General features: G+C 36.8%; 1 protein-coding gene and 1 pseudogene across 3 annotated transcripts; one reads left to right on the top strand and one right to left on the bottom strand.

The window, feature by feature from the left end:
- Positions 1 to 54362: 54362 nt before the first annotated feature.
- Positions 54363 to 127314, bottom strand: HOOK1 (hook microtubule tethering protein 1). Of its 2 annotated transcripts, none has more exons than XM_082614597.1 (22): positions 127154 to 127314; positions 120408 to 120493; positions 113679 to 113751; positions 104772 to 104822; positions 103301 to 103433; positions 95773 to 95840; positions 94524 to 94586; positions 93507 to 93590; positions 87973 to 88139; positions 78534 to 78674; positions 77197 to 77398; positions 76276 to 76386; positions 70666 to 70753; positions 70518 to 70578; positions 68733 to 68873; positions 66578 to 66671; positions 63281 to 63315; positions 62646 to 62728; positions 61922 to 62022; positions 58809 to 58910; positions 56842 to 56910; positions 54363 to 55041 (listed from the first exon to the last, which is right to left on the bottom strand). In XM_082614597.1, the coding sequence occupies exons 1-22, from the start codon at positions 127214 to 127216 to the stop codon at positions 54871 to 54873; spliced, it is 2187 nt and encodes a 728-aa protein (XP_082470723.1). In that variant the 5' UTR covers positions 127217 to 127314; the 3' UTR covers positions 54363 to 54870. The 2 variants fall into 2 exon arrangements, with proteins under 2 accessions (XP_082470723.1, XP_082470724.1); XM_082614598.1 differs by lacking the exon at positions 127154 to 127314 and adding an exon at positions 120693 to 120770.
- Positions 76538 to 76881, top strand: LOC309800775 (large ribosomal subunit protein eL43-like; annotated as a pseudogene). Its single transcript has one exon. The product of its transcript is annotated as a large ribosomal subunit protein eL43-like (transcript).
- Positions 127315 to 138905: the final 11591 nt, after the last annotated feature.

The raw sequence follows: 138905 nt of genomic DNA, 5'->3' as shown, positions 1-138905 counted from the left end.
CAGGTAGGATTCGTGATTTATAGGCAGGTTTCTATGGAGAAGAAATTTCTCTGATTTACCTAAGGATACACTCCTTGGCCTCAGACCCCAGGACCAAGAAGAATGTGACCACTTTAACCAAACCTGGAAAGCAGGTTTGGGGGGAAAAATGTGGAAATATTTTCTGCCTTCAAAGTGCCTCCTAACCTTAAATCCCTTCTCAGGAATTATTTATTCCCAAGCCATTTCATACTGGATTTGACAATGTGGTGGGTGTGATCATTTCTCACAAATTGATATCAGCTTTTGGTTGGCAAGTATTCCCTGCCTAAACACAACAGCTGAGCCTTGGTAGAACATTTTATAGCAGGAACTAGAAATGTTAGAATCCTGCTCAACCCTCCTTCATGTAGTCATTGAGGGGAGAAAATGACATCAACTGGAAGGCCAGGTACCCCTGACAGTCCATGGGGTTTTGATGCCAACCCCCATGCAGACAAACACAAACAAACCTGGTAAACAGGCCTAAACCATACAGAAGGTCTTTTTTTTCTAAGGTGGTTAGACTTAAATAATTTAAATAGGTCAGAACAAAATGGGCCATGAAGACCTGGGGCTTTTCATTCCTGTTGCTTGAGATTCAGAGAAAAGCTAATTCAGTGAAGACCATTAGAAAGGGAAACAGGGAGAGAGGGAGGAGAGAGAGAATTAGAATGAGGTGGGGTGGGGGAGGGAAGAAGCAAGAGAGAGAAAATTGGTGGTCGGAGGGTGGCAGGCAAGAGAGAGACAGAGACTGAGTCTAGCTGGTGCTCACCTGAGTCTGTCTGAGAGAGCTGAGAGTATGTCTGGATGCAGTGGTAACCTTTCCTAATATGTAGGAGTTAGATTTGGTCCTTCCTGGTTGCTAGAATAACAGAAAGGGAGAACCAAAGCCACCCACCAGAGGGTACTTTCTTTGTAACCTCCTGAAAAGTTGCATCTCTAGAAAACAACCCAAATGATATTTCTAGAATAAAACCAATCAAACCAGGCCTTGAACTTCCAGAACACCTGAGATCTTGTCTTCCACTTCTTTTTTTTTCCCTCAGTCAGATCATCCATGTAGAAGACTGAGAAATTGGCCAAAAGACTTTCCATTATGTGCTCAGTCTCTTCAACTGTTAAATGAAGGACTTTGTTGGGTGATCTCTGAATTCCATTCCTGCGCTGCTGTTCATTTTCCATGATTCTAAGTGGGCAGGCGTTTACCTACTCTCTGTGGAATCAATGGAAAACCCCTGGACACTCATCCTGACCTAATAGATGCAATGGGACCCAGAGCCAAGTAGAGTGTGACCACAATTAACCAGAAAGCTTGGGGACACATGACTGAGAGTAGTTGAATTTTCTGGCCATGTAAAATGTCTCCTTCTTTCCCCAAACCTCATTGGAGAAACTGTAAAATACGAATTCTCTTCCTGTGCAAGCATGACACAAAGATTTTGTTTTCTTCCCTTTTGTAACTCTCTTGTTGCTGGTCTATTTTGGAAGCTCCTGCTCCTCTTTCCCTCTTCCTTTGTATCTGTGTCTGACACATAGGAGGCCCCCAATCCACCAGGGCCTTCCATGTGCATTGCCCTTGAGGGGGTCATGCTTTTCCTCTACCTAATGTCTCTCTCCCAATCTTGGGCATCTGCAAATTCAGCTCCTTTTATCCCCTATTACCAGTGCAGGCAGTCCTCTTGCTAGGATCCAAGATGACCCCAAGCTGGCTGTGCAACAGAGTCCACAATATGTCACATTATGACAAAGATGACATTCTGTGGAGGTCCCTCCCCAAAGATCCCTCTCAAGAGAGCCACTGCAGTCGCCCTCACTGAGCCTATTGCCTATAGGAAGTTTCAAACCTCCATGTGGCACTCGTTCTTGTACTCCAGGAACTCCACACAGCACAGGTAAATCCCTCTTGGCTTGAAGCCTCCTCCCTGGTGAGGGGTAACTATGTCCCTCCCTCCTTTGTGGGAGATGGGTGGGAAGTAAGGAGGACCCTCCTGTTAAAGAAAACCAGAGCTGAACAGTAGTAAACTGTCAAAACCAGATTTCATTCACGACTATTGCAATAGAAGGAGAGAGTCTTCAGTATAGAACTGGGCTCAATTCTGCATAGAGCATGGACAGGTGGGGCTTTACAGCCAAGGAGCAGGGTGGGGTCAGTGGATGGAAAAGGACAAGGTTAAACTGACTACGCAGGAGTCTGGCTGAAGGCAGGCCCGGGTGATCAGATATTGAGGGTAAGGGTTTCCCTCTAGTCTGGCTGAGCAAGAATCTTGCTGCAACTTGCAAGCCTGACAAGGACTGTCACCAAGGTCAACGCCTAGAGAGTTTAGAGCAGCCTGACTAAAGTTTACTCCAGGAGAGTCCTTTCCTCACCTTACCACCTATTATATACCCTCTTTCCAGGCAGTGGGCTACAGGGTTACAAAAGCTGTTTCCACGTACCCGTGGCAGGGCCCGTACAGGGAGGGTCCCAGTGCCTTACTTTAGACCTGGGGCCTCACCAGCACTTGGCAGGGACCACTTGACTGGCAGCAACTGGGACTCCAGCTGAAACTGAGAAAGAAAGAGGCCCTTTTCCACATTCCTTTACAAATGTGCTATCCGGGCCACAATCAGACCGTGATAAATGCTATTTCTCTTTTTATGTTGAATGAAAGTGTAGATGAATGACACAGGACTCCTCAGGACATTGCTGTCTCCCAAGGTCAGCACTGTGAATGGCAGGAACAGGCCAGGACTGTAAATGTAGCAGAAATTGGAAAAATGCTGTACAGCTGTGACATACTTTACAATGGATTCTTTGCCTAGTTTTAACTTTTACTCTATCACATGTATTCCCTGGTGTTTCTGCCATTAAGTCTCTGAAAGTAAAGTTCCAAATATATTTGTAATGAAAGATGAGCCTTCATTTTATTCTGATTAGCTTTGGATGAAAAGTCTACAGTAATTCATATTTTTTTTCCTATTCATTATGAGTCTTTTGTTCTCTGGCTGTTTTGTAGATTTTTTTCTCTTATTATTGCTCCTTAGCAGTTTGGTTATAAAGTGTCTTCGTAGAATTTTCTTTTTGTTTATCCTAATTGCAGTTCGTTGACGTTACTGGATCAATGACTTTAATATTTTGAGAACATTTGGATACATTTTGGTCTTCAAATTATTTTTCAATAAGTAAATAAATTATTTCTTCAAATATTATTTATGAACTCACACCTTGCCCCCATATACATAGGATTCAGTTTCACATATGTTAGACCCCTTGATGTTGACTTACTGGATCCTGAAGTTATGTTAATTTTTTTCAGCCTCTTTTCCCTCTGTACTTCAGTTTGGATAAATTCCATTGCCCTATCTTTTTTTTTTTTAATTGAAGTATAGCTGATTTACAATGTTGTGTTAATTTCTGCTGCACAGCAAAGTGATTCAGTTATATCTATATATATATTATTTTTCACATTCTTTTCCATTATGATTTATTACAGGACATTGAATATAGTTTCCCTGTGCTATACAGTAGGACCTTGTTGTTTATCCATTCTATATATAATAGATTGCATCTGCTAATCCCAAATTCCCAATCCATCCCTTTCCCACCCGTCCTCCCCCTTGGCAACCACAAGTCTGTTCTCTATATCTGTGAATCTGCCTCTGTTTTGTAGGTAATTTCATTTGTGTCATATTTTAGATTCCATGTATAAGTGATATCATATGCTGTTTGTCTTTCTCTGACTTAAGTCACTTAATATGATAATCTCTAGGACCATCCATGTAGCTTCAAATGACATTATTTCACTCTTTTTTGTGGCTGGGTAGGATTCCATTGTACATATATATACCACATCTTTTTTATTCATCCAGCTGTTGATGAACATTTAGGTTGCTTCCATGTCTCAACTATTGTAAATAGTGCTGCTGTGAACATAGGGGTGCATGTATCTTTTTAAATTATAGTTTTGCCAGGATATATGACCAGAAGTGGGATTGCTGGATCATTTACTTTTAGTTTTTGAGGAACCTCCATGTTGTTTTGCATAGTGGCTGCACCAATTTACAGTCCCACCAACACTGTAGGAGGGTTCCCTTTTCTCCACACCCTCGCTAGCATTTATTTGTAGACTTTTTGATGATGGCCATTCTGACGGGTGTGTGGTGACACCTCATTGTACTTTTGATTTGCATTTCTCTAGTAACTAGTGGTGTTGAGCATTTTTTCATGTGCCTAGTGACCATCTGTATGTCTTCTTTGGAGAAATGTCTATTTAGGTCTTCTGCACATTTTTTGATTGACTTTTTGTTGTTGTTGTTGAGTTGTAAGAGCTGTTTGTATATTTTGGAAATTAAGTGCTTGTTGGTGGCATCATTTGCAAATATTTTCTCCCATTCAGTACATTGTTTGTTTTGTTTATGGTTTCCTTTGCTGTGCAAAGCTTGTAAGTTTGATTAGGTCCTATTTGTTTAGTTTTGGTTTTATTTCTACTGCCTTAGGAAGCTAAGCTAAGAAAGCATTGGTACAATTTATGTCAGAGAATGTTTTGCCTATGATCTCTTGTAGGAGTTTTATGGTGTCATATCTTATGTTAAAGTCTTTAAGCCACTTTGAGGTTATTTTTGTGTATGCTGTGAGGGTGTATTCTAACTTCATTGATTTACATACAGCTGTCCAACATTCCCAGCAATAATTGCTGAAGAGACTGTCTTTTTCCCATTTTATATCCTTGCCTCCTTTGTCAAAGATTAATTGACTGTAGCTGTGTGGGTTTTTTTCTGGGCTCTCTATTTTGTTCCATTGATCATATGTCTGTTTTTGTGCCAAGACCACACAATTTTCATCACTGTAGCTTTGTAGTATTGTCTGAAGTCTGAGAGGGTTATGCCTCCTGCTTTGTTCATTTTCCTCAGGATTTCTTTGGCAATACTGCATTGTTAGTGTAAAGAAATGCAACCAATTTCTGTATGTTAATCTTTTATCCTGCTACCTTGCTGAATTCATTTATTAGATCTGGAAGTATTTGTGTGGAGTCTCTAGGGTTTCAACATATAGTATCAGTATCATGTCTTCTGCATATAATGACAGTTTTACCTCCTCCTTCCACTTTGGATACCTTTTATTTCTTTTTCTTGTCTGATTGCTGTGGCTAGGATTTCCAATACCATGTTGAATAGAAAAGGTGAGAGTGGATATCCTTGTCTTGTTCCAGATTTTAGCAGGAAGGCTTTCAGCTTTTCACTGTTGAGTACTATATTGGTTCTGGGTTTGTCATAAATAACTTTTATTATGTTGTGATATGTTCCTTTTAATCCCACTTTGGTAAGCGTTTTTATCATGAATGGATGTTGAATGCTTTTTCTGCATCTATGGAGATGATCATGTGGTTCTTGGCTTTTCTTTTGTTGACGTGGTCTATCACATTGATTGATTTGCAAATGTTAAACCATCCTTGTGACCGTGGAATGAATCCAGCTTGGTCATGGTGCATGATTTTTTTTTATGTGTTGTTGGATTTTGTTTGCTGATATTTTGCTGAGAATTTTTGCAGCTATATTCATCAGAGATATTGGCCTGTAATTTTATTTTTTGGTAGTGTCTTTGTCTGGTTTTAGTATCAGGGTGTTGGGGACTTCATAGAATGTCTTTGGGACTATTTCCTCCTCCACAATCTTTTGGAAGAGTTGGAGAAGGATCAGTATAAGTTCTTCTTTTTATGTTTGGTAGAATTTACCTGTGAAGCCATCTGATCCTGGACTTTTGATTGTAGGGAGTTGCTTTTTTTGTTTGTTTGTTTGTTTTCTTACAGATTCTGTTTCACTTTTAGTGATTGATCTGTTCAAATAATCTATAACTTCTTGATTCAGTTTTGGTGGGCTGTGTGTTTCTAGAAAGTTGTCCATTTCTTTAAGGTTGTCCTATTTGTTGACATATAATTATTCATAGTATTCTCTTATGGTTTTTGTATTTCTGCAATACTGGTTGTAATTTCTCCTCTCTCATATCTTATTTTGTTTATTTGGCTCCTCTCTCTTTTCTTCTTAGTAAGCCTGGCCAGAGGTTTGTCAATTTTGTTTACCCTATTAAAGAACCAGCTCCTGGGACTTCCCTGGTGGCACAGTGGTTAAGAATCTGCCTGCCAATGCAGGGGACACGGGTACGAGCCCTGGTCTGGGAAGATCCCACATGCCGTGGAGGAACTAAGCCCATGTGCCACAACTACTGAGCCTGCACTCTAGAGCCCGTGAGCCACAACTGCTGAAGCCTGCGTGCCTAGAGCCCATGTTCCACAACTAGAGAAGCCACTGCAATAAGAAGCCCATGCACCGCAACGAAGAATAGCCCCTGCTCGCTGCAAGTAGAGGAAGCCCATGCGTAGCAACAAAGACCCAATGCAGCCAAAAATAAACAAATAAATTTATTTTAAAAAAAAGAAAGAACTAGCTCTTGGTTTTACTGATTTTTTATATTAATTTTTTAATCTCTATTTTATTTCCTCTCTGAAATTTGTTATTTCCTTCCTTCTGCTGACTTTAGTTTTTGTTTTTTCTTTTTTTCTAATTCTTATAGGTGGTGGGTTAGGTGGTTTAATTGAGATTTTACTTGTTTCTTAAAGAAGGCTTGTATCTCTATGAACTTCCCTCTAAGAACTGCTTTTGCTGAATCCTATAGATTTTGTTTGGTTGTGATATCATTGTCATTTGTCTCAAGATTTTTTTTTCCTCTTTTATTTCATCATTGACCCATTGGTTTTTTAGTAGAATGTTATTTAGTCTCCATGTGATTGTTTTTTTCTTTTTTTTTAAAGAATTAAATTATTTTAATTATGAAAATTTAAAAATTGAATGATTTGTAATCAGTATATATATTTTAAAGGATGCTCTCTGCCTCAATAATTCTAAGAAGTTTTTGTTTTTGTCTTCTGGTTTATTTTTTTTATAATTGCTTCACAATAGTATATTAGTTTCTGCTTTATAACAAAGTGAATCAGTTATACATATACATCTGTTCCCATATCCCTTTCCTCTTGCATCTCCTTCCCTCCCACCCTCCCTATCCCACCCCTCCAGGTGGTCACAAAGCACCGAGCTGATCTCCCTGTGCTATGCAGCTGCTTCCCACTAGCTATCTACCTTGCGTTTGGTAGTGTATATATGTCCATGCCTCTCTCTCGCTTTCTCACAGCTTACCCGTCCCCCTCCCCATATGCTCAAGTCCATTCTCAAGTAGGTCTGTGTCTTTATTCCTGTTTTACCCCTAGGTTCTTCATGACATTTTTTTTCTTAAATTCCATATATATGTGTTAGCATCTGGTATTTGTCTTTCTCTTTCTCACTTACTTCACTCTGTATGACAGACTCTAGGTCTATCCACCTCATTACAAATAGCTCAATTTCACTTCTTTTTATGGCTGAGTAATATTCCATTGTATATATGTGCCACATCTTCTTTATCCATTGATCCGATGATGGACACTTAGGTGGTTTCCATCTCCGGGCTATTGTAAATAGTGCTGCAATGAACATTTTGGTACATGTCTCTTTTAGAATTATGGTTTTCTCAGGGTATATGCCCAGTAGTGGGATTACTGGGTCATATGGTAGTTCTATTTGTAGTTTTTTAAGGAACCTCCATACCGTTCTCCATAGTGGCTGTACCAATTCACATTTCCACCAGCAGTGCAAGAGTGTTCCCTTTTCTCCACACCCTCTCCAGCATTTATTGTTTCTAGATTTTTTGATGATGGCCATTCTGACTGGTGTGAGAGGATATCATTGTAGTTTTGATTTGCATTTCTCTAATGATTAATGATTTTGAGCATTCTTTCATGTTTGTTGGCAGTCTGTATATCTTCTTTGGAGAAGTGTCTATTTAGGTCTTCTGCCCATTTTTGGATTGGGTTGTTTGTTTTTTGCTATTGAGCTGCATGAGCTGTTTATAAATTTTGGAGATTAATCCTTTGTCAGTTGCTTTGCAAATATTTTCTCCCATTCTGAGGGTTGTCTTTTGGTCTTGTTTATGGTTTCCTTTGCTGTGCAAGAGCTTTGAAGTTTCATTAGGTCCCATTTGTTTATCTTTGTTTTTATTTCCATTTCTCTAGGAGGTGGGTCCAAAAGGATCTTGCTGTGATTTATGTCATAGAGTGTTCTGCCTATGTTTTCCTCTAAGAGTTTGATAGTTTCTGGCCTTATATTTAGGTCTTTAATCCATTTTGAGCTTATTTTTGTATATGGTGTTAGGGATTGATCTAATCTCATACTTTTACATGTACCTGTCAGTCTTCCCAGCACCACTTATTGAAGAGACTGTCCTTTCTCCACTGTACATTCCTGCCTCCTTTATCAAAGATTAGGTGACCGTATTGCTTGGGTTTATCTCTGGGCTTTCTATCCTGTTCCATTGATCAATCTTTCTGTTTTTGTGCTAGTACCATACTGTCTTGATTACTGTAGCTTTGTAGTATAGTCTGAAGTCAGGGAGCCTGATGCCTCCAGCTCCGTTTTTCGTTCTCAAGATTGCTTTGGCTATTCAGGGTCTTTTGTGTTTCCATACAAATTGTGAAATATTTTGTTCTAGTTCTGTGAAAAATGCCAATGGTAGTTTGATAGGGATTGCACTGAATCTGTAGATTGCTTTGGGTAGTAGAGTCATTTTCACAATATTGATTCTTCCAATCCAGGAACATGGTATATCTCTCCACATACTTGTATTATCTTTAATTTCTTTCATCAGTGTCTTATAATTTTCTGCATACAGGTCTTTTGTCTCCTTAGGTAGGTTTATTCCTAGATATTTTATTCTTTATGTTGCAATGGTAAATGGGAGTGTTTTCTTGATTTCACTTTCAGATTTTTCATCATTAGTGTATAGGAGTGCGAGGGATTTCTGTGCATTAATTTTGTATCCTGCTACTTTACCAAATTCATTGATGAGCTCTAGTAGTTTTCTGGTAGCATCTTTAGGATTCTCTATGTATAGTATCATGTCTTCTGCAAACAGTGACAGCTTTACTTCTTCTTTTCTGATTTGGATTCCTTTTATTTCCTTTTCTTCTCTGATTGCTGTGTGTAAAACTTCCAAAACTGTGTTGAGTAAGAGTGGTGAGAGTGGGCATCCTTGTCCTGTTCCTGATCTCAGTGGAAAAGCTTTCAGTTTTTCACCATTGAGGACGCTGTTGGCTGTGGGTTTGTCATATATAGCCTTTATTATGTTGAGGAAAGTTCCCTCTATGCCTACTTTCTGGAGGGTTTTTACTATAAATGGGTGTTGAATTTTGTCAAAAGCTTTCTCTGCATCTATTGAGATGATCATATGGTTTTTCTCCTTCAATTTGTTAATATGGTGTATCACGTTGATTGACTTGCATATATTGAAGAATCCTTGCATTCCTGGAATAAACCCCACTTGATCAGGGTGTATGATCCTTTTAATATGCTGTTGGATTCTGTTTGCTAGTATTTTGTTGAGGATTTTTGCATCTATGTTTATCAATGATATTGGCTTGTAGTTTTCTTTCTTTGTGACATCCTTGTCTGGTTTTGGTATCAAGGTGATGGTGGCCTCATAGAATGAGTTTGGGAGTGTTCCTCCCTCTGCTATATTTTGGAAGAGTTTGAGAAGGATAGGTGTTAGCTCTTCTCTAAATGTTTGATAGAATTCGCCTGTGAAGCCATCTGGTCCTGGGCTTTTGTTTGTTGGAAGATTTTTAATCACAGTTTCAATTTCAGTGCTTGTGATTGGTCTGTTCATATTTTCTATTTCTTCCTGATTCAGTCTTGGCAGGTTGTGCATTTCTAAGAATTTGTCCATTTCTTCCAGGTTGTCCATTTTATTGGCATAGAGCTGCTTGTAGTAATCTCTCATGATCTTTTGTATTTCTGCAGTGTCAGTTGTTTCTTCTCTTTCATTTCTAATTCTATTGATTTGAGTCTTCTTCCTGTTTATCTTGATGAGTCTGGCTAATGGTTAATCAATTTTGTTTATCTTCTCAAAAACCAGCTTTTAGTTTTATTGATCTCTGCTATCGTTTCCTTCATTTCTTTTTCATTGATTTCTGATCTGATTTTTATGATTTCTTTCCTTCTACTAACTTTGGGGTTTTTTTGTTCTTTTTTCTCTAATTGTTTTAGGTGCAAGGTCAGGTTGTTTATTCGAGATGTTTCCTGTTTCTTAAGGTGGGATTGTATGGCTATAAACTTCCCTCTTAGAACTGCTTTTGCTGTGTCCCATAGGTTTTGGGTTGTCGTGTCTCCATTGTCATTTGTTTCTAGGTATTTTTAAATTTCCTCTTTGATTTCTTCAGTGATCACTTGGTTATTAAGTAGTGTATTATTTAGCGTCCATGTGTTTGTATTTTTTACAGATCTTTTCCTGTAATTGATTTCTCATCTCATACCATTGTGGTCGGAAAAGATACTTGATACAATTTCAATTTTCTTAAATTTACCAAGGCTTGATTTGTGACCCAAGATATGATCTATCCTGGAGAATGTTCCATGAGCACTTGAGAAAAATGTGTATTCTGTTGTTTTTGGAGGGAATGTCCTATAAATATCAATTAAGTCCATCTTGTTTAATGTATCATTTAAAGCTTGTGTTTCCTTATTTATTTTCATTTTGGATGATCTGTCCATTGGTGAAAGTGGGGTATTAAAGTCCCCTACTATGAATGTGTTGCTGTCGATTTCCCCTTTTATGGCTGTTAGTGTTTGCCTTATGTATTGAGGTGCTCCTATGTTGGGTGCATAAATATTTACAATTGTTATATCTTCTTCTTGGATCAATCCCTTGATCATTATGTAGTGTCCTTGTTTGTCTCTTCTACTAGTCTTTATTTTAAAGTCTATTGTGTCTGATATGAGAATTGCTACTCCAGCTCTCTTTGGATTTCCATTTGCATGGAATATCTTTTTCCATCCCCTTTCAGTCTGTATGTATCTCTAGGTCTGAAGTGGGTCTCTTGTAGACAGCATATATATGGGTCTTGCTTTTGTATCCATTCAGCCAATCTGTGTCCTTTGGTGGGAGCATTTAGTCCATTTACATTTAAGGTAATTATCAATATGTATGTTCCTATTCCCATTTTCTTAATTGTTTTGGGTTCGTTATTGTAGGTCTTCTCCTTCTGTTGTGTTTCTTGCCTAGAGAAGTTCCTTTAGCATTTGTTGTAAAGCTGATTTGGTGTTGCTGAACTCTCTCAGCTTTTGCTTGTCTGTAAACGTTTTAATTTCTCCATCAAATCTGAATGAGATCCTTGCTGGGTAGAGTAATCTTGGTTGCAGGTTTTTCTCCTTCATCATTTTAAATATGTCCTGCTAGTCCCTTCTGGCTTGTAGAGTTTCTGCTGAGAGTTCAGCTGTTAACCTCATGGGGATTCCCTTGTGTGTTTTTTGTTGTTTTCCCCTTGCTGCTTTTAATATGTTTTCTTTGTATTTAATTTTTGACAGTTTGATTAATATGTGTCTTGACATATTTCTCCTTGGACTTATTCTGTATGGGACTCTCTGTGCCTCCTGGACTTGATTAACTCTTTCCTTTCCCATATTAGGGAAGTTTTCATCTATAATCTCTTCAAATATTTTCTCAGTCCCTTTCTTTTTCTCTTCTTCTTCTGGAACCCCTATAATTCGAATGTTGGTGCATTTAATGTTGTCCCAGAGGCCTCTGAGACTGTCCTCTGTTCATTTCATTCTTTTTCCTTTTTTCTGCTCTGCAGCAGTTATTTCCACTATTTTATCTTCCATGTCACTTATCTGTTCTTCTATCTCAGTTATTCTGCTATTCATCCCATCTAGAGTATTTTTAATTTCATTTATTGTGTTGCTCATCGTTGCTTGATTCATCTTTATTTTTTCTATGCCCTTGTTAACTGTTTCTTGCATTTTGTCTATTCTATTTCCAATATTTTGGATCATCTTTACTATCATTATTCTGAATTATTTTTTAGGTAGACCGCCTATTTTCCTCTTCATTTGTCAGTTCTGGTGGGTTTTCATCTTGCTCCTCACCTGCTGTGTTTTTCTGTCTTCTCATTTTGCTTATCTTACTGTGTTTGGGGGTCTCCTTTTTGCAGGCTGCACGTTGATAGTTCCCATTGTTTTTGCTGTCTGTCCCCAGTGGCTAATGTTGGTTCAGTGGCTTCTGTAGGCTTCCTGGTGGAGGGGACTAGTGCCTGTGTTCTGGTGGATGAGTCTGGATCTTGTCTTTCTGGTGGACAGGTCCACGTCTGGTGGTGTGTTTTGGGGTGTCTGTAGCCTTATTATGATTTTAGGCAGCCTCTCTGCTAATGGGTGGGGTTGTGTTCCTGTCTTGCTAGTTGTTTGGCATAGGGTGACCATCACTGTAGCTTGCTGGTCGTTGAGTGAAGCTGGGTGCTGGTGTTGAGATGGAGGTCTCTGGGAGATTTTCGCCATTTGATATTATGTGGAGCTGGGAGGTCTCTTGTGGACCAGTGTCCTGAAGTTGGCTTTCCCATCTCAGAGGAACAGCACTGACTCCTGGCTGCAGCACCACGAGCCTTTCATCCACAAGGCTCCTCAATTTGGGATGATTCGTTGTCTATTCATGTATTCCACAGATGCGGGGTACATTAAGTTGATTGTGGAGCTTTAATCCACTGCTTCTGAGACTGCTGGGAGAGATTTCCCTTTCTCTTCTTTATTCTCACAGCTCCTGGGTCTCAGCTTTGGATATGGCCCTGCCTCTATGTGTAGGTCGCTGGAGGGAGTCTGTTCTTCGCTCAGACTGGACAGGGTTAAAGGAGCAGGTGATTCGGGGACTCTGGCTCACTCAGGCTGGAGGGGAGGGAGCGGTACAGAGTGCAGGGCATGCCTACAGTGGCAGAGGCTGGCGTGACATTTCACCAGCCCGAGGCGTGCTGTGCTCTCTCCCAGGGAAGCCATCACTGGATCTTGGGACCCTGGCAGTGGCGGGCTGCACAGGCTCCCCGGAAAGGGGGTGTGGACAGTGACCTGTGCTCACACACACAAGTCCTGTGCTCTTGGCGGTGGCAGCAGCAGCCCCAGCATCCCATGCCCATCTCTGTGGTCCGTGCTTTTAGCCGCGGCTCGTGCCTGTCTCTGGAGCTCCTTTAAGCAGCGCTCTTAATCCCCTCTCCTTGCGCACCAGGAAACAAAGAGGGAAGAAAAAGTCTCTTGCCTCTTCGGCGGGTCCAGACGTTTCCCAGACTCCCTCCCGGCTAGCCATGGTGCACAAACCCCTTCAGGCTGTGTTCACACTGCCAACCCCAGTGCTCTCCCTTCACTCCAACCAAAGCCCGAGCCTCAGCTCCCAGCCCCGCCCAGCCTGGCGGCTGAGCAGACAAGCCTCTCAGGCTGGTGAGTGCCGGTCAGCACCGATCCTCTGTGCGGGTATCTCTCCACTTTGCTCTCTGCACACCTGTTGCTGTGCTCTCCTCTGCTACTCTGAAGCTCTCCCCCTCTGCCACCCACAGTCTCTGCCTGCAAAGGGTCTTCCTAGTGTGTGGAAACCTTTCCTCCTTCACGGCTCCCTCCCCCTGGTGCAGGTCCCATCCCTATCCTTTTGTCTCTGTTTATTCTTTTTTCTTTTTCCCTACCCAGGTATGTGGGGGAGTTTCTTGCCTTTTGGGAGGTCTGAGGTCTTCTGCCAGCATTCAGTAGGTGTTCTGTAGGAGTTGTTCCACGTGTAGATGAATTTCTGGTGTTTCTGGCTCTGACTCTGGCTCTCGCTCTGGCTCTCGCTCTCTGATTGTTTTTTTCTTGTTTCTTTTTCTGTGGTTGATTCCTAGTTTCACACAATTGTGGTCAAAAAAGATACTTGAAGTAATTTCTATACTCTTAAATTTGTTGAGGCTTGTTTTGTGCCCTAGTATGTAGTCAATCCTAGATAATATTCCATGTGCACTTGAAAAGAAATGTGTATTCTGTTTTGGGTTTTTTTTTTTTTTGGATATAATGTCCTGAAAATTTCAATTAAGCCTAACTGTTCTATTGTATCATTTAGGATCTCTGTTGCCTTATTGATTTTCTGTCTAGAAGATCTGTCTATTGATGTAAGTGGGGTGTTAAAGTCTCCTACTATTACTGTATTCCTGTCAATTTCTCCTTTTATATCTGTATTTGTTTTACGTATTTAGGTGCTCCTATATTGGGTGCATAATGTTGATGAGTGTAATATCCTCTTCTTGTATTGATCCCTTTATCATTATATAGTGTCCTTCTTTATCTTTCTTTAGAGCTTTTGTTTTAAACTCTATTTTTTCTGATATAAGTAATGCTACAAGTGCTTTCTTGTCACTTCTCTTTGCATGAAATATCTTTTTCCATTTCCTCACTTTCAATCTATGTGTGTCCTTTGCCCTCAAGTGGATCTCTTTGAGGCATAATATTGTAGCTTCTTTTTTTGTTTTGTTTTGTCTTTTTAATCCAATCTGCCAGTTTGTCTTTTGATTGGGGCATTTAGTCCATTGACCATTAAGGTAATTATTGATAGGTATGTATTTATTTCTATTTTAAACCTTGTTTTCCTGTTGCTTTTCTATTTCTTATATGATCCTTTTTCTTTTTGTTTTTCCTTTTGTAGTTTGAAGATTTTCTTTTGTGTTATGCTGTGTTTTCTTCTTTTTGGTTTTTGTGAATCCGGTGTATGTTTTTGATTTGTGGTTACCCTGTTTTTCAAGTATGTTAACCCCTTCCTATATCTACTTGCTTTAGACTAGCAGTCATATAGGCTTAAACACATTCTGAAAAAAAAAGTCTATGTTTTCTTACTCTCCTCCCCCGCATTTTATTATTTTGATGTCCTTTTTTACATCTTCATGTTTTACCTTTTGCTGTTCATTGTGGTCATCATCAATTTCACAGAATTTTTTTAATTTTTATTTTTCTTAAATTGATGTACTGGCTTATTTAAGTGATTTACTTTCCAATTGTGATTTTTCTCTTTCCTGTAGATTCTTGCTTCTTTTCTATTTAGAGAAGACCTTTCAGTATTCCTTTTAGGACAGATTTAGTAGTGCTGTATTCTTTTAGTTTTTGCTTGTCTGAGAATTCTTTATCTCTCCTTCTATTCTAAATGATAATCTTGCTGGTTATACTATCCTAGGTTGCAGATTTTTCCCTTTCAGAATTTTGAATATATCTAGGCACTCCCTTCTGGCCTGCAACATTTCTGTAGAAAAATCAACTGATAGCCTTATGGGGGTTCCCTTGTAATTAACTCTTTTATTGCTGCCTTTAGAATCTTCCCTTTCTCTTTAAATTTTGCTGTTGTAATTATGATATGTCTTGGTGTAGTTCTGTTTGGGTTCATCTTGTTTGGGGCCCTCTGTGCTTCCTGTACCTGGATATCTGTTTCCTTCTTTAGGTTTGAGAAGTTTTCAGCCATAATTTCTTCAAATATATTTTTGATCTCCTTTTCTCTTTCTTCTCCTTCTGGAATCCCTATTATGCAAGGGTTCCTATTATCCCATGGGTCCCTTCTATTGCTTTCATTTTTTTTTCAATTTGGCTTTTTTTCTTCTGTTCTGATTGGGTGATTTTGATTATCCTATCTTCCAGATCACTTATTCATTCTTCTGCATTATTCAATCTGCTATTTATTCCCTTAAGCTCAGCTTTCATCTTGGCAAATGAATTTTCTAATTTTTCTTGGTTCCTCTATTGTTTCTAGTTCATTTTACAGTAATCTGCATTTCTATCACTATCCCTTCTTAATTCCTTCAATATTCTCATTATCTCCTTTTTGAACTCGATGTCTATTAGACTGAAAAGGTTTCTTTCATTGTTCTTTCAGGGGAATTCTCTTGATTTTTTAAATTGGGAGTGGTTCCTCTGCTTCTTCATTTTACTTACATTTCTCTTACTTTATGAATTTAGGAGAAACAAGTATCTATTGTAGTCTTGGAGGGCTATTTTTTTGTGGAAGGACGCCTGTGTAGCTTGCATGGGTTTAATATTTTTGGTGCAAGGGCTGTTTTAGTATTTATGCCTGCTGCCTCTTTCCTCAATGTGTGCTGGCCATTATCCCCTTGATGGGGGTATGACTGGTGTTATGGTGACTAGAGCCTGCACTGGATGTTGAATGGGGCCTCCTCTTTGCTCTGTGGTTGTCAGGGACTGCTCCCTAGTTGTTGGAGTAGAAGCCCTGGATCCATTTCTAAGCTGCAGTATTAAGTAGGCAGGATTGGAGCGCTCCCTCTGGAAGAGGAGCCACTGATTATTCCTTTGCTGGAGCTGTCCCAGGGAGTGCACTCTATGGTGTCATCTGTCACCCATTGTGTGGGCTTGCAAAGTATACTGTTGTTCTCACTACCCTTGGCCCTGCCTCCACTGTGGGAATGCAGGCAATCATACCTGGTGTCCTTCAGGCTCTGTGTTCACAAAGCCACCAGAGTAGATCCATAGGCACCCATCCACTGAAATCAGGTACCAGGACTGCTGTAGTTGCATGCCTGGTCCTACCATGGGATCTATGGAAGCAGCCCAAACCTTGGTCCCGCTTTCATGTGCACGTGCCCACAAAGACTATAGCTGCTAAGGCCGGACCAGTCCCAGCCACAGGAGTACCCATTGTCCACTCTGATGTCCTGCAGGTGCTGAGTTTACAAAGCCAGTCATGGTGCTGTGGATCACACAGCTGTGGGAAAAGAGCTCTGCTTTCAGCCTCACATCCACACATGGGCAGCCCTCTGGCATTGGCACTTGCATGCTCCCAGAGCTTGTAGAGGCAGCTCCGAGAAAGGGGCTGCTATGGCAGGCCCCACCTCTCCCTTCACTCGTGCATTAACAATGGGGTGGCAGTGGCAGTGCATGGTGGCTGTGAGCACACCAAGAGTGAGGCTGCTGTGGTGGACCCCACCCTTCCCTTCATATGCCTCTTAATGGTGCTTTGCTTCTATGGTGGGCTGGGCTGCTTCTGCAGACACCCCTGGTTGCAGCCCATGCCACACTCCAGCCCCTTCAGGCTGTCTCCACACAGCTAACCCCAGTCCTCTCCCTGGGTCTGTCTTCTGAAGCTTGTTTCAGCACTCAACCCCTGCATGTACTAGCAGGCACACATCTTAGGCTGGGGACTGCAGCAAAGTAGCATGGATCCTCTGTGCTATTCTCTCTCTGTTCAATCTGAGACAAACAGGCTGCTTGCACTCTCCAAGCCTCTGAATTTCCCTTTCTGTCCTGGCTGATCTCTCCTCTGGTAAGGGAGTTTCCCAGGGTGTGGGAACCTTTCCTCTTTCACAGCTCCATCCCAGGGGCACAGGTCCTGTCCTGCTTCTATCTTTTACTTTTTCCCCTTTCATCCTACCCAGTTATGAGGGAGAACTTTCTTGCATTTCTGGGCATCTGAGATTTTCTATCAGTGTTCAGTGGGTATTCTGTGAGAATTGTTCCACCTGTAGATGTATTTTTTATGTATTTGTGGGAGGAGTTGAGCTCCACATCCTTCTATTCCGCCATCTTGATTCTTGCTCCTATTGCCCTGTCTTTAAGTTCCTTTTTAAAAAATTTTTATTGGAGTATAGTTGATTTTCAATGTTTGTTAGTTTCAGGTGTATAGCAAAGTGAATCAGTTGTATATATATCCACTCTTTTAGATTCTTTTCCTATATAGGCCATTATGAGTATTGAGTTGAGCTCCCTGTCCTATACAGTAGGTCCTTATTAGTTATCTCTTTTATATATATGGTAATATGTATATGTCAATCCCAATCTCCCAATTTATCCATCCCCCCCTTACCCCCTGGTAACCATAAGTTTGTTTTCTATATCTGTAATTCTATTTCTGTTTTGTAGATAAGTTCATTTGTACCCTTTTTTTAGATTCCACATATAAGTGATATCATATATTTGTCTTTCTCTGTCTGACTTACTTCACTCAGTATGACAATCTCTAGGTCCATCCATGTTGCTACAGATGGCATTATTTCATTCTTTTTTATGGCCGAGTAATATTCCATTGTATATATGTACCACATCTTCTTTATCCATTCATCTATTGATGGACACTTAGGTTGCTTCCATGTTTTGGCTATTGTAAATAGTGCTGCAATCAACATTGGAGTGCCTGTATCTTTGCAAATCATGGTTTTCTCTGGATATATGCCCAGGAGTGGGATTGCTGTATCATATGGTAGCTCCATGTTTAGTTTTATAAGGAACCTCCATACTATTCTCCATTGTAGCTGTACCAGTTTACATTCCCACTAACACTGTAGGAGGGTTCCCTTTTCTCCACACCCTCTCCAGCATTTATTGTTTGTAGACTTTTTGATGATGGCCATTCTGACTGGCGTGAGGTGACACCTCATTGTACTTTTGATTTGCATTTCTCTAATAATTAGCAATATTCAGCATCTTTTAATGTGCTTATTGACCATCTGTATGTCTTCTTTGGAGAAATGTCTATTTAGGTCTTCTGCCCCTTTTTTAATTGGGTTGTTTGTTTTTTGAAATTAAACTGCATGAGCGTTTTTAGATTTTGGAAATTAATCCCTTGCCTGTTGCATCCTTTGCAAATATTTTCTACCATTCTATGGGTTGTCTTTTTGTTTATGGTATCCATTGCTGTGCAGAAGCTTTTAGGTTTAATTAAGTCCCATTCGTCTATTTTTTTTTAATTTTCATTGCTCTAGTAGGTGGGTTCAAAAAGATATTCCTGTCATGTATGTCAAAGGGTGTTCTGCCTATGCAATATTGTAAGAGTTTTATAATATCCAGCCTTACATTTAGGTCTTTACTCCATTTTTTTTCTTTTTCTATTTTTTATTGAAGTATGGTTGATTTATAATGTTGTGCCAGTCTCTGCTGTGTGAGTCACAGCAGAGTGACTCAGTTATACACATATATACTGTTTTTAGGGCTTTGATCCATTTTGGGTTTATTTTTGTATATGGTGTTAGAGAATGTTCTAATTTCATTCTTTTACATGTAGCAGTCCAGTTTTCTCAACACTACTTTTAGTGAAGAGACTCTCTTTTCTCCGTTGTATATTCTTGCCTCCTTTGTTGTAGATTAATTGACCATAAATGTGTGGGTTTATTTCCGGGCCTTCTTTTGTGTTCCAATGATATATGTCTTCTTTGTGCCAGTACCATACTGTTTTGATTACTGTAGTTTTATACTATAGCCTGAAGTCAGGGAGCCTGATTCCTCCAGCTCCATTCTTCTTTCTGAAGATTGCTTTGACTATTCAGGATGTTCTGTGTTTCCACAGGAATTTTAAGATCTGTTTGTTCTAGATCTGCAAAAAAATACCATTGGTAATTTGATAGGGGTTGCATGGAATCTATAGATGCAAATTTACCAAATTTATTGATGAACCCAAGTAATTTTTTGGTAGCATCTTTAGGATTTTCTATGTATAGTATCATGTCATCTGCAAACAGCGACAATTTTACTTCTTTTCCAATTTGGATTCCTTTTGTTTATTTTTCCTTCTCTAATTGCTATGGCTAGGACTTCCAAAACTATGTTGAATAAAAGTGGTGAGAGTGGACTCCCTTGTCTTGTTCCTGTTCTTAGAGGAGATGCTTTCAGCTTTTCACTATTGAGGATGATGTTAGCTATGTCATATATGGCCTTTATTATGTTGAGGAAGGTTCCCTCTATGCCCACTTTCTGGAGAGTTTTTAATTATAAATCGATGTTGAATTTTGTCAAAACCTTTTTCTGTATCTATTGACATAATCATATGGTTGTTATTCTTCAATGTGTTAATGTGGTGTATCACATGGATTGATTTGCAGATATTGAAAAATTCTTGCATCCCTGCGATAAATCCCAGTTGATTATGGTGTATGACCCTTTTAATGTACTGTTGGGTTCAGTTTGCTAGTATTTTGTTGAGGATTTTTGTGTCTATGTTCATCAGTGATATTGGCCTGTAATTTTCTTTTTATGTGATATCTTTGACTGGTGTTGGTACCAAGGTGATGGTGGCCTCATAGAATGTGGTTGGGAGTGTTCCTTCCTCTGTAATTTTTTGGAATAGTTTCAAAAGGATAGATCTTAACTCTTCTCTAAATGTTTGGTAGAATTTACCTGTGAAGCCATCTGGTCCAGGACTTTTGTTTGTTGGGAGTTTTAAAATCACAGTTTCAATTTCTGTGCTTGTGATTGGTCTGTTCCTATTTTCTATTTCTTCCTGGTTCAGTTGTGGTAGATTGTACCTTTCTAAAAATTTGTCTATTTCTTCTGGGTTGTCAATTTCATTGGCATATGTTTGCATGTAGTAGTCTCTTATGATCCTTTGTACTTCTGTGGTATCTGTTATAACTTCTTTATCATTTCTAATTTTATTGATTTGAGCCCTCTTCCTTTTTTTCTTGATGAATCGGGCTAGAGGTTTATCAGTTTTGTTTATCTTTTCAAAGAACCAACTTTTAGTTTCATTAATCTCTTCTATTGTTTTCTTTGTCTCTATTTCATTTATTTCTGCTTTGATCTTCATGATTTCTTTCCTTCTAGTAACTTTGGGGTTTTTTGTTCTTTCTCTAGTTGATCTAGGTGTAAGGTTAGGTTGTTTATTTGGGATTTTTCTTGTTTCCTGAGGTAAGATTGTACTGCTATAAACTTTTCTCTTAGAACTGGATTTGCTGCATCCCATAGCTTTTGGATCATCATGTTTTCATTTTCATTTGTCTCTTAGGTATTTTTCCTCTTTGATTTCTTCAGTGATCCATTGGTTGTTTAGTAGCATATTGTTTAACCTGCACGTATTTGTGTTCTTTGCAGTATTATTCTTGTAGTTGATTTCTAATCTCATAGCATTGTGGTCAGAAAAGATGCTTGATATCATTTCAATGTTCTTAAATTTACCAAGGCTTGCTTTGTAGCCCAAGATGTGATCTATCCTGGAGAATGTTCTGTGTGCACTTGAGAAGAATATGCATTCTGCTGCTTGTGGATGGAATGTCCTCTAATTTTCAATTAAGTTCATCTGGTCTAATATGTCATTTAAGGCCTGTATTTCCTTACTGATTTTCTGTCTCGATGATCTGTCCTTTGATGTAAGTGGGGTGTTAAAGTCCCCCAATATTATTGTGTTACTGTCGATTTCTCCCTTTATGGCTGTTAGCACTTGCCTGATAAAGTGAAGTCCTCCTGTGTTCTGTGCATATACATTTACAATTGTTATATCTTCTTCTTGGATTGATCCAGTGATCATTATGTAGTGTCTTTGTTTCTTGTAGCAGTCTTTATTTTAAAGTTTATTTTGTCTGATATGAGTATTGCTACTCCAGCTTTCTTTTGATTTCCATTTTCATGGGATACCTTTTTCCATACCCTCACTTTCAGTCTGTATGTGTCCCTAAATCTGAAGTGAGTCTCTTATAGACAGCATATATATGCGTCCTGTTTTTGTATCCATTTAGCCAATCTATGGCTTTTGGTTGGAACATTTAGTCTATTTACACTTAAGGTAATTATTGATATGTATATTCTTATTGCCATTTTGTTAATTGTTTTGGATTTGTTTTTGTAGGTCTTTTCTTCTTCCCTTCCTCTTTTGTTTACTTCTCTTATGATTTGATGACTATCTTTAGTGTTGGCTTTGGATTTCTTTTTTGTGTGTATATTTATTGTAGATTTTTGGTTTGCAGTTCCCATGAGATTTTAATATAGAAGTCTATATATATACAAGGTTGTTTTCAGTTTCTGGTCTCTTAATTTCAAATGCATTTCCTGTATCCTGCATTTGTACTCTCTTCTCATCATTGCTGGTTTCGATATCATATTTGTGTACAGATGATTTCCTAACTTTACTGTATGTTTGCCTTTACTTGTGAACTTTCCCATTTGTAATTTTCTTGTTTCTAGTTTTGGCCTTTCTTTTTCTGCCTAGAGAAGTTTCTTTAACATTTGTTGTAAAACTGGCTTGGTGGTGCTAAATTCTCTTAGCTTTTGTTTGTCTGTAAAGTTTTTTATTTCTCTGTCAAATCTGAAAGAGAACCCTGCTGGGTAGAGTATTCTTGGTTGTAGGATTTTCATTTTTATCACTTTATATATATCATGCCACTCTCTTCTGGCCTGCAGAGTTTCTGCTGAAAAATCAGCTGATAAGGTTATAGATATTCCCTTGTATGTAGTTTGTTGCTTTTCCCTTGTTGCTTTTAATATTTTCTCTTTGTCTTTAATTTTTGTCAGTTTTTGTCAATGTGACTCAGCATGTTCCTCCTTGGGTTTATCCTGTATGGGACTCTCTGAACTTCCTGGACTTGGGGGACTGTTTCTCCTCGCAGGTTAGGGAAGTTTTTAGCTATTTTCTCTTCCAGTATTTTCTCAGACCCTTTCTCTCTCTCTTCTCCTTCTTAGACCCCTATAATGCAAATGTTGTGTTTAATATTGTCCCAGAGGTCTCTTAAACTCATTTGAGAGACTCAAAGCTCTCTTAAACTCTGAAATGAGTTTAAGAGACCTCAAGTCCTCATTTCTTTTCATTCTTTTTTCTTTATTCTGTTCTGTGACAGTGATTTCCACCATTCTGTTTTCCAGCTCACTTATGTGTTCTTCTGCCTCAGTTTTTCTGCTATTGATTCCTTGTAGTGTATTTCTCATTTCAGTTATTGTATCATTCATCTATGTTTTGTTGTTGTTGTTTTTGTTCTTTATATCTTCTAGCTTTTTGTTAAACATTTATTATATCGTCTCAGTCTGTGCCTCCATTCTTTTCCCAAGATCTTGGATCATCTTTACTGTCATTACTCTGAATTCTTTTTCAGGGAGATTGCCTACCTCTGCTTCACTTAGTTGTTCTTTTGGAATTCTATCTAGTTCCTTCCTCTGGAATATATTCCTCTGCCATTTCATTTTGTCTAACTTTCTGTGTTTGTGGTCCCACAGGTGTTTGCCCTCTAGTGGGTGAGGCTGGTCTAAGAGTCTTGTGAAGGCTTCCTGGGGGGAGGGACTAGTGCCTGCCCTCCGGTGAGTGGTGCTGGATCTTGTCCCTCTAGTGGGCAGGGCTGTGTCAAAGGGTGTGTTTAGAGGTGGTCATGGGCTCAGGACGACTTTAAGCAGGCTGTGTGCTGACAGGTAGGACTGTGTTCCCTCCCTGTTAGTTGTTTGGCCTAAGATGTCCCGGCACTGGAGCATAAGGGCTGTTGGATTGGACCAAATCTCAGTGTCAAAATGGCGGCCTCCAGGACAGCTCACACCAAGGAGTACTTCCCAGAACCTCTGCCACCAGTGTCCTTGTCCCCCAGTTAGCCACAGCCACCACCTGCCTCCCATGGAGACCCTGCAGATCCAGCAGGTAGGTCTGGCCCAGGCTCCTTTGAGGTCAGTGCTTTTTTCCCTGGGTACACAAAAACTTCTATGCACCCTCCAGGAGTAGAGTTTCTGTTTTACCCAGTCCTATGGATTTCCTGTAGTCAAGTCCTGCTCATCTTCAAAGCCAAGTGATCTGGGGTCTCCTCCTACCAATGCCAGACCCCCAGACTGGGGAGCCTGAGATGGGGCTCAGAACTCTCACTCTGGTGGGAGAATCTCTGCAATATAATTATTTTCCAGTCTGTGGGTCACCCACTCAGTGGGTATGGCATTTGGTTGTATCATGAATGCTCCCCTCCTACCGTCTCATTGTGGCTTCTTCTTTGTCTTTGGAAGTAGAATATCTATTTTGGTTCCAGTCTTTTTTGTCAATCGTTGTTCAGCAGTTAGTTGTGATTTTGGTGTTTTCATGAGAGGAGGTGGAGTCAGGTCCTTCTACTCTGCCATCTTGTCCTGACTGGAAAATACAGTTCTGGGGACAGGAAGTCTGTGTTCAGGGTGTCATCATGGTCAGCTGAGACCCCACATCTGGTCACAGATTTTTCTTTTTACCTCACATGGTGGAAGAGCTATATGTCTGTTTTGATTATAATAACTTCGTAATATAGTTTGAAATCAGGCAGTGTAATGCCTCCAGCTTTGTCCTTCTTGCTCAAGATTGCTTTGGCTATTCAGGGTCTCTTGTGTTTCCATATGAATTTTAGGATTTTTTTTCCTATTTCTGTAAAGAATGCCATTGGCATTTTGATAGGGATAACATTGAATCTCTAGATCACTCTGGGTAGTATGGACATTTTTACAATATTAATTCTTCCAATCCATGGACATGGGATGTTGTTACAACTATCTATGTCTTCTTAAATTTCCTTGTGTTTTATATTTTTCAGTGTACAAATATTTCATCTCTTTGATTGTTTCCTCCTAAGTATTTTAAATCTTTTTGCTGCTATTGTAAATAGGATTGCTCTCCTAATTTCCTTTTTGAATAGTTCATTGTTAGGGTACTATAGAATTACCAACTTTTGTATGTCAGTTTTTATCCTGCAGCTTTACTGAATTTTTAAAATTGGTCTAACAGTTGTTTGTTTTTGGTTGAGTCTTTAGTGTTTTCTACATATGTGTTTATGAAATCTGCAAAGAGAGATAATGTTACTTCCTCCTTGCCATTTTAAATGCCTCATTTGTTTTTTCTTGTCTAATTGATCTGGTATGGACATCCAATAATATGTTGAGTACAAATGGTGAGGGTGGACATCTTTGTCTTGTACCAGTTCTTAAGGAAAAAGTTTCTAGTCTCCCCCCGACATAGACATACAATTGATTATGATGTTAGATATGGGGTTTTCATATATGGTCTTTATTGTATTGATGTAAGTTTCTTCTATACCTATATGTTGAGTTTTCTTTTTTATTGTGAATAGATGTTGAATTTAGTCAAATGCTTTTTCTGCATCTACTGAGATAATCGTGATTTTTATCTTTCATTCTATTGATATGGTGAATCACACGGATTGATTTGCATATACTGAAGCATCCTTTTATCTCAGGGATAAGACCCACTTGGTCATGGTGTATATCCTTTTAATATGCTGCTGAAATTTGATTTACTAGGATTTTATTAAACATGTTTGCATCTGTGTTTATTAGAGATATTGGCCTGTAGTTTTCCTTTCTTGTGAAGTCTTTGTCTAACTTTAGTATCAAAGTTATTTTGGCCTCATAAAATTTGGAAGTGTTCCTGCTTTTATTTTTTGATAGAATTTTAGAAGGATTAGTATTAATTCTTTTTGAATGTTTTGTAGAATTCACTCATGAAGCCATCTGGCCCTGGGATTTTCTTTGTGGGCAGGTTTATGATTACTGTTTCAATCTCATTTGTTACTGATCTGTTCAGGCTTTCTATTATCTCTTGATTTGTTCTTGGTAGGTTGAATGCTTCTAGGAATTTATACATTTTTGATTATCCAATTTTATACAATTTAATTATTCATAATAGTTTCTTATGATCCTTTTTATTTCTGAGGCATCCATTATAATGTCTTCTCTTTAATTTATGATTTTGAGTTTTCTTTATTCTTAGTCTAAGGTTTTCCTGATTTTGCTTATCTTTGACAAAAAACAAAACAAAAACAGAAACTCAACACTTAGGTTTGTTGTTGTTTTTCTATCATTCTCCTTTATTTGGTATATTTTTGCTCTAACATTTAGCTAACTTTGGGCTTACTTTTTTTCTAGTTCCTTGAAGGTTAAGAGTGTGTTGAGACCTTTAGTTTAAAATTTTTTTTTAATTATTAAAGTATAGTTGATTTACAATGTTGTGTTAGTTTTAGGTGTACAGCAAAGTGATTTAGTTATACATATACATATATCTATTCTTTTTCAGATTCTTTTCCCATATAGGTTATTATATTGAGTAAAGTTCCCTGTGCTATATAGTAGGTCCTAGTTGGTTATCTATTTTATATGTATTAGTGTGCATATGTTAATCCCAACCTCCTAATTTATCCTGCCTCCCCCCCACCACCTTTCCCCTTTGGTAAACAGAAATTTGTTTTCTAAGTCTGTGAGTCTGTTTATGTTTTGTAAATCAGTTCATGTCTATCACTTTTTAGATTCCACATATAAGTGATATCATATTTGTCTTTCTCTGTCTGATTTACTTCACTTACTATGAGAATCTCTAGGTCCATCCATGCAGCTGCATATGGCACTATTTCATTCTTTTTGATGGCTGAGTTCCATTGTATATACGTATCACATCTTCTTTATCCATTCATCTGTTGATGGACATTTAGGTTGCTCCATGTCTTGGCTATTGTAAATAGTGCTGCAATCAACACTGGGGTAATGTATCTTTATGAAGTATGATTTTCTCTGGATATATGCACAGGTGTGGGACTGCTGGATCATATGGTAGCTCTATATTTAGTTTTATAAGGAACTTCCATACTATTCTCCATAGTGGCTATACCAATTTACATTCCCACTAATGCTGTAGGAGGGTGTCCTTTTCTCCACACCCTCTCCAGCATTTATTGTTTGTAGACTTTTTGATGATGGCCATTCTGACCAGTGTGAGGTGACACCTCATTGTACTTTTGGTTTGCATTTCTCTAATAATTAGTGATGTTGAGCATCTTTTTATGTGCCTCTTGGACATCTGTATGTCTTCTTTGGAGAAGTGTCTATTTAGGTGCTCTGCCCATTTTTTGAATGGGTGCTTTGTTTTTTGTTGTTGAGTTGTATAAGATGTTTGTGTATTTTGGAAATTAAGCCCTTGTCAGTGGTATCATTTGCAAATATTTACTCCCATTCAGTAGGTTGTTTGTTTTGTTTATGGTTTCCTTTGCTGTACAAAAGCTTGTAAGTTTGATTAGGTCCCATTTGTTTAGTTTTGTTTTTATTTCTATTGCCTTGGGAGACTGAGCTAAGAAAACATTGGTATGATTTATGTCAAAGAATGTTTTGCCTATGTTCTCTTCTAGGAATTTTATGGTGTCATATCTTATGTTAAAGTCTTTAAGCCATTTTGAGGTTATTTTTGTATATGGTGTGAGGGTGTGTTCTAACTTCATTGATTTACATGCAGCTGTTCAACTTTCTCAGCACCAGTTGCTGAAGAGACTTTTTCCCATTGTATACTCTTGCTTCCTTTGTCAAATATTAATTGGCCATAGCTGTGTGGGTTTTTTTCTGAGCTTTCGGTTCTGTTCCATTGATCTGAATGTCTGTTTTTGTGCCAATACCACAGTTTGCATCACTGTAGCTTTGTAGTAAATATTATCTGAAGTCTGGGAGGGTTATACCTCCTGATTTGTTCATCTTCCTCAGGATTTCTTTGGCAATACTGGGTCTTTCATGGTTCCATATAAATTTTAGGATTATTTGTTCTGGTTCTGTGAAGAATGTCATGGGTAATTTGATAAGGATCTCATTAAATCTGTAGATTGCTTTGGGTAGTATGGTCATTTTAACAATGTTAATTCTTTCAATCCAAGAGCATGGGCTATCTTTCCATTTCTTTGAATCATCTTCAGTTTCCTTTTTTAATGTTTTGTAGTTCTCAGCATATGTCTTTCACCTCCTTGGTGAGGCTTATTCCTCAGTCTTTTGTTTTTTTTGGATGCAATTTTAAAAGGGATTGTATGTTTACATCCTCTTTCTGATACTGCATTGTTAGTGTAAAGAAATGAAACCAATTTCTGTATGTTAATCTTTTATCCTGCTACATGTCTGAATTCCTTTATCAGTTCTAATAGTTTTTGTGTGGAATTTTTAGGTTTTTCTATAAATAGTATGTCATCTGCATATAATGACAATTGTACCTCTTCCCTTTCACTTTGGTTATCTTTTATTTCTTTTTCTTGTCTGATTGCTGTGGCTAGGAATTCCAATACTGTATTGAATAGAAGTGGTGAGAGTGGGCATCCTTCTCTTGTTCCAGATTTTTGCAGGAAGGCTTTCAGCTTTTCACCATTGAGTATTATATTGTCTCCAGGTTTGTCATAAATAGCTTTTATTATGCTGAGATATGTTCACTTTATACTCATTTTCCTGAAGGTTTTTTATCATGAATCTATGCTGAATTTTATCAAAAGATTTTTCTGAGTCTGTTGAGATGCTCATGTGGTTTTTGTCCTTTCTTTTGTTGATGTGGTGTATCACATCAATTGATTTGCATATGTTGAGCAATCCTTGTGACCCTGGGATGAATCCAACTTGGTCATAGTGTATGATGTTTTTTATATGTTGTTGGATTCAGTTTGCTAATATTTTGCTGAGAATTTTTGCAGCTATATTCATCAAAGATATTAGCCTGTAATTTTATTGTTTGGTAGTATCTTTGTCCGGTTTTGGTATCAGGGTGATGATGGCTTCATAGAATGTTTTGGGGAGTGTTCCTTCGTCTTCAATCTTTTGGTAGAGTTGGAAAAGGATCAGTATAAGTTCTTCTTTGTATGTTAGGTAGAATTCCCCAGTGAAGCCATCTGGTTCTGGACTTTTGTATGTAGGGAGTTTTTTTATTTTTGTTTTTGTTTTTTTACAGATTCTATTTCATTTCTAGTTATTGGCCTGCTCAGGTGATCTATTTCTTCTTGATTCAGTTTTGGTGGGCTCTGTTTCTAGAAAGTTGTCCATTTCTTCTAGGTTGTCCAATTTGTTGGCATTTAATTGTTCATAGTATTCTCTTATGGTTTTTTGTATTTCTGCAGTATCAATTGTTATGTCTCTTTTTCATGTCTAGTTTTGTTTATGTGGGTCCTCTCCCTTTTCTCCTTGGTGAGCCTGGTCAGAGGTTTGTAAATTTTGTTTACCCTTTCAAAGGCCAACTCTTGGTTTTATTTATTTTTTAATTTTTGAAAATCTCATTTATTTCCTCTCTGACTTTATTATTTCCTTCCTTCTGCTGACTTTAGTTTTTGTTTGTTCTTCTTTTTCTAATTCTTTTAAGTGGTTGGTTAGGTTGTTTAATTGAGATTTTACTTTTTTCTTAAAGAAGGCCTGTATCACTATGAACTTCCCTCTAGGAACTGCTTTTGTTGCATACCATAGATTTTGTATGGTTCTGTTTTCATCATCAGTTGCTTCATGCTATTTTCTAATTTCTTCTTTGATTTCATCATTGACCCATTTGTTTTTTAGTAGCATGTTGTTTAGTCTCTATGTAATTGTTTATTCTCGTTTCTTTTTTCTATGGTTGATTTCTAATGTCATTCCACTGTGCTCAGAAAAGATGCTTGAAATAATTTCTATAGTTGTAAATTTATTGAGGCTTGATTTGTGCTCTAGAATGTGGTCCATCCTAGAGAATGTTCCATGTGCACTTGATAAGAATGTACATTCTGCTTTATTTTTAATGTAATTTTCTGAAAATATCAATTAAGTCTAACTGTTCTATTATGTCATTTAGGATCTCTGTTTCCTTATTGATTTTCTGTCTCAAAGATCTGTCCATTGATGTGAGTGGGGTGTTAAAATATCCTACTATTATTGTATTCCTGTCAGTTTCTCCCTTTATGTCTGTTAGTATTTGGGTGCCCCCATACTGGGTGCATAATTTTTTTTTTTTTCAGTATGTGGGCCTCTCACTGTTGTGGCCTCTCCCGTTGCAGAGCACAGGCTCTGGATACGTAGGCTCAGTGGCCATGGCTCACAGGCCCAGCCGCTCTGTGGCATGTGGGATCCTCCTGGATCGGGGCACAAACCCATGTCCCCTGCATCAGCAGGTGGACTCTCAACCACTGCACCACCAGGGAAGCCCTGGGTGCATAATACTGATGAGTGTAATATCCTCTCTGTTTATTGATCCTTTTATTATTATTTAGTGTCCTTCTTTATCTTTCATTATACCCTTTTTTTATTGGAGTATAATTGCTTTACAATGTTTTGTTAGTTTCTGCTGTACAGTGAAGTAAATCAGCTATATATATATATATATATATATATATATATATATATATATATATATTCCCTCCCTCTTGGACCACCCCCCCATATAGCCTTTGTTTTAAAGTCTATTTTGATTGATATGAGTATTGCAACGCCTGCTTTCTTGTCATTTCTGTTTGTATGAAATCTTTTTCCATCCCCTCACTTTCAATCTATGTGTGTCCTTTGCCCTAGATTCAGTTTCTTTCAGGCAGCATATTGTAAGCTCTTGGGTTTTTTTAATCCAATCTGCTACTCTATATCTTTTTTTTTACATATTTATTTGAGTATAATTGCTTAACAATGGTGTGTTAGTTTCTGCTTTATAACAAAGTGAAACAGTTATACATATACATATGTTCCCATATCCCCTCCCTCTTGCGTTTCCCTCCCACCCTCCCTATCCCACCCCTCCAGGCGGTCACAAAGCACCGAGCTGATCTCCCTGTGCTATGCGGCTGCTTCCCACTAGATATCTACCTTACGTTTGGTAGTGTATATATGTCCATGCCTCTCTGTCACTTTGTCATAGCTTACCCTTCCCCTCCCCATATCCTCAAGTCCATTCTCTAGTAGGTCTGTGTCTGTATTCCTGTCTTACCCCTAGGTTCCTCATGACATTTTTTTTTCTTCTTAAATTCCATATATATGTATTAGCATACGGTATTTGTCTTTCTCTTTCTGACTTACTTCACTCTGTATGACAGATTCTAGGTCTATCCACCTCATTACAAATAGCTCAATTTCATTTCTTTTTATGGCTGAGTAATATCCATTGTAAAAATGTGCCACATCTTCTTTATCCATTCATCCGATGATGGACACTTAGGTTGTTTCCATCTCCGGGCTATTGTAAATAGGGTGCTATGAATATTTTGGTACATGACTCTTTTTGAATTATGGTTTTCTCAGGGTATATGCCCAGTAGTGGGATTGCTGGGTCATATGGTAGTTCTATTTGTAGATTTTTAAGGAACCTCCATAATGTTCTCCATAGTGGCTGTACCAATTCACATTCCCACCAGCAGTGCAAGAGTGTTCCCTTTTTTCCACAACCTCTCCAGCATTTATTGTTTCTAGATTTTTTGATGATGGCCATTCTGACTGGTGTGAGATGATATCTCATTGTAGTTTTCATTTGCATTTCTCTAATGATTAAAGATGTTGAACATTCTTTCATGTGTTTGTTGGCAGTCTGTATATCTTCTTTGGAGAAATGTCTGTTTAGGTCTTCTGCCCATTTTTGGATTGGGTTGTTTGTTTTTTGTTATTGAGCTGCATGAGCTGCTTATAAATTTTGGAGATTAATCCTTTGTCAGTTGCTTCATTTGCAAATATTTTCTCCCATTCTGAGGGTTGTCTTTTGTTCTTGTTTATGGTTTCCTTTGCTGTGCAAAAGCTTTGAAGTTTCATTAGGTCCCATTTGTTTATTTTTGTGTTTATTTCCATTTCTCTAGGAGGTGGGTCAAAAAGGATCTTGCTGTGATTTATGTCATAGAGTGTTCTGCCTATGTTTTCCTCTAAGAGTTTGATAGTTTCTGGCCTTACATTTAGATGTTTAATCCATTTTGAGCTTCTTTTTGTGTATGGTGTTAGGGAGTGATCTAATCTCATACTTTTACATGTCCCTGTCCAGTTTTCCCAGCACCACTTATTGAAGAGGCTGTCCTTTCTCCACTGTACATTCCTGCCTCCTTTATCAAAGATAAGGTGACCATATGTGCGTGGGTTTATCTCTGGGCTTTCTATTCTGTTCCATTGATCTATCTTTCTGATTTTGTGCCAGTACTATACTGTCTTGATTACTGTAGCTTTGTAGTATAGTCTGAAGTCAGGGAGCCTGATGCCTCCAGCTCCGTTTTTCGTTCTCAAGATTGCTTTGGCTATTCAGGGTCTTCTGTGTTTCCATACAAATTGTGAAATATTTTGTTCTAGTTCTGTGAAAAATGCCAGTGGTAGTTTGATAGGGATTGCATTGAATCTGTAGATTGCTTTGGGTAGCAGAGTCATTTTCACAATGTTGATTCTTCCAATCCAAGAACATGGTATATCTCTCCACATATTTGTATCATCTTTAATTTCTTTCATCAGTGTCTTATAATTTTCTGCATACAGGTCTTTTGTCTCCTTAGGTAGGTTTATTCCTAGATATTTTATTCTTTTTGTTGCAGTGGTACACGGGAGTGTTCTCTTGATTTCACTTTCAGATTTTTCATCATTAGTATATAAGAATGCCAGAGATTTCTGTGCATTAATTTTGTATCCTGCTACTTTACCAAATTCATTGATTAGCTCTAGTAGTTTTCTAGTAGCATCTTTAGGATTCTCTATGTATAGTATCATGTCATCTGCAAACAGTGACAGCTTTACTTCTTCTTTTCCGATTTGGATTCCTTTTATTTCCTTTTCTTCTCTGATTGCTGTGGCTAAAACTTCCAAAACTATGTTGAATAAGAGTGGTGAGAGTGGGCAACCTTGTCTTCTTCCTGATCTTAGTGGAAATGGTTTCAGTTTTTCACCATTGAGGACGATGTTGGCTGTAGGTTTGTCATATATGGCCTTTATTATGTTGAGGAAAGTTCCCTCTATGCCTACTTTTGCAGGGTTTTTATCATAAATGGGTGTTGAATTTTGTCGAAAGCTTTCTGTGCATCTATTGAGATGATCATATGGTTTTTCTCCTTCAATTTGTTAATATGGTGTATCAGGTTGATTGATTTGCATCTATTGAAGAATCCTTGCATTCCTGGAATAAACCCCACTTGATCATGGTGTATGATCCTCTTAATGTGCTGTTGGATTCTGTTTGCTAGTATTTTGGTGAGGACTTTTGCATCTATTTTCATCAGTGATATTGGCCTGTAGTTTCCTTTCTTTGTGACATCCTTGTCTGGTTCTGGTATCAAGGTGATGGTGGCCTCATAGAATGATTTTGGGAGTGTTCCTCCCTCTGCTATATTTTGGAAGAGTTTGAGAAGGATAGGTCTTAGCTCTTCTGTAAATGTTTGATAGAATTCGCCTGTGAAGCCATTTGGTCCTGGGCTTTTGTTTGTTGGAAGATTTTTAATCACAGTTTCAATTTCAGTGCTTGTGATTGGTCTGTTCATATTTTCTATTTCTTCCTGATTTAGTCTTGGCAGGTTGTTCATTTCTAAGAATTTGTCCATTTCTTCCAGGTTGTCCATTTTATTGGCATAGAGTTGTTGTAGTAATATCTCATGATCTTTTGTATTTCTGCAGTGTCAATTGTTACTTCTCCTTTTTCATTTCTAATTCTATTGATTTGAGTCTTCTCCCTTTTTTTCTTGATGAGTCTGGCTAATGGTTTATCAATTTTGTTTATCTTCTCAAAGAAGCAGCTTTTAGTTTTATGGATGTTTGCTATCATTTCCTTCATTTGTTTTTCATTTAATTCTGATCTGATTTTTATAATTTCTTTCCTTCTGCTAACCCTGGGGTGTTTTTGTTCTTCTTTCTCTAATTGCTTTATGTGCAAGTTTAGGCTGTTTATTCGAGATGTTTCCTGTTTCTTAAGGAGTGATTTTATTGCTATAAACTTCCCTGTTAGAACTACTTTTGCTGCATCCCATAGGTTTTGGGTAGTCGTGTCTCCATTGTCATTTGTTTCTAGGTATTTTTTGATTTCCGCTTTATTTTCTTCAGTGATCACTTCGTTATTAAGTAGTGTATTGTTTAGCCTCCATGTGTTTGTATGTTTTTACAGATTTTTTCCTGTAATTGATATCTAGTCTCATAGCATTGTGGTCAGAAATGATACTTGATACAATTTCAATTTTCAAACCAAGGCTTGATTTGTGACCCAAGATATGATCTATCCTGGAGAATGTTCCATGAGCAGTTGAGAAAAATGTGTATTCTGTTGTTTTTGGATGGAATGTCCTATAAATACCAATTAAGTCCATCTTGTTTAATGTATCATTTATTTATTTATTTATTTATTTTTATTTTTATTTTTATTTTTATTTTTTTGCTGTATGCGGGCCTCTCACTGTTGTGGCCTCTCCTGTTGCAGAGCACAGGGTCCAGATGCGCAGGCTCAGCCACACCACGGCATGTGGGATCTTCCCGGACCGGGGCACAAACCCGTGTCCCCTGCATTGGCAGGCAGACTCTCAACCACTGTGCCACCAGGGAACCCCTAATGTATCATTTAAAGCTTGTGTTTCCTTATTTATTTTCATTTTGGAGATCTGTCCATTGGTGAAAGTGGGGTGTTAAAGTCCCCTACTATGAATGTGTTACTGTCGATTTCCCCTTTTATGGCTGTTAGTATTTGCCTTATGTATTGAGGTGCTCCTATGTTGGGTGCATAAATATTTACAATTGTTATATCTTCTTCTTGGATCTATCCCTTGATCATTATGTAGTGTCCTTCTTTGTCTCTTCTACTAGTCTTTATTTTAAAGTCTATTTTGTTTGATATGAGAATTGCTACTCCAGCTTTCTTTTGATTTCCATTTGTCTCTAGGTCTGAAGTGGGTCTCTTGTAGACAGCATATATATGGGTCTTGCTTTTATATCCATTCAGCCAATCTGTATCTTTTGGTGGGAGCATTTAGTCCATTTACATTTAAGGTAATTATCAATATGTATGTTCCTATTCCCATTTTCTTAATTGTTTTGAGTTCGTTATTGTAGGTCTTCTCCTTCTGTTGTGTTTCTTGCCTACAGAAGTTCCTTTAGTATTTGTTGTAAAGCTGGTTTGGTGGTGCTGAACTCTCTCAGCTTTTGCTTGTCTGTGAAGGTTTTAATTTCTCCATCAAATCTGAATGAGATCCTTGCTGGGTAGAGTAATCTTGGTTGCAGGTTTTTCTACTTCATCACTTTAAGTATGTCCTGCCAGTCCCTTCTGGCTTGTAGAGTTTCTGCTGAAAGTTCAGCTGTTATCCTGATGGGGATTCCCTTGTGTGTTTTTTGTTGTTTTTCCCTTGCTGCTTTTAATATGTTTTCTTTGTATTTAATTTTTGACAGTTTGATTAATATGTGTGTTGGCGTATTTCTCCTTGGATTTATCCTGTATGGGACTCTCTGTGCTTCTTGGACTTGATTAACTCTTTCCTTTCCCATATTAGGGAAGTTTTCAACTATAATCTCTTCAAATATTTTCTCAGTCCCTTTCTTTTTCTCTTCTTCTTCTGGAACCCCTATAATTCAAATGTTGGTGAGTTTAATGTTGTCCCAGAGGTCTCTGAGACTGTCCTCAGTTCTTTTCATTCTTTTTTCTTTCTTCTGCTCTGCAGTAGTTATTTCCACTATTTTATCTTCCATGTCACTTATCCGTTCTTCTATCTCAGTTATTCTGCTATTGATCCCATCTAGAGCATTTTTAATTTCATTTGTTGTTTTTCTAATCATTTCTTGATTCATCTTTAGTTCTTCTAGGTCCTTGTTAACTGTTTCTTGCATTTTGTCTATTCTGTTTCCAAGAGTTTGGATCATCTTTACTATCATTATTCTGAATTATTTTTTAGGTAGACCGCCTATTTCCTCTTCATTTGTTAGGTCTTGTGTGTTTTCATCTTGCTCCTTCATCTGCTGTGTGTTTTTCTGTCTTCTCATTTTGCTTATCTTAATGTGTTTGGGGTCTCCTTTTTGCAGGCTGCAGGTTCGTAGTTCCCGTTGTTTTTGGTGTGTGTCCCCAGTGGCTAAGGTTGGTTCAGTGGGTTGTGTAGGCTTCCTGGTGGAGCGGAATAGTGCCTGTGTTCTGTTGGATGAGGCTGGATCTTGTCTTTCTGGTGGGCAGGTCCATGTCTGGTGGTGTGTTTTGGGGTGTCTGTGGACTTTTTATGATTTTAGGCAGCCTCTCTACTAATGGGTGGCGTTGTGTTCCTGTCTTGCTAGTTGTTTGGCATATGGTGTCCAGCACTGTAGCTTGCTGGTCGTTGAGTGAAGCTGGGTGCTGGTGTTGAGATGGAGACCTCTGGAAGATTTTCGCTGTTTGATATTACATGGACCTGGGAGGTCTCTTGTGGACCAGTGTCCTGATGTTGGCTCTCCCACCTCAGAGGCACAGCACTGACTCCTGGCTCCTCTATTTGGGATGATTCATTGTCTATTCATGTACCAACAGATGCAGGGTTCATCAAGCTGATTGTGGAGATTTAATCCGGTTACTCTATATCTTTTGATTGGAGTGTTTAGTTCATTGATATTTAAGGTAATTATTGATTGATGTATATTTATTTCCATTTTAAACCTTGTTTTCCTGTTGATTTTATATTTTTTATTTGATCCTTTCTTTTTCTTTTGCCTTTTATGTTTTGATGATTTTCTTTTGTATTATGCTAGTTTATCTATCTTACATATAGTACTGTGTATATGTTAATCCCCAATTCCTAATGTATACCTCCCCTCTTTCCCCTATGGTAACCATGAGTTTGTTTTCATGTCTGTGAGTCAATTTCTGTTTTGTAAATAACTTCATTTGTATCATATTTTAGATTCCACATATAAGTGATATCATATGGTGTTTGTTTTTGACTTCACAATATGATAATCACTAGTTCCATCTGTATTGCTGCAAATGGCATTATTTCATTCTTTTTATGGCTGAGTAATGTTCTACTATATATATATATATATATATATATATATATATATATACAATCTCACATCTTCTTTGTGCATTCATCTGTCAGTGGACATTTAGGTTGCTTCCATGTCTTGGCTATTGTAAGTAGTGCTGCTATGAACACTGGGGTGCATATATCTTTTCAAATTATAGTTTTGTCTGAATATATGCCCAGGAGTGGGATTGCTGGATCATATGGTAATTGTATTTTTAGGTTTTTTGCGAAGCTCCATACTGTTCCCCATGGTGGATGCACCAATTTACATTCCCAGCAACAGTATAGGAGGATTCCTTTTTCTCCACACCTTCTCCAACACTTATTATTTATAGACTTTTTTTAACTTTATTTTTTGTTGTTGCAGTATAGTTGCTTTACAATGTTGTGTTATTTTCTGCTGTACAAAAAAGTGAATCAGCTATGTGTATACATATATCCCCTCTCTCTTGGACCTCCTTCCCACCCTCCCTCCCACCCCCATCTAGGTCATCACAGAGCACTGAGCTGAACTCCCTGTGCTCTACAGCAGGTTCCCACTAGCTATCTATTTTACACATGGAATTGTATATATGTCAGTCCTAATCTCAGTTCATCCCATCCTCCCCTTCCTCCCCTGTGTCCACATGTTCTTTCTCTACATCTGCATCTGTATTCCTGCCCTGCAAAGCGGTTCATCTGTATCATTTTTCTAGATTCCACATATATGCGTTAATATATGATATTTGTTATTTCCCTTTCTGACTTACTTCACTCTGTATGACAGACTCTAGATCCATCCACATCTCTACAAATGACCCAATTTCATTCCTTTTTGATGATAGCCATTCTGACCTGTATGAGTTGATACCTCATTGAAGTTTTGATTTGCATTTCTGTAATAGTGATATTGAGCATCTTTTCACGTCCCTGTTGGCCATCTCTATGTCTTCTTTAGAGAATTAACTATTTAAGGCCTATGCCAATTGTTTGATTGAGATTTTTGTTTTTGTGATATTAAGCTGTGGGCGCTGTTTGTATATTTTGGAAATTAAACCTTTGTCCATTGCATTGTTTGCGAATATTTTCTCCCATTCTGTAGGCTAACTTTTCATTTTGTTTATGGTATACTTTGCTGTTCAGAAGCTTTTATGTTTAATTAAGTCTCATTTTTTTTAAATTTCCATTACTCTAGGAGATGGATCCAAAAAAATATAGCTGTAATTTATGTCAAAGAGTGTCCTGCCTATGTTTTCCTCCAGGAGTTTTATAGTACCCAGTCTTATATTTAGGCCTTTATACCATTTGGAGTTCATTTTTGTATATGGTGTTAGAGAATGTTCCCAGCACCACTTATTGAAGTGGCTGTCTTTTCTCCATTGTGTATTTGTGCCTCCTTTGTCATAGATTAATAGACCATAAGTGTGAGGGTTTATTTCTGGGCATTCTACCCTATTCCATTGATCTATATGTCTGCTTTTTTGTGCCAGTACCATACTGTTTCAATTTCTGTAACTTTATAGTCTGAAGTCAGGCAGGCTGATTCCTCCAGCTTCGTTTTTCTTTCTCAAGTTTATTTTGGCTATTCAGGGTCTTTTGGGTCTCAAAGGAATTAAAAGTTTTTTTTTAATTCTGGACCTGTGAAAAATGACAGTTTTATTTTGATAGGGATTGCATTGAATCTATAGATTACCTTGTTTAGTATGTTCTTTTTAACAATATTGATTATTTTGAATGCAAGGACAGGGTATATCTTTAGATCTGTTTTTGTCATCTTCAGTTTCTTTCATCACTGTCTTATAGTTTTCACAGTATAGGTCTTTTGTCTTCTTAGGTAGGTTTATTTCTAGGTATTTTATTCTTTTTGATGTGATGGTAAATGGGATGGTTTCCTTAATTTCTTTTTCTTCTATTTTGTTGTTAGTGTATAGAAATGCAACGGACTTCTGTGTATTAACTTTGTATCCTGCAACTTTATCAAATTCATTGTTGAGCTCTAGTAGTGTTCTGATAGCATCTTTAGGATTCTCTATGTATAGTATCATGTCATCTGCAAACAGTGACAGTTTTACTTCTTTTCCAATTTGGATTCCTTTTATTTCTTTCTCTTCTCCGATTGCTGTGGCTAGGACTTCCAAAACTATGTTGAATGAAAGTGGTGACAGTGGGCATCCTTGTTTTGTTCCTGATCATAGAGGAAATGTTTTCAGCTTTCCACCATTGAGTATGATGTTAGCTGTGATTTTGTCATATGTGGCCTTTATTATGTTGATGTATGTACCCTCTATGCCCACTATCTGGAGAACTTTTATTATAAATGGATGTTGAATGTTATTGAAAGCTTTTTCTGCATCTATTGAGATGATCATATAGTTTTTATTCTTTAATTTGTTAATGTGGTGTATCACGGTGTTTGATTTAGAGATATTGAAAAATCCTTGTATCCCTGGGGTAAATCACATTTGATCATGGTGTATGATCCTTTTAATGTATTGTTGGATTTCGTTTGCTAGCATTTTGTTGAGGATTTTTGTATCTATTCATCAGTGCTATTGGCATATAATTTTCTATTTTTGTGTTATCTTTGTCTGGTTTTGGTATCAGGGTGATGATGGCATCATAGAATGAGTTTGGGAGTGTTCCTTCCTCTGCAGTTTTTTGGAATAGTTTCAGAAGGATAGATGTTTACTCTTCTCTAAATGTTTGGTAGAATTCACCTGTGAAACCATGTGGTCCTGGACTTTTGTTTGTTGGGAGTATTTAAATTACTTATTCAATTTCAGTACTGGTAATTGGTCTGTTCATATTTTCTATTTCTTCCTTGTTCATTCTTGGGAGATTACACCTTTCTAAGAACTTGTCCACTTCTAAGTTGTTCATTTTATTGGCATATAGTTTTTCATAGTAGTCTCTTATAATCATTTGTATTTCTGTGGTGTCCATTGTAACTTCCCCTTTTTCATTTCTAATGTTATTGATTTGAGTCCTCTTCCTTTTTTTCTTGATGAGTCTGGTTAAGATTTATCAATTTTGTTTATCCTTTCAAAGAACCAACTTTTAGTTTCATTGATCTTTTCTATTGTTGTCTTAGTCTCTATTTCATTTATTTCTGCTCTGATCTTAATGATTTCTTTCCTTCTACTAACTTTGGGTTTTGTTTGTTCTTCTTTCTGTAGTTGATTTAGGATGTAAGCCTAGGTTGTTTATTTGAGATTTTTCTTGTTTCTTGAGATAAGACTGTATTGCTATAAACTTCCCTCTTAGAACTGTGTTTGCTGCATCCCACAGGTTTTGGATCATTGTCCTTTCATTTTCATTTGTCTCTAGGTATTTTGTGATTTCATCTTTAATTTCTTCAGTGATCCATTGGTTGTTTAGTAGTATATTGCTTGGCCTCCATGTGTTTGTGGGGTTTTTTTTTACATATTTTTTTCTTGTAGTTCATTTCTAATCTCATAGCATTGTGGTCAGGAAATATGCTTGATATGATTTCAATGTTCTTAAATTATTGAGGCCTGCTCTGGGGCCCACAATGTGATCCATTCTGAAGAATGTTCCATGTGCACTTGAAGAATGTATATTCTGCTGATTTTGGATGGACTGCTCTATAAATATCAATTAAGTGCATCTGGTCTAACGTGTAATTTAAGGCCTGTGTTTCCTTATTGATTTTCTGTCTGGATGATCTGTCAATTGATGGAAGTGGGGTGTTAAAGTTCCCCACTATTATTATGTTACTGTCAATTTCTCCTTTTATGGATGTGAGGTACTCCTATGTTGGGTGCATATATGTTTACAATTGTTATATCTTCTTCTTGGATCAGTCCCTTGATCATTACATAGTGTCCTTCTTTGTCTCTTGTAACAGTCTTTATTTTAAAGTCTATTTTTGTCTGATATGAGTATTGCTACTACAGCTTTCTTTTGATTTCCATTTGCATGGAATACCTTTTTTCATCCCCTCAGTTTCAGTCTGTATGTGTCCCTAGATCTGAATTGGGTCTCTTGTGGACAGCATATATACAGGTCTTGTTTTTGTGTCCATTCAGGCAGTCTATGTCTTTTGGTTGGAGCATTTGATCCATTTATGATTAAGGTAATTATCTATATGTATGTTCTCATCACCATTTTGTTAATTTTTTGAGGTTTGTTTTTCTAAGTCTTTTTTCTTCCTTTCCTCTTGTTTTCTTCTCTTGCGATTTGACGACTAACTTTAGTGTTGTGTTGGATTCCTTTTACTTTTTTCTGTGTATATCTATTATAGATTTCCGGTTTGTGGTTACTGTATGGTTTTGGTATAGCAGTATATGGATAAACAAGATTGTTTTAATTTGCTGTTCTTTTAATTTGTTCTTTCAAATACATTTCCATTATCCTGAATTTGTGCTCTCCTGTTCTCACAGTTGCTGGTTTTGATATCATATTTGTGTGCAGATTGCTTCCTACATTTATTGTATGTTTGCCTTTACCAGTGAGCTTTTCCATTCGTAATTTTCTTGTTTCTAGTTATGGACTTTTCCACCTAGAGAAGTTCCTTTAGCATTTGTTGTGTAGCTGGTCTGTTGGCACTGAATTCTCCTAGCTTTTGCTTGACCTTAAAGCTTTTGATTTCTCTGTTGAATCTGAGTGAGAGCCTTGCTGGGTAGAGTATTCTTGGTTGTAAGATTTTCATTTTCATATGTTTAAATATATCATGCCACTCCCTTCTGGCCTGCAGAGTGTCTGCCGAGAAATCAGCTGCTAACCTTATGGGAGTTCCCTTGTATGTTATTTGTTGCTTTCCCCTTGTTGCTTTTAATATTTTTTCTTTGTCCTTAATTTTTGTCAATTTGATTACTGTGTGTCTTTGTGCTTTCCTCCTTGGGTATATCCTGTCTGGTACTCTCTTTGCTCCCTGGACTTGGGGGACTGTTTCCTTTCCCATGTTAGGTAAGTTTTCATCTATTATCTCTTCCAATATTTTCTCAGGTCCTTTTTCTGTCTCTTCTCCTCTGGGACCCCTATAATGCAAATGTTGTTGCATTTAATGTTGTCCCAGCTATCTCTTCTGTCTTCATTTCTTTTCATTCTTTTTTATTTATCCTGTTTGGTGTCAGTGATTTCCACCATTCTGTCTTCCTGGTCACTTATCCAATCTATTGCCTCAATTATTCTGCTATTAATTCCTTCTAGTGTATTTTCCATTTCAGCTAATGTATTGTTCATCTCTGGTTTTTTGTTCTTTAATTCTTCTAGCTTTTTCTTAAACATTTCCTGTATCTTCTCGCTCTGTGCCTCCATTATTTTTCTGAGATCTTGGATACCGTTTACTGTCATTACTCTGAATTATTTTTCAGGTAGATTGCCTACCTCCACTTCACTTAGGTGTTCTTCTGGGGTTTTATTTTTCCTTCATATGTGACATATTCCTCTGCCATCTCATTTTGTCTAACTTTCTGAGATTGTGGCTTCACTTCCACAGGCTGCAGGGTTGTAGTTCTAGTTTCTGCTATCTGTCCCCTGGTGGATGATGCTGTCTAAGAGGCTTGTGAAAGCTTCCTGGTGGGAGTGTCTGGTACCTGCCCACCAGTGGGTGGAACTTGGTTTTGTCCCTCTAGTGGGCAGGGCTGTGTCATCGGGTATGTTTATCAGGTAGCTCTGTGTTCAGGAAGACTTTAAGCAGCCTGTCTGCTAATGGGTGGGGCTGTGTTCCTGCCCTGTTGGTTTTTTTGGCTGAGGAGTCCCAGCACTAGAGTCTACAGTCTGTTGGGTGAGGGCAGGTGTTGGTGAGAAAATGGCAGCCTCCAAGAGGGCTCACACCAATGAGTACAACCCAGAGCTACTGCTGCCAGTGTTCTTGTCCCTACAATGAGCCCCAGCTACCCCCCACCTCCACAAGAGATCCTCCAATACTAGCAGGTAAGTCTGGCCTAGTCTTTTATGGAATCACCACTTTTTTCCCTGGGTCTTAGTGTGCACAAGACCCTGTGTGCTATAATAATTATTATTTTTAAATTTAATTTTATTTATTTATTTTTGGCTCTGTTGTGTCTTTGTTGCTGTGTGCAGGCTTTCTCTAGTTGCAGTGAGCAGGGGCTACTCTTCATTGAGGTGTGTTGGCTCCTCACTGCAGTGGCATCTCTTGCTGTGGAGCATGGGCTCTAGGCAGGCGGGCTTCAGTAGTTGTGGCACATGGGCTCAGTACCTGTGGCTTGTGGGCTCTAGAGCACAGGCTCAGTAGTTGTGGCACATGGGCTTAGTTGCTCCATGGCACATGGGATCTTCCTGGACCAGGGATTGAACCTGTGTCCCTTGCATTGGCAGACAGATTCTCAACCACTGTGCCACCAGGGAATTCCCTATAATAATTATTATAATATAATTATTAATTATTATATATAATTATTCTCCAGTTTGTAGGTTGCCCACTTGGGGGTATGATATTTGATTATATCATGAGTCCACCCCTCCTACCCATCTCATTGTGGTCACTTCTTTATGTCTTTAGTTGTAGAAGATCTTTTCTGGTGGGTTCCAGTCTTTTTCATCAATGGTTGTTCTGCAGTTAGCTGTGATTTTGGTGTGTCCATGAGAGGAGGTGAGCTCAGGGTCCTTCTACTCTGCCATCATGGCTGCTCTCCCTGAGATCTTTTTTTTTAATTTTAATGTAGGTATTTATTCCAATAAATTTCCCTCTTAGTACTGCTTTGCTGAATCCCAGAGTTTCATTGTGTTTTCATTTTAATTTATCTTGAGATATTTATAAATTCTCTTTATTTCCCATTTGATCCAATGGTTGTTCAAGGCTATGTTGTTTAATTTCTACATATTTGTAAATTTTCCCATTTTCCTTTTTTTTTTTTTAATAAGAAAAGAGTTTATTTTGGGTATAAATAATTGCAATTCAGAAGGCTCAGATTCAGGTAACCCTGAAAGAGTGTTCCGGGGAAGAGAAATAATCAGGGGCTTATAAAGACAAAAAGCCATGAGGTTGTTAAAAGTTGCCTGGTGAGAATTGTGTTTGTCTCCGATGTGAGTCAGGAAATATTTGTCCTTAAGAATCACAAGTTATTTTAGGGTAGGGGTCTGATAAGTATATAGGCTGTTCCAAGGTATTTTAGAGTAAGGGTCCAATAAGTATCTTGAGTTTCTGGCAGATGGTTTGGATGACCTCATCAGGACAGTAAGTGGTCAAGAGGTCAGATCCATCCAGGCTGAGACATACATAAGTCACACATTATTAATGGCCTTCTGGCTCCATTTTAGAGATCCTTTTAGCAACACCAACTCCATTTTTTTTTCCTTCCACAGTCCTTTTTTATCTCTGCCCTATTTTTATTGTCCCAGCCTAGCCTTCATGGTAAGTCATTTCAGAGATGTCCAAAAATCAATGTAGAATCCTTTGTTCCCCTGGCATTTTGTTATACCAGCAATAATAATCCCCTGTCTTGGGTTAATCCTATGGTTTCCATCATTCTCATACCCATGATGGTTGATTGTACTCATTTAAAATCATGCTAACTAAATTCAACCAGGCTTAAATTAGTTAGCAATCTTTTCTTCGTTATTTCCCCTAGAGTCTATTTTAAATAATTTTCACATTCCTCAAATTCCTAGTATGTCTTCTACATCCAAACCCAGAGGCTATTTCACTGAAAAGGTTTAAGTCATTAATAAGCTTGATTGACTTCCTCTCTTTTCTAATCTGAAAAGTTTACCTTATTTCCTCCTATACACTTCTTCAATTTTGTCACAAAGAAATACCCTGCTCCCATTTTCAAAACTAATCCCTTCACCTGTCCTAACAACCCCATTTTCACCTGCCTCTTCTCCCTCCTTATTTATAAGGTATCTCTTGAATCTCAAGTAAATTCTTCCCTAATGGCTTGATTCCAAGCTACTTCACTGCCCTAGTTTTACTCTGCCTGAATGGTATTCCTAGGTCTTCCTCACAGGCTTTACTCAATCATTTTGATTCTTCAATGAGGGATTTCTTAGGAGATTTCTTTTGTTTTATCATCTCTCCAAATTCCCCACCTTGGTGTCTTCATGGTGTCTTCATGTCTAGACACTATTTTATGTACTTCTTCTGCGTAAACTGCCATGACCTTTACATTGAGCTTTATTAAGGAAAGCAACTCTGCTACTGTCACCAAACCAGCCTGAACTAGGAGAAACGGAGAGCCTAAAGTACCATCAGCATGAGGTAGCTTCATATCTCTCAAACTGTAGGCTGGCCCCACTTTCTGCATAGCTTCAGAAAGCCTGATTTCAGACCAATACTTTTACAACCAGAGCATCATACTTGATAAAAATCCTCAAATTCTTACTGGTTTATGGTTAACCACAGGGAAAGTCCCATCATGCAGTTAGTTGGAAAAATATTTTACAATAATTATCTAGAGAAGTTCGTTTGAAATGATAATGGCCTAGGTTAGACAATCTTGGAGTATATTATTAAAAATTCTTGTGGCTAAGATGGTCCTTTATTCTTGCTTGAAGTTTGTTGCCAGGTGAAAATGCCTTGGGTCATTTCCCAAGAGACCTTGATTGTCCACTTGAGCTGACCAACAATGAGAAGACATCTCATTCTAAAGCTAATTCCTCAGGAGTCTTCTCTTTCTGTGAAACAAGCCAGGTTTCTGTCCTTCCCAAGTCACCCCTGAGGTCCACTCAACTTCTCATCTTCCAGGAAGCCATTCAGAACCAAGAAAGGTTTTCTTCCTCTTTGGAGAAAATTTCTTAAAAATGAAAGAGTGTGAAGTAAAGGAATAGGGCTCCAAAAGTCAAGTGAAAGAATCACAGGACTCTCTTAGGGAATAAGGAATGAATATTCCATAAAAACACTAAATTATATTACAAAAAAAGTGCCATGGCTCTAAGGAAAGAATAGAACTGCTTTCTACCTCTTACCTTCAGCAAGCCTCTTATGTGCCTTTAAGTTTTTCTTCCTTGTAATATTGTAGATGCAGTTAAACAACATAGTTTCTCGGATTTCCTCTAGAGCTAATATAATACATAAATTTACTTAGTAAAATATTCTAATATTATAATGCAATATATATTTTTAAAATCTATTTATTTATTTATTTATTCATTTGTTTGTTTATTTGTTTATTTATTTATTTTTTTTTTGCTGCGTTGGGTCTTTGTTGCTCTGCACAGGCTTTCTCTAGTTGCAGCAAGCGGGGCCTACTCTTTGTTGTGGTGCGCGGGCTTCTGATTGTGGTGGCTTCTCTTGTTGCAGAACACAGGCTCTAGGCGAGTGGGCTTCAGTAGTTCTGACAGGCGGACTCAGTAGTTGTGGCTCATGGGCTCTAGAGCACAGTCTCAGTAGTTGTGGTGCACGGGCTTAGCTGCTCCACGGCATGTGGGATCTTCCCGGATCAGGGCTCGAACCCATGTCCCCTGCATTGGCAAGCGGATTCTTAACCACTGAGATACCAGGGAAGTCCTGCAGCTTTGATTCCATCTGTCAGGCTCTTTTCAATTCTCTGAACCCCTTGCATTATTCCAGAAAGTCCCAGTTTTGCCATAACATGGAGATTTGATTTCTCTTATGAGCAAAAATCCTGTAAGTAGGAAAATAATCACCAAATTCCAGCAGAGTCAACTTCACAGAGAGCAAAGGGGTTCAGAAACCACCTTTCACAGAAAGGAGCTCCAGAGCCCAAACCAGCCACTGTCTCTAGAAAGTTCTCCCCCCGTCTCCCTCGCTGCCAGCTGGCCAATTTTCCCAGTTTCTTGATGTTATTGATTTCTAGTTTCATTCTATTGTGGTAAAAAAAAATAACTGGTGACTTTGATCTTAAATTTACTAAGACTTGTTTTGTTAACTAACATGTGATCTATCTTGGAGAATGTTCCACGTGTGCTTGCTGTTGGGTGGAAAGTTCTGTGTGTATCGGTTAGGTCCATTTGGTCTATAGTATTGTTCAAGTCAGCTGTTTCTTTATTGATTTTCTTTCTGGATGTTCTATGCATTATTGAAAGTGAGACTTATTAAAGTCTCCTATTATTGTATTTTTATCAATTTCCCCTTTCATATCTGTCAGTATTTCCTTTATGTACTTAGGTGCCCTGTTGGGTGCATGTATATATATATTGTACCCAACGATTGTTCTATCTTCTTGTTGAATTGACTCTTTATCATTACATGATGATATTCTTTGTCTCTAGAGACACTTTTTGAGTTAAAGTCCATTTTGTTTGATATATGTATAGCCACTTCTGCTTTCTTTGAATTGCTGTAAGAAAGGGATATATTACGTTTCTAACATCCCTTCATTTTCCAGCCTGTCTTCTTCTTTCTTGTAGATAGCACATAGTCTTGGTTTTTCATCCATTCATCCACTCTATATCTTTTGACTGGGAAGCTTAATCAACTTACATTTAAAATAATTATCTATAGAAAAGGACTTCCTATTACCATTTTGTTAACTGATTTGTCTTATAGTTCTCTTGTCCTTTTTTTTCTCTCCAACTCTCTTTGTGTTTTGTTGTTGCTATTATTTGTATCGATTCCTTTCTCCTTTTCTTTCATGTAACTTCTCTAAGTATTCTCTGTGTGGATAACAAGGCGCTTATATAAAATATAGTTGTAACAGTCTATTTAAGGTGATAACACTCCACTTACAAACAAATCTACACTTTCATCCCTCCTTCTCCATTATATGGTCATGTCACAATATACTTCTATTTATATTGTGTATCCAATAACATGATTTAGTTTTAGTTATTTTTAATACTTTTGTCTTTCAGCTTTTTACTAGAATGAAAAATGGTTTATCCACCACTGAAATAGTAATCTGGAATTCTGTTTTTGTCTGTATATTTACCTTTACTAATGAGTTTCATAATTTCTTATGCTTTTATATGGCTGTTTAATATCCTTCAACTTTTGTTTAGCTGAGAAAGTATTTTTCTCCCCTTCATTTTTGAAGGATAGGTTTATCAGGTATAGTATTCATGGTTAGCAGGGTTTTGTTTTGTTTTTTTTGCAGCATTTTGAATATATCATACAACTCCCTTCTAGACAGCAAGATTTCTGATGAAAAATCTCCTTATAGTCTTACAGGGCTTCCCTTGTATGTAACAAGTCACCTTTCTCTTGCAGTTTCAAAATTCTGTCTTTAACTTTTGACAATTTGATTATAATGTGTCTTTTTCATTTTATTTGGTGTCTTTTTTGCTTCAGGGACCTTGGTGGCTATTTCTTTCCCTGGGTTTGTGAAGTTTTCAGCTATTATTTCTTTGAATAAACTTTCTTCCCCTTTCTCTCTTCTCCTCCTGGGACTCTCATAATGAATATTCTATAAGTCCTTTAAGCTATGTTCTCTCTTTCTTTTTTTTTTTTTTTTTTTTGCCCCTCTGATTGCCAACGGCCTTTTAGTTTGTCAGTGCTTTCTTCTGCTTGATCTATTCTGTTCTGAAGCCCATTTAAATTCTTTTCAGTTCAGTTATTGTATTCTTCAGCTTTGTGATTTCTGCTTGGTACTTTTTTGTTTGTTTGTTTGTTTTGTATGTGTGTGTGTTACGCGGGCCTCTCACTGTTGTGGCTTGTCCCGTTGTGGAACACAGGCTCCAGACGCACAGGCTCAGTGGGCATGGCTCACAGGCCCAGCCACTCCACGGCATGTGGGATCTTCCTGGACGGGGGCACGAACCCGCATCCCCTGCATCGGCAGGTGGACTCTCAACCATTGCGCCACCAGGGAAGCCCTCTGCTTGGTACTTTAAAAAATTTCCTCTTTGTTGACATTCTCACTTTGTTCATGCTTTGCTCTCCTGACCTAGGTGAGGATCTTTATGACCATTATTCTGAATTCTCTGTCAGGAAAATCACAAATCTCCATTTTGTTAGGGTCAGTTTCTGGAGACCTGTTCTTTTATTCGGAACATATTTCCTTCTTTCTTCATTTCCCTTGACTCTCTATGTTGGTTTCTGCACATTAGATAAAACACCCACCTCTCTCTGTCTTCATGGACTGGCCTCATAGTATAGGAGATAAACCTCACCAATCATCCTGGCCAGAGAGTCTGGGTGCCTCTCAAACCCCTGTGCTTGTCCAAACTGCCATCTTTGTTCCTAGTGTCCCCCAGGAGAATAAAGTATGCCAAGTCCTCAGTCCCTCAAGAAGGCAAGAAAGAAGCCAGTAGCTCAAATAACAGCTAGAAAAGTTGGGGGCACTAGATGAGTAAACCCAATTCCTTCTCTCCTTAGTGAGAAGTTGGAAGCTGGAGTTTATCACTCACTTGCTCTGCAATTAACTTGGGAGAGGAACTGTGGCAAATTTCTACACCCTCATTCAGATCAACCACCCTTTCGAATGGCCTGCTTTGCTCTCTGTTGCCCCCAGGGTCTTAGCAAATGTTGGGTCATGTTAGGTCTCATAGACATGTGGGTTAGAAGCCAGTCCCTTGGGTAGCAGCTGGAAAGTGGGGGGCTTGATGTGAAGTCCACCTCCTTCTAGAGAGAAGCTGAGGGCTTGATTTTATCACTGTAGCAGGCTGAGGGTAGGAGCTGCAGGAAGTGTCTGCACACCTGTTCAAACTCCCAAGAGACAAGGCATTGCCTGTCCTGTCAGCTCCCAGAGACAGGCAAGTTAGATGCCAGACCCTCAGGCAGCAGCTGGAAAAGTCAGAGCACTAGTATGCAGTCTAACCCTTTCTAAAGAGATGCTGACAGCTGGGTATTATTGGAGTGAGCTGAGAGGAGGAGGAGGAGGAGTCATGGGGAGAGCATGCAGGGACATTAAACATTGTTGCTTTCTCTGTAGACCCTGGGGGAGAAGTACAGGCTGGGCCCCATCACCTCCCAGAGACAGGCAAGTTAGTCCCTCCGATAGCAGCTGGAAAAATCACGACACTCGTGTAGTTCAACTACTTCCAGGGAGAAGCTGGAGGCTTGGTTTTTTTCACTGGAGCAAGCTAAGGGGAAAAGCCACAGGAAGTGCCCACATGCCCACTTAAGCCCTGGGAGGACTAATAATTGCCTACCCCATTATCTACCAGATGCAGGCTAGTTAGAAGGCAAATCCTCAGGCAGCAGCTGGAAAAGTCAGACTGCCAGATGTGCAGTCAAACCCTTTCCAGGGAGCAGCTGGGAGTTGAACTTTATTGCCTGCTCACTCAGCTCCTAGCCAAGGGGAACGAGCTGGGCAAGTGCCTGTACAAGTTCAAAACTGCCTCATAGTTCCTTGAGGTCCCAGGGAACTAGCAAATGCCAGGATCTATCAGCTTCCAGAGATGGGTGGGTTAGAAGCTAGTCCTTCAGGCAGCAGCCATAAAAATTGTGATGCTAGATGTTTGTTTGGCCCAAAGCCTTCACTCCTCAGGTTGAAGAAGGTAGTTGAGGGTTTCCTCCCATTTGCCAATTGCATGGCACATTGCTGGAGTGGGGTTTATGGTGAAAGGGTATCAGCATTTCCTACCTTTTTCAATGTGGGTATTTTCTTAGTCACCCAGTGTGTAGGAGTCTTTCTAATTTCTGAATTTTTCTCAGAAGTACTGATACATGTGAAGCAGTTTATTGAGTCTATGGGTGGAAGATCTTTTGCCTATTCAGATATTCCTTCCAATGCACCCCATGATCTCTTCAGAGCATCTTGAGACTGGATTTCTAAAGAAAACCTTGTGTCCATCAGCAATTCTAGTGCAGCTAGTACATATTTACTAACTGTGTAGAAGATACTGTGCTGAGTGTTGTGAGGGAAGCAGAGATGAACCAAATAAGGCCGGTGACCTCAAGAAACAGTGTAGCAAGACAGACACATTAAAAAAAAAAAAGGTAGATCACATTAAGGTCGCTAAGACAAAGACTTTGAAAGTTTTAGAAAAATGTATCTCTCATCTTTTTTGAGAAATCCCGGAAGAATTTATGGAAGAGGGGAATGTTTGAGTTGAAGCAAGAGGCAAGAGGTCTAACTTCCAACTTTTAACCACTTATTGATAGCAAGTTGCTGCAGCCCAGGTGGGCAAGGGAATGGAGCACGTCGCCATCAAAACCATAGCCAGATTAAGGATCCAACTGTAGCTCTATCCCTGGCATGTCACTGTGTGCAGGGTGATGCCTCAAAGTTTCACTTCACTACATTTGTTATCCCCTGTAATATGGAACTTCAGAGAGCTGTAGAATGTGTACATTTAACCTAGACATCTAGAGTAGAGCTGTCCAATAGAATTTTCTGTGATGATAGAAATGTTCTTAATCTGCACTGTCCAATATCATAGCCACTAGCCATATGTGGCTAGAAGGAGGAAATAAAATCTAAATTTGTTTTAATAACCAGTGTGGCTAACAGCCATCACATTGGTCAGTGCAGGTCTAGAACTTTGGGTTGTTCTTAGTGAACTAGTCACAAAATAATGTATGGCCAGCATTTATTGTATAGTTCAGAAAGTCTAATTAGTAGAATCATGGTCTTTTGGGATCATGTTGATCTACCTAGAGTGAGATAGGACTTCACTTTTGTCTCTACCATCTTTCCATAACTGACACATTAACTTCCTTCATGTGATTAAACAAATATTTATTGAGCATCCATTAACATGAACAGAATTAAACCTTTCCAAGACATGTTCCAAGAACATGAAACACCTGCACTTTTCTAAAAACTTCACAACTCATTTTGAAAAACCTGTGTAAGATTCGGAAATGGGGTACTGGAAGAAAGAAACCTCCAAATAAAGCAGCTTTAAAGATTGCTTAACTAAGAGAAATCTGGGTTGGCAGTCTATAGCTGATATGACTAAATGGCGATTTCAGGATCCAAGTGCCTTCTTCCTTATTGTTCCACTAGGGTTGCCCTCAGGCACATGGCATTCCAGATGGGGAGGGAGAAGAGCTAGGGAAAGCACGCCCGTTCTTTTAACAGGCACACATCACTGTTATTCACATCTCTTTGGCCAGAACTTGGTTAAATGGCCCCACCTAGTTACAAGGGAATCTGGCAAGTAGTTAATCTAACCCCCCGCCATGGTAAAATATAACAAGCTAAAGTATGGGGTTCTATTGCTAAAGGAAGAAGGGGAGAAAGAATGGATATAGTCGCAGTCTTTGCCAAAACAAAAAACAAAAAAACAAAAAAAATCCCAGAAATATTCTGGATTCCATGATAATGCAAATTGGAGACATAAAAGAGCACACCAAAAAAATAATTTTTACACATCTTATCATTCACCACAAAAAAAATGAAAAAATTAGAATTATTTTTTCTTTACCAATCTAAATATTTAAGTCCTTTATTTAAAGCAACAAATAAATGTGCACTTGTACCCACTAAAAATTCATCATATCAGACAGAATCAGAAAGTTTATTTACTTTAAAACATTTGACAAGTATTGTTATTGGACAATCATTTATTTAAAATAATATACTAAATACAAAAATAAATCAAGTATTGCTTCTATTTTTCAAGTGTCAAAGTCTTTGCCATAGAAAATAGAAAGAACCTTTTGTAAACTAAAAATTACATTTAAGCTCCATCAAGCTTAGTAACTGCACACGATTTCCTTTTATGTTTGTGCTTTACAAATTTCCAAACTACTTCTTTGCAAGGTATAGGTTCACAACAAGAATGTATGCATACAACCATATACACACATTTTTACATAGGAATGTTTCTCATTAAATATACATATAGAGAACCTAACACAGATAGTACTGTGGCCTAAAAGCCAACCCACTGGGCCACATGTGCCACTATACAGCAACAGGTGTAGATGCAGAAGCATTATTTGACATTCAAATGAGCACTCCAGTTATCAAAGACGATGACATCTGAGTAAGGGCTACTCAGTTTAATGTTTCTAGACAGGACATTAATTCTTAATCTATATTAAATCATTAGTTCAACAGCCTTATTAAAAAAAATAGAGTGAACTTCAAATATTTCACAATACATTAAGTTAAGCTGAGGATAAACATCATTGTCATATGTATACACACTTTTATTTTAAAAAGGTAAAGGAATATTTATTAATCTTAGAGCAAATACTCAAAATTAAAGATCATTCCCAAATTGGTCTGTGGTTTTACTTTATAATCACTGGGACATTCAATTCCTTATCAGAGAGATAAATGCTGAATTTCTCTTCCCTGGTATATGCACTCAAGCCTCACAGCACAGACATGTATAAATCATGGTTCAAGATGAATATTTATAATGCTTTACCACCCACAGGGTGTCAATCTCACTACATTAACCAGATGTGGAAAAGACTCTCACTTCTGATCAGTTCCTGAATTTCCATATGATTAATCACAATAATACAGAACTTTAAATTACATTAGTAATTTATTAGTATAAATACATATTGAGCATTTTAAATTCTACCAACTAGAAAAGTGATAAATCACAAAATTTGCTTTTTCTCTATTTAGGAAAAAGAATCTAGCCTTACATCCTTATTCAGAAATTGCATGAATTTTTCAGAAATTCCAAATATAATGATTAAAAATTTATAAGCAATTGAACTGTGAAAATACTAATTTATTGAAATTGATGTTTCACAATAAATTTCATTAAAAGGGAGCTTGAAGAGCTTGTGAAATCTCAATTACAAGCAAGTAGTAAACACCAAAGGAGCAGATGTCTCACATTGACCAAAATGTACCAAAATGCTATAATATTTAGAAAATTTTAATTAGCATGCTAAAATATTTTCAAAAGCTTATTTCATTTCACTAAAAGTCACAGGCAAGCAGAGACTACAATAATACAGGAAAATGAAATCCAACAATATAATTGTACCAGTAAAGAACACCAAAATCTAAGAGGTAGTCAAAAGAAGTAACCCTGATAAAATATCCTGACAGATGCTCCCTAATCTCAGAGACCCAAATATAGTATGAAATTCTTATATTTTCAGTGATTAGAAAACATTTATTGGTATAGAATATAAAAACCAAGTATCTAAATGAATAATACTGTAAATGGAATACTCATATTTGCAAAAAAAAAAAAAAAAGCTAAGAATAAAATCTAGAACAGATGTCTACAGCCTGTGGGCCAAATCTGGCCTACTGCCAGTTTCTGAAAACAAAGTTTTACTGAAATATAACTACACCCATTTAATTTACATATTGTGTATGGCTGCTGATTTTATACTTACAGCTGAGTCGAGTACTTGCAATAGATCATATGGCCCACAAAACCTAAAATACTTACTAAAACATTGACCATCTGTCCCTTTACAGAAAGTTTGCTGACCCGTGGTCTAGACATATGCTGATAGGTATGTAGTTCTGAATAGCACTGGAAAGATTATGTCACAACATAAGGTATTCAACCATAAGGAATGTAAGATACTAGTTACATCATAATTCAATTACTTTTCATATCTGAAATCGTCCTAACATCTTTCTTTTTTTTTATTTTTGTGGTCTAACATCAATGAGTGTTTCCAAGTTATTATAAAAAGATTTAGTACTACACTGTCCAAGAAGTTTCTGCAATGATGAAAGTGTTTTATATCTGCACTGTCCAATACTGTAGCCACTAGCCACATATGGCTGGCTATTGAGCATCTGAAATGTGGCTAGTGCAACCAAAGAACTGAATTTTTAATTTTAATTAAATTGCAATGTGACTTTTGGCTACATTATTGGACAGCACAGATTTAACTCAACTAAATTAAAATTCCGAAGTGTGACTCTTAAAAATGACCAAAAATAACAGAGTAATGCCTTTGAAAAAAGGAGCTTTGGGCAGAAATGAACTGAATACCATAAACTCAACCCAAAACAAATTCCTTAATTAGTAAGCAAGATAAAAATGATTCCAAATTGTTCCTCTGCTTCACTATCTCTTTTCAGTGAAGAGGCAAAACTACTAATGCATCTTTTTTTTTTAGCAGAAACCCTGATAATTTTACGCTTAAAAGTAATAATAATTTTAATCTTCATTAATTATATTAAAATAGTGTGGGCATTTCACACAAAGTATATTTTTTAGCTTGCTTCCCATCAGAAAGTCATCTCTTAAAGTCAGTTCATTTCTATACCCTTAACATTTCAACCATGCTGTACAGAAGCCTTAGTTTATAGTACGTACATATGAGAACTGTGACCTCTTCTAAATCTGCAAAATTGCCAAGTAGTCACTTCTACTATGGAGAAGTCATTTTAATAGTCCTATCTTCCATTACATGATAAAATATACTCATTCAGTGACAGAATTAGAGGACAGAGGTAATGCCTTGTGTAGGTCAAGTCAAAAAATATAACTCTTGTATAGTTCTCCACGTGCCTACCTCACAACTATTTTTTTTCACAACTATTTTTATATGTACCAAAACACTAAAATAGATGTATTTTTAGATTACATATTACCGATTACACATTGCAAATTAGTTACTGGTACAACTGAAAATCTAAAATATACAAAGTCAAATTTGAAATAATATAATACTCTCAAAAGACAAATGTTTGAGATATTTGCCTTATTATATCTTCCAGTTATTCACACGTGCTTCCCCAGATAGCTAATTCCACATTTTTTTTCAAAATCAGCTGGCAAGACTAATTTTATGCATTTTGATTTTAAAATAGCTGATATCCAGAATCATACACTACTTTTCCAACCTGGTAGTTAGTTGAAAGATACAAAATATTTTAAGGGCACTTCTGTTTATGTGTTCTTTTGCAGTTTAATCAGATGTCGTAGCAGGAACTTTAACAGAGAGATTTCTTCTGGTGCTGGTGATGTGCCGCTGCTGTGCTAGGAAAGACCGGGCAGGAGCACAAGCCCCCGTGTCTTTGTAAGCACCACTGCCGCTCACGAGTCTAGATTCCATCCCTAATTTCTGGAATGCTAGACTCTGAACAAAAATAAACAAATAACATGACTATGTAGAGTTTGCAAAGTGCTTTCCACATATATAAAGTCATTTAATCCTCAAAACAATTCTATAAAGCTGGTGTTTTCCTCATAGTTATAGAAAAATTAAGGGTTCAGGAGCTACACTGCACGTGATAATGCCAGTAAGAAAGGAGAAAACAAAGGCATGAATCCGTTTCTCTATTTTGACCCATTAAATTAGAAATTGTTAAAAACAGTAGCTTAAAATAATGCTCTAGAATTAAGCTTAATTATAACAATAGAAAAAAGTCCCAAGGCAAATTTTTGTGTTGGGGCCATTACTCCAGCCATTATGAGTAGACACAGCACAAGAGAAAAGCTTAGGATCAATGGTTCTTGAAGTGTGGTCCCTGGATTAACGTTTACACAACTGAAAATTTAAAAGTGCAAATTATACCTGTGGATTCTACCCAGACCTACTGAATAAGAAGCTCTGCAGGTAAGTCCAATAGTTTGTGTTTTAACAAGTCTTCTGATGCATGCTAAAGTTTGAGAATCACAGAATAGTTCAAATTTACTATGGTCTAGCTATATATCAGTACATGACAAATTATTGTAGTTGTGGCTATTGGGTTTCTTACTAAGGGAAAAAGTCACTACTCCTCTCTCACTAGATCACATAAAGCGATTTTACTGAACTTAGCTTCACTGGTAACTAGTACAATAGACAACAGTATTGTAAATGCTCAAAAAATATGGGTTGAAAAATGATTAAATAATGCATTATTTGGCTCTAATATCTTTGATGATTTATGTATCAAGAGGCCACAGAACAACAAGGAAAATAATACGTTGTCCCTAATCTTAACCAGGATGGCTAACCCATGAAGGAAGGTTCTGGGGACACCTCACACAATCTCCTTCAAGGTCTTGCTAAATTAAGCCAGACTTCACCAAATAGAGAAGGGAGGGAGAAAGCACAGACAAAAAGTATGATGACATGAAAGAAAAAGGCATGTTTAAGGATGGAGAACCAGTTCTTCATGGTGAAGCACAGGCTTCACATGTGGAGAGTCTATAAACTGATATTCTCTCGTACTAAATAAATGGCAGCTAAGGTAGATAATGGCTGTGTTATTATCTATGCTAGCTGATTAGAATACTCAAAAGAACCATATATATATCAGGAAATGCTACTCTTGAAAACACCCCACCATACTAAGGATGACAAAATAAAATATACCAAATTATTTTATACTATTTTCTCCGTGTTAGGACAGATAGACAATTCTTAAAGAGCAGTCTCTGGATAAAAAAAAAAAAGAAAATACAATAAAGGATACACTGAGAGGCTTTAGGGATGTTAAAATACATGCTGAGTACTAGAAGCACTTAATTTTGCATTATACAGATATCCGTAATTCTACAGAAACCCTTTATGAAGCACAAATTAAACGTTTTAGCTCAAATAAGGTGATTTTAAAAATGTTTAAGAACTGTATGAGTGCTTCATGTGCATTAACTTAAAGGTTAGTGAGTCATGAAATCAATTTAGTGGTTTTGAAAAAGTCAAAATCAACTAAAAATATTAAAATATAAAGTAAATTTGGATTATGACCATCATTTTTAAAAAAACCGAGAATATAATAGAAAACACCTGAGTGTAACACACACAGTCAAGGTAATTTTGTTCAGTTATACATAAACATGAACACACACTAATTTGTGGTATAAAGTATATTTCCTTCTGTGGTTCATGGTCAAAATGTTTGATAAACACTGTTCTAAACATCGATTCACTGGCTAAATTTCAACTCACCTTATTATACCAGGCAGAAACAATGAGTTTTTCTTCATAATCACGGAATTTTGCTACTTTACATTCACTCTGGAAAAAGATATGAGGACTATTAAAATCCCAGAAATAAACCCAAATTACTGAAAATGGAATATTTTTTTCACTATGCCCATGATCAAGAGAATGTGAAGAATGCACTGTGAGGCACAAAAAGTATACAAATTGTAAAGCTGAATCATGGGAAATGCATGCCCAGCACCTTTAGGAAAGAATAAGATTGTGACTAATAAATCTTTATTTTAGGAATTGTACTGGTAGAACAGATATTAAACAATAACAAACAAGAAATGAGTGATTCTTATGCTACTGTCCCCTATATCTAGAGAAAAAAGTAACAACTGGCTTAGGTGACAAAACAAAGCTGCATCTGCGGAGAGTCAAAACTAAGGAGAAAAAAGATGTAGGGAAAAATACCCCAGAAAATCCTTCAAAATTTCCTGTAAAGCTTAACACGAATTGTTCTCTCTCAGTCCTTGGTGACTGTATGCTACACTGCCCAGGGCCCTATCTGTGTGCCACCCTAGAGACTGACGTTCATTTCTTAATTACTCTAATACAGCTGATTTTGTACATGTTGTGGAGCGCCAGATATAGCTGGCATCTAAAACATTTGAATGTTCCTACAGCAAGATGCTCATGGTACGAAAAGCATACAGGAAACAAAGGAGGTAAGATGCCCATCTTCTTGCTCACATCCACTCCAGACAGAGACTGCCCGAGAAGGATGCAGACAGAATAACCTCTGCTATAAACATTAGTTTTCTCCTTTTTACTTTTTGCAGTGTACAGATAAATACACATAAATTAAAGGCCCATATGCTGTGACTTAACTGAAGATTTTCCTCACAGCCCTATATTAGAGGCACCATTTTGTCATCACACTTGTAAGGGAGCTATATTTCAAGTATCAACACTGGTGCACATTCTCATTGGCTTTCACTGGGAAGTGAATATTCAAAGCAACTTAGAGTTCATAGATTATTCAGTTCAAGTCTCATTATTTTACAGACAAGGAGACTGAGGACCAGAGAGGAGTGATAACTTTAAGACAAGTTAACAGTAAAGCTGTAACCTTGGCTTCTGATTTATGTGATATTTAATGCTGTGGGGGTACAGAGATATGATACAGCCCCTGCCCTCAAGACACTCTGACACATGCCATAAAGAAAAATGCTATTGTGGGATGAATTCATGAGTTCAAAGCACATGGAGTCACTATAAAGAGACAACTAACTTTGCCGAAGATATATAAGGAGAGCTTTATAAATGGGAGATACTGGAGCTGGATCCTGAAGAATGAATAGTATTTCTTCAGAGACACTTCTATCCAGTGATTTTTTACAACACTTGACATGGCCTGGACAAGCACTTACAGCAAGTGCACCATAAGGCTGGTGTGTACTCTGTATATTAAAGTCTTTAAAGCTTTAAATAAATTATTTCCACCACAGTCTCTATCTACTTGGCTCAGAAATAATATGAAGAAAATGGTAAATGAATATAGTGTATTCCCCTGAAACATAACCTTCCTAGTTGATTTATTGGGAGAAGAAAAGTAAAGAAGAATCTGGTTAACTGAGTATAGTACCTTTTTAAAAAGGTGAGCTTTGTGGTTTTTTTTTTAATGAGCTCTCATCCACATAATATTAAAAGGAGCATGATGGCAGGACTCTACTAGAAAGAAGGGCTATCTATATGATTCGCTGTTACAGAGGGAGAGACATACAATGGAGCAAGATACATAAACTTGTAGAGGCCCATTTGTGGGCTTGTGAGAAGCTTTTTAATAAGCATACTGAGTGCTAAAACATGACACTCCTAACTTCTAAATTCTTGTGAAATTTGATCATTAATGGCAAATATTGACAGCAGTTAATTATATATTGACAGAATAATTAAGAGGAGATATATGAATATGGAAGTTTTACCTCCAGAATCTCAATTCTTCTCTCTTTCTCTGCCAACTGCTTTCTAAGTAGCATAATTTCAGCTGATGCTGGATTTAATTTGGGGTCTAAAGTTTTTATTACCTGTTTAAAGGAAAAAAACAAATCTCTTACGTTCACTTTATCTTGTCAAATACTGAAATAAGAACACAGCATGTAAAATCTGTGTAAAGTGGAACATTATCCAGAAAGTGATCCAGGAGCTAACTATAACTTGTTTTACATTCTAATTTGAGTAACAGAAATAACACTCTACAGACTAGAAATGTTATAAAAATTCAGTACAAAAATGGGAAGATACCCATCCCCAAATCAAATATCCTTCTCCAGGCTCAGTACTCAGAAATAGTTACTTAGCCTTATCAAGCTTTGAGCACTGAGGTCTTGAAATAACCCTTTTCTACCTTTAACTTGAATCAGATAAATTAAAACATTTTTTAAATTAATTAAAATGAATTCAATAGTTATATGGGAACTTGCTAACTGTACAAAGTAGGAGTAACTAACACAAAAAAATTCTTAGCAACAATCTTTTACTACCATTATCTAGTTAGATGTAATTCAATATGTAAGATAAATATAATAGACATTGATGATTTCATCTGCAAATTCTAGAGTATTCAATCATATCCATGTAAATTACCAAATGTGAGCAAAAACAAAGTTTGATCAGAATGTTGTTCGGAGACTGAACTAAACTATGTAGTCAGCAGTATGGTAGCAAATCAACTTAGAAATATTAGGTATAAATTACAAGCAAAACAAGTTTCCAATAATAAGGTCATCTGTATCACCTAATTACAAATATATTTTAAAAGATTTAAAATTTAATGACAAGAAAATTTCATCTATGTTTATAGAGGTAAAGAAAAAAGACTAGAAAGTAATATCCCTAAACATTACTGTGGTTCATTCAAAACGATTCACTGCTAAACATGGCAGGCACTGTGGCAGATGGGGCTGCAGCAGTTTGCCAGAGTAAGGGCAACTGACTCTTATGAAGTACCTCCCCTTATGAAGTACACATTGTAAAAGCAGACACATTAGTTTTTAAGTCATAATGTAATTACAAAGAACACATAAAAATTCGTTGCCTCTAAGTGATAGAAAGTATGGTTGTGACTTTTCTATATTTTCTGAGCTTTCTATCATGTACATATGTTACTATTTTAACCTCTCCCCTGAAATAGTGTAAGGGTAAAAAATGAAATCATGTTTACCAAAAAAGCAACTATTTTTAAATGATAATATTTGATGATGGCAAGAATACAGTATTCATTGTCATTGCTTTGTCTAATTAGTTACAATACTTTTAGAATATCATGTAGAAATACATGTCAAGCATCTTTAAAATGTTCTTATCCTTTGACCCAATAACTTTGTTTGATGCATTAATCTAGGAACAAGATTAACATAATAAACTAAAATAAGGAGAAACTTTCTGTATAAATATGTTTCCTGTAGCCTTATTTCTAGGAGCAAAAAAGAAAAAGACATGGAAACAAACTATTTCCAACAATAGGATGTTGACTTAGTAAATAATGATATATCTACTCAACTGAAAGAATATTATGTAGCTAACTCTTTAATTTTGCAGTCTGCTCCATACACAAGTGTATTGTTTGCTGCTGTATTCCCAGTGCTTACCATAATAGGTGCTCGATAAATATGAAGCTACATTTATATAACATGAGGACATTAAGTTTAAAAATACAAATCAGACGATCAAAATCATATGTGATACGATCATACAAATTGGGTGTTGGGTGTGTTAATGGTAAACAATCACGGAGATAATAGGCACAGAAAAAAAATGCACTGTTAACAGTTGTCTCTGGGAACCTTTCAATAAATTTTCTACTGAAAGCATTTACACATTTGTAACAGAGACACTGAACTGTGGCAGACTGCCCGGATGTTTAGCAAGTCGGCCTCCTGAAGTTGGGTGCAGCCACCTGCCTGAGTTCTGCCCACTGAAATGCGAGGGAAGAGATCTACGCCTGATCCATTACGTATGTCCCATACCATCTCGGCTTGTCTTCCCTCCTCTGTAGCTGGACAACATCGAGTGAATCTGAGAACCCCTTAGTGAAGAAGGCTGACCCTTCGTCAGTCGGGGGCTCTGAATGACTGCATAGAGTACGGCCCCTCCCACACTGACGACTGAACTTCGTGTGATCAAGAAGGGAACTTCTGGGCTTCCCTGGTGGCGCAGTGGTTGAGAGTCCGCCTGCCGATGCAGGGGACACGGGTTTGTGCCCCGGTCCGGGAAGATCCCACATGCCACGGAACAGCTGGCCCATGAACCATGGCCGCTGAGCCTGCGCGTTCAGAGCCTGTGCTCTGTCCGCAACGGGAGAGGCCACAGCAGTGAGAGGCCCGCGTGCCGCAAAAAAAAAAAAAAAAAGAAGGGAACTTCTATCTTGCTAAGCCTTGAGATCTTGGGCGTACCTGTTGCTACAGGTACTATTTACACCTTAATAAATAAAAAACTTAAACATAACAAGGGAGACATGTTAGTAGTATTTTAAGGCTCTGTCATAAAATTCTCTTCTTTTATTCAGTAACTAGAAAAGGGCACATTAACATTCTTTGAGAATACTTACAGATAATTAGGAAAATATATTCATGGAAATAAAAGATTTTATGAGAACAGTACTTACAGATATTTAAGAAAAAGTATGAAATAAGGAAAAGAATAATTAGTCTGGTGAACATTTAGACTGATCTTTAACTGTCTAATACAGACTTAATGCTAAAACAATTTAAACAAGTTTGCAAAGCTCAATTTTCACAAAGGCAAATGTTCACTGTAAGAGCTAAAGATTACGTACCTTACAGTAGTCATTTTCTCTATATGAGGTCACTACAATCAACATTTAACTGTCCCTATGAAGCCATGAGTAGTATTTTCTGATGCTGATGAGTGAGAGGGAAAGAACATGAGGACTGAGGTGGAGATGCACCAGGAACCTGACTGGCAAGGCAGGGTAGTGGGGAGCAAAGTGATGTGACATAGATCCAAGAAGAGGTGGGATAGGCCCAATTAGAACCCAAGTCGCAAAGACTAAAACCCTGAAAGATAAGCCACTCACATTTCTTGCTTTCTCTAAGTACATTTTGTATCTTTCCTCCATTGCTTTCATATCTTCATCTTTCTTCTGAAGAGCAGCTTCAAGTTCGTTGATCTTTTGTACTGTTATTGAAAAGAAAATGAAACATGAGCAATTTAAAATACTCCCTCCTCACATAAAAAAATTATATTTTCTAAAGACTGATAATGAGAACTTAGAAAAGAAACATTTTATTTCTTCTTTATAGTCAATTCTTATCTAAAACTTTGGAACTACACCCAATACATCCCCGATCATTTTGTATTATTTTTTCTTAAAAAATATCTCTAACCTGCTTTACTGAGTTATTTTTCTCCCTTCTATCAAGTATTTCATTGAGCAAATACACCTTACAATGTAAGCACAACCATCACAAAATAAAGCATTCTTTCTACATGTTTGAAGTTCATTTTAATCTGATTATAAATTATTTTATTTATACTTCCATAGTATTAATTTTATTATATTTTACAATGTTTGATACCCCTATATATCAGTCAGGTCATTTTACTAGATTTACCTCTTTTTTTTGCTTTAGGATATGATCATTTATTAATTACTTAAATCACTAAAAATTACTATGATTCTTATTTGCAATGTATGTATCTGCATTGCCTGAAGACTTATATACACAGTTCTTGCATCCTTCAACTAAAAAAGTCAAGTCTTTACATAAAGTCTGATCCAGGTTTTTACAAATACCTACCATTCTGGTTTACATCTGGCTGGAGGTCTTCAATGAGCTCTTGTTTCTTCTGTAATTCTTCATGGACCTCCGTTAGTTTTTCCCTAAGTAGTGGAAAGAGCATGGAGCTTTGAATCCAAACAGACCTAAGAATGAAAACTGGTTTCTGCCACATAACATTTGTGGACTGTGGGCAAGTCACTTTCTGATCCTTAGTTTCTTCATCTGTGAAATGGGAATAATACCTGCCAAATATTCTAGGGGTTGGTTATGAGGATGTAAACTGCCTAACACATGGTGGGTGCCAAAAATTTTACAGTTTTCCCGGACACCCTTGCTTTCTAAGAAAGTTAAAGTAAATATTTTATAGGTTCAACATCCCACACTTCCACATAATCTAGTTCTGACAGTTGTCTGCTTTATAAACTCTTCAAATGACACTAGCGATTAAAAAATGTAGGAGTTTGGGATCATGAGCAGGTAGGCTGACCCTTTTACCATGTTCTTCTTTTCACTTTTGGTAGCAGTGGTGAACACTGAATTGGCATCAGGGTTTTTACTTTTAATAAACAAAATCAGAAAAGGATATTAATAGCTTCAGAAGCTTTTAAAACCCTTCCCCTCTCATATTTGAAATGAATATCAGTTTTACTTACATATGAGCTTCCAACTTCTGCTTTAGTTTGCTGGACTATAAAAATTAGAAAAAGTTGTTGTAAGATAACTATTGTGACAAAGGAAAGTTTTCCAGACATCAAAATCTCTTTACCTCCTTTTGAAGGGATACTATATAAAATTATAAATGTTTTAAAAATTTGAATTTCTGATAACATACTTTTAAAAACAGAAAATTTTAGGTATATTCTTACTTCAAAGAAGAAAGGGAAAGAGAATAGGAAATTAAATTAGGGAGAGTAAGTATAATAGCAGAAAGAAAAATACTTCGTATTTTTGAATACAATGAAAATAAAATTTGAACTCGATGGAAAACAGAAAATGCAAGCTGCATGTGATATATTGAGGAGTATCAAACATTTAAACTCCTAAAGAATCATCCATCTAAAACACAAATTTTAAGATTTTAGACTTTCACTAAAGAATAGACTTAATGAACAAAAATAATTATCTCTATAATAAAACTTTATAAATGCAAGCACTTTCAATATTAACATCAAAATGAAGCAATTGGATTTTGTTAAAAAATAAAATTTAAAACAGAAAATTTCCTCTTTAAAAGAACATGAATTTAGATTGCAATACTAGTTCTGTATCATCTACCAAATAGTTTGAAGAGTTTAAAATATATAATCTAAAATGTAATTTGGACACCAATAAATATTTTTAAAAAGATAAATTTAAAATCCTTAAAACACTGCAATTCAAAATGTACTACCCCCAAATGACCCCATTTAAAAATATTTTTTAATGTGGCTTAAAAAAATTTGTATTAGAGAGATTACAATACCGTATATATGCACATATGAGATGCCGCCATGCATGAGATGATTTCTATTTTCCAAGCCCCCAGGGAAAAAAGAGAAAATCATATAAAGCATATAAAAGACAGAAAGGAAACTCAACCCTTTCAATCTTCCTTTTCATCTCTTTATTTACTCTCCCTCATCAATACAAGTATAGTTACCTAACATTCTATCCAATCAATATCTAACACACATCTAGCCCTATGTTGTTTTTTTTTTTTTTTTTTTTTGGAACAGAAAAAGTTTTATGGAAGGGCCAAGCAAGGAGAATGGGCAGCTTATGCTCAAAAAGCCTGAACTCCCTGATGGTTTTCAGGGAAGAGTTTTTATAGGCAAAATTTTGAGGCAGGGCTGCAGGGTGCATGACCTTTCTCTGATTGGTTGGTGGTGAGGTAACAGGGCAGTGCTCTAGAAATCATGTGCTCAGCCTGAAGTTACCATTCTCCACGTGGGTGGGGATCTTAGTTCCTGTAGAAGAACTCAGAGATCTATTGTTCTGTATATCCTTTGAGGAGGAACCAGGACCATGCTTCATCTGCACTGTTGTTTCTTGACTGCTCCTCCTCTGTTTCTGCATTCCCTCCCTTCCCTAATTAGTAACTGTTTGAATCTGTCCTTTAGAACTCAGTAAGGTCTAGGAGGCCAAAGCCTTTTTCCTTAAAACATGAAATGGGAGACAGAGAAAGACTTTTGTACCCAGAAGGGCCCTACAGGGTCCCGCTGAGTTTCAAGCATGCTTATTGTGATCATTGTTTCTAAGCCTTTTCCATGAGCAGAGCTAGGAAGTATGCACACACACACATACACAATGCACATACACAACATACTTTTTTGTATCTATGTTATAGTCAATAAAAAGGGCTTTTTGTTGAAATGAACATTTTGTCCTTCATTCTGTTTCCTAGACTCCCAATAGCATAGCCCACTGAGGAGCTATTGGCACAAAGCCCATTTAGTATTTTGAAGTCTTTGTGGAGAAAGAAAGCAGTTCTTCAATTTGAGTTTATGGATCCAACTCCCATTTCAATGTTGTTCATTTTCTCTCTCATATATTCGTTCAAAAAAATCTCGGCTCGTCCATACCATTTTACAAAGTCTATTTATGTTTTCCAAATGTCAAACTTTCATCAAATAATTCTCTTGGGGGACTGTCTGAGATGCAAGCTGTTGCAGAAAAGAAGAGGAAAGAATGGCCTGTAGGCCAGCCCACCTGTGCTTTGCTCTCATTCTGTGAGTTTGCTAGTTGCAAGTCCAGACTGAGAATGAGCTACACAGGTTGCTAACACAACAGAAACACACCTTCTTACAAGGGATGTTAACAAGAATATGGCCCTGAGTCCTAATTTTAGCTTAAATGCTAGGCTATAAAAGAAGTACAAGGGGCACTAGATTAAGGAAGGATTTAGTCTATACTGAAAAGCATGAAAATAGGATGGCAAGTGCAAAAGAATCAAGGGCAGATATTCAGTTTCTGTCACACTTCCCAACGGAAACAGAGGAAAATATTTGCTGTAATACTTGTGTGGTCTTGAAGACAGGTCCAATGTGTCAAGTATGACATCAGCCCTATCTTTTTGTTGTTGTCTTAGTTAAATACATTCTTCCCTCAATTATTACTTCTTCTTCTCTCTGTATATAGAGATTGAACTATATAAACATCACTAGTTCTATTCAGATTTAGGCTGTTTGACCTTTTTTAAGTCCTCTTACCTCTTCCCTCATGATTATTTGCCATCAAAAACCATCAGAAATGGCAAGGCCATGAGTCCGTATGAAAGGAGGGAAGAAATAAGGGGTGATGTACTTCAAGACTGCTTTAAGATTTCTGTCCTTTGGAGGTTGATGTGACCTACTTCTTGAATGTCCTTTTGGTAGAAATCACTTTCTCATTCTCTCTTTTCCTCTATTCTGACTGCAGATTACTCTCACTAGGGTTTTCTCAGGACAGTCCTGTTGGGATCCCAGCAAAACTGTGAAGGCCTCAATTGTAGCATGCTCCCAATCAGGAATTACCATGAACTTAAGGGTAGCTGTTGAAGTAGGGCAGATAGAAATCACCTTCCCATCCATATGATCAATTTATAGGCTCCAAGTTGGCAAAATCACTGCATCTGTTATGCACATATATATGGTATTTAAGGGCACCCCCAATGATAAGGGTAGCACTTTCAAATACAAGATTAATTTTGGACATCAGGACCTATTACAGAGAGTCCATACATAACAGAATTATCATAACTTTTTTTTTGGGGGGGGGGGCATCGCAGGCCTCTCACTGTTGTGGCCTCTCCCATTGTGGAGCACAGGCTCCGGACACGCAAGCTCAGCAGCCATGGCTCACGGGCCCAGCCACTCCGCGGCATGTGGGATCTCCCCAGACCAGGGCACGAACCCGTATCCCCTGCATCGGCAGGCAGACTCTCAAACACCGCGCCACCAGGGAAGCCCTATCATAACTTTTAAGTTACTTACACTTTCTCCTTCAGACTTGGAGCCTTGTTCTTGCAAAGACTTCTGGAGGTCCTCAATCTGCTGCTGCAATTCTCGAATTTGTTCTTTGCTCAGCCTATTATAAGATGAATCACATGTGTTTATTTGTACTGAAAGTCAAAGTAGTTAAGGATCTATAAAGGTACATTTATGCAATTTAACTCATAAAGTATACATTTAATAGCAATAACCAAAGCTGAACAATTATCTGTGGCTAGGTATGATATATGGTATAGTAGCCTACTTTCAAGGAAATATTCTTTAAAAAAAAGACATTTTTATCCTAAAAGCATATATGCCCACATTTAAAAATTTAAGGTTCTTAATGAGTCAGTGGTAAAGCATAACATTTCTGCACTGTAGTCACTGGTATAAAAATCAGAAAACTAGCTCAGTTTTCCTTCAGTTGTATTTTTAATGAATGGAAATTAGGTTTCCATTTCTTGTTTCAGATTTCACAGGGTGTTGGGAGAAGAGGAAGGCCACCATTTTCCAACCATTTCTTCATGACTTTTATTTCAACTAAAGAGATTGGCACTAGCAACTACTGCAGCTTTTTTTTTTTTTTTTTACTTTATTGGAGTATAATTGCTTTACAATGGTGTATTAGTTTCTGCTTTATAACAAAGTGAATCAGTTATACATATACATCTGTTCCCACATCCCTTCCCTCATGCATCTCCCTCCCTCCCACCCTCCCCATCCCACCCCTCCAGGCGGTCACAAAGCACTGATCTGATCTCCCTGTGCTATGCGGCTGCTTCCCACTAGCTATCTACCTTACGTTTGGTAGTGTATATACTGCAGCTTTTTAACTTGGCAAAATCTCATTAAAGATGGATGGGATGGGGGTGGGGTGGAAGGGAGGTCTAAGAGGGAGGGGATGTATGTATACATATAGCTGATTCACTCTGTTGTACAGCAGAAACTAACACAACACTGTAAAGCAGTTATACTCCAGTCAAAAAAACACAAAAACCCTGCTTAATCATTACTGCCTTTGAAGTTACCAGCAAGAGAGACAGAGGGTTACTATCTGTCTGACTTTCTCTCTTCATATATATATGACACAACACACCTGCCCATCGTGACACTCCATTTTTCCAATATTACAGTTATCACATAATAATTATCTATTCACATGTCTATCTTCCTATATTAACAGCTGAAACTTAGGATCTCCAGTGCTGATACTGAACCATATAAAACAGCAATATTTAATGGTCTCTTCAGAAAGCTAAAACGTTATTTTTCTTTTAACTGCAGTTGATGTAATAGTATGCATACAAGTTGAGAGACAAGGTTCAAGTGTCTTTAAAATTCCTGGTGGTCTCTAAGATCCAATAAAGGTAGGTCAGATAAATCCAAATACCTTCATTGTCAGTATGCTATTATAAGAGGCAGGTTAGCAAAGTGGTTAAAGAGCACAGACTCTGAAGTCAGATTGACAGAGGGTTCAAATGCAGGATCCAGAACTTACTAGCTGTGTAACTTTGGGCAAGTTACACTTTGCACCTCAGCTTCCTTGTCCATAAAAAAGATAATTATAGTTACTGCTTCATAGAGTTATTGTGAGAATTTACTGAGTTAATATAAAAAAGTGCTTAGAAAAGTGCCTGGCACTAGTAAGCACCATATAAACGTTATTTGTTTCAACATTATAATTTTTGAACACCTCATTGATATCAGATAAGTACACCATTTGCTTTAAACACATTATCTGTAATCTTCATAAGAACCTGCAAATAGGTGTCATCTCCAATTTATAGTTGAGGACACTAAGTGTGAATTTAAGTAACTTGCCCAGTTTAAGTAGAGGTGGGATTCAAATTTGACTCCACAATCTATGTACCATCTATGCACAAGACTCCAGCTGAAAACCAGATTGTCATTTATTCATCTGTTAATTTTTTGTCATTTGTGAAGACATCTAAATGAAATTCAAGAATAAGCAACTTGCTTTAATAAAGTCTGCTAAAAATAATGGGTAGTGAGAGATGAAAAAACAAAAATCAAAACTTGTGCAAATCCTAATTATTTGAACTACAATGATATCTTCCACTTCTGCGAATCAAGATTCTGTGGTTAGGTAATTAAATCGCTATGACTATCAATTATGAAGGAATGTGTCAGTCACCTCTGCTCAGTTTCCAATTCATTCATCTTGCGGTGCTTCTGTTCCAGCTGTTCCTGAAGTTCTTCAATACGTTCGTTCTCAGTACCTTCCTGCTGTAATCGAAGCATCTTATTTTCATGTTGCAGTCGAATAAACACCTCCCTGATGTTAAAAAGCAATTAAAAAAATTTTTTTAGTATAAGAGTTTTAAAAATTGTTTGCTTTTTAAAAAAGAAAATTCCTGTCCACTCGATAGCTGTCATTTTGAAACGTTACCAAAGCTTCTGAAAGTTCTTAAGAAAAAACTGTGCATTGTAGGACTATGCCTCATAAAAACAAATGGTAAGTTTTTAAAGGTACAGGTATAAGATTATATGTCAATAAATGTTTATTATGTAAATCCCTAAGAGATGATATGAATTATTTTACTTTGATAATTTAGAAACTATTCAAACTAAAGGTAATATATAGCACATCCTTAGAAAACATATAAATAAAAAGCAGTAGGTTTAAGAAACTACAGTTTGCTTAAAATTTTTAAGTATACTTTTATGATAATGACAGTCATATGAGTGTCTCTAGACTGTTTGTTTTTAGAAAAAATGTTTATTAAAGGTTTACATACATGTTTTTAAAAATGCAAATGATAGGAATGGTATTAAATAAAAAAGGAATGCTTCCTACCTGCTGCCCTCCTAAATTCCATTCCCCAAAAGCAACTAATTTCAATTAATCACAATATTTGTTCTTCTGAATGCCAGCACCATCACTTTAAAAAATGGCTATTTTTAAATGATTAATATCACTGGATATTACTAACTAAAAAGTGCAAGTTAGTTTCCAGCCCAGCATGTAAGGAGCTCAATCTTAACAGCAAAAAACTGAACAAACTGAAAATCAACAACTTTATAAACATTATGCAAAGTGAAAGAAGTCACTCACAAAAGGACGCATATTGTATGATTCCATGTATATGAAATGTCCACAACAAGCAAATCCATAGAGACAGAGTAGATTACTGGTTGCCTGGAGCTGGCAATGGAGGGGAGGCAGGAATGGGGAATGACTGCTAATAGGTACAGGGTATCTTTTCTGGAGGATGTAAAACTAGATAGTGATGATGGTTATACAACTCTGTGATTACACTAAAAACCACTGAACTGTATATTTGTAAACGGGTGAATTATATCTCAATAAATCTGTTTAAATAAAGAGTAGAATTAGAAGTAATTAACAAATACAACTGTTGCCACAAAAAAGGAAAGGAAAATTTTATACCAGATTAGTCAAATACCTAGAAGTAAACATAGCGGTAAAATACCAAAATAAAAGTTAGGTCAAGAGGAACCTCTAAAATTTGTATTTTATTTAACTCCAGCTTAATCCTCCTGCAATTGACAGCTCCTCTCCTATTTTTTCACCAGTGTGGATCTGAATGCCAAGTATTAAAAAGGTTTTCCATAGTGTTTAAAAGAGGAAATTCCTGTCCACTCAACAGCTGTCGTTTTAAAGTGTTACCAAAGAGATTAAGGATCAAAAATTAAGTTCAACACAATAAAGGCTGTATTATAAAAACTAGAACATGTTATTCAGCTAGTAAGTGAAATTTTATTTCTGGCAAATTTTTAAGCTTCCATAGTAGCAATAACAATATGATTTAGAAAGCATAAGCACGAGACAAAGTAATTTTCAAGCCCTATGACTCATAAAATGGAAAATGTTAAAGGCTTAGAAATTTACAAAAGGAAGAAGAAATCATGTTTCTAATATTAAGTATGGGTTATCAATTAATAAAAACAAGTTTACCTATATTCCACTGGCATAATCTCAGCAGCAAGATTCTCATAGCTTTTTGTAGCAGATGCATCTAAACAACATCAGCAACAAAAAAACAGATTAACATTTCAGTATATCTACCATTAAAAAAACCTTTTCTAAATGCAACAAAATTCACCTGTTTGGTTTAGGTGATCCTGTTGTACTTGTGAACATCGAAGCTCTTCATTTGTTTCTTTCAGAGTATCAAGCTGTTCTATTAGTCTCTAAAAAAGAATTGTTTATATAAGCAAAATATTTAATTCTGCCCACAGGCAATTTAATTTATGCTTAGAATAATTTATCTTAATTTAATTTGATAATTGTTCCTTACTTAATTAAAAATGACAATGTTTTAGTTTTAGTGCTAAGGGGTAATTTCTCTTGTATAAATCATATAAATAATAGACTTTATACAACACAAAGCTTGTGATTTTCCCCATTAGATAGTTTATCTTTGAACCAAATGAATGTAATTATGCAACAGAGCACAAATATGCAACTGTAGAGTAATAAAAGTACATGGACTTTGGAGGCAAATAGATCACTCCCTGAATTCAGTTTCACTATTTCCAGCTATACTATCTAAGGCAAGTTATTGACTCTTTGGCTTTAGATCTTTATCATCAAAATGAGAATACTGATTCATAAGCCCCTGCAAAGGTGTTCTGAGTAGCGAATGAGATAAAGTTTGTCTAATATCTAGACTATAGTCTGGTGTGTAAGAGATGCTGGAGACTTGTTATTTCCTTCTATTACTCTAAGTAGCATACTGGAAGTATGAATTTGTAGAAAAACATTATTTCCTAGGGATAGCATGCTAGGACTTCATATCATTGGCTATTTTATTTTACAGCTGACAGCCAATGACAAATTTCTACATTCTGTACAAAAGGCTCATGTTTAAATGATTTTCCCGGAACTTGAAAAGTACTTTAACATAAAATCATATTTTAAATGTTATATTTCAAATCAGTAAACAAAACCCTACTTAGTCCATTACGTGGTTCAAATCAACCTAACAGTAAATTGGTTAGGGTCCAAGGGTCCTGACTCCAAGGGTCCTTAGGCCAGAGTGCACAGATGCCGTAGGAATCTCTGAACACTATAAACTATAACTACAGTCAGGCATGAGGACCCCTATAAATCTGTTCCTTCATAAATGCAATGCAAACACTAGCTAATTTGTCAAAATCAACTTTTCCAGAACTCTGAAAATTAACCAAGGGTCTGTCATGATCTGAGGAGCACTTGTTAAAGAAACTCTGCTAAATCTCAGAACAGTGAGCTTTTTGTTCTTTTAACTATCCTTACTACTATCACACTCTCCCCAACTCCGGAGTAGCCTTGAAAACCAGCAGACTTTCAATCTTTGTAGCTTTGTTCCTGTTTTTGTTTTGGCCACACCACACGGCTTAGTTCCCCGATGAGGGACTGAACTCAGGCCCACGGCAGTGAAAGTACTGAGTCTTAACCACTGTACCACCAGGGAATTCCCTCTCAATTTCTATAGCTTTGAAAAACAGCAGCTTAGCCACTACCAGAATGGGCAGACTGGATATGAAATTCCTCCTAAAAAGCCCCATGCTTAGAGAACTGTCACTATATGGTCTGTCTAGAAGCACCCTGGAGAAGCCCCAGTCATACTTTTCATTGATTGATTTGTCAAAAACAATCATCAGCAATTGTTTTCACTATAGCTGATGGAGGCTGTGATGCCAGTTAGGGCAAACAAGAGCCTTGCCAAAAACTTACAAGGAAGAGCTGAGAAACAAGAAATCCATAGAGAACTTAGAAAAGTTCTGACATATCCCTGGAGATCCAGGAGGCCAGCTATATAGAGTTGTGTGCATGCCCAGAAAAGACCTAGAGGGCCCCAATGTCTCAGCTCTGGATAAACTTGAGGCCCTGTGCAAACAGGAAATAAAGGCAAAGGCAGAGTTTTAAATTGCCTAAGAATTGAAGACGTTTTCCAAAATACACACTGAGTCCTTTGGCAAAGGTTGGGAGAGTTATTGGCTCAAGGCATCTATGGAAATATCTGACTAATCATTAACTGATCTCAATGGTAACTGAGCAGAGAATTCAGTGGTTGCACATTACAAAGAAAGAAGATTTTATAGAATTAGTCCAAAAGAGTCACTAAAAAAAACAGCAATAACAACAAACTCTAAGGCTGAAGGAAAATCTGGATTTCCAGAGTTGAAATATTATATTATTTTAAAGGTCATATTCTCAACAAAAGTATGAAACATGCAAAGAAACAGGACAGTCCAAATGCAGGAAAAAAAAAGAAGACAAACAGTTAACAGAAAAAGTCAATGAGATGACCCTAGTGGGTGGACACACTAGATAAAGACTTCAAGTGAGCTAAAACCCAAAAAGCAGGAAAAAATTTTCAACTCATTCTATGTGGTATCATCTTAATACCAAAACCAGGCAATGACGTCAAAAGAGAACTACCAACCAATATCTCTTATAATATAGATGGGAAAACACTCAACAAAATACTAGCAAATTGAATCTAGCAATATATAAAAAGGATTATACCCTATGACCAAGTGGAATTTACCTCAAGAATGCAAACTGATTTAATACCAAAAATCAATGTAATATGCCACATTAATACAATAAAAGACAAAAACCACACATAATCTCACTGACCCAGAAAAAGCAGATGACAAAATCCAAAAACCTTTCAGGATAAAAACATGCTACAAACTAGGTAAAATGAAACTTCTTCAACCTGATAGAGGGCATCTACAAACAAAACCCACAGCTAGTAACATACATAATGATGAAAGAGTGAATGCTTTCTCCCTAATATCAGAAATAAGAGAAGGATATCCACCCTTGCCACTTCTATTCAACAAAGTACTGGAGGTTCTAGCCAAGACAATTTGACAAGAAAAAGAAATAAAAGGCATCCAGATTGCAAAGGAAGAAGGAAAACTATTTGTATTTGCAGATGTCCTGATCTTCTATATAGAAAATCCTAAGGAATCTACTAAAAACTATTAGAAATACTAAGTGAATCCAACAAGGATGCAAAATACAAGATCAGTGTTCAAAAATCAATTGTATTTCTATACATTAGCATTAAAAAATCCAAACATGAAACTGAAAAAATAATTTCGTTTATAATGGTAACAAAAAGAATAAAACACTCACGAATAAAGCTTTAAAAGGTGCAAGTCTTGTACAAGGAAAACTACAAAACATTGTTGAAAGAAGCTAAAGACCTAACTAAATGGAATGTTATCCTACAGTCATGGATCAGAAAGTTAATGCTATTAAGGTGGCCAGATTTCCAAACTGATCAACAAATTCAGGCACTCCCTATCAATATCTCAATCTGGCTATTTTGCAGGAATTGATAATCTGATCCTAAGATTCATATGAAATGCTAGGGACCCAGAATAACCAAAACAATAGCTTTAAAAAGAAGAACAAAGTTGGAGAACTCATGCTTTCCAATTTCAAAACTTACTACAAAGCTCCAGTAATCATGACAATGTGGTACTAGCATAAAGCTAGACATACACATCAATGACAAAGAAAAGTCCAGAAATAAAGTCATATATTTATGGCCAAATGATTTTTTTTACTTAAAAAAATTAATACACTTTTTTGCAGAAAAACTGAACAGAAAGCACAAAGTTCCCATATATTCCCTCATCTCCCCCCATTCCCCAATTTCCCCTATTATTAAGATCTTTCATTATTGTGGTTACCTGTAAGAAATGATGAGCCAATATAATAATAATAACATTATTATTAACTAAAGGACATAGCTTACATTAGGGTTCATTCTTTCTGTTTCACTTTTATGAGTTTTGACAAAGTATATCCATCATTACAGTATCATAGTCAATTGATTTTTAACAAGGGTACCAAGACAATTCAATGGGGCAAGTCTTGTCAACAAATGGTGCTGGGACAACCGAATATACACACACAAAAGAACAGAGTTAGAAACCTATCTCACACCACATAAAAAATTAATTCAAAATTGATCACAGAGTAAATATAAGAGCTAAAACTATAAAACTCTTAAGATAAAACATAGGAATAAATCTTTACAACCTTAAAGTTATTCAATGGTTTCATAGAAACACCACCATAAAACTAACAAAAGAAAAAATAGATAACCTTGACTTCATCAAATAAAAAAACTACTCTGCTGCAAAAAAAATACCATCAAAAAAAAGTGAGAAGACAACCCACAAAATGAGAGGAAATATTTTCAAATCATGTATCTGACAAGGGACTTATATCCAGAATATATAAAGAACTCTTAGAACCTGAAATTAAAAAAGCAAATGACAAAACATGGGCAAAGAATTTGAAGAGATATTTCTCAAAGATAATTAGAAATGGCCAATAAGTACATGCAAAGATGTTCAATATCATTAGTCATTAGGGAAATACAAATCAAAACCATAATGCTATACTACTTCATATCCACTAGGATAGCCAAAATTAGAATTTAATATACTTAGTCAAGGATGTGGAGAAATTAGAATCTACAAATTGCTGGTGATAATGAAAAATGGTTCATCCACTTTAGAAAAGGCTGGTAGTTCTTTAAAAAGTTAAACATAGTTACCATATGACCCAGCAATAACATTCCTAGGTATATACTCAAGAAATGAAGGGACTTCCCTGGTGGTCCAGTGCTTGAAAATCTGTCTTGCAATGCAGGGGACGCCAGTTCGATCCCTGGTCAGGGAACTAAGATCCCACATGCCGCACAACAACCAAGCCCGCATGCCACAACTAGAGAGCCTGTGTGCTCTGGAGCCTGCACACCACAACTAGAGAGAAGCCCGCACACTACAATGAAGCTCCCGCATGCTGCAAGGAAAGATCCCATGTGCTGCAACTAAGACCCAACGCAGCCAAAAAATAAATATTAAAAAAATGAAAACATACATCCACATAAAAACTTGTACATAAATGTTCATAACCACATTATTCATTTAATAGGCAAAAAATGGAAACAACCCAATGTCCATAAACTGATGAACAGATAAATAAAATGTGGTATATCCATACAATGGATTATTATTATTCGGCAATAAAAATGAATGAAGTACTGACACATGCTACAACATGGTTGAACCTTGAAAGCATTATGCTAAATGAAGGAATCCAGTCACAAAAACCACAAAGTGTATGATTATATATTAATATATATAATATTCATATATTATATATATATATATTCTATTCATATAATCTATAGAGACAGCAAGTAGATTAATGATTGCTAAGGCTGAGGGAAGGGGGGCCAGAATGCAGGGTAACTGCTAATGGGCACACGGTCTCTTTTTGGAGTGATGACAGTATTCTAAAATTTGATTGTGATAATGGTTTCACAATCCTGTGAATACACTAAACACCATTGAACTATACCTTTTAAATGGGTGAAATTTGTGGTATATAAATTATATCCTAATAAAGTTGTTAAAAAATTGCATCTATGGTCCTTGCTCTCAAGGAGCTGACAGTCTATAGAGCTGGAAAACATGCACTGAGACATGACCTAGGCTCTGTGACTTCATCTTCCCATATGAAGGAAACTTACAAAACCATATAAAGAATGCCTACAAGATTTTCTTTTATATCACCAATTTCAGTTTGGAGAAAGAACTGAGTACATCACTTCCATTCTTAAAAGAGCAAGGACAGTATTAAAAACTAAAACAAGACATACATATTACATATCAATTATATTTATGTTTACCTCTTTTTCCTTAAGTAAAGCTTCGTGTTTTTCTTCAAGCCGCTTCATTTCAAATGCTAGTGTGTCCGCCCTTTTGGATTCAGAGGAAAGTTTAACATGAAGATCCTGAACCTTTTATTGGAAACAAAAGTAAAAAATGAGAGTATATAATATTGATAGCTTTTCAGAGTTCAATAAATGATAAACTGGAAATAAAATTTATATTAAGATTATAGTCTAATTCTAAATATTTGTGGACTCTCTGGGCTTGGTCCTATGTTGCGGCGATGTGGCTAAACACATCAAGAAGGTTGGAATTGTGGGTAAATACGGGACCCGTTATGGTGCCTCCCTCAGGAAAATGGTGAAGAAAACTGAAATCAGCCAGCATGCCAAGTACACTTGCTCCTTCTGTGGCAAAACCAAGATAAAGAGATGAGCTGGGGGCATTTGGCACTGTGGTTCATGCATGAAAACGGTAGCTGGTGGTGCCTGGATCTACAGTACCACTTCTGCTGTCACAGTAAAGTCTGCCATCAGAGGACTGAAGGAACTGAAGGACCAGTAAAGCACCACCATTTGAAATGTTGCTAGCCTATAAAAATGGGTTAATTTACGTAACAAAAAAAAATTTGTGGAAATGGCATGTAGATAAGAAGAATAAACATAAGTTTTAAAATACACAAATAATAACTTAGCAAAAAAAAAATCAGCCTTCTACCCTGTTTATCTAGGTTGTTTGATAAACAGCAGAAGAGAATATTTTAGGTTATAACTCCATTCTCTAGGCATTTATCACTGGTTACCAGAAATACTAATAAAACAATAAAAATGTCAAAAAATATACAAGCTCAGAAGCCAACAAAAATGTAAAAGACTTAGATAACTCAAAGTTGAACTCTTTCAATTTTACTGATTTTAAAAATCAAGATATTTTCTTACCTGTCTCTTGTATGTTTCTAATTGTGTACGTGCTGCATTTGCCTTCTTTAATTCTTCTTCTAAGCTGACTGTATTATGCATATACATCATGTTTGTTTCCTGTAAAGTTTTCACCTGCTTGCGAAGGTCATTCAGATCTTGTAGCTTCTGACGATATATCTCAACTGTTGACTCCAGTTTATTTGCTTTATCAGAGGTAGCCCTATAATAACAAAGACTAAACATTACTGTGTAAAAACTAGTAAGTACACATAACAATGTTATTCTGGCTGTAAAATGAGTCTTCCCAATGAACTATCAGTTGGTTAAAAAAAATGAGAGGGACAGAGAAAAGAAATCATAAACTTTGCGAGAACTTTGGAGACAGACTCAGGCCTGAAACTGTCTAAAGTTCAACCCTTCTGTTATAAAGTCATCAAAATAAAAATGCTTCAAATTTGACAAACTGAATTATCAAACTATTTTATATATCAGAAAAATGTATATAAAAAGAATGGCTTTCTAAATATAATTGAACAATTCTGAGCTGCTCTGTAGCTTACAGGCCAATTGTGCTTTGTGCATAATATTTAATGTAGTTTTGCTCTAAGTATTTGATATACTAAGGAAGTTGACTCAACTTATAAGTTGTTTAGCAAAGCACTTCCCTTTAGAGTTGTGCTTACCTGACAACTGGGCTAGAGCAAAAATAAATAAATAAACCAAACCACTTCAATATCACATGCAAGTTCAAATTAATGGTTATAAAGATTTCATTTAAAATAAGGACATTAAAAACTGTGCAAGAAAACGGCTGATTAAGAAAATTTAACAGAAAATATAAAAATCATGTGGATAGACTACTTGCCTTGGTAACATTTTACAGGCAAAAACTAAATATAAATTTTATATGGTCAAAGACTATAAGACAAACCTGAGATAACCTTGAATAAATGCTAGGATTCTTATCTATATTTTATCAAATGTCAAAATATGGTTTGTGACTGCATTTCCTTACACAACAATTTCACAAGATATACTAATAAGCACAAGAAGGTCAAGCCAAATGTATCTAAAAGTAACTCAGCTTACAAATTTTTAAGAAAAAGTTATCATTTTCTTAAATGAGAAATAAGAAAAAGGTTTATGAAATTGTCCTAACAAGAATCAAATATTATCCTTAAATGGTCCATAACTATCAACAAGCATAAAAGAAGTAAAGACTAGGAGGCTGGATAAAAACTGATCAATACTTGATACATAGGGAAAACTCTAAGAATCCCTGATTAAAATATGGAATACTGAAATGACTAAGTAATAACTTAGAAGTGACATAATTATATTTAGACATGCCATACCTAAGAACATCTATTTCATCTTTCAGGGCTCTTGTTTCCTCAGCAAGACTAGTCAATTCATCATTCCTATGTTGAAATTCAATTAACTGCTTTTCAAGTTCTTCACAGTGAACACGGTAATCATCTTTTGCAGCTTCGAGCCTTGCATAAAGAAAACAAGTATTTATAATGTAATTTCAATTATTTGTTTTCTTACTGAGATATGAGCTTAGCAAAACTTACTTCTAAAATGTTTTTTTGGATTCTGCATTCAAAAGAAGAAAAACTAAAGGAATAAGGTACTTTTCAGTTCTTGGTTTTAAAACAGACCTGAGAAGCAAATGATGTTCAGAATTTTCATTTTTACTTCTAAAACACTGAGCTTGGTTTTCTAGTTCAAACAGGAATTTTAATTTCAAAAGATGAAGAGAAAACGTATATATTAAAGTTATCCAAAAATATACATAGCGTGTAAAGCAGTAAAACATTAACTCTAAGTATAGACTATGATAAAGAATAAATACTTCAAAGCCTAGAGCAACAACAAAAACTAAAATGACAATACAGTAATTAAAATATTTTTAAAAATCTGATCAACTGAAAATAATGCAAAAAAGGAAGAAAAACAAACCTAAGACTAGATATAACAAATGAAAAACAGAAAATCGATAGATCTAAATACAGCCATGTCAAAAATTAGATAAAAGTCAAATGGACTGAACATACCAATTAAAAAGGCAGAGACTACCAGACTGGATAAAAAAAGCAAGGCTCAAATATATTTTAGTTACAAGAAACATTTAAAATATAAAGACACAATATATTAAAAGTGAAAAGATGAAAAAAAGTACCATGCAAACAGTAAGCAAAGAAAGCAGGGGTGGTTATAATAACATCAAAAAAATTTTTTAAGACAAAAAGAAAGAAAACTACAGGCCAATATCACTGATGAACATAGATGCAAAAATCCTCAACAAAATACTAGCAAACAGAATCCAACAGCACATTAAAAGGATCATACACCATGATCAAGTGGGGTTTATTCCAGGAATGCAAGGATTCTTCAATATACGCAAATCAATCAATGTGATACACCATATTAACAAATTGAAGGAGAAAAACCATATGATCATCTCAATAGACGCAGAGAAAGCTTTTGACAAAATTCAACACCCATTTATAATAAAAACCCTGCAGAAAGCAGGCATAGAGGGAACTTTCCTCAACATAATAAAGGCCATATATGACAAACCCACAGCCAACATTGTCCTCAATGGTGAAAAACTGAAACCATTTCCACTAAGATCAGGAACAAGACAAGGCTGCCCACTCTCACCACTCTTATTCAACTTAGTTTTGGAAGTTTTACACACAGCAATCAGAGAAGAAAAGGAAATAAAAGGAATCCAAATTGGAAAAGAAGAAGTAAAGCTGTCACTGTTTGCAGATGATATGATACTATACATAGAGAATCCTAAAGATGCTACCAGAAAACTACTAGAGCTAATCAATGAATTTGGTAAAGTAGCAGGATACAAAATTAATGCACAGAAATCTCTGGCATTCCTATACACTAATGATGAAAAATCTGAAAATGAAATCAAGAAAACACTCCCATTTACCACTGCAACAAAAAGAATAAAATATCTAGGAATAAACCTACCTAAGGAGACAAAAGACCTGTATGCAGAAAATTATAAGACACTGATGAAAGAAATTAAAGATGATACAAATAGATGGAGAGATATACCATGCTCCTGGATTGGAAGAATCAATATTGTGAAAATGACTCTACTACCCAAAGCAATCTACAGATTCAATGCAATCCCTATCAAACTACCACTGGCATTATTCACAGAACTAGAACAAAAAATTTCAAAATTTGTTTGGAAAAACAAAAGACCCTGAATAGCCAAAGCAATCTTGAGAACGAAAAACGGAGCTGGAGGAATCAGGCTCCTTGACTTCAGACTATACTACAAAGCTACAGTAATCAAGACAGTATGGTACTGGCACAAAAACAGAAATATAGATCAATGGAACAGGATAGAAAGCCCAGAGATAAACCCACGCACATATGGTCAACTTATCTTTGATAAAGGAGGCAGGAATGTACAGTGGAGAAAGGACAGCCTCTTCAATAAGTGGTGCTGGGAAAACTGGATAGGGACATGTAAAAGTATGAGATTAGATCACTCCCTAACACCATACACAAAAATAAGCTCAAAATGGATTAAAGACCTAAATGTAAGGCCAGACACTATCAAACTCTTAGAGGAAAACATAGGCAGAACACTCTATGACATAAATCACAGCAAGATCCTTTTGGACCCACCTCCTAGAGAAATGGAAATAAAAACAAAGATAAACAAATGGGACCTAATGAAACTTCAAAGCTTTTGCACAGCAAAGGAAACCATAAACAAGACCAAAAGACAACCCTCAGAATGGGAGAAAATATTTGCAAATGAAGCAACTGACAAGGACTAATCTCCAAAATTTATAAACAGCTCATGCAGCTCAGTAGCAAAAAAACAAACAACCCAATCCAAAAATGGGCAGAAGACTTAAATAGGCATTTCTCCACAGAAGATATACAGACTGCCAACAAACACATGAAAGAATGCTCAACATCATTAATCATTAGAGAAATGCAAATCAAAACTACAATGAGATATCATCTCACACCAGTCAGAATGGCCATCATCAAGAAATCTAGAAACAATAAATGCTGGAGAGGGTGTGGAGAAAAGGGAACACTCTTGCACTGCTGGTGGGAATGTGAATTGGTACAGCCACTATGGAGAACGGTATGGAGGTTCCTTAAAAAACTAAAAATAGAACTACCATATGACCCAGCAATCCCACTACTAGGCATATACCCTGAGAAAACCATAATTCAAAAAGAGACATGTACCAAAATGTTCGTTGCAGCTCTATTCACAATAGCCCGGAGATGGAAACAACCTAAGTGTCCATCATCGGATGAATGGATAAAGAAGATGTGGCACATATATACAATGGAATATTACTCAGCCATAAAAAGAAACGAAACTGAGCTATTTGTAATGAGGTGGATAGACCTAGAGTCTGTCATACAGAGTGAAGTAAGTCAGAAAGAAAAAGACAAATACCGTATGCTAACACATATATATGGAATTTAAAAAAAATGTCATGAAGAACCTAGGGGTAAAACGGGAATAAAGACACAGACCTACTTGAGAATGGACTGGAGGATATGGGGAGGGGGAAGGGTAAGCTGTGACAAAGCGAAAGAGAGGCATGGACATATATACACTACCAAACGTAAGGTAGATAGATAGTGGGAAGCAGCCGCAGAGCACAGGGAGATCAGCTCGGTGCTTTGTGACCGCCTGGAGGGGTGGGATGGGGAAGGTGGGAGGGAGGGAGATGCATGAGGGAAGGGATGTGGGAACAGATGTATATGTATGACTGATTCACTTTGTTATAAAGCAGAAACTAAAAAAAAAAAAAAAAAGAAATAGAGAATGGCTGCCATTCTCATCTTAAAAATATCATCAAAAGGTAATTGAAGAAGACGTACATACATACAATGGAATATTACTCAGCCATAAAAAGGAACAAAATTGGGTCATTTGTAGAGACGTGGATGGACCTAGAGACCATTATACAGAGTGAAGTAAGTCAGAGAAAAACAAATATCGTACATTAATGCATATATGTGGAATCTAGAAAAATGGTACAGATGAACCGGTTTGCAAGGCAGAAATAGAGACACAGCTGTAGAGAACAAATGTATGGACACCAAGGGGGGAAGGGGGTGGGTGGGATGAAGTGGCATATTGGGATTGACATATATATACTAATATATATAAAATAGATAACTAATGAGACCCTGCTGTATAGTACAGGGAACTCCACTTTGCTGTACAGTAGAAACTAACACAACATTGTAAAACAACTGTACCCCAATTAAAAAAAAAAAAGAAGGTGAAAAGAAAAGTATTACCAAAGATAAAGAGAGACAGTTCACAATAATAAAAGGGTCAGTTTATCAGAAAGACATATCATAAAGGTGTATATAAGTAAAAACAGAATTTTAAAATAGATAAAGCAAAAACTGACAGAATCAGAGATCCACAATCTATAATTATTGTCGAAAATTTTAACATCAGTCTCCCAATAAATGATAGAACTAAACAAAAATGTCAGTAAAAATACAGAAAAGATCTGAATAACACTGTTAACCAGTTTGATATAATTGATATTTACGATACAAGTCAGTCAAAAAAACAGAACACACATTCTTTGCAAGTACACATGGAACACTCACCACAATACAACATATGATGAGCAATAAAATAAGTATCATAAATATTAAAAGATTGAAGTCTCATGGAATATGTTCTCTAACCACAAGGAAATTAAATTAGAAATCAGACACAATACAAAGTCTGTAGAAAAGCCTTAAATATTTAGAAATTAAACAACACATTTCTAAATAATCCCCGAGTGAAAGAAGAAATCACGAGGGAAATTAGAAAATATTTCAAACTGAATAATAATAGAAACACAATCAATCAAATTTTGGGGACCCAGCTAAATCAGTGCTTAAAGGAAAATTTACAGCTTTAAAGGCTAATTTTAGAAATGAAGAAAGGCTTAAAATCAATCATCTAACTTGAAGAGACTAAAGAAAGAAGGGAAAATTAAATCCAAAGGAAGTAAAATAAATAAAGAACAGAGATCTAAAACTTACAGTATGGAAAGTTAATAAAGGATGTTTGAAAAGATTAATAAAATTGATGAACCTTTAGCAAGAGTGACCAAGAAAAATGAGAGAAAACACAAATTACCAGTATCAGGAATGAAAAAGGAAATATCACTACAGCTCCTACAGTCACTAAAGGGACAATAAATAGAATATTATGAACAACTTTATGCCAATAAATTCAACAACTTAAGTCAAATAAACATATACCTTGAAAAAAACAATTTAGCAAACTTACATAAGATGAAACAGAAAATCTGAAAAGCCCTATGACCATTACAGAAATTACATGTGCCATTAAAAGCCCTTTCACAAAGAAAACCACAGATCCAATTGTTTTACTGATAAATTCTATCAAATACTGAAGGAAAAAATAGTATCATTCTTACATAAACTCTTTCAGAAAATAGAGGAGGAGAGAATACTTCCTAATTATTCTATGAGACTAGCAAAACTCTGATAACAAAACCTGAAAGACATTACAAGAGAAAAAAGTTACAGACCAATATCTATTATAAAGACAGACACAAAAATACTTTCAACATATTAGCAAACCAAATCCAGTCATACGTATATAAGATAATAAAATATGACCAATTGGTTTTCCCTGGAATACAAGATTTTTTAACATTCAAAAATTTATCATATTAAAAGAGTGAAAAAGAAAAACCAAACCATCTTCTCAAGATACAGAAAAGTCATTTGACAAAAAATCAACACCAATTAATGATAAAACTTGTAGCAAGGCAGAAATAAAGGGGGAACTCCTCCAATCTGATAAAAAGCAAATTTAAAAACTCTACAGCTAGCTTCATAATTGACAGTACTTAATTGAACATTTTCCCCTAAGACCCAGAACAAAGCAAGATGTTTGCTCTTGCTCAAAACAAAGAAGATAAATACAAGGCAGAAATAATACAAGGAAGAGGTAAAGCTCTATTAATAAACAAGGTGACTGTAGATTCCTTAGGATTTTCTACTTCAATAAACAACTAGAAGAATCAGTAAGGGAATTAAGAAACTTTGCAAGACCGAAAGGTTTCAAAATACAAGACAAGTTTCAAGATACAAGATAAAAGTTTCAATATACAAAGATCAATTGTATATCTATATATTAGCAGTAACTTTTCAGAATAATGTTTTAATTGTGCTTGTAACAGCAAAAAAATTAAATATTTGGGAATAAAATTAACAGAAGACACACACAAAACTATGATGGAAACAACAAAACATTGCTAGAGAAATTAGACTTAAATAGACGAAGATACTACATTCACAGACAGAAATTCTCAATATGGTTAAGGTATCAATCACATACAATCCAAATCGTAATCACAAAAGGTTGTTTTTTTTCACAGAAACTGACTAAAAAAGCAAAGGATAGAATAGCCAAAACAAATTTTTAGAAGAAAGAACAAAGTTGGAATACTCACACTATCTGATTTTAAATGACTTACTCTAGAGCCATAGTGATCAAAATCGTGTCTTATAGGCATAAAGATAGAAAAACTGATCAATGGGAAAGAACTGAGTCCAGAAAATGACCCAAATTTTATGGTTGTATCATTTTTCACAAAGGTGCCAAAGCAATTTGACAGAGTAAAATAAATTTCTTCTCAGCTGGTGATATTGGAACAACTAAATACTCATAAGGAAAATAAAAATAAAGCTTCACATCCACACCTCACACTAGTTTCAAAAAATCATTTCAAGATGGATCACAGACCTAAATGTGAAAGTTAAAACTATAAAGAAAATAGTAGAGTGTATTTTCATGACAAGGGAGTAGACAAAGATTTCTTGGACAGTGCACAAAAAGCACTAATCTTAAAAATATTGATAAATCAGACTTCATCTAAGTTAAGAACTTTAACTCTTTCAGATACCATTTGAAAAATGAAAAGGCAAGCCACAGAATGGATGAAACATTACTACCTGTATATCTGACAAAGATTTTGTATCCAGAATATATATTTTTAAAACTCCTACAACTCAGTAATAAAGACAAACAACCCAATTTAAAAATAGGCTAGCAGGGCTTCCCTGGTGGCACAGTGGTTGAGAGTCTGCCTGCCGATGCAGGGGATACGGGTTTGTGCCCCGGTCTGGGAAGATCCCACATGCCGCAGAGCGGCTGGGCCCGTGAGCCATGGCTGCTGAGCCTGTTCGTCCAGAGCCTGTGCTCCGCAATGGGAGAGGCCACAACAGTGAGAGGCCCGCCTACCGGAAAAAAAAAAAAAAAAAAAAAAAAAAAAAGGCTATCAGTGTGAAGAGATGATTCACAAAGTAAGATATATTGCCAATAAGCACAAGAAAAGGGGCTTACCATATCATTAGTTATCAGGAAAATGCAAATTAAAGCCACAATTCAACACCCTTAACACATCCCCTGAGATAACTAAAATTAAAAAGCCTGATAAAGCCACGTTATGTTATACAGGCAGAGAAACTAGAGCAACCAACAGCAAACACTGCTGGTGGGAATGTAAAACAATATGAACACTTTGGGAAATGGTTTGCCAGTATCTTTTAACATTAAACACAGACATAATGTGTAACTCAGCAATATCAGTTCATTCATGTATTTGCCAACTAGAAATGAAAAAATATGTTCACAAAAAGTCTTATACTCCAATGTTCATACCAGTTTTATTTATATTAGCCAAAATCTGGAAACCCAAATGCCCATCTAAAGGAAAATGAATAAGCAAAATGTGTCATAATGAGAAATAATTCCATATAATGGAATACTACTCAGCAATAAAAAATAATGAACTACTGATATATTCAGCAACATTTGTAAATTTCACAAATATGCTGAGCATACGAAGCCAGTCATCAAAGAATTCATATTGCAATTCAATTTATAAGAACTTCTAGATGAGAGAAAACATATCTATGATGGAAAATAATCAGAAGAGTAATTACTCTCTGGGAGATAGGGATTGACTGGGAAGGGGAACTTTCTGTAGTGATAGAAATGATCTATCAAACAATACAAGTGTGAGTTACAAAAACGTATGCATTTGTTAAAACATGCCAAATTGTACTCAGTATTTATTCATTTCACAATATGCAAATGTCATCTTAAGAAAAAAGAACTGTAAACGTACTGAAGTCTAGTATTAGTTTGCTTTTTACAGAGGTATGGGTTAGCAATTCTTACTTCCTATGTGTTTTGGGATTGAGTAAATGAGAAAATGTACTGAGGAAAGTGGAAGCCAGGTTTCTCACTGTTGGAGAAGGGAGTTACAATATGGAAATGAAGAAAATCAGAATGAACCCTGAAGTCACTGGACTAAAATGGAAGATGATAAGATGAACTCATTGTTCATAATTGTAGGTATGAAAATAAGTGCAGATATGTGCATATACGCACGTGTGCGAACATGGACTGGTATGAATCTGTGCAAGCGTATTTCCTAGCTCTGTACACCAAGGTGGCTCAGAAGTAATGACAGAAAATTTCATCTGGAGCATAGGTCTTTGTTTCTAAATAACATTCTCCACTAAAAAGCAATCAGGGCTTCTTGGAGAAATGGATGATTCTAGAGTTGAGGAAGAATAAGAAGAGTCTGGAACATTTTGTTGTGCCAGTAAGTAAGAAAATACTCAAAGAAGGATAGCAACATGTTGAAATTAAAAGGTTTCTCAGTGGTCAAATCTGGGACAATTTAAACATCAAAACAAATGATGACAGTAATGGAACTATTGTCCATTGAATATCCATTACTATCAATAAATGGACCCCTTTACTAAATGCAATGCATGATCCTGGATTAGATTCTGAACCAAGAAAAAAATTACCTATAAAGGACACTGAAATAGCTGCTGGAATTTGAATATGATCTGTGGATTAGATAATGATATTGTATCAATGACCAATTCACTATTTTGATCACTATGCTGTGATTTATAAGAGAATATCTTTGTTCTTAGGAAATACATACTGAAGTATATAGGGGTAAAGGGGCACGTCTCCAATTTACTCTCAAGTGGTTCCAAAAACTAACATGTGTGTGTGTGTATATATATATATATATATATGATTATGTAAAGAGACTGTTAAAGCAAATGAAGAAAACTGTAAAACAACTGTCAAATCTGAATGAAAGGTATAAAGGAGCTCCTTATACTATTCTTGCAACTTTTTTGGTAAGTTTGAAATCATATCAAAATAAAGTAACAAGAACAAAAATACATACAGTACAACTGGAGCACCTACTCTCAAGGCCTTATAGTGCAAGGCTCAGTGGTAAGCACATAAGAGACAATCAATTTTTATTAAAGGTTAGAGGTACACTTTTTTAAAGGAGAAATATAAAAGCATCTTCTTTAGCTTAAGATTTACATTTTTTCCATTTATTATCAAGTTCCTTCTCCTATGTAAGAAACTCCCCCTTCTCCCCAGGCTTCAGCAATCACTCCTTTAAACTACTCTTGGACTTGCCTATGGCCTTCATTTGGCCCTTATCACACATTATTTTGAATTGTTTTGTTTTTTACATATGTATCCTACTTGGCAAACTGGACTGTTAGCCCTATGAGGGCAGGAACCACTTACGCCATTCAGTATTTTCAACAGTATTTTTAGGATACTAATCCTAAACATGCTTTGTAATGCTTAGAAATTAGTTGTTGATATTATGATTTTTTAGCAACTATTTTAATAAAACTGTATAAAATGATTTACACTACAAATGTTACCTGAAGTTTTCTTCCTGTAATTGTTCTAGTTGCAACTGTGCATGGAAATACTTTTTTGCAACCATTGTATTTGGATCATCAAAAGAGCCATCCAACTGGTCAAGTTTTTCATTCATCATCTCATTCTCAGAAACTAGTGAATTCTTTTCATCTTGAAGTGCTGTCACCTAAAAAACAAATACACAAACATAAGCATCAATGGCAAAAAAGCTTAGAATAAATCTGACCAAGCCATTAAATAGCTTGGTCAAGCCGACTAGATAATGTCTAAGAATCCTTAGAACTCTGGAGTTCTGGGTCTGGGAGATTTGGGTCAGAAGAAATCAACTTTCTTAATACAGAGAAAACAGAGTTACTACATATAAGAATATCTTTCAAATGTTATGCTTGCTTTAGTTCTGAGAAGAAAATGTTTCTAAGTCTCCAAAATCTCTAAATACCAATGAACTTCAAAAAATTAATTTGTTTCCCTTTTAGGTATAAATTTTTAGGATGCTGTTACCTAGTAAGCCAAAATATACACACATATATACAAAGTTACCATTTTAGGTTCCTGGTAGAAAATTATCAGTTACACATCACATCTTCAGGCAATAGGCACATTATTTGGTTAATGAATCAGTAATAAAAACCTGAATTGAAAGCAACTGCACACTGAAACTATTTAAAATGGATACAAACATGTAACTTTAGAATCACATCAACATCAGTACTTGATACATTTTTAATTGTATTTACATATTTATGTTAACAAGCATGATTTGCTCTCTCAGTTTTATTTCTTTTTCATTTAAAAACATCTTTAAAAATTTACAGCTGAGGCTGTGACCTTTTATAAGACTAGAAGTTTATGTGTGATTTTATTAAGATTAGTTTGAAAAAAGGTTGACCTCCCATAACTTATAGTATATTAATGCACAAGTTTGCTATTTATATTTTCAAAAGGTATAATCAATTCAGTCCATTTATGGGAATGGGACTACATATTGACACACCAAGCTAATAACAGGAAATTAAAATCAAATTATAGTCTTAAATACAGTGCAGGCAAGTTACACTGTCCTCCAAATGAGGAACACAAACAAAGGCTGGGAAACTGTTCCCAGACAGACTAGGAGGAAACAGTTTCTCTTCCTAAATTCTCTTCCTAAATTCAGTGCATGCATCCGTTCTTGTCATGCAAGCAGTCTAGTGACTATGACCTGTCATGTACAATCCTAAGTGTTTGGGATACAAAAAAGAATGAGAGGTTGTGCCCTTTTAAGATCGCTACAGCAGAAATGTAAACAATTACACGACAGAAAATGTGGTGCTTTGGTGGAAGTATACTATGGGGGGTTGGGGGCCCACAAAGAAAACATTATGTTGTTCTAGCTTGAAGGTAGGGGCTGTTGTAAAAAGACTGGTAGAGGAGAAACAATACCCTGTCTTCAAACTGGGTAAGAATCCCCTGAAGAAGGGAGAGAATCATGGGCAAACTTAGTTTTCAATACCTAGTGGGTAACCAACCTTGTTCCTATCCATGCTTTACACTGTGGTTCTAGAGCCACCTTTATCACAGATATGAAGGAGGGGGGTATTAAACATGCGAATTCCTTGGACCCATCCCAGATGGGTGACTTAAGAGTGTCCAGTGGTGGTTCCAGGCATCTCTTTTAACAAGATGCCATGGTGATATTTTGTTTAGGTTCACTCTGTACCTGCCTCTGTCCCTTTCTGTTTCTGTCTCTGTCTCTCTCTGAGCTATTTAAAAGAGACAGAAAGTTCAAAAAGCTAAAAAAGAAAAAAAAAAGCTCAAAAATAATACTCATATTCTCACATCACTCAGACTTAATATTTTTATCATAATTGTTTATTTTAAAAATTAAAATATAAAGTAAACTTCTATAGCTGGAGTCCTCTTTATCACGTTGTGCCCAGTTGCACATACTTTGTAGACACCTTAAGTTTGAAAATCACTGCCTCATTGAATCTTACACAATGCTGGGTAAAAGTATGCTTTTCTCTAACATACTAGAAGCAAGAATAACCAGTCTCTGTTACTGCAGTAACTGAAGTAGTGTTACCTACTGCTGCCAGGTGGTATGAATAAGGACTGGGAAAGGCAGGTAAAGCGTGATTGATAAACCCGTCCTAACTTGCCCCAAGGCCCCATAATCATCTTGGACCAAAGCTATGTGAAAGTTTCTCAAAACTTTACATCAAATTCTCACGTGGATTTTTTTCTTTCTTTTTTTAAAGTACGCATAATCAGGCCTTACTCCTGACTTAGTGAGTCATAATTTCAGTTGTCCCAGTATCTATAGCCATAATTTACACAGAACTCACACAGATCTTGATTTAAATGGATCGAGCTTCATCACCAGACCTTTCACTACAGAATCTCCTCTGTTCTTGCATTCTTTATTCTGATGAAAACATGTTTGCTAACTGGATTGTGTCAATGAGCAGTTTTTTTTCAAGAAGGGGAGTTTGCACCTGCACTCCTCAGTTAAGGCTGTTTCCCTGCCTCAGCATTTTGTGGATATTGCTCCTCTATATTCTGGCATGGAAGTTGTAGGGGAGCCTGATTTTCTTATCTTTGTGGGTGATTTACCTTTTCTACTTGACTGACTGAGTTGTTTTTCCTGTATTCTTGACGTCTGATAGCTTAACTAGGGTAAGGCTTGGTGTTAAACAATATTCACTGATTTGTTTCTATCTAGCTGCAATTTCCTTTTAAATCTTCACTTTGTTGTCCTACCACCTAGTCTATTCTATTGATGCGTTCTTATGAAATTGTAATACTAAATGAAGTGAAAGTTATTTTCCAAGCTTGGCTGTTGTCTTTTACATGCTCTTATCTGTTTTTGGTTTTAGTCTGTAATGTTCACAGAGATGTCATGCTTCGATTCTTTTCATCTAGTTCATGTTTTGTGGGCAGTTAAGATACCCTGTTTGTTCTGGCATAGTGTTGAAGACTTCTTGGACACCCTTTCCACTGTAAGCCATGGCCCAGTATGTTCTCCCCTCTGGGTAATAGTTGGGACAGTTTTCTCTCCACCTCTCTATATAGCCTTGTGAATGGTCAGGGAAGACAGTGGTGGGGGGCACGCATGGGGGCAGCTGAGACAACAGGCAATCTTTTTATAATACCTGGGCTAGGCTCTCACTTCTGAGGTTTAAGTACTTCATACCAGGGTGGTGAGAAGTATATTCCATTCCCATGGAGAAATTCCTTTGGGCATCAGACTGTTTCCCCAATTCAGTGTGTGGCCCTACAGCCTTTGTTCCTATCAGAAAGAGTCAGGCCCTTAGTTTCTTCTTAGCCATCATTTCCACTCTTCCCCAGTCCAAAGAAAATGAAGGACTCATAGCATGAACTTCCTTCTGATTGGGTAAATTACTGTGAGAAGTCTCAAGATTTTTGTTGATTCCCCTGCATGGGCTGGGGATGAAGGAAGAACAGCAGGTTCCTGCCGTGCAGCACCTCTGTCAACATCATATGCCTGCTTCTTTCCTTGATTACTAGCTTTTAATTTAACTTCATTAGGTTATGCCTTTTTGTTTGTTCACCTGCCCTTGGTGAATTTCTTTGCAGCTTATTTTTCTTTTTTGGTTCATTTGGTTGGGTATTAAAAAAGAATTCCCCCCAAATTTTAGAATCACTCTAAAGTAACATATGATTAAAAGTAAACATTCTTCAAAAATAATTTTCCTTATAAAATTGGGGTATGTATCATATACACCTGTGTGAAATTCATATTGTTAAATTAATTATTTTTGTTTTGATTATACGCAGTTTTGATTCTATTCATTTCACATGTGTAGCAGATAGTTGAAGGTTGACTCTACTTTGATACTGGAATTAAAATGCCAAAACTTGGGATGTCTACACTTTTCAATTAAAATCAGATCATCACATACTCTCCATCACATGTTATTACAAACACTGAAATGTTTTAACACAGAATTTTGTGTTCTTTTTTATTTTATTTTTTTTTTTGCGGTACGCGGGCCTCTCACTGTTGTGGCCTCTCCCGTTGCGGAGCCCAGGCTCCGACGCACAGGCCCAGCGGCCATGGCTCACGGGCCCAGCCGCTCCGCGGCATGTGGGATCTTCCCAGACCGGGGCACGAACCCGTGTCCCCTGCATTGGCAGGTGGACTCTCAACCACTGCGCCACCAGGGAAGCCCTGTGTTCTTTTTTGAATAAGAATTTCTCAGAAAACTGTACAGAGGTCCTACATGAGACTGGTAATACCTGAATGATTCAATCCTCTATTCTTTATATGAGGTATTCTGGAGAGAGGATATAATCTTACTTGAAAATAAAACATCTCTGATGCTGTGCACGTCTGTGCGTATATGTGATGATATACATGCAAGGTGAGTGTGGTTAGGAAAGAAAAAAGGAGAAAAGGTAGATGTTCTCATAATTTTGAGACACTAGCTTCGTTCAAATATAAACACTGGCTTTGTTCAAACACAGAGGAGTGATATTTAAAGATGACGTTAGAAGATCTGGATTCCAGTGCTGTCACTGCGCTACGCAGCTGAGCCACCCTGACCAAATCACTTCTCGTTTCCTCATTTGCAGACCCTTGAACGTTAGAAATATTACCCAGCCCTATCACTTTAGATATTTATCTCATCAAGCAAGGATAATGCTACCACAACCTTTGTTCCTTGTCCTCACACTTTTCAGAGAGTCAATTATTTATGTAGCTCATTATTTGAATGAAAAGTGCAATTTACATACAGCATAATATGATGGTACATTTAAATCTTTGTATAATTTTTCGAGACTTATTGCATTATTTTCACATAACAATAATAACAATACATGCAAACATATACACAGCCCTTATGCGCCAGGCCCTGCTTTAAGTGCTTTATGTATATTAATTCATTTAAATGTAATTATCACTCTGGGAGATATATACTATTAACACATCATTTCTCAAAAGAGAAATATGAAGTATAGAGAAATTAAGCAATTTGCCTGAGCATATACAACCAGCTAGTAACATAACCAGGTTCTGAATGTAGGCAGCCTGGTTTGACAATCTACTCCTTTAACTGTTAACTACTGTCTCTCATGCCAAGTTTATTTTGCTAACACGTATGTGCATATGAACCCAAGAATTACATACATGTGTTCATATACACATACATGTTAGCAAAACAAACTTGGATCTCAAATTTATTGGGGGTCAAGCCCTTCTAAATATTTCCATAAAGGACCCTACTTAATATTCATACCCTATAAAGTAGATACTTTAGTTTCCCCTTTTTACAAAACAAACTAAGGCGTCATCTAAGCAGTTGAAATTCTGCAATTAGAATGACCCTCTCAATGAAGTAGTTAAGCAAACAATTTTCAACTCTAAAAGAAAAATTATAAAGTTCATGTTTGAAGAGTCAAGCCTATAACAGACCCTTTCAATGGTCCCTCCATAAAGTGAAACCCAACCTCCAAAACACTTTACTAATTAATTAATTAAAATAAGACTCCTGTAAATTTAAAGAGGAAATTATTCTTCGATCCATACCTGCATGTCTAGTTCTTGGCATCTTTGCCTCAGTTCTTCTTTTTCTGCTAGTGCTTCCTGAAGTTCTTCCAGGGCCCTTTTAAGCTGAAATGGAAGATGTCCTAACTCTTAGTAAATCACATTTTGAAACAAATTGAAAAATATACTTTTATCAAAACACATATATACACTGATGTCGGAAATGCTTTTAAAATTTACCTATTAACAAGTAGTAATATGTTGTTTTTGTGTAAATAATATCAACAGAGTCTCATTAACATTTAAGGCTAAGGTCCCACGGAAATAAAATTTTATGTAAATCTTTGTGAAATATTTAAAACAGAGTATTAGAGGATGAACTGTTTATTTTTATCACAGAAAAAAATTTAGAGCACAGCATGTTTACATTTAAATAAAATTTTTATAGAAAAAAATTTTTTTTAATTTGAAATACTTCTTGAGATGGCTGGTGACACTCATGAAAGTCAGATGTCCAAAAATATAACAGGAAAAGTATTTGATGCATTTACCTCGTCTCTTACTCTTCCCCTTATAACCCAGACTGGGTTATACAGAGGAGGAGTGTGCCTTTTCCTCCATGTAAAACAACTGTGTAAAACAACCAGGGAAAGAAGGCTTGAGTACAGGACCTTTGAGTTAATTCTTCAGTATTAGAGGAAAGCAACTGTGACAAAAATCATATTTCCTTATTAGGTAAATTAGAATTCAGCAGAATTTTTAAGTACTATTTAATTATGTAACTATACAGAATGGGCCACATATGTATTAACAAATGTCAGGAAAGTTTAATGCCACTCACCTCTTCAAACATGATCATTAAAAACTCTGGAGATGTACACTACTTGCATTCATGAAGGAATGCATAATAGTCAATTAAGATTTTATAGGAGAATAAACTAAATTTCATGGAAGAAAATAATCTTGTATGTGGTCTCCTATGTAAGCCTTTAAGATAGTAATTGACAAAGGAACTCTATCACTGTTTGCAACATTTTCCTCACATACTAAAACACTCACCTGTTGCTCTAATTCTCCAACAGCATCATTTGTAGGAGAGCTCACTATTTCTTTACTCATCAACTAGAATTAAAATAGTAAAATTAAGTACAATAAAGTAAGACTTACACAGTAAAAAATATGTTTACTTGAAAGGACAGTAAAATGCTTTATGTTTAATTTTTCCTTGCCTTAATTTGATGATGCTTGTATTATTCAAATAAAAAATGAATAGAGGTTTAACCTAAATAACACAATGTTCAAGCATTACATTAGTGAGGACATAAGTAAAATGTGCTTGAAATATTTAGATATATTTAAAATACTAATATACTGAAAAATTATAATCCAAGTTCTAAACAATGAATTACTAAATAAAACTGAACACATCACATAATAAAAAAAAATATTTTTCCGTAACATGAATTGGCACTTTAAAACTAGAGCTTTAAATGAGTGATGTGGCAAAATTCCTAATTTGAGAAGTCATTTTAAAAGTAGGAGTTACAATTATATGAAACAAAAAAGGATCCTGTAAAATAACTTTCCTGCATATGAAAGGCAGATTTACGCATAGTGATGTTTTGAATTCAAACCAGCAATGCAAACTCAGAGTATACACACTTCTAAAGTCCTAGATGCTGTCTCCCTCTAAGTCATGCCTCTTCCAAACTATGTTTTCCTCACTAACCCTTCACTCAACTTTCCCTCAGGCCTCCTCTTCACTTGACTTCAGCTCAGCCTTTTGTTCTGATTTTAAGAATGAACATGCACCGAATGAATTCTGAATCTCTATGGTACAACTCAGATAACTAGACTGGCTTGAATCCAGGTTATCTGGCTCTGAAACCTAATTTTCACTATATTTGCTCACAGTTCTAACATTCTGATAATGCATATGAGATACATACACACACACACACTTTAAAATTTCAGAAAAGATTACTCTACCTGGCAGAAAAAAAGAGAAGTTATAAAACTCCTAACTGGGAAGAGGCTATTTATCCTGCTTAGTTGAAGTTATTTAAAGGAAACTGACAATGTTAATTTAATTTTTAAAATGCAGAGGTACTACAATTGGGCTTGAAGTCCTTCTAAGAAATTTTTGGGGAAAATAAAGAAGGGACGACACAACAGCCAAAGATAAGTAAACCTACTATAAAGGGCTCGTTTATACAGCAATGCAATATATATCCATAAAATCTATGTGAACAGTTTTATATAATTTGGTTTAGGATTTTCATACATATGTGATCATGATATAGCTTACCTCTTGAATAGCAGTCATGACTACATGTTGAACAGACTCTTCCAGTGTCATTATATTTTGAATATGTTCTATGATTTAAAAAAAAAATCAGATCTGAAAAAACCCTACTCTTTACCCACAGAAATCTATTCATTCAATTAACATAAAAATTCATTACACATAATTTTTATGCAAGTATATTATTTTACCACAAAAAATATGTCCATGGTAAACAAATAAGCAGAACTGAAAATATTCATAAGAATATCTATAAATGTTTTAAAGAAAATCCCTAATTTTCTGACAAGGAAGAAAAAAAGAAGAAATTGCAATTAATGTTAAAACAATTATGACAATTTCTTTCCTCTTGTTAAATATTCAGTATTATGAGATGAATTCACATGTACAGGTATACCACAGAGATAGTACAAGTTCAGTTCCAAACCACCCCAATAAAGCGATTATCACAATAAAGTGAGTCACATGAATTTTTTAGTTTCCCAGTACATATAAAAGTTATATTTACACAATACTGGAGTTTATTAAGTGACAATAGCATTATAACTAAAAAAACAACGTAAAAACCTTAATTAAAAAGTACTTTATTGCTAACAAAATGCTAACCATCATCTGAGACTTTAGTGCGTGGTAATCCTTTTTACTGGTGGAGGATCTTATCTTGATGTTGATGGCTGCTGACTGAATAGGGTGGTGGTGAAAGCTGGGGTGTCTGTGGCAATTTCTTAAAATAAGACAACAGTGAAGTCTGCCATGTCAATTGACCTTTCCTTTCACAAACAATTTCTCTGTAGCATGCAGTGCTGTTTAATAGCATTTACCCACAGTAGAACTTCTTTCAGAATTGGAGTCCATCCTCTGAAATTCTGCTGCTGCTTCATCAACTAAATTTATGTAATTTCTAAATTCTTTATTGTCATTTCAACAGTCTTCATAGCATGTTCACCAGGAGTAGATTCCATCACAAGAAACCACTTTCTTTGCTCATCCATAAGAAGCGACTCGTCTGTTAACATTTTCTCATGAGATGGCAGCAATTCAGTCATACCTTTAAGCTCCACTTCTAATTCTAGTTCTCTTGCTATTTCTACCACATATCCAGTTACTTCCTCCACTGAAGTCTTGAACTGCTTAAAGTCATGTATGAGAGTTGGAATCAGTTTTTTCCAAACTCCTGTTAATGTTGATATTTTGACCTCTTCCCATCAATCACTTATGTTCTTTTTTTTCCCCTCAAGGGAAACATTCCTTTGTTTTTAAAAAGTTTTTATTTTACATTGGAGTATAGTTGAGTTACAATGTTGGTTCATTTCAGGTGTACAGCAAAGTGATTCAGTTATACATACACATATATATTCATTCTTTTTCATATTCTTTTCCCATATAGGTTATTACAGAGTACTGAGTAGAGTTCCCTGTGCTATAGAGTAGGTCTCTGTTGATTATCCATTTCATATATGGTAGTGTACATATGTTAATCCCAACCTCCTAATTTATCCCTCCCCACTACCTTTCCCCTTTGGTAAACATAAGTTTGTTTCCTAAGTCTGTGAGTCTGTTTCTGTTCTGTAAATAAGTTCATTTGTATCATTTTTTAGATTCCACATATAAGTGATATAATATGCTATTTGTCTTTCTCTGTCTGATTTACTTCACTCAGTATGATAATATCTAGGTCTATCTATGTTGCTGTAAATGGCATTCTTTCATTCTTTTTTATGGCTGAGTAATATTCCATTGTATATATGTACCATATCTTCTTTATCCATTCATTTGTTGATGGACATTTAGGTTGCTTCCATGTCTTGGCTATTGTACATAGTGCTGCAATGAACACTGGGGTGCACGTACCTTTTCAAATTATGGTTTTCTCTGGATATATGCCCAGGAGTGGGATTGCTGGATCAAATCTATTTTTAGTCTTTAAAGGAGCCTCCATACTGTTCTCCATGGTGGCTGTACCAATTTACATTCCCACCAACAGTGTAGGATGACACAAACAGATGGAAAGATATACCATGTTCTCAGATTGGAAGAATCAATACTGTCAAAATGACTATACTACCCAAGGTGATCTACAGATTCAATGCAATCCCTGTCAAAATACCAATGGAATTTTTTGCAAATCTAGAACAAAAAAGCTTAAAATTTGTATGGAAACACAAAGACCCCGAATAGCCAAAGCAATCTCGAGAAAGAAGAACAGAGCTGGAGTAATCAGGCTCCCTGACTTCAGACTATACTACAAAGCTACAGTAATCAAAATTGTTTGGTATTGGCACAAAAACAGAAATATAGAACAATGGAACAGGATAGAAAGCCCAGAGATAAACCCCCACACCTATGGTATATTAATCTATGACAAAGGAGACAAGAATATACAATGAAGAAAAGACAGTCTCTTCAATAAGCGGTGCTGTGAAAACTGGACAGCCACATGTCAAAGAATGAAATTAGAACATTCTTTATCATCATACACAAAAAAAAACCTCAAAATGGATTAAAGACTTAAATGTAAGACTGGATACTATAAAAACTCTTAGAGGAAAACACAGGCAGGACAATCTTTGACATAAATCACAGCAAGATCTTTTTTGATCCATCTCCTAGAGTAATGAAAATAAAACCAAAAATAAACAAATGGGACCTAATTAAACTTAAAAGCTTTTACACATCAAAGGAAACCATAAACAAAATGAAAAGACAACCCACAGAATGGGAGAAGATATTCGCAAACAATGCAACCGACAAGGGATTAATCTGTAAAATATACATACAGCTCATGCATCTCAATATCAAATAAACCCCAAACAAGCCAATCAAAAAATGGGCAGAAAATCTAAATAGACATTTCTCCAAAAAAAGACATACAGATGGCCAAAAAGCACACGAAAAGATGCTCAACATCACTAATTATTAGAGAAATGCAAATCAAAACCACAATGAGTATCACCTCACACTAGTCAGAATGGCCATCATCAAAAAGTCTACAAACAATAAATGCTGGAGAGGATGTGGAGAAAAGGGAACCCTCTTATCACCTATGTTCTTAATGGCATCTACAATAGTAAATCTTTTCCAGAAAGTTTTCAATGTACTTTGAAAACCAGATCCATCAGAGGAATCACTATTTATGGCAGTTATAGCCTTACAAAATGTACTTCTTAAATAGCAAGACTTAAAAGTTAAAATTACTTCTTGATCCATGAATTGCAGAATAGATGTTTTGTTAGCAGGTATGAAACCAACATTAATTTTGTTGAACATCTCCATCAAAGCTCTTGAGTGACCAGATGCTTTGTCAATGAGCAGTAATGTTTGAAAGGAATGCTTCTTTTTGTGAGAAGCAGGTCTCCACAGTGGGCTTAAAATAGTCAGTAAACCATGCTGTAAACAGATGTGCTGTCACCCAGCCTTTGTTGTTCCATTTTTAACACAGGCAGATTAGATTTAGCATAGTTCTTAAGGTCCTAGGATTTCCAGAATGATAAATGAGCACGGGCTTCAACTCTGTCACCATCTACCTTAGCAAGAGAGTCAGCCTGTCCTTCAAAGCCAGGCATTGACTTTTCCTAGCTCTCTATGAAAGTCCTAGATGGCATCTTCTTCCAATAAAAGGCTGTTTTGTGTACACTGAAAATATGTTCTTTAATATAGTGGCCTTCATTAATTATCTTAGCTACATCTTCTAGATAACTTGCTGTAGCTTCTACATCAGTACCTGCTGCTTCACCTTGTACTTTGATGTTCTGGAGATGGCTTTCCTTAAACCTCATGAACCAACCTCTGCTAGCTTCAAACTTTTCTTCTGCAGTGTCCTCATCTCTCTCAGCCTTCACAAGATTGAAGTCAGAGCCTTGCTCTAGATTAGGCTTTGGCTGAAGGGAATGTTGTAGCTGGTTTGATCTTCTATCCAGACCACTAAAATGTTCTCCCTATAAACAATAAGACTGTTTCGCTTTCATATCATCGGTGTGTTATTATACCAGCACTTTTAATCTCCTTCAAGAACTTTTTCTTCATACTCACAATTTGGTTGTTTGGTGGAAGAGGCCTAGATTTTGGCCTCTCGTCTTTCGGCATACCTTCCTCATTAAGCTTAATCATTTCTAGATTTTGATTTAAAGTAAGAGATTGGGACCCTTCCTTTCACTTGAACATGTAGAGGCCACTGCAGGGTTATTAACTGGCCTAATTTCAATATTATTGTGTATCAGGGAGTAGGGAGGCCTGAGGAAGGGAGAGAGATGGGGAAATGGCTGGTTGGTGGAGTGGTCAGAACACATACAACATTTATAACATTTACTGATTAAGTTTACCATGTTACTATGGGTGCAGTTCATGGTGCCTCAAAACAATTACAATAGGGCTTCCTTGGTGGCGCAGTGGCTGAGAATCTGCCTGCCAATGCAGGGGACACAGGTTCGAGCCCTGGTCCAGGGAGATCCCACATGCCACGGAGCAACTGGGCCCGTGAGCCACAACTACTGAGCCTATGCGTCTGGAGCCTGTGCTCCACAACAAGAGAGGCCGAGACAGTGAGAGGCCCACGCATCGCGATGAAGAGTGGCCCCCGTTCACCACAACTAGAGAAAGCCCTCGCACAGAAACGAAGACCCAACACAGCCAAAAATAAATAAATAAATAAATTTAAAAAGCAATTACAATAGTAACACCAAAAAGCACTGATCACAGATCACCATAATAAATATAATAATAATGAAGAAGTTTGAAATATTGTGAGAATTACAAAAATGTGGCACAGAGACATGAAGTGAGCAAATGCTGTTGGAAAAATGGTGCTAATAGATTTGTCGGACATAGGGTTGCCACAAACCTTCAATTTGTGAAAAACACAATAAAGCAGAGCTCAATAAAACAAGGTATGCCTGTATTCAGTGAACTCTTAAGATCTAAGCTCAGAAAGTTTTATTTATCACCTACTTAGTTCATTTCAGGAAGGTTTTCAATGAAGAGACTTATACAGCTTCCTGCAAACACCTGCTCAACATTCACCAAATCTCACCTTAAGGAGATTCTTATACCTTAACACACACTCACACACACACACACACACAGTGTGGGAGTGCAATAAGTTGATTCTGTCACAATTAGAAGTGATGAATCATGAGAAAGAGTTTTTCCTGTATTCGCAGGTTTAGATCAACAGCAACTGTATGTTCTCCACCTAAAACAATTTTCCAAAAATTTTAAGGATTTATTATTTTCTAATGCTTTTATTGTTTTAATGATACTTTTGGAAGACTTCTAAAAGTTCTCTAAATCTCTCTTTTATTTGTGAAGCCAATTACTGGAAAAAAACTCTGATAGATTCTGGTATGCACCCGACCACTAAATTCTATGGTTGTGTGTGTGTGTCGGAGGGGGAAGAATTAACTAGATGAGGCACAAGCAATGGAATGATTTCTTTTAACTGGATTTGTTGGATAATGGAGTGTTTCAAGTCTACTGAAACCTTCATAAAATTTTTCTCTTTCCACACCAAGATAAACAGGGTACTGTTAACCAAATTAGTTAATTCTTTCAAGATTAAGACTGCTGCAATACCTTTGAATCATTTTGAAAATCAATTCTCACTGAAAAGTATAAATATGTGGGAGGTGGTTTATATTATGGATGTGTTTTGGTTTTACATTTTAATTAAATTACTACAAGTTTTTTTCCATTTATCTGCTCACTCCTAAAAATTGAGACCCCAGACACATACCTCCAAAAATAAATCCAATTAGATAATCCTGACTTTCTAAATAATGAAAATTAAACTATTTCTTTATATTTATTACTTGCTAAACTTTTATTTATATACCCAGGAATTGAGCCTCCTTTTAAAGATCTGAGGTAAAAATTGCTAAGTTATGCTTAAAACTAAATTATGAAAATACTACATATTATATGAATATTTATAGGATGCAACAAAACTTAAGGGAAAATTATAGCTTAAAACAGCAATTATAGCTTAGAATAGAAAGAACTGATTAACTCATAATAGAAGCAATGAGATAACAGAATAGATATTAAATAGTACAAACAAAATGAATCAAAGCCCAAAGATGGTTCTCTGAAAAAGACTATTAAAACCAACAAACATGCTAAAGTTAAGCAAAAAGATGTTATAAATAACCAGTAATTGAAATAGAAACAAAGCATTAAATAGAAAAATAAAAAGGATCACAGTAACAGAAAATTGGTAATTCATAAAAGAATTACTATTTGTCAATTTGTAGTTAAAAATTTATAGAAGTTTTCACTTTCCACAAGAAAACGTTTCTTACTTTCATTAAACAAAACAAAACAACAGAAACACCCTAATATAGAGACCTTTGACATTATCTATGAGAAATAAAAGCCTATGGAGAAGTACTGACTTGACCTAGAAAAAAAACAGCCAGTTAACAATAGAGATGGACTAATATGAAAGTTTTCTGATACCCAAACCCTTTCTTATGATAAACTATAGCTGATTCCATGTGTTTCATTTTTCTCCTTCCTGGATTGATTCTTACTGAATTTATCTTGTCTCATATGTTCTCTTCATTAGTTAGATAACACTGAATGTGTTTTCTAAGGTTCTGACTTAAAATGTTTTAAAAACTTCAGCACCCAACATTCTTTTATGAAGGTGATGTCCTAAGGCCAATTTTGGATGAGCATGCAAAAAACATCAGCATCAAAAATGTCATCACCCAGGGCTTCCCTGGTGGCGCAGTGGCTGAGAGTCCGCCTGCCGATGCAGGGGACACGGGTTCATGCCCCGGTCCGGGAGGATCCCACATGCCACAGAGTGGCTAGGCCCGTGAGCCATGGCTGCTGAGTCTGCGCGTCCGGAGCCTGGGCTCCGCAACGGGAGAGGCCACAACAGTGAGATGTCCGCGTACCGCAAAAAAAAAAAAAAGTCATCTCCCAGACTGATGCAAGTCCCTCAAGGAAGTAGACCTTGGTCTGTTCAGTTCACATTTTATTCATTACATTCAACCAAAAATGTTCTTTTTGTACTCAGCAGGATATGGACCACTGTGTTCATATATACCAACATAGCACACCAATTCCATTTATATTATCTTTATCTGGAGGATACTTTGGAAGCATTCTTCTGAAAAGAGCAGAATATCATCTGAAGAAGCCTGTATTATAATTTAGTAGCTGCATAATCATTTATGAAAATCTGAATCAACCTAAGGTTCTGTCTCTCACATGTTAAAGAGATAATGTATCAAATAAATAAGTACAATTTTTATTGAATATCCACTAAGTCCTAAGCATTGATTAAATTAACCTAATTAAAGTACATTTTATTTAGCCACTGAATACGAATCTCAGAATCCAGGTACAGTTAGGATACTGAAGATTTATAGCTTTTTAATGACAGAGCTGTGCTCAAATTCAGATCTTCTGGCTTACATTTCAGTGTGCTTTCCACCAATCTACAACAGTACATTTTTATGCGATTTCCTATAACAATGTAGGTTGTCTTTAGAAAGTAGATATCCTCAAATGATTGAAATTCACTTACCTTGCTTCTTTTCACAGTTGACAGCACAACCTAAAATAAGCTGGAGCAACCTCCCAAGCTCCACAGAATCTGAACATTCAGTTATTTGGTTTAAATCAGGGATAAGTTCTTCAGAAATCTGTTGTCCCAAAAACTGCAGTGTTGAAAATAAATTAGATCACTCATTTTTGTAGGCTACAGAGAACTGACTACATTGAATTATTACAAGGAAAATAAATTATAAATAGGTTCATGAAATGACTCAGATAAATTAACAAATGATAAACCCACAATTATTGACTAAAACCAGTTAGTAAAGTTCAAGCAACCTCCCAAAATTTTGAGAGCCAACCAAAAGCAACTAAAATGGTTTTATAACAAATATCCTTCACCCCACTGTCAGAGAGAGGAACTGTTTAAGAAGCCCCTGGCCTGATCTATTATGATAAAACTTATGCCTTTCCATAAAAAAATAAACAGACTTAAGTCAAAGAAAATTCATAATATTTTGATACATGTTCAATGAACAGAGAACCACAAAATAAACCAAATGAACAACAAATCTAATGGATTAATCTTTCCTGGCTCTATCTTTTTTTCTTTTAAGATTGTTTTTTTCTTTTTTCTTTGGCTGTGCCATGCAGCTTGCAGGATCTTAATTCCCTGACCAGAGATTGAACCCTGGCCCTGGGAGAGAAAGTGCCAAGTCCTAACCACTGGACTGCCAGGGAATTGCCAAGACTGTTTTTTTCAAGAAACTAAAAAGTATTCTTGCCATTAAAAAAAAAAAAAAAAAACTTCAAAATGAGTTTTAGGCATTAATGAATTGAAAAATTTTAGTTCTAAAATTATTTGCAAGAAACTACAAGTTCAACTGTATGAAAACTTTAAAAAGTAAAAACAAAATCCTTTAATGGCAAAACCAAACCAAAAGCTTTTACACGTTAAGCAATAAATTTTCTTATATCAAATAATCCTGCTAGAGAACTTCTTAAGATGCTGAATAAGAAAAACAAATCACTTGAATAATGCATTATCTAATGTGACTTTAATACTACTTTTATTTTGCATTTTTTTCCCAATTCACTTGCACAAGCATAATTTCATAGTATGTCTTTGCTGTTATTTACATTGGAAAGAAATATCAAAACAATGCTTTAAATAGAGAAGTACTTTAATTTAGTTATAAGGTCTACTTTATAGCACTGCATAAAATCAAATTATATAAAGATGAAAGTAATTTTATTTGAGAAAAAAATCAACTTAAAGAGTATCAATATAGAAACATTATTTTACAAATCAATATATTACTTTTTAGCCCCTTTATGTTAACAAAATTTGAGTGTTCTAAAAATGGAAAAATCATAATATATTTCAATTATGAATTATATACCAGTAAAATGTTATAAACAAAAAGCCAAGTCATTTTTCAGTGTCAATATAATTATCACAGAGTATTTTATATTTGAACAAAGTCAGATGATTTTCATACCTCATTGTAATAACCCATAATTCCTTGAAGTACCTTCTTTAAATTACTAGCCTAATGGAGGACAAAAAAGAAATAAATTATTTATTAACAATGAAAGAAAATATGTCAAGGTGAAATACAATAAAACCTTCCTGATAAAAATGACAACAAAAACATATTTTAGAGTTCTATAAATACAAATACATGGTTTTTAAATATCAAAGCTTTATTCAGAGTTTGATTAAAGAAAAAATGTCTTCTTCCTTAGATAGTTGAACCAGAATGATTGTATTTAAAGTGAGCCACAACGAATTCAAGTACCAACTTAAAAGATTTAGCTATGAGCATGTCCACCTTCAGTCATGAGTGAGTAACTGGATCTAGACTTACTCTCCACCACAAACAACTAGAAAACAGGACAAAATACAAGGATTATTGTTTTCACGCTTTAGCCAAAAGACAATATAGAACTCTAATTTCTAAGAGAAGGAAAACAAAAAAGATGAGCCCTACACTAGTCTAAGACTTCTCTCTAGAGGCAATTTTCATACCATAGCACAGGAAGGTGGAAACAAAACAAAGCCTGGGAGTCGCAACTGAAAGCGCGGAGCCCAGTGACGGGCGTGGGACGCTGGGGCTGCTGCTGCCACCGCCAAGAAGCCTGTGTGCGAGCGCAGGTCACTGTCCACACCGCCCTTCCCGGAGCCTGTGCAGCCCGCCACTGCCGGGGTCCCGGGATACAGTGGCGGCTTCCCTGGGAGAACGCACGGCGCGCCTTGGGCTGGTGCAACGTCACGCCGACCTCTGCCGCTGCAGGCTCGCCCCGCACTCCGTGCCCCTCCCTCCCGCCCGGCCTGAGTGAGCCAGAGTCCCCGAAGAGGCTGCTCCTTTAACCCTGTCCTGTCTGAGCGAAGAACAGACGCCCTCCGGCGACCTACACGCAGAGGCGGGGCCAAATCCAAAGCTGAGACCCAGGAGCTGTGAGAACAAAGAAGAGAAAGGGAAACCTCTCCCAGCAGCCTCAGAAGCAGCGGATTAAAGCTCCACAATCAACTTGATGTACCCTGCATCTGTGGAATACATGAATAGACAACACATCATCCCAAATTGAGAAGCCAGGAGTCAATGCTGTGCCTCTGAGGTGGGAGAGCCAACTTCAGGACACTGGTCCACAAGAGACCTCCCAGCTCCACATAATATCAAACGGCGAAAATCTTCCAGAGATCTCCATCTCAACACCAGCACCCAGCTTCACGCAACGACCAGCAAGCTACAGTGATGGACACCCTATGCCAAACAACTAGCAAGACAGGAACACAACGCCACCCGTTAGCAGAGAGGTGGCCTAAAATCATAAAAAGTCCACAGACACCCCAAAACACACCACCAGACGTGGACCTGCCCACCAGAAAGACAAGATCCAGCCTCATCCACCAGAACACAGGCACTAGTCCCCTCCACCAGGAAGCCTACACAACCCCTTAACCAACCTTAGCCACTGGGGACAGACACCAAAAACAACGGGAACTACGAACCTGCAGCCTGCAAAAAGGAGACCCCAAACACAGTAACATAAGCAAAATGAGAAGACAGAAAAACATACAGCAGGAGAAGGAGCAAGATAAAAACCCACCAGACCTAACAAATGAAGAGGTAATAGGCAGTCTACCTGAAAAAGAATTCAGAATAATGATGGTAAAGATGATCCAAGATTCTATTTCCAAGATCCAAAACCTTGGAAATAGAATAGACAAAATGCAAGAAACAGTTAACAAGGACCTAGAAGAACTAAAGATGAATCAAGCATCGATTAAAAACACAATAAATGAAATGAAAAATACTCTAGATGGGATCAATAGCAGAATAACTGAGGCAGAAGAACGGATAAGTGAGGTGGAAGATAAAATAGTGGAAATAACTGCTGCAGAGCAAAATAAAGAAAAAAGAATGAAAAGAACAGAGGACAGTCTCAGAGACCTCTGGGACAACATTAAACGCACCAACATTCGAATTATAGGGGTTCCAGAAGAAGAAGAGAAAAAGAAAGGGACTGAGAAAATATTTGAAGAGATTATAGTTGAAAACTTCCCTAATATGGGAAAGGAAACAGTTAATCAAGTCCAGGAGGCACAGAGAGCCCCATACAGAATAAATCCAAGGAGAAATACGCTAAGACACATATTAATCAAACTGTCAAAAATTAAACACAAAGAAATCATATTAAAAGCAGCAAGGGAAAAACAACAAATAACACACAAGGGAATCCCCATCAGGATAACAGCTGATCTCTCAGCAGAAACTCTACAAGCCAGAAGGGAGAGGCAGGACATAATTAAAGTGATGAAGGAGAAAAACCTGCAACCAAGATTACTCTACCCAGCAAGGATCTCATTCAGATTTGATGGAGAAATTAAAACGTTTACAGACAAGCAAAAGCTGAGAGAGTTCAGCACCACCAAACCAGCTTTACAACAAATGCTAAAGGAACTTCTCTAGGCAAGAAACACAACAGAAGGAGAAGACCTACAATAACGAACCCAAAACAATTAAGAAAATGGGAATAGGAACATACATATCAATAATTACCTTAAATGTAAATGGACTAAATGCTCCCACCAAAAGACACAGATTGGCTGAATGGATACAAAAACAAGACCCATATATATGCTGTCTACAAGAGAACCACTTCAGACCTAGAGACACATACAGACTGAAAGTAAGGGGATGGAAAAAGATATTCCATGCAAATGGAAACCAAAAGAAAGCTGGAGTAGCAATTCTCATATCAGACAAAATAGACTTTAAAATAAAGACTACTAGAAGAGACAAAGAAGGACACTACATAATGATCAAGGGATCGACCCAAGAAGAAGATATAACAATTGTAAATATTTATGCACCAAACATAGGAGCACCTCAATACATAAGGCAAATACTAACAGCCATAAAAGGAGAAATCGACAGTAACACAATCACAGTAGGGGACTTTAACACCCCACTTTCACCAATGGACAGATCATCCAAAATGAAAATAAATAAGGAAACACAAGCTTTTAATGATACATTAAACAAGATGGACTTATTTGATATTTATAGGACATTCCATCCAAAAACAACAGAATACACATTTTTCTCAAGTGCTCATGGAACATTCTCTAGGATAGACCATATCTTGGGTCACAAATCAAGCCTTGGTAAATTTAAGAAAATTGAAATTGTATCAAGTATCCTTTCCAACCACAATGCTATGAGACTAGATATCAATTACAGGAAAAGAGCTGTAAAAAATACAAACACATGGAGGCTAAACAATACACTACTTAATAACGAAGTGATCACTGAAGAAATCAAAGAGGAAATTAAAAAATACCTAGAAACAAATGACAATGGAGACACGATGACCCAAAACCTATGGGATGCAGCAAAAGCAGTTCTAAGAGGGAAGTTTATAGCAATACAATCCCACCTTAAGAAACAGGAAACATCTCGAATAAACAACCTAACCTTGCACCTAAAGCAATTAGAGAAAGAAGAACAAAAACATCCCAAAGTTAGCAGAAGGAAAGAAATCATAAAAATCAGATCAGAAATAAATGAAAAAGAAATGAAGGAAACGATAGCAAAGATCAATAAAACTAAAAGCTGGTTCTTTGAGAAGATAAACAAAATTGATAAACCATTAGCCAGACTCATCAAGAGAAAAAGGGAGAAGACTCAAATCAATAGAATTAGAAATGAAAAAGGAGAAGTAACAACTGACACTGCAGAAATACAAAAGATCATGAGAGATTACTATAAGCAACTCTATGCCAATAAAATAGACAACCTGGAAGAAATGGACAAATTCTTAGAAATGCACAACCTGCCAAGACTGAATCAGGAAGATAGAGAAAATATGAACAGACCAATCACAAGAACTGAAATTGAAACTGTGATTAAAAATCTTCCAACAAACCAAAGCCCAGGACCAGATGGCTTCACAGGCGAATTCTATCAAGCACTTAGAGAAGAGCTAACACCTATCCTTCTCAAACTCTTCCAAAATATAGCAGAGGGAGGAACACTCCCAAACTCATTCTACGAGGCCACCATCACCTTGATACCAAAACCAGACAAGGATGTCACAAAGAAAGAAAACTACAGGCCAATATTACTGATGAACATAGATGCAAAAATCCTCAACAAAATAGTAGCAAACAGAATCCAACAGCACATTAAAAGGATCATACACCATGATCAAGTGGGATTTATCCCAAGGATGCAAGGATTCTTCAGTATAAGCAAATCAATCAACCTGATACACCATATTAACAAATTGAAGGAGAAAAACCATATGATCATCTCAATAGATGCAGAGAAAGCTTTCGACAAAATTCAACACCCATTTATAATAAAAACCCTGCAGAAAGTAGGCACAGAGGGAACTTTCCTCAACATAATAAAGGCCATATATGACAAACCCACAGCCAGCATCGTCCTCAATGGTGAAAAACTGAAACCATTTCCACTAAGATCCAGAACAAGACAAGGTTGCCCACTCTCACCACTCTTATTCAACATAGTTTTGGAAGTTTTAGCCACAGCAATCAGAGAAGAAAAGGAAATAAAAGGAATCCAAATCGGAAAAGCAGAAGTAAAGCTGTCACTGTTTGCAGATGACATGATACTATACATAGAGAATCCTAAAGGTGCTACCAGAAAACTACTAGAGCTAATCAATGAATTTGGTAAAGTTGCAGGATACAAAATTAATGCACAGAAATCTCTGGCATTCCTATATACTAATGATGAAAAATCTGAAAGTGAAATCAAGGAAACACTCCCATTTACCATTGCAACAAAAAGAATAAAATATCTAGGAATAAACCTACCTAAGGAGACAAAAGACCTGTATGCAGAAAATTATAAGACACTGATGAAAGAAATTAAAGATGATACAAATAGATGGAGAGATGTACCATGTTCTTGGATTGGAAGAATCAACATTGTGAAAATGACTATACTACCCAAAGCAACCTACAGATTCAGTGCAATCCCTATCAAACTACCACTGGCATTTTTCACAGAACTAGAACAAAATATTTCACAATTTGTATGGAAACACAAAAGACCCCGAATAGCCAAAGCAATCTTGAGAACGAAAAATGGAGCTGGAGGAATCAGGCTCCCTGACTTCAGACTATACTACAAAGCTACAGTAATCAAGACAGTATGGTACTGGCACAAAAACAGAAAGATAGATCAATGGAACAGGATAGAAAGCCCAGAGATAAACCCACGCACATATGGTCACCTTATCTTTGATAAAGGAGGCAGGAATGTACAGTGGAGAAAGGACAGTCTCTTCAATAAGTGGTGCTGGGAAAACTGGATAGGGACATGTAAAAGTATGAGATTAGATCACTCCCTAACACCATACACAAAAATAAGCTCAAAATGGATTAAAGACCTAAATGTAAGGCCAGAAACTATCAAACTCTTAGAGGAAAACATAGGCAGAACACTCTATGACATAAATCACAGCAAGATCCTTTTTGACCCACCTCCTAGAGAAATGGAAATAAAGATAAAAATAAACACATGGGACCTAATGAAACTTAAAAGCTTTTGCACAGCAAAGGAAACCATAAACAAGACCAAAAGACAACCCTCAGAATGGGAGAAAATATTTGCAAATGAAGCAACTGACAAAGGATTAATCTCCAAAATTTATAAGCAGCTCATGCAGCTCAATAACAAAAAAACAAACAACCCAATCCAAAAATGGGCAGAAGACCTAAATAGACATTTCTCCACAGAAGATATACAGACTGCCAACAAACACATGAAAGGATGCTCAACATCTTTACTCATTAGAGAAATGCAAATCAAAACTACAATGAGATATCATCTCACACCAGTCAGAATGGCCATCATCAAAAAATCTAGAAACAATAAATGCTGGAGAGGGTGTGGAGAAAAGGGAACACTCTTGCACTGCTGGTGGGAATGTGAATTGGTACAGCCGCTATGGAGAACGGTATGGAGGTTCCTTAAAAAACTACAAATAGAACTACCATATGACCCAGCAATCCCACTACTGGGCATATACCCTGAGAAAACCATAATTCAAAAAGAGACATGTACCAAAATGTTCATAGCAGCCCTATTTACAATAGCCCGGAGATGGAAACAACCTAAGTGTCCATCATCAGATGAATGGGTAAAGAAGATGTGGCACATATATACAATGGAATATTACTCAGCCATAAAAAGAAATGAAATTGAGCTATTTGTAATGAGGTGGATGGACCTAGAGTCTGTCATACAGAGTGAAGTAAGTCAGAAAGAGAAAGACAAATACTGTATGCTGACACATATATATGGAATTTAAGAAAAAAAATGTCATGAAGAACATAGGGGTAAGACAGGAATAGAGACACAGATCTACTAGAGAATGGACTTGAGGATATGGGGAGGGGGAAGGGTAAGCTGTGACAAAGCGAAAGAGCGGCATGGACACATATACACTACCAAACGTAAGGTAGATAGCTAGTGGGAAGCAGCCGCATAGCACAGGGAGATCAGCTCGGTGCTTTGTGACAGCCTGGAGGGGTGGGATAGGGAGGGTGGGAGGGAGGCACAAAAGGGAGGGGATATGGGAACATATGTATATGTATAACTGATTAAATTTGTTATAAAGCAAAAAATAAAAAAATAAAAACAAAACAAAACAAAACAAAAAAAACAAAGCCTGATGTTCTTGTGTAGTTGAGAAGATAGACATCAGAAGTTCAGGAAGGTTGAGGTAGTTGGGATTTGCAGGGCAGATAAATGAAGAGGTGAGAGCTTTGGAAAGAAATCTCCATAGTAGTACCTTTGACTCTTTGGCTGAATACTAATTTGCATGTGCATGGGTGAAACTCAATGAGATTAAACAAAAATAATTTCTGAGGAAACAACAATCTAGGGAACTATAAACTGAACAATTCCTTGAAGATTGCACAGGGCCAGAAACTGCTGAAATTCCCACCAGTCAGGGTGAAGAGATTATGACTATGCTAATACAGACAAGCATTGACTAAAAACCCCAAATAGGTCACAGCTTAGTAGTAAGTCTAACCTAGCCCTAGAGGAGAAAATAACTCTAGATCTGCCTTCCATCCCCCCAAACCTTGAAAAGATCAAACTGATTCACAAGTCTCTTAACTGAATGTAGGAACAAAGTCCAACACTCTTTAAAGGAATATAAAAAACCCAGCACTCAATAATAAAATTCACACTGTCTAGTGTCCAATAAAAAATTACTACACATGTGAAGAAGCAGGAGTATGTGAACTATAATTAGGAGAAAACTCAGTCAATAGAAACAAGCCTAAAAATGAGAGATGAAAGAATTAGAAGATAAAAAAGTTAAAACTGTTAGTTTAAAAATGTTCAAGGATTTAAATAAGAGGAATATAAGAAAATAAATATTTTTTTTAAAAAAAGAACAAAATAAAGAGATTGTCAATGGATAAAAAAGCAAGACCTAACTATTAGGTGTCTACATCACTTTCAATATAAAAACACAGAGAGACTAAAGAAGAGAAAAAGATATAATAGGCAAAAATAATCTTAAAAAAATGGGAGTGGTATATCAGTATCAGACAAAGTAGACTTCCAGAAAAGAAATATTACCAGGGATAAAAATAAGTCATTTTATAATGATAAGTAGATTCATTCAACAAGAAGACATAAAAAATTAATGTATATAAACCAAATAACACAGATGCAAATTACATGATTAAAAAATTAGAATTGAAAGGAGGAATTGACAAATCCACAATCATTCTTAGAGATCTGAGGACTCCTCCCCCCTTAATTGACAGAATAATCAGACAGAAAATCAATAAAGATATAAAAGAAGTAAACAGTACTATCAACAAAGCTGTAATAATCCATATTTGTAGGACTGCAAAATACATGTTGTTTTCAAGTGCACATGGAATAATCACCAAGACAGACCATATATTAGGTCATAAAATAAGTCTTAGTAAATGTAAAAGAATTCAGAGTATGTTCTCAAAACAAAATGGAATTAAATTCAAAATTAATAAATAAAAGAAAGATATGTAGAAAATCCTCAAATATTTAGAATTTGAAATACCTACTTCTAATCTACCCAGGGGTCAAAAGAAAAATCACAAGGGAAATTACCAAATATTTTGAACTAAATGAAAATAAGAACACAGTATGTTAAAATGTGTGGGATGTGGCTAAGGCAATGCTTACTACTAGGGAAAAGTGCTTAAAGCTGATGACTTAAGAAGCAAAAAAAGAGAGCAGATGTAAAGAAGAAAGGAAATAACAAAGAAGAGAAAGGAAATCAATAAAACAGAAAACAAAAGCTAGCTCTTTTCAAAAGAAAATTTTTTTAATTGAAAAACATCAAGCCAGATGTATCAAGGAAGAAAATATAAAAGACATAAATTACCAATATTAGAGAAGAACAGAAACAATTCAAACAGGTGAATGGCTAAGCAAATTGTGGTAAATCTGTAATGAAATACTACTCAGCAAAAAAAAAGAAATAACTACTAATACAGGCAACATGGATGAGTCTCAAAAACAATACATGAGTAAAAGAATACCAAAGAGTTCATAATATCTGATTCCATTTATATGGAACTCCAGAAATTAAACCTATACTGACTGAAAGCAGACCTATGGCCACTCAGGACCAAGTCAAGAGTGAGGATTAACTGGGAAGGGGCATACGTGCCTGTTTTTGCTTAATGGAAACGTTCTATATCTAACTGTGATGTATACCATACACAAGTGTCAAACTCAAACTATACACAACAAAATGTACCCTTCAGTTAATTTAAAAAATAAGATTTAGTTGAGCTTAGTGCTAATTTCAGACCACTGTTTGGATCAAGTACTTCTAGCATTCATTCTACATACCTTTATTCGCCAGTTGTCACCGATATCCTCTTTAATTCGGCTTAACCAAGATTCATTGAACCAAGCTACATCACTACAACAAAAATACAAATGTTGAACATTAAAATGTTTTTATTATATGAAAAATACCAAATTTAATCAACAGATTCAAAGTTATTTTCCATCTTAAAGCCTGTCCTTAATAAGGATAGTAAATATTATTTAAAATGAACCCGCTGAACTTTTTGTTATTCCTAAGGGTTTCTTTTGGAATTTCTCATAGTAAATTAATTAAGACATTAACATCTTCTATTTAACAAACATTTACTAAATATCTCATACTAGGCACCCTGGTAGGTAGATGTAAAAGTCCCAATCCTAAAGGGAAAAAAAAGGAAAACATTTTAACATGTCTACTATGTATCAAGCACTGTGCTTGATGTTTTTTCATATTACTTCACTTAAATATCATAGTCACTTGGCAAAGCATCCATTATCCCCAATCTTACTCCTCAGTGAACTGAGAATAAGATAATAATTTGCCCCAAGTGACACTAGTACATGGCAAAGTTTAGTATTAAGTCCAATATTGACATTGAAGGCCAAGACAAAGAATTGCTATATCAAATTTTTATGTATTCAATAAGGCCTTAAAGAATAACACCTGATTATAAATAGTGAACTACAATAATAGATTATATTCTAAACAAATACTTGGATGCTTACTCTGAGTAAGAGTAAAATGAAGGTGAATAATTTATTATCCTGACTCTTAGAGAAATAGCTAATAAAGGGAGAAAGTAAAGAGCACAAATAACTATACTCAAAGGAGAATGTGATAAATGCTTTAAAGAGTAAACGAACACCAAGAAATCACAGAATATTAGTACTAGAAGAGGTCTTAGAGGTCTTACCTAAATTTTTACTTTACAGATAAGCCAACTAAAGTGAGGGCAGAAATTAAAGAGGTTATTTCCAAGGAGGTATCCTGAATTTAAAGATGCAAAGCTTAAAACAGTGCCTAGTTTTTCATCAATCATTCTGCCTCAGATGTGCTAAAACAGAAGATGTCACTTCTGACTACAGTAACCAGAAATGGCTTCACCATTTTCAATTCATTCTTTGGAATTTGTAACCATTTTCTTTTGAGCAAATTAATGTTAATTATTTTCGACTTTTCTCAGATGCTAAGGCTATAATTACCAAAATAACTTGGCTAAGTGTATAAATGGTATATTTCTAACCAGGTATTTACCTGAAAAGACTGAATTTATTTAGTTAATGAGTCAAAACTCTCAAAGTAAATTTACTTTCTTTTGACATCAGTTTAAGTTGAAGAGGTATGCCAGTTGCAATGCTTAATTTTATATGTCAATTTGGCAGGGCCCCAGTACCCATATATTTGGTCAAACATGCTTGGATGTTGTAGTGAAGATGTATTTTAAATGAGATTAACATGTAAATCAGTAGACTCTGAGTAAAGCTAATTACCCTCCATAATGTGGGTGGGCCTCATCCAATCAGCTGAAGGCCTTAAGAAAATGACTGACCTCCCCTGAGAAAGAGTAAATTCTGCCAGTAGACTGCCTGTCGACTCTAGCTGCAACATCAACTCCTCCCTAGATCTCCAGCCTGCTGGTCTACCTACTCTGTGGGTTTTGGAGTTGCCAGCCTGCACAATCACGTGAGCCAATTCTTAAAATTTCTCTCTCATCGCGTGTGTGTGTGTGTGTGTGTGTGTGTGTGTGTGTGTGTGTGTTTGTGTACATATACACATGCATATATATACATATCTTATCGGTTCTATTTCTTTGGAGAACCCTGACTACCTACTACACTTGTCTTCTGACCCTAAAAAAAATCTTCATATAAGATTCTATAATTCTGTAATTCATTGTAATTACCTTTAGAAAATGGATCTAGAGATAACCTCTTCTAGTGTTTCCTCCTTTTGTCTTGCATTCCTACTTGTCTTCCTTCCCATCTCAAATCAGCTTTAGCCCTATGTCTTAGAGTGTGCTCAGGCTGCTACAGCAAAATACCACACGCTAGATGGCTTAAACAACAGAAACTTATTCCTCACAGTTCTGGAGGCCGGAAGTCCAAAATCAAGATGCTAGCAAGGTAGGTTTCATTCTGAGATCTCTAGTTGCTACCATCTTGCTGTGTGCTCACATGACCTCTTTTTTGTATGTTTATAGACAGAGAGTGAGCTCTCTGAATTCGCTTCTTATAAGGAGTTCAATCCTACTGGATCATGTCTCCCCACTTTTATGACCTCATTTAACTTTAATTACTTCTGTATAGACCCCATCTTCAATATAGTTAAACTGGGGATTTGGGCTTCAACATAGGAATTTTAAAGGGACACAAACATTCAGTCCATAATACCCTAACTGAGAAATACTTTCTAACTTCTCCAAAGAAATCTAACACTTGTTCTCTTATAAACAAATCCAACCTTCTCAAACAATTATAATTGCAGCCTATCTTTCCCACTATTAAACTTTATATCCAACCTCAGAACATTCAGGACATATCCTTCTTTTACATTTTTGCACTGCCACATCTACATGCTTTAACTAGACTCTTGGCCCCAATAATTAGCTCCTTTTTTTTTTAGTATTTCCCAGAACTTCAATGAAACTTAAGAGACACCAAATAAGAAGGGAATGCAAGACTAAGGAAGTGAAATATGGTCTAACTGCTTTCTAATAAAACTAAGTAAGAAACACTACAGGATTATTTTTTAACTCCACCCATCGTATTAGTCTTCACAATTCTACCAACTAAATATAGGTAGTAATTAACACCTACTGGTTACTAGACACAACATAGCTATGTTGCTTCAGTGGACACCCTGACACCATTCTTCGTAAATAATCAAAAGGCCTTGTGCACTTAACACATCAGATTGTGATCTGTACTTTGGACATGCACATCTGGCCTCTCATTTATTAAGACTCCAAAGTAAAAATCTATCAGGAGGGGTTCAAGATACTACACTGAATGATTACAGTTGACTGAGGGCACTGGCTTGAGTCAGGCCAAAGTGATAAAAATCTGGGCTGTGCTCTTTTACTCATTATTTGACTTACTGAAGTCATTTCACCTTTATAAACCTCTGTTTCCTCACCTATAAACTGAGAATAAAAATAATGCCTACCTCACAAAACAGTAATAAAAATTAAATGAAATACTATATGTATAGGGTATAGAACCATGTCTTACATTTAGTAAATACTCATATGTTGGCTTTCATGATTTATTATTTTAAATGCTCAAATATCTGCTGAATGAATGAATGAACAAGTAAGTGCATGATACTTGAGGTCTCTGGATATTCTACATTCTGTCTCATTCTTCTCCCTCTCATAAAAATGTCTAGTCAAAGACAACAGAAAAAAGCAGAGAAATTATCTGGTGCTTAAAGTGACAAAGCTAAAAAGTAGCATGCACTATTTATAGCTGTTATGGGTTGAATTATGTCCCCAAAAAAGATATGTTCAAGGCTTAATCCCCGCTACCTGTGAATGTAACCTTATTTGGAAAAAGGGTCTTTGCAGATGTAATCAAGTTAAGATGAGGTCACACTAAATTAGGGTGGACCCTAATCCATTATGACTGGTGTCCTTCTAAGAGGAGGAGAAGAGACACAGAGGGAAGACAGCCGTGTGAAGACGGAAACAAAGATTGGAGTTATGATGCCTCAAACTAAGGGATGCCTGGGGCTACCAGGGACTAGAAGCAGCAAGGCAGGATCCTGACCTAGAGGTTTTGAAGGGAGCACGGTCCAGCCAATACCTTGATATAGGACTTCTAACCTCCTGAACTCTTAAAGAACAAATTTTTGTTGTTTTAAGCCACCTAATCTGTGGCACTGTTATGGAAACCATGGGAAATGAATACAGTTGTAGTTATAATTTTTCCCCCATGTGTCTTTAAAATAACAACAGTTTCTGCATTTAAAAAAGAGATACATATTATGTATTAAGACTTAAGATAACAATTAAAGAACTGTAGAATCCTAGCAACAATTCCATGGCTCACCATGTCTAAGTCATATACTTTGGGAATTGATTTTTGTTTTCTTTTTTTGCGGTACGCGGGCCTCTCACTGTTGTGGCCTCTCCTGTTGCGGAGCACAGGCTCCGGACGCGCAGGCTCAGCAGCCATGGCTCATGGGCCTAGCCGCTCCGCGGCATGTGGGATCTTCCCGGACTGGGGCACGAACCTGTGTCCCCTGCATTGGCAGGCAGACTCTCAACCACTACGCCACCAGGGAAGCCCTGGGAAATGATTTTTAAGATTTTATTATTTAGAAGCATACCTGCCTCAGGTAACTAATGAAAGAATTATTCATTAGATTTTGCTACTTCCTTAAAAAGCAAATTTTTCCTTCTCATTTTCAGTAACAACTTTGATGTGAGTCACAACAGCCATCAACACAATACATAATAAATTGGAACATATATAAAGTGCTTTGAAGTGTTCAAAGAAATAAGGTAAACTTTGCTTTTTTTTAGCAGGAATATTATACACTGACCCAACTAGGAGAAAATGTATGCTATAAGTTACACTGTCTGGATCCAGACTTCTGAAAAGCTTACAGAAGAGGAAGGGGGTTCAAAAAGAAAAATAAATTTAAATTGGCTCTTATATGACAAGGAGGTGTAGACATCTAAGTACATGCAAAAACAGACAAATGAAACAAAAAAGAGGTTTAGGCCCAATTTTAGGTCACTGTCATTTGTTTTATGAAGAATGAGAGCTTTCTGATTGGTTGGCTATTTTATTATTCCTGCAGAAAAGCTATCAGAAGACAGTAAGAGACAAAAGAGAGAATAAAAAAAGAAAAATCAGAGAGAGACAGAGGATCAGCAGTAACAACAGAATCCAACACATTATGTAAGAATGAGTTGGTGATAAAGGATACAGTTTAACTAAAATTGACCTGACCCTACTCTAAACATCAGGTACAGTGCTAGCATACAGGAGGTCAAAGAGCCATATGTATCACCATATAATAGTAAAAACAGGTCTCATCTACTGTGTTGTGGTGTAGAGCTATTAAAGACACTTCAATACATATAAATGACATCTTTGGATGGCACTGTTGAAGTGAGTGAATGCTCACTGGCCTTACACCTATACCAAAACAACGTAGCTGCATCTACACCAACACGCACAAGAATGAGAAAAGGCCAGGTCATACATTCTAATGACAAAAAACAATGATGACTTTCCCAAATCATCAAGAAAGGACCATATTCAGAATTCTTAGTTCTGACCAATTAAATCACTTTGAAACCAATTACGGTATAAATAAATAATTAAGAAACATTTTTAAGAAAGCAGGGGAGTAAGGCATATTTTAGAATGACTGCCAAAAAAAATGTTAACATGCTAAATTTATCTTTTAAAGTGTTAATCTTGAGTTAAACATAAAATCTGTCTATTCAAATTAGATCATTTTGAAGATTCCAAGTAACTAAGATTATGATATTGTTTTGTTTTTCTAAGAGTGGTAAAGAATTTTTTCTAATCCATCTACAGAGTTTTTCAATGTCAATCATAAAAAACCTTTACAAAATGATGGCAATAATTAAATAAATAATTTCTGATATATAAAACCATGTAGCAGAAATAGGAGTCTGGTCTCATTGAAGATATATTACCATGAAAGTAAGCTAATACAAAATCAGTATGACTATTAATTAATAAATTATGACCAAAGGGCTTCCCAGGTGGCACAGTGGTTAAGAATCCACCTGCCAGTGCAGGGGATACGGGTTCGAGCCCTGGCTGGGGAAGATCCCACATGTCGTGGAGCGACAAATCCCGTGCACCACAGCTATTTAAGCCCGTGTGCCTAGAGCCCATGCTCTGCAGCAAGAGAAGCCATGACAATGAGAAGCCCACGCACGGCAATGAACAGTGGCCCCCGCTTGCTGAAACTAGAGAAAGCCCATGCACAGCAACGAAGACCCAACACAGCCAAAATAAATAAATAAATTAATTAATTAATTAAAAAAAATTATGACTACAGAATAGGCCCTGTTTGTCCTATTAAGAGTACAACTCATATTGTAGATATTATAACCCTAACCCTTATACAGTGTTTGGCAAAAATTACAAAATAATGGATTTAGGAAATTTTGATATTGTATAATTATATAAAAGGTGCCTAACCCAAACAGAATCACTTTACTGGTTAAGGTACCCAGCATTTGTGACTTAAAATGTCATTTACACAACATTTCATTATTGGTGGATTCATACAATTATGATTATTAATTCAATATAGATTTTAAATTTAATGTTTTTTCCAAATCCAGTATTTCATGCTTCAATTATCCCAAAAATAATAATCTCCATGTATTGATATCTTAAGATGACAACAGTATAACTGAAGGAAACATTACAGTATAAGAAATTATATCACTCATTTCACCTGTTTCTTTCTCAGTAGCTATAACTTGTGAACATGACCAGAACAAGTTTAAAATTAACATCTCTTGAATAGATAAGAATCCTGATGGCTCATTTAATTAAGATATATCTCTATGAACAAGCAAGAAATAATCAGGTGGTAAAATTTTTTGTTCCTTACATGCAAGAATGCCTTAGCAACATATGCCTGTCATCACTGGAAAGGATAAAGTTTCAATAACCCTTAGAATACAAGTCTAAATTTTCCTTGAAATTGGGTTTACAATTATTTCAGGAAGAGTGTGGAACACTACTTACATTTGATGAAGAACTTGTGCCATGGCAACTCCATTAGTCAGCTGTTTCACATCCTGACAAGGTGCAGCAGTATTGAATGTCTGCAACTAAAATGACATAAAGCAAGTTACTTAACTGCTTTACTCCCCTCCCCCCTCAATTTATATATATGAATAAACACTAGAGAGAAAATTGTTTTGTTTAAATAGACCCTGCCAAACAAATGAAATTATACTAATACGTTTCTACGACTGTTATATTTTTATAAGAATAAATACTTAACATTTCATAAAATCATTATCATACCTAATAGTCAAACATATTGATGTCATGTATGAAGTACTTCAATTTCTGAAAAACAGGTGTAGAACTCTTAAGATAGTAATAGTCTGTGTTTTGTCAATTTTTAGGAGAATAACATCAGGAAAAGAACTTTAAGATAACCTAACATCTGTAAGTTAAAATTTCACTCATATCATTTGGTAGGAAAACAAAAGCTAAAAATGTCAAGTCTAAAACGACCTAGTTAATCAATAAGCTCTAAATAAGGCAGGACTTCTGCCTGTTACCAACAGTTACCCTTAGAGCATGAACAGTCCAGGGCCCACCCATCACGTCAAGTTGTATCTATCTAATTTGGCTTTAGATGCTACTAACTTTTCAAATCTCTGTGTGTTAAACATTCATGTACATTTTAAAAATAGAAGTGAAACAGGGGCAACTCTTCCTAATAAGCAAATACAAGATAGAGGAATTTTTTTAAAGCAAATTGCAACAGAGCTCAATGGATTATATACTTTCTAGAAATCTAATCTCAATCCATAAATATCTTAAATTAAATATACTATGATTCTCTATTCCCTCACATATTCATCTCCTTTACTATTCAATTATAATTCCTTAGTTTACCACCATAATACACCTTTAGTGGTTGTTGTATTTTGAGATTCTACAAATCTGTCTCCATTATCCTAATACAAAATGGAAGAATGACACAAACTACGTAAATCTAGACACAGTTACTTTCAAAGCACAAAGATAAAGATACTTTACTGAGCTTCTACTCTACATAGGGCACTGTAGTATAGGAAGGAGTTACAAGGGAAAAACACCAGGTTTCCACTCTCAAGTAGCTTCAGTCCAGAGTTAAGGAGAGGAGAAAAAGACACAAATCGTTTGCAGAAGATGTCACTTCTAGTCTCATGACTGCAGTATGCACAAAATGTTCCGAAATATACAAGAGGCAACTAACCTAATTAGGGCTTGTATTTATTAAAGACTTCTTAAAGATTATTTATTAAAGACTTATTAAAGACTTCTTAGAGATGATTCCAGTGGATGATCCTGAGTAAAGAAAGGGCCAGGGGAAGGAAACTTCAGGAAATAGCAACATGATAAAAGCACAAGTACAAGAAAAGACATGGTATTTTTAGGTAACATGCAGTTCAGTATTGCTGGATTTCTCTGCATGTTCAGTTGTTAAGGGAGACAACCAAGGAGGTAAAAAACAGGCATGGGTCAGAACTCGGGGTCATGGCAAGAAACTTGGAATTATCCTTAACAGTATTATCTATATCATGGGGAAACAGTAGAATAGTTTCTACCTCACAAGTTGGTTGTGAGAAATAAATTAGCAAACACAGTGTACTTAGATCAGTGCCTGGCACATGGTACAAACTCAACAGCTGTTAGCACATTAGCTATGAGTCAGGGTTTCTCAAAGTGTGGCATCTAAGAACAACATGTATCAGAATCTCCAGACAAATTAAATCAGAAAATCCCCAAGTGATTCTTATGCACATCAGTTCTTTAGAACCATTGCTCTGGGTGATGAAGAATCACTAAAGAGTAACAAGGAAGAGACATCTTTAGTATGTTTTGGATAGTAGCAAGAGTGACACAGAGAATGGGAGAGAGCAGCTTTATGTTTGCTCAGTTAGAAGGCTCCTGCAATGGTCTTTATGACAACATGGAATGCTAAGATTAGTTAGGGTAATGCTGACTAACAGGACAGTGTGAATTCATGGAATATTTAAATTATAAAATAAGAAGGATTTTGCAGTTGGGTGGATGTACAAGGAAGAAAAACCCCAGGGTTTAGGGCATCTTTAAAAGGAAGATAATCATATACATTCAGGTAAAATGTGGCTCCCACTTCTCAACCCTTCCTACTTACACATTACATCATTAAGTTTCTACAAAATGGATATGATTAGTGATTTTAAAAAGACAATTTCATGAGACACAGAATATTAGGCAAAACAGTAAAGAAATATGTAAAAGGAGTAAATACACTGAGTGCCTCGTGGCCCACCATGCCCAGATTAAGATCAATTTCTTCTTTTTACAGCCATGAAAAGTATTTCTTGGAAGCTCTAAACTAGTTGCAAAATAAATTAGATAACAGAGAACGTCACTTCATTTGGCTAAATTGAAAGACTTTATAACCAAGAAGTGTGAATAAATTATAAAGCTCAGTGAGGGGAGTGAAGCCAAAGCAGTGGGACAAAAGAAAACGTACCCTTTCAGACTACTCTTCATAGAGGTGAAGATGCAAAAGTCTTTTGGTGAGTGACCCAAAAAGGACAAACAGCGCTTCCATCACTAAACACAGTGCTCTGGCAAATAGCATCTTACTTTCTTCTTTATTTTTAAATAAAGCAAACAATGAGAAATGTGGAAATGCTGTTCCTGAACTGCTTCAATATAAACGTCAAAGAAATCAAGGAAGAAAAGGGGTTTTCACCAGTGATACCCAACAAAAACTCAACTTTGGGTCAACCCTATTCTCAAATTATTCTCAAATTCTCTTCCTTCAGCTGCTCATTTCAGAAAGAGAATCACTGCTCTGAGTTTTAAGAACTTCATAAAAATGATTCAACCTTTTTTTTTTTTTTTTGGTAATTTGGGCATATGTTCGGTATTAGTTTTTCCCTCACCAGAATGTTGAAATCAAAGAATGAAAGAACCAAGTAAACCATTAAGAAAAGCCTGGTCCAGCACTCTAATTTTATTGAAGAAATTAAAGTCCAAAGATTTAAAATTTTCAAATGTCACAGAGCCAAAAGGCAGAATTAAATCTATCTTCACACACATACTTCAAACTCTCTCTACCATGTAAATGATGCCCAAATTTATCCTTCAGCCCTGAATTTTTTGCTAAGTAGCAGTATAACATTTCTAAGAACCAATTATTTTAAGGTGAGCTCCAAATCATAAAATATAACTTTTAAAGAACTGCCAAAACAGGCATCTCTTCACCTAACCAACTTTTCTTGATGACCTTTCTGTTAAGGATGGTTCTATTGTCCTAGAACAATGTCCAGTACTGAAAGAACAGTTTACTACAAGCTGTCTTCTCACCTCCATCATAACGTTTTTTTAATCTCATATCTCCTACAACTTCCCCTCAACACGTAACATTACTTAGCTTGGCAGGGAGCACATTCATTAAGAGTCCAGGGATATCATGACAAAGGTGTCTTCCATTACCTCCTTTCAATCTATCCTCAAAGAAGACTATTACATTACTGCTAGAAGTTCTTCCCTGTGTCTGGAAAACTCATTTCTCTTGATTTCTACTTGTTGAAATTCATCAATCCTCTGTGAAATAGTTAAAAATTTATCCTAGCTATCTACAAAAACCTATATACTTAGTGGTGAATAACGAATGGTGAAATACTAGTCTCTGATGTCAGGACCAAGACAAGGATATTTACTATCATCACTTTGATTCAATGTTGTACTGCAGATCCTAGTCAGTTTTTGTTCCTGGGGATAAAGCAGAAAACAGGTCAGACGAGAGCTCTGACCCCAAAGTGCAAACGAGATGACTTCAGAAAATGTTAAGTGTTACAGACACAACAAAAAGGGGTTAACAGGTTACAATGGGATAGGAGTAGGGGACAGGTAAGTCACTCACTGTCACAGACTGTCTCTGAAAGATGACAAGAGACCCAAGAACTGAATGGTGAGAAGCCAGCCAGCCATTGGAAGAACTAGAAGGAGGATATTTTAGGAAGAGGGAAGAGAAGTTAAAAAGCCCTGGTGCATTTAAAAAAAAAAAAAAAAAGAGCTTAACTTCAAGAAACAGAAAGTCAACACAGCATGGTGGGCACAGAGGAGTGTGGCATGAGGCCAGTTTGCAGAAAGTCGGGGAGGTGAGGTAAGACCAACTATGCAGTAGCTGACGAACAGCAAAGTTCACTGGGAATCATCCAGAGAGGTAAAGAAAAGCCTAGAGGCAGGAACCTAAGAAACTAAGACAGAAGATAAGTTCACAAAGGAGCCATCAATTACGATAAGGATAATAAAATAGTTCCCAGTTTGCCAATCCCAGTACGTGAAGGCCTTAGAGAAAAGAGCTCAAGTGCAATGGACTGAGGAGTAAATAAAAGCTCAAAAAGTATAAAGGATGAGTACTTAAAAATGCAAGAAATATGACTGTGAAGGAAGGGGGGGAATACAGTGTAGCTTTAATAGGGAGTGATGGCTCTTTGTTTTTCTTTTTAAGAGAGGGAAGATTCGAGCAAGTTTACATGTGGAGAGGAAAGAGCTAATGGAAAGGAAAAAATAAATACCGAAAGGGGATAAATGACAGAGCAAAGTTTTAGAAGAGGTGAAAGAGGTGGATCTAGAGCCAGAGCCAAAGATAAGGAGGAGGTCGTTTTCCTGAAGGGGAGAAGGTTTGGGGCTCAAACAGGGTACTGATAAAGGTTTGCAAAGAGAAGTAAGAGAGGAACTGTGTGGTTATTCTTAATCGTGAACCTGGGCAGTGTATGGGAACAGGAGGATTTGGCTGTAGCAGCATTTGAGAGGCAACAGTCTGCACGTTAATTCCATCTTCTCCATAGTGTTTCAGCAGCCTGAGAGAGAACTGGAGAAGCAAACAACCAGTTATACTCTGTCATTTATGATTCCTTATCTTTCCTTATATTATAAATAATATTTTTACATGGGACTTCCCTGGCAGTCCAGTGCTTAAGACTGTGCTCCCAATGCAGGGGGCACGGGTTCGATCCCTTGTGCGGGGGAACTAAGATTCAACATGCCACATGGCACAGCCAGGAAAAAAAAATAAATATAAATGAATAATATTTTTACAGTTTTTAAGGAATTTTACTTTCCATTATAAAAAATACACAGCTCTGCCTACCACATCAATTAAAATGGAAAATTCTTTGATTATTCTTGATATCTTTCTTCCTCAGTGTCTTATACAAAGTAGGAACTTCACTATTTATTAATACCGATTAAAACAATGGATACAATCACAAAATATTTTAAATTTTGAAATACAACTCAAGAAAATTCTATACTTCACCACCAACTCTCATATAAGTCAATGACGTCATAAAGACTAAGTTTACTAGGTAAGTCAGATGTTTAGAGCAACAATGCAACAGATTAGGATACACCCTTTAATTAGTCACTTGTTTAATAAAACACATCATTAAAAGTAATGTTGCCTTGTTTCATGACAGCCTTAAACATGGCATCTAAATCCCAATACTTCTTTTAAGTGAAAATACAGATGAACACTTAGCTAATTGCTTTTAACTCAGAAACTCCAGATATTGCATTCTACTTAAAGCAAAAGCTATTTACCTCCAGAGTGTAAAGGTTGGTTTACATTATGGTTTATTTCCAATAAACTTCACACATTGTCAGAAACCTTCCCTAATTTCTCATTCTTTTGAATTACATGCATTGAGAGATAGACAGGAAATCTCGTCAACGAATTACCGCCTCCTAATCCAGAGTGTTTACATTCCATTCTGCACACAGTCCCCTACACAAAACTAAACGACTGGTTTAGGGATGAGCATCATTGACAGCACCCTGTGGACCATCGAGCATCAACCTTGCCCAATGTGGGTTAGCAGGCACACCTGAATGTCAGCTCTCTCGGATCGCTGAGCACCTCCAAAAGGTGACAGAGACATTGTTTTGCTGGCGGGAATAGTGGGGACAGATCCTGCCCGTCCAAACCCAACAAATTAACAGAAATACTAAACGCGGATAAAGTGCAAACGAAAATGCCAAGTTCTTTCCTTTAAGGAAATGCTTGTCCATTGGAAGGGGAGGGGAACCAGTGAGAAAAAGGGAATACGAGCCCCCACCCCTAACATATCTTCTGATCCACGCAGGAAATACGTGGAAACATCTCTTCTAAGCGGCTTCTACAAAAATGGATGTTCTGGGGTCAGGGAGAAGCACTGATCCACGAACTAAAACCACCTATTGGTCACCTGTGTCCAAGTAGAGGAAGGTGGTTGCAGTGGGAGGGAGGTTTCAGCGGGGGTCTTCACTCCCAAGTGGCACAAAGGTCACTATGGGAAGGCTGTTCAGCAGACGGAAGGCAAGGGTGTCGGTGGCCCAGAAAGTCTAGGGCTTGGGCGCAGGGCAGGGGCAGAAAATGGGAGAGCGGGGAGTTAAGGGATGGGCGCTTGGCTCCCGCCACAGCTGTTCGGAGCACGATCAGGGCGGTAAGACGAGCCTCCTCCGTCCCGCCCCCCAGAGCTCCCTTTACCCTCCCCCCGCCCTCAAAGACATAAACACAACGCACACTCACTTACGGACGCACACCTGCCCCGCGATCCGCAGGTGGCACTCTCGCGGTCAAGGGCGACTGGAGGCGCGGAGGGCAATGCGCGGAGTCCGGGGCGCAGGTGGTCCCCGCTGCTCCGCAGGCTCACCTGAGAGGTGCCAGGCAACCCCACGACCTCTCCGCGGTCCCCCGGCCCCCCTCGCCCCCTCGTACTCACCCAGATGATGAGGCTGTCGCACAGTGGCAGCTCGGACTGCGGAAGCGGCTGCGTCTCTTCCATGGCCGGGACTGCAGTCAACTACACCGCTGACACCAAAACCTCCCTCCTCCCCGCGCTCCGCCAGGCGCCGGTGTCGAGGACCTGCTCGCCCGACAGGAAAGCTCGGTAGCCAGGCCCAGCGCCCGCGCCGCTCACGCGCGAAGCCTCGCGCTGCCGACGTCGCCGGCGTAACCCCCTCCTCGCCGCTGCCCCTGCCCCGCCCCGCAGTTCGCCCCCTCCCCCGTCTGGCCCCGGCCGCGCAGCTCGGCACCTGAGCCCCGCCCCCTCCCCTCCCTTCCTCTCCCCGCCGTCCTCCCACCCCTCCTTCCCACTCCGGCACACCTCTCCCCTCCGCACTGAGTGACCTGGGCGCGCACCAGTCACAAAGAAGATACGTGCCGGAGGGGGACGGGTGGGGCGGGGAGGGGGCGGGAAGAGCGGGAATAGGTTGAGCAGGAGGGATTGCTGATTGGACGCGCCCTCTTGGGCTTCGACCAATCAACGTGAGACAAGACTGTGCCTCCTAGAGAGCGAGCGAGAGGGTGGGAAGGGGTTTATGAACTGGCAGGTGCAGCTAGGGTGGCGGGCAGCGAGTGCGCGTGCGTGGTGGGGGGGTTGCTGAGGCACAGCCCCAAGGGCAGAAGCGGCCGCGGGGGCCTAAGGGTACGCAGGGCTGGCTCGGGCATCTTCTGACCTCCTTCCTCGCCGGTAGGGCAAGCTCCTGGCTACAGCTATGGAGACCCACACTGCTTCCACAACGTCTGCAGAAATAGATCCTACCCGTGAATAAAAACCACTCCAGATAGGGAGAGTTGATTTTCTTCTAGGCTCTCATTAGAAAACGATATTTTAATTTGCATATAAGGCAAAGAAATGTGTTTCCTATGGGGGAAAAATACTATAAAGCTGCTTAAATCAAATAAGCTCTCATGAGATCACAAACCATGGGCAATTTTATTTTAAATGGGGCAAAAGGTAGGAAAATGAAAAATGAAATAATCTTTTATTTTTCAAAATCATGGAAAATATCAATGTACAATGCTGCTTATTTTTCTTTAACGGTTGAAAACTTGTCTTTTCTGAGAATGTTCATGGGGGAGGGGGAGGTGTAAAATTGGAAACTCTCCAAGGTACTGATGTATAGCTTAGGCTATTGAAATGGGCTGGCATATTGTTAGTCTTGCTGTTGATTTACATCACTTCACTCATTCATAAACTCATCAATTCATGCTCTGTGTAAAAATGCAGCTGGATCCTTTATATTACTGAATCTTTATACTTAGACACTGAAAGTTTAAAACCGATGAATGACTGCAATTAAAAGCCCCCCAATATAAATCAGTCTCATTCTAAAAATACAGTACATGCATTTGCTATTGAGTCCCTTAACATTATTCCAGAACTTTCTTACCCTGTGTGGAGTATTTTATACTTCGGGACACTAGCAACATTAGTAATATGACTTAATGAAAAGTAAAAGATCTAAGAATTGAAGACCTTGTCTGAGTCTTGACTTTACTCCTCACTGGCAATGATGATAGCTTTCTCCTCTGGAACCCAACCACCACATTCCTGAAATAATGCTAATGACGCTAACCTGCCCTGCATACCTCACAGAGGCAAAAATGATAATGGATGTGGAAGATTTTTATGAATTAAAAACTCCTTTGCAAATATGAGTTACTGCAATCATATATGCTTAGAAGTGTATGAGAACACTTACTACTAAGAGCCACAGGTGATTAAGCTACTTGAAGTATTTAAGAAGAGTAAATGAGGGGCAACTGAGTTATCCTTCTGGGCTTTATACAAGCAGAGAATAGATCCTCAGGGAAGGATGCCCAGTTGTCCTCATGATACTAGATCTAATGGGCAAATATGTGAAGGACATGATTGTGAATTCAGAGAAGAAATACAAATATTTCAAACAAATATGAAAAGTTAGAAAAGTGCAAAGCATGAATCACTGAAATAAAACAACACAAAACAATGTTGAAAAGAGTAAAGTACACTTTCATATACAACTGGAACAAGCATTTTAGAATATTTTTCTAAGTTTTTAATTATAAAATTAGCTTGCATTACGTTATACCAGGGAAAAAAAGATATTAAAGAAATGCCTGATACAACATAGGCTGTTATTTTCCAACTTTTGGCATTCATTCCTAAAAGTCAGCATCCATATTTGGAGAATTGAATAAAACTAACTTTTAAGCACTAGCCATGGAATTATAAATTGGCACAATCTTTCTGAAAAGTTTTTGAGAATAGATATCAACAACCTTTAAAATGTTCAAAGCCTTTAAGTCAATTTTACTTCCAGAATCTATTCTAAGAAAATAATCAGATGCCAACAAAGTTGTTGATTGCAGTGCTATTTATCAAAGCAAAAAAAGAAACAGCCATTAAATGTCTGAAAGAGGAATGATTAACTACATTATGATATATCCATACAATAAAATATATTGGAGCTCTTAAAATATTTTGAAAGAAGTTTAATTACTCAGGAAAATGCTTACAAGATAATATTAAAATTAAAAAGTGATGATACAAGGGTTTCCCTGGTGGCGCAGTGGTTGAGAGTCTTCCTGCCGATGCAGGGGACACGGGTTCGTGCCCCGGTCCAGGAAGATCCCACATGCCACGGAGCGGCTAGGCTCATGAGCCATGGCCGCTGAGCCTGCGCGTCTGGAGCCTGTGCTCCACAACGGGAGAGGCCACAGTAGTGAGAGGCCTGCGTACCTCACACACACACAAAAAAGTGATGATACAAATCTGTACATACAGTATGGATTTCTCTCTCTCTCTCTCTCTCTCTCTGTATATATATATATAGACACATATCTGTGTACTCATGTGTGTGTATATATGTATGTATATACACACACACAGAGAGGAGAGACTAAAGGAAATAAACAAAAATGTGAATAGTAATAATGATAATATCTAGGTTTTGGAATAATTGGTAAGTTTTACCTTCTTTGCACTTTACAATAAATTTTGAAAATTTCTATAGTGATCTTATCATCTGTAAACTCGAATAATACTTGTATATTTCTGTACATTTGTATATTGCTTAGGGATTTTTTTGGTGGTAAGTGGGTGAAATCAAACCTGGTAACTATAAAGAAAACAATGTTATTGCAAGTGTAGAAAATCTCACAGATTCAGAGAAAAATCTGAAGAACTATGCATGGGAAAGGGCAGGTCCCAGAGCAGCTCATCAGATCTAGGTAGCAAAAATTATAAGAAGTCTTTTCAGGAGAGCACCGCCCAGATGAATATGATAAGATGGTTGCAAGTCTTTCTGAGTCTTTCTGTTCAAGATTCAAGTTGCAGGAAGGGCATCTGATGGGTCTATCAGGGATATGTGTCCAACCCTTTGCCAGAAGAGGACAAAGGACCTCGACTGGCTGCCCCACAAGGACTGCAGACCCAAGCTGAAATCATGGAGTGGTTGCCCCATGTGGATGGAGTAGGGGAGTTGGATGCCTGCAGGTAAAAACAAAAACAGCAATTCTCTCCACATTTTCTCATATGGTTGCTGTGAAGACCAAATGCATATAAAATGCCTAACAGAACTCCTAGCTCATAATAGTTGCTCAATCTATTTTAACTATTATTTACACTGTATGTATGTCTTAAGGTGTGTGTGTGTGTGTTTGCACTCATTAAAAAAACTGAAAGGATTTATATTAAAATGTTTGTAGAGGTTATTCACTGTGATTATTTTTTTTCATTTTCCTATTTTAACAAAATGAACTAATATTACCTTCTTAAAATAAACCAAAAAAATTTAAGAAAAAGACTAGGTCAGGATGAGATTTTAAGCTCTGAATTGGACTTTAAGTGGATGGATACATGATAAAAGGAGAAAATCCCTGATTAAGTACCTTAAAAAGAATTGTAGTAGGCTCTCTTGTAAAGAGGAAATCTATGTCTTGCACGCACAAGCCATGGAGTGAAAAAATGGAGAAGTCTAAGGTTTTCTCTGCTGATATGTAGATACCCTGAATGGCTGAGGGTGTTCACCAGCTAGAAGAAAACCCTGGCCTGGACAGGCATGGAACTAGACATTCAAAAAGAGCAGCCATTCTAGCAGAGTCACCATATCAGCAGCAGACAATCCAGTGGACCTTGCCAGCAAAGCTCCATTTCTGAAGCATTCCCCCACACAGAAGATCCAACATCCGATCAGCATCGAGATCCACAGTCAGTTAAATGCAACAGGAGACATTTCTAGATTGTAACAGTTTTCAGAATCTGGGAGATATTTTGGAATAAGAATGCCCAGGCCCTGGGAAAGGGGATTTACAAGCCCTAGGTAGGGAAGAGAGATGATGACAAAAATTGACAGTTTAAAACAGCTTCTAGTTCTCAGGCCTGTGATCACAGTCAGTGCAAGTACCTAGCTCTGTTAAATACTGTACTGGGTTTAGGGAAGCAAGACCAATCCCAAACACTAACCATGGGTGAGTTTTAGGTTTTGATAAAGAGACAATCTTGGACAGAATTGACTTGGGCACTCAGTAGATCTGAACTTTTAGGTAATGGGGTTAGGACAAACTTCATCCCCACAGGTATTTTCAGGCCTGGTGATTATTGAGAAAGAAACTGGAGAAAGGGGATCAAGGATGTGGACTACTTCCCACTGTGTATAAAAGGGAATACTTCACCCTGGCCAGGAACTCACTCCTGTTATGAAATTAATGTTCATTTGGAGACCGTGCATGACACTGAGAATTTTGCTTCTGGGGCTTTTATAGACTTAAGTGATTTTATATCACTTAATGATACTGCTTTTTAATGCATTTTAGTTCAGTATTTACAAGTGATGTTATTACTAACCTGTTGGGTTGCCCAAAAAGAGATTATTCTAGGGTTTCAATGAAGAAGTTCAAGCCAGGTGCAAGTTCAAATTAAGGGTGAAGTCATCTCTGTCACTGATGAATGTACATCTACAATACAAGGGATTTTAAATTTATACTATAAGAAAAAATTGCAAGAAGTGACTCCAAGATGGAGATTAGCATGCAAAAGGTTTATTAAGAAGTGCTCTTGGGGGTTTCCCTGGTGGCGCAGTGGTTGAGAGTCTTCCTGCCGGTGCAGAGGACACGGGTTCGTGCCCTGGTCCGGGAAGATCCCACATGCCGCGGAGCGACTAGGCCCGTGAGCCATGGCCACTGAGCCTGTGCGTCCAGAGCCTGTGCTCCACAACAGGAGAGGCCACAACAGTGAGAGGCCCGCGTACCGAAAAAAAAAAAAAAAAGAAGTGCTCTTGGGAATAACAGCCATGGAAGGGAAGGAAAGGAAGCAGAAGTGCTCAGAGGGAGAAAGAAGGAAGGCTGTGATGCAGTCCTACTGAAAGTCCCAACCAATCCCTGGGGAGCTCTGAAGCTGGAATGACCCTTCTGAGTTGTCTGAGTTTGGATGAAGGGGGCTTGATCCTTATGCCACCATGTTGACGAGTCCTTTGATGTGGACTATCGTGGAAAGGTGGCATGACAGCCTAGGCAATTCACAAAGGCTGATGGTTGTCTGCCAACAGCACTCCCACATGTTGGGATCTGGGTATCACATCACAGTATCATCTGAACAGCAGTAATGTCCACAGTCATTTAGGTAGAGGTGGGGGCACCATCATTCAGAACGGTAAAGCATGGTTCAGAAAAAGCATGGACAGGTAACCTTAACTGGGGCAATAGTATCATAACCACAAAGTTAAAATGGTCACAGAGGAAGCATGTTGGTATTCTTGGTTCTTGCATTGAGAAGGCACCAAAATGGAAAGGGATCATAGCCACAGTTATAATTTCATGTAGGGGCTTGGTGTCAAATCACTAAACACTAAACACAAATCACTAAAGCTTCTGCTGCCTTAGAGAATTTAAAACTGGAGTGCCTGGGGAAACAAAAGTTATGAAAGAGAAATCACAACATAGGGTGATATTATCAATTGCATTTTACACTGATGGGAAGGCATGATTAGTTTGCCATTTATTGAGTGAAAATAAATATAACTATTTCATTTTATTAAGCATATTTAAACTCACCCCAAAGCTCTAAGTCAAATAAAATTGGACCAGATTATTTTATCTTGTCCTAAGGAACTCAGATGAGAAAAAATGTAATAGCAAGGTATATGTTCTTAAAAGCTATGTTTTCAAAAACATAAAAACAACAGGTAACAAAAATAAACATTTAGCAAAATGTACTGATGATGTAACCAACCTAAAGTATCACTTAAACATATAAATCCTGTACTTTCTAGCTCAGCTTATTTAAGTGAATTATAAGACATGTCATCATTTTACACTCTGTTAGAAGAGATGATCCATATGCCTCATTCTGTTGGTGACCTGTTTCTTCTATACAAAAATCCTTCTAATCCATGTAAGCAGATTTTTAAAATAAAATCTAAACACTGACACATAGTGGCTAATCACTTAATCCACAGATGTTTGTCTCTAAAAAGCAAGCAAAATCTAACTTTACAGTATAACTACCCAAGGTACCTCCTATTGTTTTCAAGGGTATTGAAAATATATATTTTAAAATAAGAAGTTCTTTACTTTACATTATATAAATGGAAAGTGAATAAAATCACATTCATGAGACAAGGTTCACAGAAATAATAATAAGAGTATGATTTCTAAGAATGACAGGGATCACTGTATTAGAGATACTGCTTATCTTTTATTATAGCTTGAGAAAACTATACTTGAAACCATTGTGGCTAAACATGGTATTCTGAAACCTCCACACATATATCAGTTGAAAATACAGGAAGTGATTTTTGCCTGAGGAAATGTATCTTCCTCACTCTCCATGTGTTAGATAATATAACTTATATAGAATTTAATACATCTTAAAATACCAAAATGCTAAAAGGAAGAAATTTATCAGATCATTTAAGGACAGAAGAAGTGGGGGGGGCGGCTATCTAGCCATAAAAAGTTGGGCTGTGAAAACAAAGACAGAAATGCCAGGAAAGATGTGGGATGGGTTTGTTAACATGAGCAGTTGTAGGAAATACCTAGAAGTCCAGTTATGGTTAATAAAATTTTTGAAATGATTTAACCAAACAAATAAATACTATGTTATGTGATTTGGAAATATTTTCCAGATAGCCCCAAAACAAAACAAAACAAACATAAATTAAAAAACTGATCAGGGCTTAGCCTTACAGAGAAAAGAGAGAAGCTGCACATTTCCTTAACGTAGGGGACTTCACGCTGGAACAGTGTTTTGTATGAACATGATTGGTAACCATGAAGATATCCAATCCTGAGGCTATAAAGACCTACGACAACAACAGCAACAATAATAAGAGCTAAAATTTATGGAGTACTTATTAGGTGCTAAGCTCTATTCTAAGTGCTTCACCTTTGCTACTTCATTATCCTCAACAAACTGACAAGGTAGGTAACACTTTTAATCTTTATTTTATAGATGAAGAAACTGATCATATAATGAATAAATTGCATACTTCAGAAAATTTCTTTTCAAATGTAAAGAGAATTCTCCTAGGGGAGATCAGAACCATTTTTTTAAGCTTTATTGAAGTATAATTGATATACAAACATTTAAACACATTTAATATATGCATATTGATGAATTTGGACATCTGTGTATACTCATGATGCCATCACCATAATCAAAGTTCTAAACTCAGCCATCACCTCCAAAACTTGTGTTCTTTTGTGTGTGTGTGTGTGTGTGTGTTTTGTGCTTAGAACTGATTTTTTAAAAGACCATCATTGCAAAATAAAATATAGCATGTACAGATCTTCAGTCATTGTTTCTGTACTTTCCCTTGCTACTGAAATATTTCTTCAGGAACTCAAGATTCTTTTTGTTTAACACTGTGAAGCAAGCGAAGCCATCATGTCTAGATGAGTGAAATTAATTGTCACTGTTAGAGAATCTGCTGACTGAAGCCTAGTGACTAAAATACATGACTGAGAGACCTTGAATGGATTAAGATTTTGACATTTTTTATCTGAAGATGAGCTGGACCTGTTATTTCGAATACAATTTTTCTTATAAACTTCACATGATTTTTCTGAGGAATAATTAAGTTGACCATTTGGACTGAATAACTGGCCTACTCTTGGGGGTGTATTTTTTTTATGTTCAAATTGGTTTTTAGGCTATAGTTGCCACATTTTCTCTCTCTCTCCATATATATATATATTTCAATAGAACAAAAAAAAATTACCCTTTACCCTTAAATCTTCTAAGAATAAGGACATTCTCTTACATAACCACATATAATTATCACACTTGGGAAATTTAACATTGATACAATATTATTATTAAATATGCAATCCTTCTTTAAATTTACCTAATTGTCCCCAATTATTTTCCCCACTTTGGAATCCAAAAATCAAGAAATCAAGGACCATGCGTTGTGTTTATTGCCAAGTTGCTTTAGTCTCCTCTAATCTAGGTCAGTTCCCCAGCCTGTGTGTGTGTGTGTGTGTGTGATTTCATGACAGCAACATTTTTGAATAGTCCAGTCCAGTAAGCTTCGTCAGGTTGTCTCTTCATGACCAGATTTGGCTTAACCATTTTTAGCAGAGATTATATAGGAGCTCAGTGTGTTGCCTTGGCAGGAATATGACATTGGATTGTCTGATTACGGGAGATGTTAGATTTTATAATCTAGTCAGATAGTGTCCACCAGATTTCTCCATTGTAAAGATTTTTTCCATTGTAATTACTTAGTAATTTGAGACTGTGTGAATACATGATTCCCCAGAAGTTTGTCACCCAATGCTTTTGCTTTTGGCTTCCATTGTTAATTATTGCCTGAATTAATTATTACCAAGGTGGTCACAAAATGGTGCTTTTCTACTTCCATGATTCTTTTTACATCTATTAGCTGACATTATTCTGTGAAAAGAAGAAAGACTTTTCCTCTTATCTCCATGTACACCTTTTACTTTTTTTGTGTGTGTGGTACATGGGCCTCTCACTGTTGTGGCCTCTCCCATTGCAGAGCACAGGCTCCGGACACGCAGGCTCAGTGGCCATGGCTCATGGGCCCAGCCGCTCCGTGGCGTGTGGGATCTTCCCGGACCGGGGCACGAAACCATGTCCCCTGCGTCGGCAGGCGGACTCTCAACCACTGCGCCACCAGGGAAGGCCACCTTTTACTTTTTGAAGTATAAATATGGACGCATAAACGTGTTTTTATTCAGTATGATATAATAAATTCTTGCCACTATTTCTTTTTAATCATCAAACTGTCCCAAGTTCAGCCAATGGGAACCCCTTCAAGTTGGCTTCTGAGTCATTTCTGCATACTTCTACTGCTTTTTAAGCTCTTCCATGCACAAGACATTCCAGGTTCCCTTTGTATTGTACTTTCCTGTCCCTATCTTGACATCAGTCATTTCTCAAAGAAGCCCTGGCTCCATTTTATGGGGAATGGTGTTTAGTAAGGCTGAATTTCTATGACCAAAGCAGGTTACATTTCCTAATTATAATTTCATTCCTTGGACATTAGATTTTAGTTCTGCGTTAAAATAATAACATCCCTGGGCTTCCCTGATGGCGCCGTGGTTGAGAGTCTGCCTGCCGATGCAGGGGACACGGCTTCATGTCCCGGTCCGGGAAGATCCCACATGCCGCGGAGCGGCTAGACCTGTGAGCCATGGCCGCTGAGCCTGCGCGTCCGGAGCCTGTGCTCTGCAACAGGAGAGGCCACAACAGTGAGAGGCCCGCGTACTGCAAAAAAATAAAAATAAAAAAAATAATAATAATAACATCCCTGTAAAAACTAAAATATTGAACTAGTAGCCATTTACTCTTCAGGGTGAAAGTACTTATCAGCTCGTATATTTTATAAGGGGTTGGAAGCAGAGAGAATGAGGACTCTGGACAATGTGAAAGGGGGGGTGGGGGAAGTGGAGAAGTGAGACGGGTCCATGGATGGAAAGAAAGCTAACATCAATTTCTTCTATTCCGGGCACCATCACGTACACCATTTAAATTAATCCTTACAACAATCCTTATTTTTGCAAATGAGGAAGTAACTTCTTCAAAGTTGAAATATGTATGGCAGATAGCCCAGAACTAAAACCCTTTTTGTTTGGCCCCAAAAGCCTCATCTGTGCTTTCTACTATCCCATTCTGTTCCCCAAGCCAAGCAAGGAAGTCTGTGAGCCAGAAGGACAAGTACCACCCACTTCAAGTCTCGAGAATAGCAAACTATGGTCATGCTGCTTTCCCTGCTCCACTTGAAGTTGTTCATTGTGACTTGCATGCAGAGCTACCCTCACAAATATCGTCCTTCAGTTGAGAATAAGGTTCAAACATTTCTCTCTACTGCTCAGGAAGTCTGTGGGAAATAATTCTATTTCATTTGCTTTCAGTGTTGATTCAAAAAGAACAGATAGGCATCTCAAACTGAATGCTGTCTCAGTTGGATTATTCATTACAAGTACTGCCTGTTGCCAGAAGTTGGTGCTAGTGGTGGGAAAGCTTGTTGTAGGCTTGTCAGAGATAACTGAGGCAAGTTGCCTGAAAAACAATGTCATGTACAAAGCCCATGGTCAAGTTCCTGAACTCTCTTGGTTGGTTCTCAGTTTTCTCACTGTAAATGGGGATAATAATAGCTTGCGTACCTGAAGGAAGGAGGCAGGATATCTAAGACATCAACAACCACCTATTAAGTATCTTCTATAGACAGAACATTTCCTTTGACACTGGAAATGTGCAGAAGTATACAGCAGAGTGTCTACCCTTACTATGCTTGCCATCTAATTGGGGATGCTGAACTTGCATATAAAAAAAGGCAAATCAATTTTGTAACACACCATGTGAGTGTCAAAGACAAGAGAAATGATTAATTACCAAGGACATTATAAGCTTCCCAATTTAAAATAATAATAAGATACAACTTTCTCTTTTTTCTACCAATGTTTTAGAAATGAAAATAAGAAACAAGGAAAGAAGGGGCAAAGGAACAATGGAATAAATGAAGAGAGGGAGAAGGGAAAGGAAAAAACACAAGAGGAGCAAAAATGGTAACTACATAAGTAAGTAAAAAGTCAGTATTAATGTATTTTTACTTTGTAACTCCTTGTTTTCCCTATATGATTTAAAGAAAATGGCATAAAATAATAAGTCTATTTTGATGGGTACACAAAGTATAAAAAGTAATTTGTGACAATAACATAAAGGGAGGGATGGAATTGTACAGGAACAAACATTTTATACATAATTGAAGCTAAGCTGATACTAATTCAAACTAAATTGTTATGAATTAAAATGTTAATTGTAATCTCTAGGGCAACCACTAAGAAAATAACTTAAAAATGTGTGGGAAAAAATGAGAAAGGAATCCAAATGGAATACTAAAAAATACATATTGAGCACGAAAGAAGGCAGTAATGGAGGAATTGAGGAACAAGAAAAGATATAAGACATATAGACAGCCTATACAAAATAGAAGTCCTTCCTTACCTGTAATTACATTACAGGGAAATGAAATTAAAACCTCAATCAAAAGGCAAAAAAATGGCAGAATGGATTAAAAAACATGATTCAACCATACTATATCTACAAGAGACTCCCTTTAGATTCAAAAGTAAGCTAGGTTGAAAATTAAGAGATGTGAAAAAATATTCCATGCAAACACTAATCAAAACATGCCAGGGGCTTCCCTGGTGGCGCAGTGGTTGAGAATCTGCCTGCCAAT

Source organism: Mesoplodon mirus (genome assembly GCF_964341445.2).
Source record: "Mesoplodon mirus genome assembly, chromosome: 3".
Lineage (NCBI taxonomy): Eukaryota > Metazoa > Chordata > Mammalia > Artiodactyla > Ziphiidae > Mesoplodon > Mesoplodon mirus.
This window is presented reverse-complemented; position numbering and strand designations above follow the sequence as displayed.

Excerpts from the sequence above, each read along its gene's own strand:
- HOOK1 (XM_082614597.1), bottom strand. The coding sequence starts at position 127,216 with ATGGAAGAGACGCAGCCGCTTCCGCAGTCCGAGCTGCCACTGTGCGAC. Across the intron at positions 62,729-63,280 it reads CAGAAGTTGGAAGCTCATAT|GGAAAAACTAACGGAGGTCC; the intron begins GTAAGTAAAACT and ends TCCACTACTTAG. Across the intron at positions 55,042-56,841 it reads TTTCTGCCTGGTATAATAAG|AGTCTAGCATTCCAGAAATT; the intron begins GTGAGTTGAAAT and ends ATTTTTGTTCAG.